This window comes from Falco punctatus, assembly GCF_963210335.1.
Source record: "Falco punctatus genome assembly, chromosome: 2".
In the NCBI taxonomy this organism is placed as follows: domain Eukaryota; kingdom Metazoa; phylum Chordata; class Aves; order Falconiformes; family Falconidae; genus Falco; species Falco punctatus.
The window spans coordinates 10,024,875-10,129,225 of record NC_137581.1 but is presented as its reverse complement, the minus strand read 5'-3'; the positions used below and the strand labels follow the sequence as shown (position 1 = coordinate 10,129,225).

Genomic DNA, 104,351 nt, shown 5'->3' with positions numbered 1-104,351 from the left:
CCTAGGATTTTCAGAGTAACATGAAGAATTCAAGTTCGCTGAGGTTTTGATACCCAGCTGCATTAAGCTCCTTTCTAAAATCCCATGTTCTTTTTGCCTGCCCGTAAAATGAGAATGGTCACATCTGAGAAGAGTTTTATGGAACGCCTGGCAAATAGTCCTTCACTTCAAATTTGTGGAGTTAAACTGCAAAATCTTGGTTGCAGTATGGAAAGGATGCTCATTTCCAAAAAATACTAGACTGAATTAACCATTTTATCTTAATGGCAATCCTGCGAAGTGAAGTGTTTGGCTGCTGAGTTCTGTTGCTGTTCAGATGTTATTTTTACATTCTGTTATATTAGCAGGACACCCTAATGTGAGTGTATGTCTTTAAATGTATTTGACAAAGCACTGTACATTTATTCGTCATGTAATTATGGCACTGTACTCTCAAGGTATTTACTTTACAGGAAACTTCATGACTTTGGAATAAACAACCATTCCAAGACAGCAAAACATGGTTGAGTTACTGTTTGTGACCTGGTTTTAATTAATGACATACTGCTTTAATCATGGAAGCATTGTGTATGTGCATATGTGCGTATGTATTACTGCTGGCAAGGGAGGCTGGGATTTTGCTGCTTTAACAGAGGCTCTAGCACTGTTTGAGGTGCCCTAAACTAGCTGAAACATTTACACAGGGTCAGCAGATACGCTGCAGGAGGCCCAGAATCCTTGGGATGACAGCAGGAAGCCACGTAGGATACCCAAAGTATGAAAATTGTACGGCACCCTTTTTTAGCCACCCAGAGTAATTTTCTGACTGAAAACATTAGGCACATGCTTAGTTCATATGCCATCTCTTAAAATTTCTGATAAATCCAGACCATTGAAAATGCAGGACTGTACCAAATATATTGTGTGTCTGCAACTATGAGACCATCTCAGAAACAGAATATATAATCTCATTCTCATACACAGTCATCCCACCACTGGCACTCAGAACATCAGTCCTCTGCACTCTCTCTGTCTTTGTTTAGAGCACAGTGGGAAAGGAAAACAGGACCTGCCTGCCACTAACCCACTAAAATCAAGAATAAAGTTCCTTCCTATACCAGAAGTGTGCAGAAATCCTTCTCATTTAAGATGAGCACTTGAGAGCCTGACTGAGTGAAACATGATCTGGGTATTTGCTTTAGTCTGCTCAATCTGGTAAAGTATTTCACAGTGTGTTTTGTTGGAATTACCTGTTGAGACCATACTGCTTTTTATAGATCTTAATGGAGAGCTGGTATCTTATTACAATCTTCAAGACGCTGCTGATTCTACAGCAAATCTGAAACAATTGTTTTAAAACTCGTAATCTACTTCCCAGTAATGTCATTAGGGGTCTTTCAGGTGCACTGAGGACTACAGCACCCACTCGATCTTTCTACAAGACATTAAATGTCCTGGTAACCATCCACCTCATCATTTCTGCCTTTGGCAGAGTTGTAGGTTTGGGTTTTTTTTAGGAAAACTACACATGAAATATTGATTAATACAAGTGTGCAGACTTCTCTGAGATTTTTCAGAATTGCTGTCAAAAGTTCTGGGTATTTTATTTATTTTTGAAAAGTAATGACACACAAACTGCATATATTAATCTCAGGATTGTATTTTTTGCTTTCTCATTCCAGACTTGTGTCGATATAATGATGGCAAAAGGTACCATCCTTCCAAGATAATGAGTTAAACTAGAGAGAAAAAAAAAAAAAAAGAGAAAGAAAAAGAAAGAAAAAAGGCAACCCCCCCCCCCCCCCCCCCCCCACCTGTATATTCCTTCTTACTTATTTTTAGTTTTTAGGTTAGAAACATGTAGAGAAAGTTAATGTCTCCACTTCAGAGAAGTTTGAGCAGTGGAAATGTAAAAGGTGTCTATACATAACACAGGGTCAGTGGCATGCTGGGCAGAGCTGTCAGAGAAAAAAATTATATTTTAAAAAAATATTATTATATTTTTCATTAAGAGCAATATCCTTTCCCACTCACCTTCCCCTGGCCAAGTAATGAGGTTTGGCAAAATGTGTTTTGGCTCATGAGCTTTGATTTTCTGACTGATATTTGGAGAGTTTTTTATGGGAAATGATACATTTCACAAATGCATTTGATCAAGAGGGGAATCTCATTATTCTTATAAGAAGAGCAGGGGAAGGGGAGCACAAAAATTCGGGGGGGGGGGGCTTTTTTTTTTTTTTTTTGACAAAACCTGGCTAAAAATTCCGAAGCAAATAAACTCTCCTTACACTGGGCAGCAAGCAAAGCATTGCAGTTCGCTGTTTTTCTAGCAGAAGAGAAAAACTGCTTCCTCCTCCCCACTTCAGTGCTACATGGGCATCGTTGATCATTATGAAATTCTTGATAGCAAGGTGAGCAGAAGGGTGGGCAGTGGCAGGCAAAGACTGCTGCCACTAATAGATGAGCCTTTCTAGAGAGAAAAACAGTAGTTGTGGGCTGAGCAGCCGCTGTCTGACCCATCCAGGCACCAACCTCTCATGAATTTCAGTTATTCAATGAACCAAATGTCCTAAAATAAATGAACACCCTTCTCATATAAACAGTGGGGAGATGTGAAAGCCTATAAAGACCTCCAGGGAGAACTGATTGACCTGACTTGGATTTTTGCATTTCAGTGTACAAAGTCTGTTTCAAAAGCTCCTTTTTCCTTCCATTGATGTTCCAGGGAACATACTCATTTATTTGGAAAACACAGCACATTATGGGCTGCAAATGCAGGTATGGCTAGGTGTGAATTGGTTCCCAGGTCCCGGAATATCTCAGCTGAAGAACCACCTGCAAAAGCAGTGTGTTACAAAATTGAGACTGTCTGAGGAGCACACATAGGTCGTTCATTACCTGTTCCTGATTCTGAATTCTAGGGTAAAAGGGATAGGTACCCATTGCTGGTCCCACCAGTCTCCTAAAAGCTGGGGAGCAGTTGTGCAATCCAGTTAAAGCCTTGTTCACTGCAAGGAACCTGATGCCTTAAACATGCCTAAAGCACATTACAGCCACGTGGATGTTACAAGAGGGCTGAAGAGTGGCACCTTGGAATAATTTCTAATCAATGCAACTTGGATTGTTTCTCCTGAAATCCCATCATCATTTTTTATGAGAAATGACTTAAAATAATATGCACTTCTCATCCATTTCCCTCTTCCAACTCCTCCCAAATTTAATTCTCATGAATTTAATGGCTCCATGATTTATCATTACTCTTTCTGGTGTCTTATTTAGCATATGCCTAAGCATTAGACTGAGCTTAATAACAGTGCACTTTCTAATCTGAAATCGTGCATTGTGGACTGATGACTGATGGCCTGAATAACCAACAACTTGTCCTGTGTCCCTTCCCAAAACTGTTCTTCTGGTTTTCCTGAAAATTAATTTTGTTAAACTAAGTTTTTGATCTCTTCACAGTTTAATTTTCCAAATAAGCCTTCCTGTAACTTTTTACAGTAGTATGTATCTTTGTAGGAGAGTGTCACCTTAATTATGGTGACTGCAGTGATTCCCAAATCTGTCATCTGTACCCAGACTGCTAAACACAATTTCTAAGTGACTGCTTCCCTGCAGATATCTCTGTTTGGTGCTGCGGAATGCTATGGCTCCTAGGATGAGACAAAAGGCTGTAAGTTTTAAGTCTTGGTGTCTAGACTTGTGGGTTTAAGGATATTTGTTCCAAGGAGAAAGTCTTTCTGTCTAGAAGTGATCTGATTTTTCCAAAGTGACAAGTACCTTTTCTGGTAGCAGTAGGGAAGACAGAAATGCTTCATTTTCATTTAGGCTCTCAAACGAGAGTTGTCAAGAGCCTGATTCTCCCTGAATGTTAATAGGACATTGATGCCTTGACAGTCAGCCCTCTGGATTAAATAAATGGGACCACAGACTATAGAATTAAAAGACTAAAGTGAATTTTAAAGCAGCATCTCAGGTCCATGATGGTGTAAAAGAGGACATGCAGCCTGGATTCTCTGCTAGTCTGTGTCTTCCATGGTCACTGTGGCATTAACTGACAAGATCAAAGTTAAAACAAATTGCTGCTGTTCCAACTTGACAAATCATGTGTTACTTTTTCTTGATATAAATGCTTGTAATGTCATCCAGATGAAAGGGGAGCTGGAAAAAAGAGTTCTTATAGGGCTTTTCTACACACATATGCACACATTGTACAACTTGTACTACTATAGTAAGAATGCAGTTACATAGTATCTCTGTTGCCATGAGTATATGCATTTTGCTGTCAGCTAATGGATGTAGTTCTGTCACTCTGGGATGTGTGTTGTGCTTCAGTTAAAAAAAAATAATCACATTTTCTCATAATTACACCAATAGACAGTTTTGTATATAGATAATGTCATGATCTTGGTCACTTGGTATTTTTTCAACTATCTAACCATGTATATATTTCATTCTATATAGCCAGGTCATCTGACAATGAAGTCAGTCCATAGTAAATTTAGCAGAGCACCATTCAAGGCCAGTATTTTCCACCCTGCCAATCTCCCAGTAAATTTATGAGAAGAAGTCCAAACCTTCAAGTTCTTATTTGCAGATCTTCCTGACGTGTTCAGCTCTGTGACAAAATAGCCAGCACATTACTGAAATGTTCTTGTCTTTGCATGAAGGGTTTACAAGCAAAGACTTAAGCTTTTAGCTTTTCTCCCAGAAACGTATTTTCTTCTGTGGTACATATAGACTATTTATTCGCAATAGCTTGCACACAGGAGTGAAGGTGAGTAATGACATTAATGTTGTAGAAAAGCTCATCAGCATCAGTCACTGGTAGGGAAAAACAATCTGATCACAAAGAGTGTTGTATTGGTATGCAAGGCAAGGAAAGCCTGGTGCATGGCTCTGCCCTAAGAGTTAAAAGGCTCTGCAGACTACTTGCCTTTATTCACATTTATGGCACTGTTGTCAGAAGTACTTGGAAAGATGTACAGCAGTCTAAAAAGTAGCACAGTGAAATGGTTGTGTTTAAACAGGTAGGTGGTTTTATACATCCAAAGTTCCTTTAATATCTGTATGGCACAGACAGCAGCAGTTTGGGTGTTACCCCTGGGGGCTGTTTTGTGTTGCCATCACTATACCAGCCTCAGTAATGTGGGACAATTCCACCACTGAGCCCTTGAGCAGCCCTTTTCCTGATGGATAAAGCAGTGCAGTGTGTGGTGATAGGATAGGAAAGTCATGTAAGGCTGAATGAAATTGCATGCAGGGATATGATCTGAAGTGCCAAGCCATAGTTGTGGTCCAGAATTAATGTTTATTTCCGAGTTCTTCTGTCAAAGGGGATTTTGTCTGTATGCAGGGAAAGAACTGGTTTCTCTACATATTTTACTAATCTTGCAGATTTCCAGAACTTCCTGGCACCATGTGAATTCCGCATGCCTAACACTCTCAAGAGAAGGAGGTAACAGGCAGACTTCTAGGGAAATATCCATAAAATGGGACATATGAAAGCCTAATGGATACAAGATGGATATGCAGTAATAAGTTGGTTTTCCATTGTTATAATGGCTACTTCATATCGAATTCAGAGCTTATTACAAAAATTACTGTAAAAAGCCATTTTTAATGACAAGGTCTCATTGCTGAAAATTTTCAGCTCACTCTGGAGACTGATTCAAAATTACTTGCATCCCTACACGTGTGTATACACAGATGTAACTCAATGGAGAGGACAGGTGCTAAAAATACAAATTTGGGGAAAATGCGGGAGGGAGAACAGAATGAAAAAAGACTGACAGCTACTCATTGTCCTGCCTTGTCTAAGTGTGACTTTAACAGTCCAGGGAAGAAAGAGAGCAGGCTAGAAAATGAAAGATTTCACAGAGGTAACAGTCTCCTGCAAAGGCCAGAGACGTACAATACTGCATACGTTATAATAAAGCTGACAGGTATCCTGTAGAAGATTTCTGAACATCAGCCATATGATATTTTTGTTTATTATGTGAAACAACATGGTGCTGATATTGCAGATACGTCCCTGGATGCTGAAGCTGGTGGGATCCTCGTCTAAGAAGCACTTTCAGAGAAGCCTAACTTCAATGCCTACTGGGGTCAAGGTTTATGTAATTGCATGGTCTAGGTACAGAGGATCTAGATTTTATGGCACCAAACACTGTAATGTCTCATTTTCAGCACTGATCCTGTTATAAGGATCTCCCCAAGCCTAAGCCAACTGCCTAATGCCAATTAGGGAAGTTTCTTGTTTCAAGTCACCTTGAGCAGAGGAAAAAGGAAAGGCAGGGTCATATTTAAGCTCTGCCCGCTCTGGTTCAATGAGATTACATGGCAAGCACCGTCTCATGGCATTACATTATTTCCAATTAAAAAATAAAAATAAAAATGCAGGAATTGCAGCTCCCATATCAGGGAAGAATTTTGAAGAAAGGAGGTCCTTCAACACTTAACTTACATATGTCTGAGCACAGGAGTAAGCATAACCCTGAACATGACCCCGAGAAGAAAAATGATGTGTCGTTGCATTTGTAGCTGCACACAGAAAGCACATCTGTGTCAGTGCAGATGAGGTGTGCCAAGAAAACATTTAGTGCCATGGTGCCAAAAGTCCTCTCTCTCTCTCTCTCTCTTCCTGTCCCATCCAAAAACTAGATGGCTTGTCCAGACTAACATGCAGGGTACCCGAAAAGTCAATGGGAAGGATTAGGCATGCCCACAGGACAATTTTTCCTGTCCCAGAATAGTTGCTTTAAGATTGGTGCAGTCAATCCCCACCTGGCAGTGGTGTTCACTCCCCAGTCTGCAGGAACCTAAACAGCTTGCTCAGAAAGGAGGATCAGTTGGGTTTTCATGTGCTCAGAGTCAGATATACTTCTGAAGAGTTTAACTCCAAACTATCATCAGGCTAGTGGTCTTAAGCAGAAACACCACAACAATGGAGGGCACCGGCATGTGTTGCTTGTATCAGTTTTGTCCTGGTTACTAAGATTAATATACACGGTACTGTTTATTCCCTGCCACAGATCTGTTTGAAACAGGGCTACTGTGTTCACTTTCAAAGGAGATGTGGTCTCCAGGTCATATGGTGAGTGGGAATTAAAAGGGAAAAGTGCTTGGGGGTATGCCTGCAAGTATGAAGAGAATAGAAATTCCCATTCATCAGTTAGAAGTAGATTGGCTCCTCTGTGATGAAACTTCTTGGGGAAGAAAGCAAGCTTTTAGATCTTCGATTGAAGAAAAGGGAAAGGAAAAAGCTTGCCTGGGAATTGCTAAATGATCTCAGTAAAGCACAAACACACTTTTACTAATAGGTCATACATTTGGTCACAATCTATGAATTATACATTCCGCACTTTTGCGGAAGAAGGGATGATCAAGAGCTGGCAAAAAGTAGGATTTAGAAGACCTGGTGAGCCAAAGCTTCACTTTCATCCTTCCATGCATGGTGAGTTGCCATGGCCAAAGGAAGGAGGCATGCTTTCTGCTGTGGATGGCATTCAATCAAGGACAAACGGGACATTACAGGAGCTGGAGGGAAAACGTGTCTGGCCTGGAAGAAAAATGTGTCTGTGGGTTATTCAGTCTACTCAGAGGCACCACGAGTTTTGCTCTCTAAACAAGGGTTCTTTCTGCTCAAACCCAGTGAATGTAGCACTGATGATACAGTCAAGACACCTCTCACTAAATCTCACATGGATTGGGCTGCGAGATTGGAGCCTACAGTTGTAAAAAAGCAAATAAAAGAGCAGAAGATTATACATTAAAACCACCAACACATGAGCTGCTCTGGTTTCATAGAGGCACTTCTTTAATCAAGCATGGAAAATACATGGTGTTCTTTGAGTGGTGTGGTAACTTGTGTTGGATCTGAGACATTTTTGTAGGAATGGATCTGATAAGATACTACAACATCAGAATTTACAAGAGGCTTGAGAAGCAAGAGTGCCCATCCTGCTTAGGCAACACACCTCGACAAGTTATTTGTAAACATGAATCAAAACACCACACGCTTGATTAGCACCTGAAGTAACATTACTTAGTTACTGGAGGCCTCTAGAAATTGGACTGGTAAGTGACATTGTTATAATCTTCACTTTCTATGAGCAAGGGCTGTATCTCTGAAGAAGTTCCTCTTCTTTTCTTTCGGCAGGCCAGGATGAGCCCGGTGAGCACAGCAGTAACGATGCCTCCAACCACAGCTGCTCCAACCAACCAAGCCCAGATCTGACGGGCTTGTTCAAGGTAGGGTATTAAAAATTCCTGGAAAGAATCAAGGGCTGGGAAAAAAAAAAAAAAAAAAGAAAAGAAATTAAAAAGAAAGGTCTTTCAACCTGTAGAACTTGTATCACAGATAATACTGAAAGGCTGAGTAAAAAAGGAGACTACCCTGGTAGAAATTGCCTGAAGGTTACAAATAGTTTTAAACACATCTCTTTGGCCCTTATAGTCTGTTTCTCAGTCTTCATAATAAAGGCACGAACAGAGTTATTTGTCCCCAGTGTTTTTTATGGTTTTGTCTAAACTGTAAGACTACAACCCAAGAAGTTTGATACAGTATGGCCAAAGGTCCTGCTAGCTCAGCATCCTGTTGGCAACACTAACTGAAGCAGAGAACTAAGAAGAGTTTAAGAGCAGGTCAAGCCTATTATAATCCTTTCACAAAATACTTAACCAGCTTCCAACATTTTGCAGCTCAGGGATTTCCTGAACAAGATGTGGTGTCGTTCTGTGTAATAGTCATCGGAGGATTTATTTTTTCTCTTTCCATCAGTTTTTCTAGCTGCTCTGAACTTTTATCACAATTTCTTGCAGCAAAGAGATCCCTGCCTTAACTACACATTCAGTGGGAAAAAACTCCACTTCCTTTCACTAATTTTGAATCTGCCCCCTGCTCATCTCATTTCATAGTTCTTGTGTAGGGAGAGGCAGTAGACAGTTGTTCTCTGATCACTCTCTGCACAAGAAATCCTCTTTCTTTGGTGAATCCAGGGCAGCTTCTCACTGGTTTGTTAATCAGCTACCTTCTTGCTTTTTGATATGGATGTGTGTGTCTGTGTCTGTTTTTCTCACTATGGTTTAATGAGTTTTGAAAACCCTGCCATACAGGGCTCTCAGTTCACAATAGAGGTTGGAAAGTGACCGTTCACAATGCATGCAACAACCTGTTGGCTTGAATTTGAGAAAAGGTAATGCCTGTCCCCTTGGGCCAAGGAGGATTTGTAATCCACATCTCCCAAGTACTAACTATAATTACTATTATTAGCTGTAATTACTAGTTCTTCGGGGGGGGGGGGGGGGGGGGGGGGGGGGGGGAAACATCTTTCTGGGCAACTTCTCTGCGCCCCCCCCCCCCCTCCCCCCCGGTGGTTTATTTTTGAATAGTGTTTATGCATCTGGACTGATTCAGATGTACTCAACCATATTTAGTGTGGTATATCCCTACAAAGGCTATAAATGTCTTCCTGCGCTCTTGCATTTTCACTGGTGCACAGAAAAGTAGTCCCATATGTCTTCTTGGATTTTGGGGCTTCTGAGTGTATGCTGTTACATGTACTGTGCTCTGGAAAGATGCTTTTGGTTTGCAGCATCTTTAAGGTTAAGCTATCCTTAGCACTTGATGTCTGAATCACTTTCTGAGATGTAATTCCAATTTAGGCTGTGTTTGGGCTGAATATAGTTTGTGCTTACAAGTCAGCTTCACTTTGAGGAATGTTTGGTTGCTATTTCTCTGGTCCTTGTTTTCCAGTTTATCCAGCTTTGTATTCTGAGATAGTATTTGCAAGAGTTTGCATGTTCAGCCTTCTGCTTCTGATCTCATTAGACATATAAATGCTGTATAACACTAAGAATTAGAAAAAACTAGGTTCTTGATGTTTCAGAGTGAACTCCACAAACCGCTGGGTATGAGGTACATTATCTTTTCAATATTTCATTTCTCATCTGTCAAATGAGGGCAATACCACTCACTGAATCCTTTGTATTATGACTATAAATTGATATCTCTGCAGGACTCAGCTGCTGCAGTGATCAACACCAAAGAAAAGCGTTAGAGGAAACAACTTTAGGATAGCGTATTAAAAGTGTGCAATAAATCATACATTAGGCTACAGATTGCTTGAGTGAGAAAATGAAAATCAAAAGTAAAAAGGATTGGACATCTGGCTCTTAATGAATGTTGTCTGCACTGTGTAATGAATGAGGTGGGGGTCTGGGGAAAAATAGTGTGCAATTAAGGATAATGCATATGTGTAGAGGTGGAGGGTGAATTATGGCTATATGGTTGACCTTAATGCTGGCATTTCTTACCTTTGTGCACATGACTTTGTGACTGCAATGTTTTTTAGCTAAACTTTTAAATGTTTGCATAGCAAATGTCTGAATTAGAAATAATCTGGCTATTTAAACTGGAGTATGCATATGATTTTCTTTTGAAAATTTTATCTTACAAAAAAAGATACATAACAGGAACTTGATACTGTTTTAATGTTATGGAAAAGAGAATTATCACAAAGTTCTCTTCTTCACAGAATTTATCTTGGATATGAGGATTTTCTAAATGATGTCTTAAATTTGTACTTTGTCCTTGAACCATCTCATTCCTCCATCAATATTATTTGGGGGGTCTGAGCTATCTTCTTCCCAGTAAAACATAACATGACTTTGAGATGATGAAATGTCACATTTCACAGCAGGCCTTTTCAGAAGGGATTACTCTATATCATTATACCCCAATTATCAGTCAAACATGCCCTTCTCTTGCTTTCAGCCTCAGTCTGTACAGCTTCTGTAATTAGCTCAAAGCCAAAAGCCACCTCCCGGCATCTACAGTCTGTGTCCTTTTTCCACACAAAAGGCGTTTGGCATCGCTATCCTAAATTTGCCTTGGCAACTCTTGGGTGTCGAAGGATGGAGGACCCCAGGACGTGCTTATAATCTGTTAATCTGTGGCTCTAACACAACAGTAAATCTATGACTGGACTGGCTGCTCAGCCCAAATCATGCAACCTTGGATTTCAGGTATTCTGTTACCATAATTCTTTAACCTCTAATTGTGCAAGGTCCAAGAGTGCAGCAACTATGTTTGCTAATGACTACCTAGGAAGAGTGTCAAGGAAGTGGTGGTGGTGTTGGGTGTGAGACAGCTACTTTGTGGGAGACATTAGCCAATGCCAATTCCATTCCTTTTACGCCACTGTTTAGAGTGAAATGATAATCCTCCCTGAAAGCTGCCATGAACATTGATTAAAACTGCCCCGTTTAGTCAATAGCTTCATGACAAAGCAAGAGGAAGCCAGACCAGGCTGGTGTTTGATACCTTCCCTCCCATTAGTGACTAACCGACTGTATCTTCTCACCTTGCTCTTTCTGATAGGAAAACAGCAGTGATTAACCTCAGCCATGGCCTTAGCATTCAACTCTTGACATACTCTTTCTTCTCAAAGAGTGTTAGGTCTTGGTAATAGCAACAGATAATTTCTTACTCTTAATACATCAGATCATTCTTTTAAAATGTAATTTAAAAATACCAGGCAGTGCATTTTGTGTTGGTTGCTGGATGTCATTGAGAAGGTATGAAACCACAACAGTGTAATTTTAAGGTGAAGCAATGTGTGTCTCCTGTATTTAGGGTAATAACGTGGACTTTTCACAATGATTGAAGAAGAAATATGCCATGGACAATCTATTAATGAGCATCCTGAGATCTTCCTTTTGTGCTAACACCAAACTACATTATTAATATAACAGAACCCAAGGATGGAAAAAACCCACATAATATTAAAAAAAAAAAATTTGAAAGAATAGTTCTGTATTTTAGATATTCCTTCTATGTAAACTATAGGGTGGCAAAGTCTTTCCAGGGTTGATCCCACAATTTAGAAGTAAAACTTCTGGCCAACCAAGAAATAAACAAAACAAAATTTCTATCATTTATCTATTGCCATAGCCCCACTGATATGTTTGCAGACTTGCTATTCCATTTGACATGCTTTTCTACCTCTAACATGGGTAGTTAGTGGACATTAGATTTTCAAGCAAACCTTGAGGCAGCACACACATGTCTTATTAGATCAAGCCTGCAAATATTTTCTTATCCTGGTGAGTAAGTTCTTTCTGTTTGGTTTTTGCAGTTTCTTGTATGTGCATGGTTCACTGATTGTGTCTCTCTGGGTGGTCAAAGGAAATACCAGTGAGACTTCCACAATCAAATCTAGGAAGATGAGCTGGGAGGGATTCAAGTTACGGAGTCCCTCGGTCTGTTTTAAGGCAGGATAATTTGTCTTTTCAGTGAGGGAAGTTCACAGCTCCCACACGTTTCATCAGTGTCCTCATTATTGCAGCTTGGAAAGTCTTTTGTAATCTTGTCTTCTGAAAACAGTAAGAGGAAGTCTGGACAAGTCTGTCAGCCATAGTCCTCTACCTTTGGACTGCAAGAGATGCCATGCAATGGGTGGTAGTGGGTTGTTTATGGTAGAGTTACAGTATCTATTGGTGTAAACTCAAGCTGCTCCCTTTCAGTTCTGTTTTCAGCCCAGGGTGGGTAAATCAGGAAACTACATCCCACCCTTCATCATGTGGTTGTCTCTAGAAACAGTGAGAATCAGACCATTTCTGCATGGCTGACAACAGGTTTTTAATTAATTTTTCAGTGCTGAAGTTGATCAGCCTCTTACTTCTGCATAGTAACATTGCTGTGGAGTCCTGCCCACTCACTGGCAATGACGATATATCCACAGAGTGGGTTATGTGGCAAAAAATTGATTATTTTGGGGTACTGAGGGGAGATAAATCAAATATTCCTGGGTGTATTTATAAAGCAATGCTGTTTACTTTTTGTTTGACAACCTCAGTTAACACTTGCAATTCATAAGCAGTCTTTCACAGTTTACTTGTATAAATTTCTCAGAAAAGAGGTGAGATTTGGCTATAGGATACCTGATATTACCACACTAGGGTGTTAATAACTCATCAAAACATAGTTCCCTACCCCTAAATGGTTCCCAGGAAAAAATAAGAAAAACAAACAAACAAACAAACAAACAGTTTTAAAATCCATATTTCTGTTCCTCCATGAAACATCATTATATAACCATCAAAACACCTGCTCATAATAATATTTTTTCTGAGGAATATATTTTTGCATCCTGTTTTCTTTGGTTTTCTCCTTCTGTTTTAGTCAACCTTAATCTACACCCCCTTACCTCTGCCTGAAGAGTACCAGGGGCCAAAATGCTCTCTTCTCATATTTTATTTAATTCAGAAATGTAAACCACTTCCTAAGTCAGCATTTCTCAATTATTTGAGAATTTAATTAAGAATTAAATTAATTTTAATTTAATTAAATAAAAATCTTAATTTAAAATTAGATTTTTTAATTACACTATATTATTTAATAGACTTCCTAACAAGACAAGTTAGATGCATTTTGACAAGAAGCACTTTAACTTTTACTTTAAAAGAAACCATGATCTATATCTATCTTGATGATCGTGATTTTATATAATCATCAAAACTCCTGTAAGCAATACATTTTAATAGAAACAGGTGATCATCTGCTATCCCCCATCTGTTTGGGAAAATATACTACGTTCTGTTTTGTAGCACTTTGCACTACAAGTTTTTCCTTCAAAAGCAGAGAAAAAGATAAACACTTCAAGTTCTTCCTGTTCCAGACATTCCAGGGTTTTCTTTAATCCATATAACCCCTGATGGAGACAGCAACTTCATATTTCAATGTCTGCAAAGAATCACTAACCGAATCTGGTTTGTTATTAGTCATAGGGTAAATGATCAGAATGAATGTGAGGGATGAATAGCAAGCACAGATAGACATCATCCTAAACTGTCATAGGTATTACGACGTTTTCAGCTGCCATGTAACCTCTCTCCTGGGAAACGTGCAAATGGATCTAATTTAATTGTCACGTTTAATTGCCTTCTATTGTCCCAGCATCCACATTTTATTGTTCATGTCACTATTATGCCATAGGCTCTTACATGTATAACATCACCCTTTCACATTACGGCCAATAGTGTGTGCTCCTGAGCTGGGAGACTCGGCAGAGTCCCTCCATGCTGGTATCATATTTGCCAGCTGCCATATTTTCTACTTGCCTGGAATGTGATTTTGCAACCACATTTCTGAAGAGCCAGAAATAGAAATGAGCTGCAGCCTGACTCTGGATCTGAGCTCCCCTCCTGCAACACATGCATGAGCAACCTGGCTTTCTATGTTGTAATCACCACGCTCTTATCCCTTCCTTTGCCCTGAGTGTACTAATTCCTTAGTTAAGGTGTCCAAAATTTGCAGCCCATGGTTAGAACCCTGAGTTTAGAGCTGCGTAGCCTGCTTTTCAACAAAAACTGTAAATCACCCAGCTACTGAGGTAGTGGTCGCCAAATAGTTCCCAATGAGAGGGGGAGATTTTCTGGGGAAAAGTCAAGGCTGTGTCTGCAAATTTATCTGTTTCCATTTCTGGAAGAAAAAAAGAAATAGAAAAGATTTAGTCCAAGCCCTGAGATGTAAGTGCTTGGGATAGCTCTTGCTGTAGAAAATTGTTTTGACAGCTATTGCTAGGTGGTGCCATTATTCTTCCAAATCTTTTTTATTGATGCTAACAAATGTTCATTTTCAGTAAGCCATATGGGTTGTGGTAGTTTTACAGTTCACGGTTCTCATGTCAAGGAAAGCTGGGTGTCTGCTCCAGTTTCTGCTCACATCAGATCCCCAGTAACTAGACTCTGACATGTGTCTTTGATTCCTGAGGGATGGATTTCCAGGCACACTGTTTGTGACCACTTCTGCTTCAGGGCTGTTGTACATATAAAAATAAATGAAGCTGCAATTAAAATTATATACTGTAGCACACTGATTTACTTTTCAGTGGAGTGCAGGGCTCCAGGTATCAGCTTTTCGTCAAGGGAACAGCAATAATATAATTTAGCATTGAAATGCTGTTTTGTCATCAGATTATTCCCAAGTTTTATTTCTTGTAACCAGTGTTGTCATGGTCTGTGTAGCCCTGCTTGATCTCTACCAGGTCGCTGGTGCTGTAACTCAGAACTGCTGCCCTTTCTGCTTTCCTCCAGCTACTTTCTTTAAAAGCAAACAAGCCAGGTCCTGAGGATGGGATGGAGCCAGGTCTTGTGTGCTCATTCCTCACTGTGGCCTATCCTCCTCCTATGCCTTTCCTCTTCCTCCTCCTTTGGAAGATCTGCAGAAATGCTGCCTCTTCCGACCACCCACATCTTTACTGCCATGGTTTATGTATTTAAAAAAAAAATATCTGTGACTTTTTCCTATTTGTCTAGAAACTTCTGGCTGCCAGTCACAAACTTTCACTTTTTCTTTGAGTACATGGGAGCCTTCAGGGAGTGTCAGCAGGCTTTCTTGCTACAGCCCCTCTACCAAAAAGTTTCTGTTTACTCCTATGTTCCTCAGAAGAGGAATCCAGCATTCCTATCTGGAGAAGAGTCTGAGTATAAACAGGAGAGTACCGAGAAAATCCGTATCTGCATTTTGAGATCCCAACCACTTTCCATTTGGAACCTGTTCTTCTCTCCAGATAAGGAATAACTTAAACTCTCTTCTCAGTGAGATTAACAAATTGAGCAACATCTGATGATTATCTGGGCTTTCTAAACGAGGTTGAATTTCACTCTTTGTGTTGATCTTTCAAAATAATTAAGGAAATACTTTCCTCATCTTTGTGTTAAAAACATGGGCGGAATTTAATATGAATTTCATTTTCTGAAGACTTTGTGCTCCTCTGGGAAAAGGGAAGAGATGAGGAAGCAGCAGAAGTGAATTGTTGAAGGGTAAATAATTCACCATTTGCTTCCTGTTGCAGTACCAGTTCAGGAATCAGTATTTCTAAAAATCAAGGTATTTGGCACTTCTGAGTGGTATGTTTCTAGGAATAGAAACATATGTTTCTAGTTTAGGAATCTAATGTCTTTCATTAAAAGTATGTATAAATATTTCTAGGCTTGAGCAGGAGTGAAATTATGACAACTTAGAATCACATAGTCCTTTAGGTTGGAAAAGACCTCTGAGATCATCAAGTCCAACTGTTAACCCAGGACTGCCAAGTCCGTTACTAAACCATGTTGCTAAGCACCTCATCTATGTGTTTTTTAAATACCTCCAGGGATGGTGATTCTACCACTTCCCTGGGCAGCCTGTTCCAATGCTTCACCATCCTTTCGGTGAAAAAAAATTTCTTAATGTCCAATCTAAACCTCCCCTGGAGCAGCTTGAGGCTCTTTCCTTTTGTCCTGTCACTGGTTATCTAGAAAAAAAGACCTATGCCCACCTGCCTACTTGAACAAAAAGGCAAAAATGATACTAATAAGACTAAAATAATAATTTTGAGAATATATTTAGAGCATTTGTTAGATTATTTTCTGTCTGGGGTTGGCCAAGTCGTTTATGGTGTGTTAGGAGAAATACTCACTTCTTTCTCTGGGTTATGGTACTAAAATGGCCTTAGACAATTATGCTGGAGAGTTGCAGATTCCTTTCATTACTCATAAAATAGTCAAAATCAAGTTTTCTGGATGACTGTAAATCACAAGCTAGATCTTACATGAGATGTGAACAAACAAGCTAAATGCATGATTAGACAGTTTATCAAGTGTGCAGAAACCATACAACCCTGTTAGTAACAAAGTCTGTCAGAAAAACAGGGATGCCCTGTTTTGATAAAGACAAAAATCAAGCTATGAGAATGTTAGCACTGCTAAAACGCCCCTGGTGCTTTTTGCTATACAGTTATTGGACTTTCAACTTTTAAATGCCTTTTAACTGAAGAGGCATGTTCGCAGAATGTTTTCTGCCTCAAACAGGAAAAGCAAACATGCCCAGTAACCTACATGTTCAGTGGCCAGTACTTTGCAAGGATAACTGCATCCCACATCCTGGGTAGCTTTTGGCAGCATTGAACATGAGACATGTCTGGTCATCCCAATGGCCCAGTTTTATAAAGGATTGGGCCAAAGTTATCTGAGCAATCCTCAGTTCCAGGCAACTTTTTATCTTTAGCAGAATTTAACCCTTCCCTTAAACATTAAGGAAACTGGTACTACTCAGGGGAAACTATGAGGTCCACTACTATGAGCATGAGACCTGGTTTAGCTGAGGTTCACCATCAACTACAGCCCCAAGGGCCTCTGCCCTCCCTGTACCTGAGGATGCCCAAGATGCCCAAGTCAAAACTACCTGTGAACTGCAATACAAGTAGAAACCATTACTAAACAGTTCAAAATTCATTTGCACTGTTTAGTGATGGTTTCTACTCGTATTAATGATTAAATGATTATTAAATTATTATATTATTGTATTAAAGATTAAATTATTAAAGTGTGTTCACACAAATAACCATAGGGCAAGCACAAAGTCAACGGATCACTCTTTTAAGTGCTGCACAGACTTTGTGTTGGCCTCTGATACCACAGTGAATTTTACTCTGGGTATTTAAGGGATCAGATTTAATTTGTAAACCAGAAAGAGAGCTTATCTGCCCTCCTTTAAACTGCGTCCAGAAATCTGAAAATCCTGCTGGTTCCCATTTCTGTTCCACTGTAACAGATGAGCTGGACAAATGGCAGACTTGAAATGCAGCACTTTTTCTCACCAGTTCTGATCACGAGCTGAGCATTTGGGTCAGATTCTGCTCTTAATAGACTAGGAAAGGTAGCATTGATGTCAGTGACTGAACTTGGTTGGAACTTTTCTAATGTATCATGTTGACTACATCAGACCAGGAAAGTGAAAACAAGCAATTACAATTTGGGAACAGATTCAGGGAAAAATCTGGAATAAAAGGATTTTTTATTATCTCCTGATTTTATAGGCATATTCCAGGTTGTAGGCAACAAATTTGACAATCACCCAAAATAGAAATGTTACCTGGTTCTTGCAGATAGTCATAGTCATACCCCAGCTCTCTTGAGGGTTTAAAAAATTCTCCATTTCTGTAAAGGGGGATAAAGGGCACCATGTAATTTTCTCGATTGTGCCCAATGGGTGCGTTGGCTGCTGGGTAAACTTCTAGCATGGGCCTGTGTCTTCTTAACCATTGCTCAAAAATGCTGTAAAAGAAATAGTATGCCAATTAATGGTGGAGTTTGACAGAAATTTTCTCCCTGAACATTAAAAAAAAAGTGTTGATGCTATTTTTTGTGAACCTTGGGGATACAGTGGCATGTAATGACTTGTGTTTGTGTGCATGTAATGCTTTCCAAATCATTTGGGGTTAGCTACTTCAGTGCTGAGTTCCTGTGCAAGCCTACAAACAGCAAAGACCTGCAGTGCTGCAGAGAGGCTGAATATGCTTTTAAATTCCATAAATGCAATTCACTGTCTCGCTGTGACCTGACTGCAATTTCTGCTCAATAATTCACATGGCTGTGAGTGATAGAAAGAAAAGGATTAAAGACTTCAATCCTTCCTCGGCACCCTCAGAAGCATTTATAGCTCGTTGTGATTGGTCTTGTTGCCAGCTTCTCAGTCTTGTTCCCCTTCCTCTGTTTTCTTACCAATCATTTTCATGCCTGCATTGAATCATGGCTATACCATGGCTGGTTTGACATCACCATGGGGGTGGACGCCTCTGAGGAAGAAGAGGTAAGCTATATGAGTCCAGAAACTTGACAAAGCAAGTCAGCTGTCAGGAAAGAGTCTTTCTCCAGCCACAGCTTCTTCACTGACCTTGGTGTCTGCATAGTTGTTTAACATATTATCAGTTCTCTCTCCCAGCTGCTGTCGTGCAGCTCTTTTTTTACCCTTTCTTAAATATGTTATCACAGAGGCACTACCAATGTCACTGATGGGCTCAGCTTTGGCCAGCGGTGGGTCTGCCTGGAAGCCTGCTGGAAGAGGCTCCATTCGACACAGGGACAGCTTCTGCTACCTTCTGACCACCCCTGCAGCCCCCTTGCTACCAGAACCTTGCCCCGTAAACCCGATACAAGCTGTTACCCACACCTCTGACCTCAGCTGCCTCTTTCCATATTCTCTGTCAAAGTTTCTCCCTTTAGCTGTCTGTCAGCACAGGGCTGTACGTCTGTTCTGTAACTTGGAGGCAGAAATCTTAAGGGCTGCAGTATGGTAAGAGATTGTATTGACATTTTCAAATCAACTACCGGATGTGTTTGGAAAGCAAAATTTACAATTTTCCAAAACATTCTCAGTTCTCCCCCTTCGTGCCTGAGCTTTTTCTGCTCAACTCTTCACTTTCTTTCAGTCCTCCAATCCTTGCCCTGATGCCCTGATCTTTACGCAGTGACCATGGCTTGTCAGCAAACACCTGGATGTGCCAGGCTGGAAACAGGGGAGGGGGCAAGATGCTGCAGGGGGAGCAGACGCAGGTATCTTATGCATGAAGAAAGAGGACCCTATGGTCTATCAGATAATATTGGTAAGAGGGGATTATCGGCATCAAGCTCGGGCAGGGATCAGTGGATTCATTTATCAGTTAAGAGGGATGGAACTAGTCTAAAGAGACCTGTAGATTGTGCATTAATGGAGGTCTTGGCTCAACAGCTGCTCCTTCCTGACACTGGCCACTGACAGGAGGAAGCAGACTTCTCTTCCTTGTTCTGATTAATAACCAGCTGTTCAGGGACTCAAGTTACCTCAGAAACACAGACCCTAAATGCAAGTGCTTAGCAGTATCCAGATATCTGCAGAGTATCCAAGGATTCTGTTGGTAGATTTTTACCTCTTGTCTTTGGGCAGAAATGCTGAGAAACACTCTGCTTACCCCACCAAATTAAATCCCTCTCACACTCATCAAAATAGAGGAAGGACCAAAGCCTTGGTTCTTTTTTTAAGATCAAAAGATTAAATAGATGAAAACATCACTATGTTCATACACTTTGTCGACCCCTTAACAATGCAGATATTAATCTCGATTAAAATCTTCTTTGTGGCTCTCTTCTTCAGGTAATTTCATCAACCCTGTCTAGAAAAATTCCTGTCAGAATAACATTTAGCTGAAGCTTTCAGATAGGTAAATGTAAACAATGATATCAAGACTCCAGCTGCAGTTATTACAAGAAAGTTTGAACAGAAACTGTAATCAGATTACAACTGTGGGGAATGCATAGCCAAATTCAGTAATCATTAAAAAAGGCATAGAATATAAAGGAAACCGGGGCATTATTTTATCTTGAGGTGGTGATGGGGGTGCTGGACTTCAATGCTTTCCCAGCCTGGCTTTTACCTGTGTCTTGGGCAAGGGACCCTGACTCTCAGTGCCTTGTTTTCCTAGCAGTTGTAGGTGACAGCTGAGATAGCTCTTGTCTGCAGCACAGGACAGATGTTAGAGGTACAGAGATACTTTGGTTATCGGAACATGGTAATATTTCAAGAAGAAGGCAGAAACAGGACTTGGATCAGCTTTTCAAAATCTGGTGATGATCCACACCCAAACATTTGAATGCTCGATCTGAGGTACTTCTTGGGGCCTGAGTTTTAGAAAATGCTGAGCAGCCATGTTCTGAAAATCCGGAGGGCTGATGAGCACAAGGTTCAGAGCTAGAGTTGTCATTTGCCTGAAATAGCTTCATGTAACATGCCCTGAAATGCAGCATCCTCTCTGGGTGACTTAAATGTTGCCATTTCTTAAGCAGTTTCAAGAAGAATCCTTAGGCCAGTAATCTTTCAAGCAGAATGCAAATGCAAAGCATTTCCATGGAAATGAACATATGTACTTTTGGATTCCTTCATTTGCAGTGTGGTTCCCACATTAGATATCAACCTTTTCGTAGAAGCAGCAGGAGTATTGAATTGTCTGCCCTTGCAGCTGATCTTTAGATTTAGACACAATCGTATGCCTCTAATTACTGATATGATGAGTTGTACTGATGCACAAGATAAGTGGCACAATTCACTGAGTTATTTATGAACAGTTGTCTCCTTCAGCCAGCATAAAATCATATAATCTTTACTGAGATCTGTTTCATCTAACATATCTATATGCCACTGCAGAAATCTCAGAAACATCCGTCAAGGTTTAAGAGTCACACTTCCCATTACTCCCTTTAGAATAGCTGGCCCTGTGCACTTATCTTGGCTTTTATGTTTTGGACACTTTGAAAGATTATGATCATATTCTGCTTGCTAATAAAGCAATTGGTTGAAGTTTTGTTTATTCTTTCCGCTTCAAGGTTTGTTCCCAGCTTGTTCAGGAAGATGAAATCACAACACTAATTTTTTCTTGGCAAGATAATGCATGATGCTTTGTATTTTCATGAAGATCTTCATTTTTTTCTTCTTTTGGCTGAAAAACCTGACAGATTTAGTATGTCAGTAGTATTATTTACATTGTCAACTATTTGTATTTCTCCTTTTAAAAGGGGGGCACTGCCATTTCCCTGCCTTACTCATATTTTGTAAGAAGTTATGAAAGAAGGAACCTTACCCTTACCTTTCAAGAAAGATTTCCCAGCTGAGTGGAAAAAAAAACCTCCCAACTGCATCTGGCTGGGGAGAAAATCCACGAAGAAGGTACAACAGCTATACCTTTGCTGTCATGTACAAATAGTTCTTGTTGGGCACCATAAGCCATTTCATATCAGAGAGTTACATTTTATGACTCCCAGGTTGAGGCTGTTAACTCCCTTCATGGAGCTTTAAGGGCAGCTGAAATCCTGAAGTCGCCTATGGCTTTTGCTGTCAGCCAGGTAGTGACATTGGCACAGTGCTCTTATTCTTGGGAACTTCTCTTAACTGAAAAGACTTGGGACAAAAAAGGGCATACCTGGAGAAAATAAGCACACATTATTTTGTTTCAGAGTACTGTGACCACTGAATTACACATTGTGGGATACTTTTTTTTCCCCTCAAACAAGGTGCTTTCTCCATTCCTGGCTACCTTTAAGGTGGCATCAAATGTGCTCTCCTTCATGCAGTGCTATCCTTTCCTCTAGGCAAAGAGAACACATCTTAACAGCTATGATGGATCATCTGACAGTTCTTTCGTGTGCCTTGGTCTACAGACACAGTTGCTTTAGGCATTTGGTTTCTGTGACAGAGAAATCAGTGCCTCCATCATCAGATGTTGATTCACTTACTGTTTACAGATTTTTTTCTTTTCTTCCCTTAAAAAAAGCTGTGTTGTAAGTTATTTCCTCTTAGTACCTTGAAAATACATCCTTGTTTTCTTAGGGCTGTAGACTTAAAGCTACATGCAGAGAGACAAAATGCTGATGCAATTAGTTGGTCCCTTCGTGGGCTGACAAAGTTCCTGGTAGAAAAGCCAGGTTTGAGGCAGAGCAGCAGACATCAGCTCCATAAATTATTGGTTATCTGGGCAAGCCACTGCGTTCATGTTCTCTTCGTATGAACTTCTGTGTCCTCCCCTGGCCCTGAGAGCCTAACAAAGCAGGAATATGAATTAAAAGACATCTGAAGGGTCATTTTGTTCCACATTGCCTTCCTTTCTTGACATAATGAGATTAAAGGCAACAAAAAGAGAGCTAAAGACTCAGATTGAGGTTCTGTGGTATCCATTCTTCATGTTTCTTCTATTCAAAAAAAGTACTGAGGAGAAGTTCAGTGAGAGGGAAATCTGTCTGACTCCTACAGCGGTCCGGCTGGTTACTTTCTTCCTCAACATGTAGGCAAAGAGGGCAAGCAGATAATTAGTTATTTGTATAGGTAGGAGTGATATTTTCCAGAGACAGAGACTTTTTTAGCATTGCGATCCCAGCTAGACTGCCGTCATTTGGGAGATGTTGGCACAGCTGAAGAGAACAGATGGGATATGAACATGGTGAAGAAGACAAGGCGGGATAAAGGATAGAAAAAAGCTAATCAAAAGTCATCGGGAATCTGGGATTTAGCAGTAACAAACCATAAATCTTCCAGGGTGGCAACTCTTACCTAGAAGGGTCACAGGCAATTAGGGTTTAAGAAACAGAAATCTAAAATATGAAAATGAACTAAATGAAATGGAGTTTAGTCTCCTGATAGCCCTAATGCCCTTTGTATTTTTTCAGTGGCAAGCAAAAGTGACTTGGAAGAGGTAGCTTTTATTTAAAGGCCTTGGACAGATCAAAAATTAATTCTATTTAGATTAGAGCAAAGACTGTTTGTATCTGGGAGACTTCTTACTTCACTTGAAGAAATCAGTGCCCAAAGTGCAGTCCCAAGTATGAGGCTAAGGAACCGAAAAGGGTAAGAGAATAACTTGGAATTTGAAAGGTGCCCTGTCTCACATTTAGAACTCAAAGAGGCTCGGTATGTCTATATTGCACTTCCAAGGGAGAAATTATTTTGTAGTGGGTGTATTATTAAAGTAAATAATTAAGGTTTTAGAATGACTGGATTATGATGATCAACAGTCTATGCAAAGACTATTTTTGTGGTAAGAAATATAATTTTTATATTGTAGAATAGGTTGGGTTTAGACAAATTTAGGTGAAAATAAGGCTCAGTGTTGGTATTTAAATATTGACAAAACTGATCTAAGGACATGATAATATCACTATCACTTAAACCCTCTGATTCAATCAGATGCTGCATACTTGATGCAGAAATAGCTTAGGCAGGTTATCTGGTCAAAAGGATTCCCAAAAAGTCATAAAGGGAAAGAATATTCTTCTTACATATTTGAGAAATTTTAGAAAGTGTTAGAGGCCCCATTTTACTTTAGACAAAATAGGCACAGGGTAAAAACGACTTGCCTGAGTTCATACTAGACATGCTGTGGTAGAGTGGGACGTCACCTCTGGGGCCTTTTTGTGCCTATCAGACTATGATACTTCTGGAGTTAGGTTATACCATTGCAAAGCTTGGGGTCTCAATTTTATTTAATTTAATTTTTTTTGCTATATATCTGTATACAGATCTCTCTGACTGTTAATGAGCTTAATACTTGTGTGTACCAGCACTGATAGGTCTGAAGAGTTGATAAGTGGTAAAAAGTAATAGATTTCCATCTGGTATGTTGATGCTTTGATAGTTAAAATTTTCATTCAGGGGAAATATAGTTTGCTTTCACAAAGAGTTTTAGTGTGGTAAGGTGCTTTTACAGAGAAAATTAAAGCCATCTGCAAAAGACATGGATATATCACTTCCATTTAATTGCATATAAATAGATTTGAATATTTTCCTTGTTCTGCTCCATACATACCAGATTATACGGAGTGAAATGAAATGAACCTTAGTGGAAAATTAATTTGAAAATAAAATCCTTGGTTTAAAGAGTGGGGGGAAAAAGAAGATTGATTTGAGGATGATTAAAAAAAGGCCACCAATATATATTTCTGAATTCATATTATTCTATGAATAATATATGCAATGGTATTATAGCTAATGAAAGGATGAGTCAAGAAATAAATGAGTTTATGTTGCCAGTGGGAAATACCAGGCAGAGTGTAAGAGCACCACTGAATATAGGCTGGATAACTTCATACTGCTCCAGATAGTGTTGTGTACTCTGAAAGATGCTGCTCACAGGAAAGAAATCTTGAAACCTAAAAAAAGTATAGTAACAAAATAAAAGTAGGCATTTTCTTTATCGTTTTGGAAAGCATCTTTCCTAAGAGCCATTTCCCAACAGTGTGCCTCCACAGTTGTAAGCAGAGCTACACTTAAGCAATTACAGTGGAAGAGGAGAAACTAGACCTTAATTATCTGTTATTAAAGATCTCCTCATATTGAGCCACCACAGAGACACTGACACATAGTGTACACCTAACTGGCCCTTCAGGAAAATTTCCCTGGAGAAGTTTAATCCAGTGTGTTTTACCTTGCAATTAAGGACAGCTGGAGAGAGGGGATGGGGAAAGAAAAGGATTCAGTACCCCTATATGAATTCCTCTGCCACACAACCAGGAACATGAGTGACACTGCAGGTGTCCCCAGTGGGAGGACTGCAGTCCCCTTATGGTGAAGATTTGAGGTCACTCTGGGTCCATACCACTACAGAGGACACAATCTTGCTTTCCTTCTGCCTCCTACCTTCCTGTCCTCACTTCCCTTGTAAGCATTTGTACAACCATGCCACAACCAAGATTAAGGAACTGCTTTGGTTCAAAAAAAACCCAAAACCAACACATCTCATTTGTTTTCATTTGTTCTGGGATAGCTGAGGTGAAATAAAGTCACGGACCTATTCATTATGCTTCTGCGTGATGGCCAGTACCAGCACAAGGGAGGAACAGAGGTGAGCACCTCTGAGTAGCATTAATTGGTGAGCAGAACTGTTTCTTCTGGTTAACCTATGTGCCTTGTTAAGCTGACTGAAAGCAAGAGTGAAACTGTGCCTTTTGTTTCTCAGTAGCCTCATAAATCCATGCCTCAGCTAAGCCCGCACACCATACTAACGGCTCAGCTACTAAAAGGCAACTTTGTAAGCCACTAATAAATTTATTGCATCCAGATCTGAAGCCATGCACTAGTTTGTGCCAGATTTGACACAGAGACTTTCATTCTACAGTTGTGAGACTGAGGCTAGATTAGACTGACCATGGCAGAAGGAAAACAGAACATTGATGCTTAGAGGTCATTTATACAATTTGTTTCAGTATCATGAGATCTGACATTGCGTAGAAGAGATCTGGCAAGGAACATGTATTTGCATTTGGAAATAAAGGGAAAAGGAAACAAATTGAGGGAAGCTGAAGTGCTAGTCCAAGGACTGTGATTACACAGTAGTCATCACTTTAAAAGTTGGCACTAGGTAGCCGGTATTACAAAGTCACCTCAGGTAATTCCCATCCCAAGCATTTGGGAGAAACATCGGTGCTTTAGCCCTGGAAGAGCTGCTGATGCTGAGGTTGTAAAGTCAAGGCACTGTACTGTTTGCCAATGTATGCGGTTATATTGCAGTGTCCTTTTGCTTTTTCTTCGTGTTTTAAGTTGGCTAAAGACACTACAGAGACTCTCAGGAAAGTTGTAAACAAATCACACTGGTCATAATGCAAGTGTCTGATTAAAAATTAAGACGCTGCCCTCAATTACTGTGAGAAACCCATCCAAGGTCTCTGAGGCTATGTCTCCCCGACTTTGAATCACTGCTGCATACTGCCCTGGGTTCCAGTTCTCACTCTGTGTCTGGCCTCAGGAGCTGGGGAACATCCAGCCTTCCACCATCAATTTGAAGCACGCAGCAAGCATCCTTGGGCACGGTGCCTCTTCCACAAACCCTTGCAGTACCACTGTCAAATTACTTCCCTGCCAGTTCCCCAGACCAGCTGCCAGAGAGACACGTTTGTGCATGTGTGTCTGCCTGTGGGTGAGGCAACTGGGAGATCAGGGGATCCAGGGGCAGTTAATGGGTAGACTGGGTGTCTAAGGCCAGCTACTAGGGAATCTAGACTGTGTATGTATATATCTGTATATATGTATGCCTACTTTCCATAACAGGCTTTCATCCTGGTCATCTGAAGAAGGCAAAAGGATGAAGTTGTTAGTGCTGTTGGAATTTGTGTGAGTGCTGTATTTCTTATGTTGATCTGTGTAGCTGATCAAGCACATACACATATATAACTACTCTGTGTGTATACATCTACAGGGAATACATGCTCAACCTCACTACTGGTTGGACCCAGGAATGCAGAGCTATGGCTGTTTGGGCTTCTAGATTTGTCAACTCCTAACACTTTAAACACAGGCTTGAACAAAACAGACCAAAAAAAAGACATGTTTTTAGCCCAGTGGAGCTGTTCCTCTTTATAGTGTTGTGCTTCTGATTTTTTTCTTGAAGCATATATTCCCATATAGATCAATCATATGTCTCTGAAATATGAAAATTCATTTTCAGGAAAGATCTGGCCTACTGTATTGTTTCCTTTTACTCCAACTCCCTTTGGTTACTTCTGAAGCAAAGTTTGTTTGTTTTAGTGGACCACGGTGGAATAGACCACCTGCAACACTGAGGGGCAACGTGCAGATAACATGAAGCTCTTTACGTATCCAGCCAGATTGATATTGGCTGCAGGCTGCCTCCTAAAGGACCGTTCTCTGGATAAGGCGTAACAACGTGCACAATACTGACACCTTCCCACCCGTTACAAAGTACCACCAGAGATGGGGAGCCATGTGGTGCCTGAGGATCTTGGCACTGCTCTGCTTTCCCATCCCACTACAGACATCTGTACTTCCTTCCATCTCCTTTGTTCTCGTTTATGGCACTGCACAAACTGGGACTGTAAAACCAATTTGAGTATCCATAGCCATTTGGAGAAGATGCAGCTGGATCTCTCATTGCTGCTTAACACGCTCATTTGGGTGCAGAGGGCTACATAGCTTCCAGTCATTGCTCCAATAACGTAGTGCTCCAAGTGTTTCTCTTCTAGAATAACAAAGGCAGCAGCTCCTCAAGCCTCTGTTGGGAGAAAACAGCTGCTCAGGCGTCCTAGTCCTGCAGAGGATTCAGATAAAACAACCCTGAGGAGACATTGCTGCTGGTGGTGTAGACCTAAATGCTGCTCCTCTCTCAGAGAGAGCTGCGGAAGTCCTGTGTTTCTATTCCACATTTGCTGTGCCGATTTCTTATGCCTAACTCTTCCCAGGAAACCCATATAGCTACTTGGGGCTTCACCCCATTGCATATAAGTCTGGGGCATGGCTCCGGTACCACAAAGCCTAACATGCTGGGCACTTTCCCAGTCGATGAACCTCACAGAAATATTCTTATTTTCTGCCTTCTCAGAAAATTAGGTAGAATGAACCAACAAGTGCTGAGACCAGCTTACATTTGATCAGTTGCTGATGGATTACAACATAAAGAGCTTTATTCCTACTGGAGAGGGAGATAATGGATAAGCTGAGCATGACACATTGCTCACGATGCTAAAGGCAGGAGCTGTGTGTTGGAAATAGTGTAGGAATCTGCAGAGGAATGTCAGTATTCTCTAGTGCAGGACTAGGTAATGCCTTATTGTAACCCTGTTATTGACAAAGCAAGCGAACTCCTGCAGAAGCTTATTCTCCACCTCTGCTGGAAAGAAACTAGGAGTTTAGGTGAGGCTTACCTGGACTGAGATTCGGTCAGATACCTGATCTAAACTCTATCACTTTTCTTAGTGAAGCCAGACTCTGTTTTACACCAATGAAAGTCGGCAATGACTCTTCTTAAGTGGAGGAGAGAAATTCTTATTCCTTAAAATAGCTGTCACCATGTGTATTGTTTCACTTCTTGCTGTCAAACTAGGGCAATGTTTGGCTAGAAACATTTGTTTCTCATTCAGATTTAGGTCTCCAATTGTGTCCAACACTGCAAAACCTGAGATGTAGAAAATACATGATGCTGTGTCCTGTGTGCTTTGTAAATAAGGAAATATAAATGCAACTGTGTGTTGCATGGGAAGAAATAAGTTAACATTTTCTGGAATGTATATCCCATGTTAACTTTCTCAGGTTCATCTTTGCCATGGTTTGCAGCTACAGAAAAACATCACTTGAAGTAAGCGATAGTACAAATGCCAGCTGCTCCGAAGTTTAATAACTAATTTCCCCTGAAGACAAAGATAACAAGCAGATTAAAATGGACTGCTGTGGAGGTAGCTGGACTGACTCTATGTAACTCACTCCTGTGCTCTGTAATTCAATTCTTTTGAGACTGAAAGATTGTCGTTATTGAAGTTCACAAGGGCATGTAATATATAAATCACATCTACGGTAGCAAAGTGATAATTTCTTTTGATGAATAGAAGGTAGCTACATGTGGGTGAGAAAAGTACCATGTTTTCCTGTGATTTTTTACAATTTGAACAGTTACATCAGCTATTATTGCAGAAGAGCTGCAGGAAGGAAATTCAACACTGTGCTAGCTGTCTGCATCAGAGCTTGTCTTGATCGCTGTGTCACAGAGAGCTTTCTCCTCCTCCAGCATTAAGAGACTAGGTGAAGACTAAGCATGTGGTTCTTGCAAAGTTTCAGGACAAAGTAACCTTTCCTTTTAAAAAAAATACTAATTGCTTGCATAATATGTAGTGTACAAAGTGATCCATTCTGTAACTGCGTTGGCTGAACTAAAATCTTGCAGTAAGAGTGATATGAAACATGCACTTTAAATGGAACTATTTGAACTGAACCTCCTATATTACTGATTTTTGAGAGCAGAATGGGTCATTACAAACATCTAGCCTAAAGAGTAACATGGTGGGTGAGATGGCCAGCTACTGTATTTCACATGTAATCCAGAAGATGTCTGTTTAACCTTCTTGTTGCTGTTCCCGTCAATCAAGGTGATCAGCAGCACTATAGATTTTATGTATGGTTAATTGATAAAAAAGAACATTTATCTTCAGAGCCTGTTCATTGTCCTTATTTCTGCCGCTGATCCTGTATGGTCTATTTTTGGATTGCCAGAGGACTTATTTAAGAGAGAGGGTTACTTTAGACCCATATGCAACCTCAAGTGTACTATATAGACTCAGTCTCTGTCTGTCCGATGGGCAAAGCAGGGAGGTCTTCTGGAGGAGGGTTGCTCTAAACCTATACTCCTTTGCTTTGTCTTCTGGCCACCACTCTAGCCATGGTATAGGCTGGACAGACCTGTGGTGTGACCCTCCGGAGCTGTTCCTTTCTTTGGGTGCTTTGCAATTGCAGTAGCAGGAATTGCCCAGGCTTACTGAAATAGATGTTGGAGTCCAGCTCCAGTATCTTGGTGTATGATTTGCCTTTCAGCCCCAGACACAGGGATATCGAATGAGAGATACTGGGGATCTGTGTTTCTCGGCAACACCCCACTTACACTCTGTTTTCCGTGGATATATTTATGTGGTATTTTGCAGTAGATGTGAACTCACTCTACCCACATACTGAGCCCACTTCGAGTGAGTCAGCTCCATCAAACAAGCTGAGTAGCTCTGGTTAACATGCTACTAAGACTGAGAGGTTAAGAGGAGAAGGTTAGAAACTCTGGTTCAGGGCCAAATGAGGGTTTGTGGTAACAGAGGGAGTGTGTGTCCTCCTGCACTTTTGTAGACATCCTTAATGGGAAGCAAAATTAAAATGAATCCTTCCCTGCTTTAATTTCTAAAATTTTCTGTGCTTGAGTTTCCCACCCCTTCAGTACTGATCTGCTCTGTACCTCATGCTTGTTGTAGGAGTTTGCATGTGCCCATAAAGCTTGTGACCAAAGTAATTCTTGACCACCCTCATATGAAGCGCTCTGCTGGAAAGCAGTTTTCTTCCTCTATTGCCCCTCCTGGTAAAACAGCTGGTTTCTGTGACATGGTGGCTTCCAGCATAGCAGCTGCTGGTAATGTGGTGATTTTGTTAAGCATCAGAGAAGGGTGAGAGCTGGAGCCTGCTGGTGGGATGTGGGTGTGTATGCTGATCAGGGCTCTCTTCCCAGTAGGAGTCATGTAATACACTCAAGACAGGGAGAAGAGGCAACTGCCACCCAGGATGCATTCCAAAAATGTAATTAATTGCCCCAGCAGCTTGGGAGGTGGGGACGTAACTTTTCCAGGCCCGGTGTTGTTACACACACAAGTAATGGGGTCGTACACCTTAAGCATTACACGTATTGTGGCTGCTGGCATTATGGTAATTTCTGAACTTGAGTTTAAACAAACCCTCTGTGCCAAGTGTTATACAGAGATATAAAGAAGTCTTTTGAGCGGACTCATCTGATCAAGAGACAGAAGTGTGCCTCAGCAGAGATACTTGCATCTGAGCTGGTCACTAGACTGTAACTGACTACATTCTTACTGACTATAAGGGGGGCTCAAAAGGAGATGTGTGCAATGCAGTTCAAGAAAAGCACAGCTTAAACAAAGCTGAAGGTGGGGTTCCTTCGAGGGAGAACCCGGCAGCTCCACCGGCTGTGGCTCTGATGCAGGGCTATGTGGAGTCAGGCAGCCAGGTGTGAGCAGGTCATCAGCTCCAGTGCTGATGTCCTCACTCACCCAGGTGCCATGGGACAGGGGGGCTCTCTGGGAGGGGAGGACCAGGGTAATCTCCTACACAGTGTGCCTCTCTACTCATCGCACTACAGACAAAATGGTTTATCAGGACTTCTTTGGATATTGTGCTGCTGCTACACAATGATCACATTTAAGTGCTTCTCCGGCTGTCCTTGGCTTCCTGCTGCCATCCCTGTCTGCCTCTGAAGTGTTTTTTCCCCTCCTTATCCATATTGCATGTGTTCAACATATGCGTACAGTCCCACTGAAACCATCCAGCTCCCACTGATTCCATCCCACCACTCCAATGTCTGCCACACCATGAACTCAGTTCTTTTTTTTTTTTTTCCTTCCTGCAATAACACTTTATAATCCAGACGTTTAATTCTAAAAGGCAACCTAGAGGTTATGAACATGTATCCTGAGTAAGAAATGACTGTAACACCCACCAGCTTCCATGAGATTTCACCCAGCTGTCAGATATCAAAGGATATATCAACAAAGTGCAAAAGCTTTTAGGAGGTAAGGTAGTATTTGGGAGCATTAGGGGCTGTCCTGCCAAACACCATCTCAGCTCTGTTCTGGAAATGGTGCAAAACATCCCTAGGCCAGGAGGAAATTCCAGGGGCTTCGCTCATAAAAGCTGTACTTGCTTACCCCTGGGCACAGCAGTAGCTCAGTGATGTCCATGGTTTCACTGAGTGGAAGAACTTTAACTGTGTTTCACCTTTGTACCAGGGGCAATTGTGGAGGTGACTTTACCTCACCTGCTGCCTTTACACAGGTGTTTGGGAGGATACAGTGCTGGGCACAGATTGTAAGATCCTGAGCTGACACAATACAGAATTACTGTGGGTTATACTCTTACTGTGGGAGGAGGTATATTGCTAATTGCAACCTCCTGAACTACCTTTGTCTAACAGATTTCACGTGGCTCCAAGCCATGGTGCATTCGGCTCCAGAAAAATATAGCTTTTAGGCTGTGTCATCATTTTTTTGCAAACAGAAAGCAGTAAGAGTCTTGCTGTGCCCATATCAAGGAAGAAAATTAATCATGCACTTAATGTTTTTGCAGTGATTCCTCCATTTTTACACCGCTTTATTATTAGTTGATATATCATTTTATTACAATCTGCATCTCAGCTGTGTTTAAGTCACTTGTTTTGTTGTCTCTAAGTTTCCATACACCAAATGTGGAAAATAATTCCTTGGGCTCATGCTTTCTCTGTGTTTTCTCCCATTGGAGACAGTGCAGGATAAGGAATGACTGTTATTTCATGTATTAAACAAGTCTGGAAACCTAGTATTGCCTTACAAGAATTTATAATGTTTCTTTTTGAATATTTTATCTCCAAATGTTCCAAATTCTTGAAGCAAATAGTTCTTAACTGCTAAAAAAAGTTCTTGTTTCCTGTCAACATTTCAAAACAAGAGAACAACTTGGTTTTTCTCGTGCCATTTTTTGGTTTAAAAAAACTGAGATGACATTTAAAGAGAAAATGAAAATGTTCTGTTTCAAAAACAGAGTAAAAATAAGAAGCTTTTATTTTGACATCTCCTGGGAGTGAAAATCAAATTTCCTCTTGTTAAAGTATTTTCCAACAAAATCATTTTTGACATAATGTTAAGGGTGGGGTTTTTTTGGTTTGTTTTTGGTTTTTTGGGGGTTTTTTTTGAGTGAAAGAAGGGACTGGCATGAAAGTGAGTATATGAAGTCCACAGGTACTGAAAGTGTCCATACAGTTGGCTTAGAGAATGGGACATTGGTGGCATGAAAATTAGGATGTGTAGATTTTGGGTTCTAATATATTCTTTAACAGATTGCTCCATACATGTTTTCCAATTTAACACTTTACTGATAAGCAATGTGATAAAGAACATTTTATTGTTAGATCTTCAGATAAGCCAGAGTCTGGCATTTCCTAAAGCTCCCAGCTCCATCCTGCCACTGAAGCAGAAGAGGTTATTTTAGCATCCTGCAGAGGAGTCCATGGCAGCTGATGTTGCTGAACAGCATGAAGACATTTGCCTTGATTAGGCAGAATCTGTGACATTTTCACTGGGCTCTGAAGCTGATGCGTAGGAGAGTTTCTTCCGCACCTGCTTGGAAGTATGCATGTATGAAAAGTATCTGTAAATGAGAGTGTGTCCATTCCCTATGTGACTTTATGCTTGATTTGGATTACTTTTAGCAGAGTGCATGTACACACACACAAATACACATGCACACATCCCCAGCCCTGGAGGTTTTGTCTCTTTGCTGCAAGAATTTAGTCCTGTGTGATAGCAAGCAAAAGAGTAACTGAAGCAACAAGATCAGCGTAGGGTTGTCTGACTGTCTGATGCCGTTGGCATGTCAGATGATTGCAAGTAAAGCAGTTGCTATCACCTGTGGCTTTAATATCTAAGACTCACAGTCAGAGGCTAAGAATATGACAGGCACTGCACAGACCAGCACAATTAGGCAATCCCTTAATGCCAGAGATTATAATGTACACACAGGACAAGGGACAACAGAGAGATACAAACAGATGGGAAGAGAAGTAGGCAAACATATAGTGGGATGGCAATAGTCCACCCACTAAGTGAAGGTTTCGGTTTACTGTTTTTTGTAAGTGTCATGTTGAAGGGAAGAACAGTGACTGAATCTGTGGATGTGTAGGGTGAACAATGCCCAGCTAGGAGGAGTACGGAGGGACTTGTGTGAATGCCAAACAGATGTACGATAGAGATACATATAATGAACTTATTGGAGGGGTGAGTGAGTTCCTTAAGAATGAATAAGGAATGACTTGGGGATGGGCAGTGAACAGCCTTGAAAACAGAGACCAGCAGTTCATCTGATGTGACAGAGAACAAAGGAATTGGAGGAGGGTATGAACAGAGAGGAATACCTGGGCAGAGCATTGGGTTAATGGAATGACAGTTGCAGCACTATTCTGAGCTGTGTGGTTCTCATGAAGGCTGGAGAAAAAGGTCCTGTAGTGGTGACATCACCACAACTGACAACCTGGCTCTAGCTGTACACGTATTCTAACAAGACCAGACTTTAGAAATGCAAGAGATTGAAATCCTACACCCTATGGTATGTCTTTAGAAAATTGGTTCTAAATTAGAATCACAGAATCAACTAACTGTTTAGGTTGGAAAAGACCTTAGGATCACTGAATCCAGCCATTAACCCAGGACTGCCAAGTCCAGCACTAAACCATGTCCCTAAGCACCACAGCTACATGTGTTTTAAAAACCTCCAGGGATGGTGACTCAACCACTTCCCTCAACAGCCTCTTCCAATTCTTGACAACACTTTCAGGGAAGAAATTTTTCCTAATATCCAATCTAAATCTCCCCTGGTGCAACTTGAAGCCATTTCTTCTTGTCCTATCCCTTGTTACCTGGGAGAAGAGACCGACCCCCACCTGCCCACAGCCTCCTGCCAGGCAGCTGTAGAGAGCGATAAGGTCCCCCCTCAGCCCCCTCCTCTCCAGGCTGAGCACCCCCAGTTCCCTCAGCTGCTCCTCATCCTGTACAGGTATAATGTAGTATGGAGATATTTAATGGCAGCTTATTTTCCTGACTGCTATTTAGTTTTTCTTGCAGTTTGCAAGGGGAATTGTTGGAGTGCGATGTGGAAGTCAAAAAGAGGAGATGTACAGAAGAAATAAGAAGAAAGATGGAAGAAACATTCAAGGGACAGAAGTGCAGGGAGAACAGATGAAGGCACTATGAGGTTATAGGCATGGAGGGTCTGAAAGAGTCAGGACAGAGGAAGGAGTTCCTTTTCAAAGCACAGAAAACACCCTAGTGAGTTCAAGTGGGATTGTGGGCCCTTGCTTTCACTGCTTGTGCAGCTGCTCCTTCCAGCTTGAGTGGGTTGACTCCTCCCTTGTTATTCCCTTGTGCTGACTGTAGAGCATATCTGAATAGCAAAGAGATTTGCAATTAAAAGAAATACTTCAGAGAGCTAAAAAAGCTCTCATATTTGCTGAATGTGTATTTTGTTGCATAATTTTTTTTTTGAGCCACTCAATTAGTAATTAATAATTTTCAAGTGTGGTCACCTGCTTTTACCAAACACCGAGGTCTTCTAGCTAGCAAGTAAGAAGGCAAGGAGCCTGATTTATCATTGCTAAGAAAGTTGTTGCCTCGGTACTTTCATACTTCTGCACTGCTGAAAGGAAATTACCTTAAAAAAAACACAAAAAAACATTTGTAAGCAAATGCTTTGCTTTTCACCTGAAAAATCTCAACTGTACTGCTGCTCTGTCCATCCTTTCCCCATTTTGTGCATCAGCCCCAGGAGGAAAAGCTGGAGGATAACAGATCGGAGGCTGACTGTTGCTTGGTTTGGAAAGCAGTTCCTAACATTTGGCTCACACCTGTCAGCAAACTCCGTATACACTTGTTTATCCTCCTCTGTACCATATGTTTCTATGTAAAATCAGTTCCAATGATCTATTGCCTTACTTCTATCACTCCTATTATGGTCGTAACTGAGCATTTGACAGTCGTTAATGCATTTACCCTGACAGTGTCCGTGTTACGTAGGCATCTAATATCACCCACTTTACAGATGGGTTAGCTGAAGCTCAGATCAACAGCTCCTCAGAAGTCTTGTTGAAATCAACGGGAAGGAAACACATCTCCAGGAGGTGTGCATTTGGGAGAGCAAACTACATGCTCTGTTTCACCCAAGGAACTGGCAGTGGAGTGAGGCGTCCCTCTTTTGGGTCTTCCTTGGATGCTCAAAGCACTGGACCATTCTTGGTTTCATGACACACAGCTGTTCCCTGCCTTTGCAAGAACCAGCAGACCTGTGGTGCTTGTGTCCAGTCTTTTTACAGCCTTTGCCAGTAAACCCCCGTCTCACAACTCTCCGTGTCTTCTGCCAAGGCCTGGAAGAGATGCTGTCCTTGCAGAAAATGTAGTTAAAAAGTTAGTTTAAAGCCCTTTGGCCCAAGATAGTGATAGCAATCAGCTCAAAAGTGTTCTGCTCAAATGAGAAAAGTTGATAAGGACCAAAAATAATTATAATTAAAAAAATTGTTTCTGCTGCTGTGGAGACTATTTCTCCTGTTTCCTCTATTCTTTGTGTTCTTGCTTGCCTCAGAAAAGAACTTCTCAGCCCTTCAGATTTAAAGTCTATGTAGGAGAGGAACGGGGTTTTTTTAAATGTACTGTATGTACCTATCAGTCACTTATTAATTATAAGTAAAAGCATGATTAATCTGTCATGGATAAGGCTGCTAAGTAACCCTGATCATGCTAATGCATTTCTGTCACTTATACAAAAGGCAGCATTATCATCAGTTTTTACATCTGTGTGTACTAAAGCCCATACACACAGCAGCTGCAGAGCACTGGCAATATCCTTTCTGCCAACAGATGGGATGAGGTTGCATCATGGATATCTGTATTGCCCCCACAGTGCCTGTGCAGTGATTTATTTCCACAACAGTAGTAGGATTTAATGATGTTATCTTTCACAAATAGTTTTGCCTTCTAAAATGGATAGTAACTACAGTTATGAGAAGTGTTTCCAGGGGTTCGTCATGACTGTGACTGAAATTCCTCTGTGGGAGGGGTCACCATGAAGACCAAGGTGCTACTTAAGCCCTGCAATGAGTGGGAGCTAGGAGATGAGTAGGTCTTATAGAAGTGTGAATGTCTTAAGAAAAATGTTTCTTTTGATATGGTGGAGCTTTTAATGCTTTCTCTTCTGCGTTCCTTTTCTCTGAATATTCAATTGATCCATTTTTTCATAGCCTAGATATTGGAAAGCTAATTTCCAGGCACCAAACTCAAAATTTGTAACCACACCTGAAACCTTGTGCATCCATCCTGTCAAACAGTGCATGGGTGGATATGCTATATTGCAGCTAAACGATACTGTTTAATGTTTAAAAAGTTATGAAGAAAAGCTTTTCAAAGAAAAGAGTTTCAAAACTGACACCCCCAGAAGGCTAATTATACCCTACGGTATTAGGATCAGAAGACAGGTGGATCACCCTTTGAAGGAACCATTCCATGGATGGCTGGGTGAACTGCTTAGACTTGATGCGCCCTATTTCTGTATGGGTAAAGTATGAAGAATACAACCATTAGGCTCATTAAATGGATAAACTGAGAAGAAAAAGCCTGACTTCAAATTTATCTTTTTACACCTACTAGCTTTTTGGTTAAATAAGGTAAAGTTTTATATAAGAGTTTCAGTGTGAACTGCGTGAAACTGGAAAACTTCACTGCAAGATGATGCCTGCAAGTAGCAATCTGCACCCCTCCTGTGCTGCATGCCTTAGTGACCCAAAATCATTTTGGTTTTCATCCGAATAAGTGCCTTGCTGCTGCAGGCAGAGTCTCAGCCAGCAGGTTTCTGAGCATACAAACTTATGAGAGAGTCCCAAAAGTTTGTACAGGGTAATATTTTGTTTGTTCTAAGCATTGCATTAGCTAAGTCACAGTCAGTACATGGTGGGAAAGTAGGGGAAGATTGGTAAGAATATATAAATTGCTCCAGAATGGGTATTGTTTGTGTGGTTTTACATTCCTTTGCTTAGCTAACTTCCTTTTTATTGCTCTTTAGTCACCACAGTGGTGTAATACAGTCTATAGTAAATTCTTTGTAGCCATTTGCATGTGTTATAGTGACACAGAAGTTTTTAAGGTCACGAGTAAATCTTGGAATTCTGTCCTTAACAGCAATTTCACTCTTCTCTTGCAAAACCATTTCCCCCTACTCTTTCTTATTAATAAACATTATAGCCTTCTGTTTGCTTTCATTCTCTGCAGCTGTACTCTTTTATCAAGAGACAGTCACAATTTTGTTTGTCACACTGAAATACATTTTTTTTCTTCTTTATTTATGAATAGCATGCTTGGATTTTCCTTATGGAATAGAAATTAAAACAGCACTGACATTTAGAATGTAAGGGAATTGCTCCAACTGATTATCGTCGTGTTAAAATGAGTCACACACTTTTAGTCCAAACTTCCTGACATACACATCCATATATATTAATCACTATGACATCACTGAAGAACTATTTTTACTTTGGTAATAAAAGCTGAATGCATTTGTCAACTTGTCAAATTATATTTCATCCAGTGAACATACCGACAGGTTAGGAAAGACAGTTGCTCTCGAATAACAGCAAAGCTCAGTTCTACATGTCTGAAAATACTGTGCATGTAAAGGCATGTGAAGTATTTGCAGTTTTGAAATATAGGTGAAAAGCACACTGTAAAAACACAGAATAAATTAGGTTTACTAAGAAGAATTAAACTCACCTGTCAACAAAAGCATGGTGTAGTACAAAGATAGGATCATTTGCAGAGCCTTGTACTTGGGACATGGAGCCATTCATGTAGATGTGAAGTGCATTATGCAAACCACTTTGAGATATGTTTGATATTGCAGTCTGTGGATCAGCAAAGCCTGTATATTCAAGAAGAAATCATATGCTGATATGACAATGCGTATAATTCTTTTTCCAGTAAGCCTGAAGATCAAAGTACCTACTTTCACTTCATTTGCATTCAGTTTTTTAGACAAGGGCTTAAGAAAACATGTAAAGGAGTGCTAATATATTTCAAAGGCATAGCAAAGATGAAATGACAATAAGCTAAATTAAAACTTCTGCCATGTAGCTAATGCAGCATGTCAGCAAATGTACTGCTTAATTGCTTTATATTTTTAAATTTCTTTGTCCATTGTGTCTGACTGCTAAAAGGCAACATAATCCCTGCAGACATTTTTGTGTGTACATTTATTTATGTTGAAAAAATGTATTCATTTTATTTTCCTTTTTGATCTCTATACTTATAGGTTCCTAAGATAAAACAGGCTCAGTCATTTAATATTGTTTGTCTCTATAGAACACAGAATTGCGGAATCACAGAGTGGGCAGAGTTGGAAGCGACCTCTGGAGATCATTGATGTAGGAAATTTCTGTGAATATTAACTAAAAATTAGCTATCTGTACATCATTCTGAAGCAACTCTTTCACTTAAATCCAGCTAAAATCCAGCTAAAATTCAGCTAAAATCCAGCTGCATTTTAAGTATGTTTAAGGAAAGATAAACTTTATGCAGAGTCCAGGCAGGAGGCTAGATGATTTATATCAGACTCGGGATACTTCTTAAAATTTAATGCATTGCAAACACTCGATCTAATAATTCATAAAAAATATACAGAATACTTATCCTGGCTCTGGAGAACTTCTCATGGAACATCTGCTCATGAGCAATTTATCTTAATGATCAAAAAGTCTGTAACTGGAACAGCTTTAGCAACCCCACCCTCCACCTCCCAGTTAACTGGGGCACATTCAGTCAGTGTCAAAAGTGACATCATGTTTAACCATGCACATGAGAAGTTCTAATACCTAATTTCTTGCTAAGGCAAGTCCATATACATTGTAAAGTTAGCAGGAAGAAACCCACAATGCAATGTCACTTTATTAGCCAGGGTCATATTATTTTCTCTCAGACTTCTCAAAAGGCTTCGCTATAATCAGCTATTCAGAATGACACGCTATGAAACGGGGTAGAGCCAATTAAAAAGAACAGGTGAAAGAATAAGAATTTTTTTGAGTATGGGAAGCTTTGCTGAGGTGGATGTAGTAAAATCACCACTGCAGTAAATGTGAGGCTACAGCTCTAATAGCGCAGTGTGCTGAAATAAGACCTCCCTGTGTCTAGGTAAGGGGAACTCCACCACCTTCACGTGCCTTGCCCTGTGCTCTGCCCTCCTCTCCCACGCATTGGCTGCAACTCGTCAGTCCTTCTGTGAACTGATGTAACTCACTAGTCTGGCAGTAAACTGCCCTGGAGTACGGGATGTCAGGTTTTTTCCAGGCTACTAAGATACACTATCCCGCGTAAGGGTACGATGAGAACCAGTGTTGGTAAAAAAAGAGGAGGAAGAGCAACTGGCTGTTGGAGACTGCGTAGAGAAGCAGGACTGTCCCTGAGGGTGGTGAGCTGTTAAATCATCTGGCCAGTATAGGAAGCTGTAGCATTCTGACATCCTTTTAAACCCTCGTTTAATTAGAGTGCATTAGAAATAGCCATTAGGACATACATCACTGAAGGGAATGGAATTTTTACCAGTGATTTCAATAAGAGAAAAATCGCCTTTTAAAGAGATCATAAACCTGATTCTGCTTCTTCTTGTGGTGTTGCAAATTAGCAACGGTAATCAGTGTATTTGAATTAGCTTCACTGGAGCCAGGCCAAATTAAATCAGGTAGGGATTTAGCCCAGAGTTTATTATAGGAGGAGCTAACGGTGCCACACAAAATTAAGGCTGCCTGACAGTTTTTAGGATGAGATATAGGTGGCTCTCACTGAACATGCAGTTAGGTCACATGCACGTCTTTTAATGGAGTATTTAATTATATTAACTGTGGATTTTGCAATCTAATAAGGGAGACCACTTAAGTCCATGTACAATCAGTGAAGTGCACAGCTTTATGTATTGAAAATTGGTAGTTTTTTCCTCAGTTGCTCATCTGCCACTGGTTCAAGTGCTGTAAGTATGCTTAGCAGAAGGTATGCAGAGCTCAGAGAGCATTAGCATTGCTCAGTGCTACAGGAATGGAGGAACCATTCCAACAATCCTATCTCCTCTGATGATCTTAGTAGACTGCTTAACAACTGTGGCATCCTTAATATCCCTAAGAAAGAAGGACATTGAGGTGCATGTTCAGGGCAGGGCAACTGAGCTGGGGAAGGGTCTGGAGCACAAGTCTGATGGGGAGCAGCTGAGGGAACTGGGGGTGCTCAGCCTGGAGAGGAGGGGGCTGAGGGGGGACCTTATCGCTCTCTACAGCTGCCTGACAGGAGGCTGTAGGCAGGTGGGGGTCGGTCTCTTCTCCCAGGTAACAAGGGATAGGACAAGAAGAAATGGCTTCAAGTTGCACCAGGGGAGATTTAGATTGGATATTAGGAAAAATTTCTTCCCTGAAAGTGTTGTCAAGAATTGGAAGAGGCTGTTGAGGGAAGTGGTTGAGTCACCATCCCTGGAGGTTTTTAAAATACATGTAGCTGTGGTGCTTAGGGACATGGTTTAGTGCTGGACTTGGCAGTCCTGGGTTAATGGCTGGATTCAGTGATCCTAAGGTCCTTTCCAACCTAGGGGATTCTATAATTCTATGTCTGAACTGAACTGGCTGATCTAGTTACTTCCACTCTCCCTGATGATGATTTTTTCTTTAATAAGGATTTCACATTTTAGAGAAGTTCAAGTCAGATGCACATAAAATAGAAAGCAAAATATAGATATAAGAATTTTAAGGCCATACCCTTGCTAGTCTTTGAAGTCAGTGATGTTCTTCTGGTTAATATTCGTGGAGTTTTTCTGCCATTGGCTATCTCACAGAATCTTTTTCAGGGTTAAATCTTACATATTTTCTAAAACTATGTTATTACCATAACCTCTCTAGAGTGAGGTAGCTGCAGAATTTGGCCTAGGGGGCTGTAGTAAATGAAAGTTTGGGATTATCTGATTTATTCCATGTCATCATCTCAGGCTTTTTTTATAAAATATCTCTTGTAGAGCTTCACTGTGGTCTGGGCTGAATAGTCTTTCTTGTTCTTTAGTAATGGCCATCTGCAACTTGACAGCACTTTCTCAATGTGCATCTAAATTTTACCCAGAGGTTGAGGTTTGATCTGGTTAAAGAATGTTGGCTGTAGGCTAAAACTTTTTTTAATTAGAAGGGGTTTTTTTGGCAAACTCCATTTTGAGAAACCATTTTTCATTAGCTATATGGATCCCAAAATACAGAGAGAACTTTTCCAGATTAAAATCTCTTATTTGAGAAAAAAGAGAAAGTGTCCTATCAAAATGAAATTAGATTTTGAAATGTTTGATGGTTTATTCTATTATTTCATGACAGAACAGTGGCAACAATACATAAGTGTGACAGACAGTGGAATGCTGTGACATGGCTTGACTTGATACTGTGTGTCATCAGTTAATTCATGAATAATGAAAATTATATAGTTTTAGAATTTTTTTAATGTTCTTTTGTCACTTTGTGCAAACCTTAGAAGACACTGATCTTCAGTTGAAGTTGCCATGAATAAAATAATTTAAAATGTGGAATTTGCTCATAAATAAAAAGAAATTTAAATTTTTCAGCCATCTCTTATTCTTAGGAGCTGGCATTCAAGATGTTACACCAAAACTGAACTGCATAAAGAAGAAACAACTATTTCCTTTGCAGTCACCTAATCCATTTCTGATCTCACCTGATGCTTATAAATGAGACTGATTTTCTGTTCTCTTCTTGTATCCATGAAGAATCCAGTGAAGTCAGTGGTGTTCCACAGTTAGGGTCATGATTCAACAAATCGTATTTAAAATAATTGCTTCTACTTCAAGGGACAATGTGCAAACTGCTTTTAACCTGTTGTTTTTCAGGCAAAGCTGAAGCTGGCCTGTCCCAGAGTAAGAAGGCAACTCATGTGCTCAGCCTCAGGGGGGTGTTTTATTGAACGTGATCAACCTTTGCTGTTTATGGCTGTTGTGGTTATTCTTCAGTGACGTAATTTCTGACTCTATAACAGCATTTTCTATTAGTCAAAGAGATTCATCCTCTGTTTTTGGCATCTGCTCATAATGATACTGGTATCTATCCCTTTGAAGAGTAAAACGATGTTGTCTTTGTTCCAGTGCACTCAAGCACAGAAGAGCATAAAATTTTGCCCAGAAGGAGTTCTTCTATGTGATCAGTTCTTCTAAGAGATGACAGATGTTTGCCATTATAGAACTAAAACTGAGAAGTAAATCTCACATCAGTGTAAATTAGGAGCCACTCAATGGTTCTGGTCATCTTTTGTAAATCTAGAGTAACTCCAGTAAAGTTAATGGACTTACTTTGGATCTAAAAGAGATTAGAATTTGACCTTAGGTCTATTGGCACAAAGTTACGTAAACAAGTACAGAAGGATTTAAAAGCTTTTTGCTTAGAAAAAAAAGTAAATGTTAGGAACTATAGAGTGTTAGCAAGTTTGTAGGAATGCCGTCACACAGAAGTGGGTACTGGCACAATAAATCCAAGCTGGCAATTTAAGCTTGGCCTCTGTACAAAGAAAAAAAAACAACAAACCACCAAACAAAAAAAAAACCCCTAAGCAGGCCATTTGTAAGAAAGAAGCTAATACAATATGGGATTTTTTGGCAGTAAAACTTGTTTAAAAACTTTCCACCATCTTTTTCAACATTAGCCATGTATTCTTGGCTTTGAATTACAGTTCACTATCTTGTTAGCTAAATAAGTTAGTTGACAGAAAAGTTTGTGGTCCTGTAGTGTAAAGCTGAGTGTTGAAATAATTCAGATTAAAAAATAAAATATCCTAAAAAAACCAAACCCCCAAAAGTGCCTCAGAATAACACTGTGTCTGATGGAATAAGCTCCATTGCCATAGTAATACAGGTAAATGCCTGTTGAGCCACATCTGGCTTGCATTCAGAGAGACCCATCACCAAAAAAACTGCCTTATCGTGGAATGCTGTGGACACAGTTTCATTTCAGTGATCTCTGGCTCTAATTAAATATTCTTATGGAAAGAAAGGTAACATCACTCTGTTGACTTTTGCTCTCTTCCATAGCAGCTCCTGAGCACTGTAAATCTTATTTAGCTAGGTTATACCAGTTAGACAACAATACAGGATCTGGTAATTGCACTGGGAGTTGGACTATGAGCAAACATGATCGCTTTCTTAACAGGATTTCCCCTAAAATAGAGAGATTCTAATGTATGACTGTCCTGTTTTTTTGATTTCATGTCTACAGAGCTTCTGAGGAAGGGACACTCATTGCCTTAGTTTTACCCTACAATTTTTCCTCACTGTGCTACAGCTTCCCAGGCTTCTTCTGCATGGATCCTAGGACTTGCAAATGTCCACTTTCACTGCCATGAGAAAAGGAGCTACTCAATCTCTTTTCTTCCCATTTAGGATCACATAGGAGGGATCCTACAGACACTCTGAAAGGGCTAGGGTGCATGTCAGGGAGGGCACACCTGGATGGATTTATAAAACAGGCATGTTCTGCCCCTGCACTGAGCTAACTTGATGCATCCAGAGGCCATGCGGCACTGTGACCAAGATAATATATGCTGCTTCTGTAGCCACCTAAGCTTTGTGTCTTCAGAATTGTACCTGACTTGCATACATCCTGAAGGACATGTAGGTTTCCCCCAGTCTATTAGAAGAACTATCTAAATCACATGAAAACCATTAGAACCTATTGGTGGCAACCGTGAGATGTCTTGTGTGGCATGTGGAGGGCTCCAAATGACCACAGTGGTGAGCTAGAGCTTCATAACCTCATTTAGGAGGAAGATGAACACTCTTCTTCTTCTGAAGGGCTGTTACACAGAACAAAAGAACTCACTTGGAGGAAAATTTGATCCAGCAGAGCTCTTTTCAGAGTGACATTACCATTATTCAGATTAAAGCATGACCCTTTTCAAGTGTGATTGACAGATGACAGTATGATATTAACAAAGACCAGCTGTGACTGTGCTTGCTAGCCATGAAATTAACGTGACAGACAGCGATGCAGAAAAGGTTTGATAGATTGATCAGACAAAACACTGATTCTGATTTTGAAGTTAAAATAAATTCTTCCAGGCTTTTTGAGACCTCTAAGTGCTTTTTCCATTGTGCATTCTGTTGAACATCTATATTGTTGCCCTTTTTTCAAATAGCTGCTGTTATTTTCAGTTTCAAGAAAATGTATCCATTTGTATCGAAGGGGTGTACTTGATCCGTGGCTCTGTTTATCTGCCGGTTCAGACTTAACATTGACAAAGAGCAGGTTTTGCCCTTTTTCTGCCAGTACTCACAGAATGATTGTTATTTAATGAGCAGCCGTGATATTGAAATTTAGGCTTTGTAAGTGAGCGGTCCATTTTGACTCTCCTTCCCAGTAAACCTGTACATGGCTCTGTGCAACTTCCATAGACTGTGCCTTTGGTTTTGATTACAATACCAGCAGCATGATAGTAGACCCTCATTATTTCATGACTTGTTTACTTAAATTCCCTTTTCTCTACTCCTCCTATTCCACCCTTTGCATATATTCACATGCTTTGTGAAGGAAAATGTGAACAAACCTCTACTCAATTATGTCACCTTTTTCTTTCCCATACTTCATGTGGTTTCTGTTTTCAAGAGAAAGAAAGCACAGCTATGTTCAGAGCTGGAGTCATTTCACGTCTGGATTCTCTGTTGGCTTCAGCATACAAATTCCACATTTTTGACTGTTTTTAGAGCAGAAACTTGTTCACTTCACACATACACACACACCCTACACCCCACACACACACCAAGAAAGTTTTATGGCATTCCACACTGCATTAAGAGTAATATTGAACATATTAAAAGCTTTGCTTTCTCATCTTCGCACCAGCTCCTCTATTGCATTGGTTTGGCCCTTGCATAGTTCCTTGCAAACAAACATCTCTGGGACATCAAAAGTAGATCACATTTGTTTCTGCTGATATATGAAACTCTGGAAATATTTATTGATAAGTATATAATGTGCTATCCTTGTTTATTAGTAATTTGGCAAGATTCAAAAGAGATCAGGTAGGCAGATAATTAAGAATAACTCCTCCTTTTAGCAAAGAACCCTTGCAAATTAGGAACATTCAGAACAGGTTGGGTAGTTAGATAATTAAGATAAATAGCTAAATTATTTTGCAAATGATACTAAGGGTCATATACTAAGGTAGAACTTGATCCCTAATCCTTGAAGTTTGGGGAGAAGTCTGCTATGGAGTTCACAGTGGCAGGATGCAGACGTAACATGGCAACTGGCAGCACCCTCTTTCACCCTTGTTGTCCAGCCTGGCCTCTGGAAGACAGTGGATTCCAGGGAAAACCTGTGACCCACATGGACATGGTTATGATCCTGTGTAAATAGATTATTAGATGTTCTCCTTTTATGCAGTGCTGAATTTCTTTGCTGTGTCTGGTGCTGACTATAGCAAGAGACAATATCTCCTAACAGAGGGATTTAAGGTCTGTTCTAGTCTATAGTTTCTATTTTCTTATCAAATGCCTTTAGCATGGTTCTTTCTGTCTGTTGTTATTCCAGGAGTAAGCATAACTTTTTCTTTCTTTTTGAGTGGTGCTTCATGGAATCAGCTCTAACTGCCCAGAGTTTAAAGACTCTGACCTCAGAGAGAAACAATTTACAGATAGGAATGGCATAAAAGAATAAAACATGTTACCTTCCAAAGTGTTTCGGAAACTGTAATTGGCCATTTTATCCATGGATCCAGATTCATACTGAGTCAGGGACAGGCAAAATTCAACTTCAGCTGAGGATGGGAGCCTTGGCGTCCTTGATTTATCGTTGTTCCCAGGATTTCGTAGTATAGGCCCCTCACTTGTGGCATTGCATAAGGCCTGTTGGCTGTTGTACTCTTCAGACCGAGTACAGATTACCTGTATAAACACTTTCTATTAGCAGAGTTGCAATTGTAAAAAATAAAAGCAAACAAAAGAGGTACCTTGATCAATATTTTTTTTTAAAGGAGCAAAGAGAATGTACAATGTGATGTTTGTTGCAAGAACATCTATTTTTTTTTTAATTTTATATGTATGATTTTAACATAAGCTGGGTTGTTTCATAGAAGACACCCCTCTACTACAGTTCACATTTTGAAAGAATATACTAGTCTGTATGTGAAATTACCCATGTGGACTGAGGCATCAGTTCTCATTTATGCCCTTGAAAACTCACGGAGGCTAAATTCAGTGTTACCTACGAATGCAGCAGGACACAAATGGAGTTAGATCTGCTACTGCAGTCGCTAAATGGAAGCTTTTTGGCTTCAGCAGACTACTGAACAAAACCATAATAATCAGATTTTTCTCCCCACACAGTAAGAAAGGGAATTGTTGACTTGGAATATGAAAAAACGCCACCTTTATTCTGAAAATATCTGTCTGTGCTTTGTTAGAATAAAAGGACACTTAGTTTCACCATGTTTTGATGATGTTTTATGTACAAAATGGGAAAAGGCATTCCTTACTTCCCAGGAATGTTGCAGGGGTGAACATATATCACCAACTGAGATACCATAGTAATGGGTATTGGGAAAGGACCTTAAAGAGAGAGATGGATACAGATATTAAATACTGTCAGAATCCAGCATAATTTATAAAAATGTTCTGGGTTCAGAGGCGAAGTCTAGTTAACATGGCATAACAAGTCATTATTTGTTAGATGATCTGTAGAAGCTGCCAGTCCAGTCTGAGATTCCTGGAAGAACAAGGTAGTCCAATATAGCTTTGAATCATAGCTAATTTTGACTGAGTCAAACTCCTTTACATTTGCTGTGGGTTAAAAGTGCCTACATAGACTGTATGTCACTAAGGCCCTGCTCGATATCTTTTTAAACCACAGTAACTTATGTTTTACCTAAGGATGTGGGTCTTCTGGTGACCATGAGCTTTTATAGTAGCTTTCACTGCATTCACTGCTTGGCCAGAGAAGTGATCGCAATGAGAGGGAGGATTTTTGCATGTTCGGGTACAAAAACCTACAGGGAGTCAGTGCAAGTGCAAACTCATATTTCTACTTTATATTCAAGAACTTGCCTAACATGGAGGATGGAGAAAAATATAACGACACAACGACAAGCAGAAGATCGGACTAGAGGGTTTGGTGGGTATGTGTAGTGGTATGGTTGATGGGTCTATGAAAGTGAAACAGAACAACCATTGTTCAGAACTCCCAGAAGACATTTTGTATCTCTTTCACCTGAATCTGAGGCTCTGAACCAAAACTGCTGTCTATTGGTTTGCTTTTTTTTTCTGAAAAACCCACCGAAACAAAATTCCAAATCACCAGAGATCCCTTCAAAATATAAGACTCTGTGGTTAGCAGAGAATCGACGTAGTTAATGTGAACTTTGTGTGGAGAAAGTCTCATTATTGAGCGAGACATCATAGCGGAAAAAACACATAACACTAAAGCTCCCAGACTTCTTTCACCCTGGAGGTGTGTTTCTAGTTCATGGATTGTATCAATGAACAAAAAGGTGAATGAAAGCCATCATCTGTTCTGTGAATGGGGTGGAAGAACACGAGATTCTCTGTTAGTGAAGGAAGTGAGTGGGAGATTCATTTCACCAGTGCTAGTGGTGTACCCATTGCCAGACTGAAGCAACACTTTAGGATGACCTCTGCAATCAATAGAGAGAGAGGCATCTCCTGAGTGTGATTCAGCCCTCCTAAGCCAGATGTCTGGTAGGTAAGATATACTTACCTCTAGGGGTGCCTAACTCTCTCCATTGACTAAGTCAGTGAAATAAAATGTGTAAAAAATCAATGCAGAAACTGTCTCTGGACTGCAGTTAGCAAGGGAAGCAAAATTAAGAGTGTTCGACTTAATGTTCTGCTTCTGCGTTAGGACAGGATGGATCACACCCTGGAGGCACTGATGTGCCTCTGAAGTGACTGAAGACAGAGCCAAAGGCAAGTTGCTCTGCTGCCTAACGAACTTTTGAATGAGTGGAAGGAGATGAGATGAAATCTTTTCTAAGTCATTCGACCACAAATTCACAGAAAACATATGATGGAGCTGGTGATATAACCTAGATTCTTAAGAATCTGGAATTCTTAAATGATAAGTTTCTTATGAATATGAATCTCATGAATAAATCATTCTCATCTTTTTTTGAGGAAGTAAGAAAGCTTATCAGAGAAATTTATCCTTAGAGGCTGCTCTATTAGCTGAAATCTGCCCTAGTTTGTTGAAACTACTAAGGTGCCTTTGGAGGTTGCAGGTAGTTGTCCAGCAGTTTCCTGTGCACATTCCCCCCAGAAGCTCACCAAGTGGGTCAGGACTGTGCCTCTAAGAAGTCTCTTCTAAGAATCCCCACTGAGAAAGGAGAAGTAATGACAGGGAGAAACCTGTGGTTATAGCTATGGTACTTTTTTTTATGACTGGTTTGTGTTACTGAGGGAGTTTATTCCCATTAGAAGAAAAATAAAGGGATGATTCAGGAGATGGTCTAGTAATATCGCTTATAAAAATGCACAGTCCTATGTCGCTAGAAGTTCATCAGTGAAGAAGGCAAGTGTGTCTTGGCTGGCGGAGCTCAATACATTTCCCAGTTGGCATTTGGCTCAGAAACTACATACACGTGGATTTTCTGCTTAGCTCTGTTCCCTGTGGACTTTAGCTAGGTCCATATCTTCCTCTGACTTCTCTGCCCTGCCATCTCCTATCTTTTAATCATCTCCCTACTGCCCTGGGGATATATCCAGAGCCATTTATTGTGTCTTAAAGAAGAATAACGTTCCCTTCAAAGCTGGCTTTTCAGACAGGGAATCTTCAAGCATGAAGTCTCAAATATATCTAAACAGAGGAACATTTCCCCTTTGTTCTGTTGATCCATTTTGGTGCGATGTAATGCATCTGTTAATGTTATGAGGCTTATAAACAGTTAGAGTGCTAAATTTTTGTTTTCCATGTGTGTCTCTGTGTAGCCCTCACTAACTATCTGACTAATCAAATCCATGCTAAACAGAAGATGGATGTTATAAGGCATTTGGTAACTCATGGTCAAAAAATGCCAACATAGGAGGCAGGAACGAAAATACTTGTCAGTGACTTTCTGCTATTTTTTCTGAACTAAAACTTAAGGTCTGGCCATAAAATTAACCAGGATGTTTTTCCAGAAAGGTGTAACTTAGGTAATATAAATTATGGGTGTATCCTGAAACTATAATTTGCTGTTCTGTCAATATGAAGTGTAAGTGGTAATGGGGCATAGGTCAGTCAAATGGTTCATTCTAGATGCAATCTGCATAAAGCACACACAAAACGGGTCACATCATTGCAACCTTTTCATTCATCGGGGGTACTTTCTACTAGAAACACGCAGTTTTAAAACATGGGTTTTTTTGTTCCTTTTCAGAACAAATTTCTCAGTTCACCCCGGACAAAGCTTCATATTCAACCTGCAGTGAGTGCCTGCTCTTCTGCATGCTTAAATTCACTGGCTCCAGCGAAATTTTAGGAAGATACTCTGAGGAAAAGCTTATGTAAGTAGTTAGCAGAGCAAATGCCAGTAGATGGCAGTCCAGAATGTGCAGCATCACCCCGGGCCATGTAGCACACAGCAAAAGAATCCCTCCATGCACTGCAGCTGAGATATTTAGCACAGCTTTTTGTATAATTTCTTAACAAACAGACTGTAAATGCACAGAAGCGTTGTTGCTGTCTCGCACTTTTTCACAAATGGGAAACCCTTTTGTCTTTTAGTTCGCAACTGCTTGTGCAGAGCAGCCCCTGTGCTTAAATAAAGTGAACTGCATTGCAGGAGTCTTCAGCAGTGTTCAGTCCTTTGTCTGCTATTTTTAAATTCAAAGCTTTGGGAGTTTTGATGACAAATTCTTCGTGGTTTTTTTGTACTTATTAGATTTGAGCTCACAGGGCCATGCAATACAGCTAATATATACCTGAACCCTTGGAAAAAGGTATTTTCTAGGGTAATGAAAAAGCTGCTCACATAGAAAGTGATCTAAAGTTTGTTGGGGAAATATGGCCACTCAAAGGGTTAATCCACCTTTCTGCTTCCTTTAGAGCTTGTCCCTTGCTCTGCTTCTCTTCTGAGACCACTGAGCAGAAGTCTGCCCACATCCAGAAACTATCAGCATGTTTTCATGGTGTTATGCTCCAGGTTAAAATAGCTTAAAAGAACCATTTCAGACTACAGCCAGGGCAACTACATGACTTGCTTGTCTGTGGCCCCTAACCCAGCTCTCCTAAGGTTGTAATGTGGACATTTCATGGCCCTCCTTGACACACCCACATGTCCCTCTTGGTCCTACATGAGGTCTAGACTCCTGAACTGGAGTATTGGCTCCCGTTATGTGGCCAAAAGGGATTTTCCACTGATTTGTTGCCTTTCTCTGTCCTTCTCCATTTATTCTCACATCTTTGCTTGGGAATAGCATTAAAGTGCAACCCTCACACTGGATTTAAAACATTTGGCAATTGTAAAGAGGTTTAACTTTTAGGGTTTGGGCTGCATTAGGACCTGGCATAATCTAATCCTAATTAAGTAGCATCCAGAAACCCTTTACTCACCAAACTGGGAAAATGCAAGGAAATCCCCAAATAACCTGCAACAGAACAAACTGTACTTTGGAAGCTTGCTTTTATAGGCAGAACTTTAAAAGGTGATGTATCTATAGCAGACCAAAAAGTTTTTAAGAGACTGTGGATATTTACATCTGTTTCTTCACGTACTGCTGAATATTAGCAGGGATTGAAAGGTAAAACAGGAAAAGGACTGAATGAAAAGAAGAAAATTTGGAAAGCAAAGCTTCAAATAAATTGTAAGAAACATCTTTGTGCAAGATAAGGTCATTAATTATCTTTCTGACCCTTACAGCGTATGCATTAACTGGATGAGCTGTGAAACTCAGGCTAAAAGGGAATGAGACAAACATGAAGTGACAGCACTGAAACAAACCCAGGGCCTTCAAGGTATTTTCTCAGCCTTTAGTAAAAGCTGGCTGAGTTTCATCTCTTTGCTCAGAGGCAGCCCAGAACTGGGATTGGAGGGTGTGCGTGTGGGTAACATACAACCCATTCAGCACTTCAAAATGGTGGTAGGGTGGAGTAGGAAACTCCGTTATCAATTACTGCTGAAACATTCATTAACGCTTTCAGGTTTGGCAGCCTGTGATTCCCCTGATTTCTGGCTGTCTCCAAGCTGTACAGTTAGTGTTACCGTCTCCATGTCTACTACAAATTCACTAAGACACATTTCTCTATAGAGAGATGGTAATCTTCTTTTTCTGGTTAATTATTAACAAAACTATTTTTTTAAAAAAAAAAAATCCTTAGCCATTAATTTACACACCTTTGAAAATGTTTATCTTTTACACTACACAACTCTGGAGCAGTCATGGGCACATACTAGAAAACAACCAAGCATCTACAGGCCAGACTGCTGTCATTCACTCGTGATCCCGTGGAAAAAGGGGAATTACTCTGAGGTTGCAGTGGCATAAAAAGCCCGAGCATAGCCAAGTGGTTGCTCCTGCTGTGCATAGATCCTGATTCCCTCAGGCTGTGGTAGTGAGGTATGGCATGTGGAGAGTTATCTTTTTGTAACAGGATATGTTTAAGATTTATAATCCATGTCAGCGTATCATTAGTAGACCAATCTTGATAAACTCTTCTTTTATGGTTACTTGCTCCATTTGGGTTGTTGCTTTTTAATTTACCGGCCTGTAGCTGGCACCAAAACCTATTAAGTTGCAATAAAAAGGAAGTCATTGAGTTCAAGAGATATTCGGGTGTCCACAAGCTGATGGATGTAAGACTGGGTGATTTTAGAATCAAGAAATGTTGGTTTCTGGTGTTTCTATTTTTCAAGATTTCCTACAGCTTTTAAAGGTGGACATAAAATAGTGCTTGAAATGATCCCCTCAGATGATTCCCCTAGTAATACAGCTCCCTGATAAACTGTGCTTAGAATTAAATAACTGCATCTGAATAGCTGAATTTCCTATTTCTTATGAAGTCATATCTTCATGTAATGGATCTAAAGTACTGTCATTATTAGTTCAGATTATATCCATTTTCTGTTTGTGTAACTTGTTTCCCTTTTGTAGTAGCTTTGCATTTGTGGAAGTGGTTCTGCAGGGTGATACAGAATGAAATGCTAAGGGAAATTCTCCATGCTTGCAGCAAAGAATTGGCTGCAGGCTTAGAGAAGCGCTTCTGAGAGCAGACAGCTCTCCACATCATGCAATTACTTCTCTCAAGTCACTCTTCCTTTAGGACACACAAAATACAGGAGGCTAAAGTTGGTGGTGTAGTCTGCTTACCACAGCAGCAACACTAAAACAGCATTTGCATTCTCCTGCTTTACTTTCTTCATCATCTGTCAGGCACACCGTGGGGATCCCCAAACTGTTAACTACCAGCAGACAGATCCTGCTTTTATTTGCAGGCAGCTTTTCATGCATTTGCAACTCCACTGACTTCAGTGATTTCTCCAAATTAGTTCGGGTGCCGAGGAAAGCAGAATTTCACCTACTACTGTTTAAGTGAGGCATAATAGTTAATTTTTTAACAAATCCATTATCTTGAATTATTATAGAAATGGACACTAAACCTAAAAACTCTCAAAATGGCATGCACATCTCAATCTCCCATATAGCTTTCCATTAAGTCAACATGGAATTGCAAAAATCTGCAAAGCATTAGTAGGTGTCACGCAGTCCTAATTCTGAATGCAACCCTTGAATCATCACAAACAAGTAACGGAAAACATGAGAAAATCCCTCCCACCTACCCTAAAACATGAGCCAAGCAAACAAATAAAAACACTAAAGATTCCTGATAGTGCTGCTGGTAAAACCAGAGGCAGGAATCAGAAGTGTCATGAGAAAAAAGCGGACAGATAATTCACTCAGCTAAGTGCTAACAGCAGCACGCTGAAGAAAAAGTAAGGCGAAAGCAAGAATTTCAGCATGTATTCATGGGTATCCACGTTGCCATGGCAACTTCTCAATGGAATAAAGTATTTTCTCCTTTCTTTAGGGATTAAAAAAAAGAGAGAGATGCTGTTCTGCAAATAAGCATTTTACCTTTTTTTTAAATAAATCTATAACTGTTTCCTATCATAGCAGGCATTGTTTTATTATGCCTTGGAAGGAGAGTTAAAATTCTAAAAAGGACACCATATTATAGATGTGATATTCAAGAGGTTTCTCTTGCCCTCTTTTTATTTTGAATGCTTATTAAAAGCCTAAATTCCTTCACATTTCTGGATCTTCCTCTTTCTTTTTTTTCTCTTTTTTTTTTTTTTTTTTCCCTCTTGCTGTTTAGCTACAGAGCTCAGATAATCGGCGTATTCTGCAGCAGATCTGTGGCTGTTTTCTGGTTCAAGCTAAGGCTATTTTTGTTCCCTTTTGATTTTCTGGGGTGAGACTCTGATCTCTTACTTTGTCCTACTGGAAGGAACTGTATTGACTGTTATTCCATCACAAACAATTGCTTAAATTTAGATTCAAGTCTAATTAAGAAATACAAGTTTGTGTTGTATCTTCACCCTAGACTCACTGACCGAAAATGCAGATCTATTCAATCTTTCATTCTTTTGCTAGATAAGACAGCAGAGATATACATAGATAGCAGGTGTTAAAGGGGAAAACCACCTTATGAAGCTAAAGTTATTGTAGTCCTATTTTTGAAATTTTGATAAAAGCATAATATTTCAAGAAGTGGATGAAAAATGTAAGTGGTAAGCACCCATCTTCAGAAATTACTTGGAAAACTTCCACAAATTACTTAGGTGCTTTTACATACATACACTAACACTGAGTAAGTTTTAATCATAGCACAATTTCTATTGTTGCACCTATTTAAGTTATACAGAAATATCTTTAAAAGCAACTCGTTTCATAAAAGAATTTATTTTCAGAATACATTTGTGGGAACTGACTGTAAATGAGAAGTTATAAACCTGACTGTTTCTTAAGTCTATTCATTGCTACTTGTAGATTTTTTTGGATACTTATTACCAGGCTGGAAAAATTCTAAAAATCTGGGTGTGATTAATAAGACCTTTGAAAAAAAACCGAGCTAAACATAACTATCTGACCCCCTCCAGGTCTTTTAGAAAATTCTGCTAGAAACTTGCTGATTCCTTTTTGCTACCTGCCTCCTACTACCTTGGTTATTTCATCCAATATACTGTATTGATAGCTCCACTTGACACATGTAACCAGTGCAATTCTAGTTTCGTTTAATCCACTGTAACATTGATACCGTTTTCACATAACCCTTTATTCAGCTCAGTGCAGAACATCAGATCCACTTCATTCTGGTAATATAGTCTAATTAAGTTAGCAGAGTTCATCCAAATTCATACTGTTAGAAATGAGCAGAATCTTAGAAAATGGGATGAAAGGACATGTTTATAACTATTTTATGTTATATTTATGTATGTATCTATTTTATGGCTGTACCTATACTGGTAAATTAAACGTGGCCAGGAAATTTCCTGGGCACTGAGGCCAAATGACATGAAATAATCCATGTCTATGCCAGTAAAATCATCTTAGCCTCCCAAACAGGGTGGCAGCATGCAAACATTCCCCTGGGAATGGTCCCTGAAAAGTACCTTTCTGGGGGGGAACCAGTCTACACATACAAAACGTGTGTCAGAGAATGTCCTAAAATAGGTCTGTTACAGTATCTGGGAATGCCTGAATTTACAGGTACATACGTGGCCTATAGTATTCAGAGGACACACATCAAGACCAAATACAGTACAACCAGCCCTGTAAACCCAGTTAGTTGCTGGGGGTTTTATGTCAGAATATCACAGAGCTGCTGGAGCTTGTCTCTCTTTCACTTTCCATTAAATCACTAAAACTGTCCAGCCTTCATTTGGGCTGTTGCTGCAGAAATAAATAGAACAAAGATAGATTTACACCAATATAATCATAGATTTCAGTGCCAGAAGCGACTGTTGCTATTGTCATGATGGAGTGTGTCTATGGAAGCTAATAGACCTTTGTCACTGTATTTTAGGCAATGTGGCAGTAATGAGAGAGAGACAAAAAAAGTCTAGACACTCTCAGTGTTAGAACAGCATGGTATAGTTTAGTTATATAAGACAACATCACCCATGTAAATATCTAAATTTACTTTGGTTTACAGTCTAATTTGCAGTGCTTTTAAGTGGCAGGAATAGCTGTTGAGTTTACTTCTTAGTTCCTTTGAGCAACAAAGATTACTTCTTATATTTCTTTTGAATCACTGATGTGAATTACACAGCTGTTTCTTCTGTGCTCTAAAGATTTGTTTTATTTGCTTGTTTAAATTGAGAGCAGATTAGCATAATCTGATAGTTTTTAACTCTTGGGTGGAGGATTTCACTGGGAGAGGGGTAGAGCGTCTGAAAACTCTTTGCATCTATTTTCCATCATTCAGTCACCAGTTGTTTTTCCATGGTTGTGTGCTATAGCAATTTGTGCACATAAATCCTGCTTTTCCACACCTGGCTGCCAGCAGACCCAAGCTTATTTAGTCTGCTAAAAGCCATGTTTGCACACAAAGATGTAACTTTCCTCCTTCCATTTTCATTTTAGGTTCCTAAATTTAGGTAGTCTAAATCCTACAGTCAGAGAAAGAAGAGACAAAGAGACAAACAAACTGCTCTAAATTAAGATTAAATCCACATAAAATCTGATGTGCTTTCTTTTTCTAAAGTGCCTGCTTTCTCTCCAGGAATGTCTAAGGGAATGCAGCATGGCTAAACTCCCAGCTTGTGTGCCACACTTAAGTGCCTATTGTCAGGTAGGACAATTCCATTCCCTTTCCCCTTGGCCTGTCCTTACCTGCCACGAGGAGAAAAATGATGCTGGGCTGAGTAAATTAGGGTTGGTGGGATGCCTGCCACCCATGTATTCATCAGTGCAGACCACACACTCCTCTGCATCTCTCCAGTCCCAGTAGGGGATGGTGAAGTTCTCATCACCTGTTATCTTCTGGATCTCGCGTTCCCACATCAGGAGAAAGACTCGATGCCAAGGCAGAAATCCAGGGGCTTCGTGGGCGAAGTCAATGTCCTGCCACACATTGGACCCACCTAAGAGTGTGTCTCGGGAGGCATAATAATGCATCCACACAAAGAGATCATACACATTGATGTTTCTGAACATGGGGTTGGAGCCATTGTTCATCTGAGTGTATGTGCCAGTAGCAATAACATAGTCCCGGCTAGGGGTGTTCTTTGCCAAGTTAAGGTAGGCAAGAAACCTGTCCTTCTCACTGATGGTGAGCTGGAAGATGTTTCTTCTCGTTCTCAGTCGCCTTTCAGTGCAGTTGACTCCTGAGAAACCAAACTTGCACTCCCCACAGTTGAATCCCATGAAGTTGCCTTCGCATTTACACGTTCGGTTGTAAAATACAGAGGGCCAGTCCTCTCTGTCATCCACTCCTGAGAAAGGGAACTGTGGTCCCAGTGGAGCCTGAGAGAGAAGGATGTTCTGGCAGGAGCCTCTTCTGGAAAGCTCCCCACAAGGGGACCCATCTCCATTCCAGGGGGGACAGCACTCCTTCCTCAGCAAGCTCTGCACGTTTGCACAGGCTCTAGGGAACTGCCCGGTGGATGGCTGAAGGTTGACTAGCAGAAAACCCATGGCAAACAGCGACATCCTCACAGAGCAGCAGGAGAGCATTGGCGTTACGCTTCAGTGCATGGAGTGCTCTCTCTGACCCCTGCAAAATCCTGGGTGTGAAAGAAATTTCTCCTTTCCACCAGGAATGCTTCACTGCTGACTTCTCTTCTAGTGGACCCTCCAATGTCCTTCCGCATTCCTACCCTGGATGCATTTACACACAAAATACACTTCAGGGTTAATCTCATTATCACATGTTCTGGGTAAAAGCCAAGTGACATTTTCCCCCACCCCCTACATGTTTCAAAATACAGGCATTTATTATAGACCTTCATCTTCTGCCTAGCACATGATTGCTTTCCTCTGGCAATTGGAAAGGAAGTAAAATTAAAATTTGGACTCAGAAACAATTTCAGGCTCTTCAAATTCCTTGTTTGATTACATGCTTTAGAGTAAATGATTGTTTAAAAAAAGACCCAGAAGAATCTGATGAGTTAAATAAGCACAGTGAACCTAAAAATGAGAAAATAAACAGTTTGGGGGTAAACTATCTCTTTTCTTAAGATAAGACAAATATAAATCGATGTGGTCAGATTAAGTGTGAACATAGGGCACAACCAGAATAAATGGCCTGGCTTGGCGTTTTTGTATTTCAATGTAAGCTACCTTTCCCATGCCAACATACGGCAAAGTAACTTCACAAGGGAAGAAATAAGTTTTCCAGAAAAAATTAAATTTTTGTTCCCCTCAAATCCATAGCACTTTGACAGTTAATGGCACACCAAAACCTGCACCCAATTCCCCACAGAGAATACTGGCCACCTGCCAAGAGATTTGCAGAAAGCACTTTAAGCAGATGCCTCTGGACCTGGAAAACAAACCTTGACTCCTGTTATATTCCCATCAAGCTGTTTGCAAACACCGTATCTGTGTTCTTTGCTCGGTACATTACCGGGCAGCCTCCAGACCACCCACTCCTTTCTTATACATTAGACTGATCAGAGCTAACAGAGCTGCACGGGTGGCATCAGAAATTATACACTCTGTGAAGCTGCCCCTTGGAGCAAAGGGACAGCAATTCTTTTATTGCTGGGCAAATTGCACCTGAATTATGCAGTTTCTTTTAGCTGCCACTGTTATTAGTAAAAGTGGTTTTGTTGATATTATTTTTTTTTACTAAAAGCATTGTGACTGATTTCCTTATGTTTAGGGAGAATCTCGGCAGGGCAGGAGCAATGTATAGGCAAATGAAATAACTTTGCTGGGAAATGGTGCCTTTTGCTGGGATCAGCAGGTCATCACATGGCCATGCTGAGGAGCACGAGGTGCCTTAATCCTGCTGGCTTCTACGCCTCAGGTATTCCAGGAGATTATCCCTGAGTCCTGCTGCCAGGGAGCCTGTGATGGGGGAGCTTGGAGCAAGAAGGGCAAAGGGAAAAGCATTCATTTAAAAAAAAAAATATTTCTTACCACAGGCTGATGTTAACTATTGTTTGGCTGATTCCTCTGGTTTCCATGTCAGGTGTGTAAAACAGATTTCATCATAGAAATGTTACATGTTTGATTTATTTTATTTTCCCTGTGCCTAGTTCTTTGGGAAACCTTTGCAATTTATTTAATTTACTGTTCTTCCTGGGGAGGCTAGTGCAAAACTACTACATGTGAAAAGGGACTTATCTCTGAGGATAACAATATATATTTTCTAATTTTCACTGAAAAGCTACAGGGATTAGGAAAGGCTTGTGGTAGAGCCTAAAAGCAAACCAGAAAAACCCTCAAATATATATTTAGGCAGACAGTCATACACACAAGTACATTCAATACTCTGTTTTTATATTCAAATAAGATTTTATGTTCGGTGTTAAAAAATATTTTAGAGCCTCAACAGTTGTCATGTGACAAGTTTCTGAAGCAGCCGGTTAACAGATGAATCCCCTGTGAAAGAGTATGAATGAGAAATGTGGCCGAGGAGCAGCACGCGCCCTTCCTGACCTGTTATTGAGCCAAGCCCTGTTTTAAGTAACTGTTGGTGATTCAGACAGTAGTTGGGAAATTCAACTTTCCATATATCAACAGCCATAACCATTAAACAAGTAATAAAATACGTGTTCCTATTCCCATGTGCGACACTAGAATCACCAAAACATGAGACAGTCACACCTCCCATGCTGCATCTGGGCAAAATTCCCTTCATTAAAAAAGCCTCAGGGGACTCTCCACCTCTCCTGTGTTTCAACTCAGCACTCTTTATTTCATTGTTCATCTAACAGAGACATCATACCTGCATGAAGTTTGCGTGTAAGTTGACATTAGTCTTTTGGACTGAGAACTCTTTCCCTTGCGTTCTGCCAGTGGGTTGGCATCATGTTGTCGTATGCTCTGGGAAGCCCTTTTCTCTTACCTGGGTCTTTCCATTTGAGTATGGACCAAGACTTATTAATTTAAGGTATGCCAATCCTAGGTGGACCATAAGGTCAGCATGGCTAAGGCACACCACTTTCTCTATCCAAGAACATGGAAGACAGGGGTTTGGTGGCCATAGCCAACTTTCCTTGCTTCCGAAGCATAAATGACCAGGAATCACTTCACAGTTGGGTCTCATAGAGGCAACTTTCAACAACAAACTAGCATGAGGTCTGCCTCATGTCCCTGAATCTTAACTCCACCGCAAAGTTTGCAACTGGATTAAAATATCAGGTTTTGCCTAGTAGGCTAGCACAGTAATGACAGTATCTAAAATCTAATTTGTGTTTTCTTTACAAGGTCCTTAAGTGCTTTATAGAGATGTCAATAATTATTGGAAGGAAAAACCCCAATCACAGATTAGTGAGATGTATTCCTGAAATTCACTTGCTGGCTTGCTTATGGTGTTACGATCAGATTTTCAGCACTATGCTGCAGTGCTAAACCAACTTCATACAGGTACAGCTTGTGGCTTTCTAATGTGGATATGGACAAGGAAAAGAAACACTCCAAATAAAAACCGGTATTGAGTCTGGCTGAGTCCCATAGCAGCCCTCATAGTTCTGTGCTTGTATTGGTAGCTGGAAAAGTGGTGATAACATACCAGTGTTCTGGCTACTGCTGAGCACCAAGGCTCTCTCCAACCTTCCCTCCCCCCCACACACCCACCCACCAGTAGGCTGGGGGTGGGCAAGGTCTTGGGAGGAGACACACAGCCAAGACAGCTGGCCCACACTGATCAAAGGGATATTCCATATTGTATGACATTTGCTCAGATATAAAAGCTAAAAGAAAGGAGGAGGAAGGGGGGCACTCGTTATTTATAACATTTGTCTTCTAGAGCAACCACTGCACATACTGAAGCCCTGCTTCCTGGGAAAAGGCCAAACATTGCCTGCTGATGGGAAGTAAAGAATAACATCTTTTGTCTTCCTTCACTTCTGCACGAGCTATTTAATTTTGCTATTGCTTCATTAAACTTTTGTCTTGACCCACAAGGTTTTCTTCCCATCTTATTTTCTTGCCCCCTGTTCCACTGAGCAGGAGACTGGTAGAGTAGCTTGGTGGGCACCAGATGTCCAGCCAAGGTCAACCCACCAGAAAAATAATGGCATTGAAAGGGGGTTGATATTACCTCATCAAAATAATTCTTGGTCTCCTTAGATTTGACTGGGCTGATCTTCAAAAGACCATTTCTTCCTTTTGGAAGATGCCACAGGAAATTTCAATTCTGGGCTGCTGATACTGAGGCAATCAAAGTTTCAAGTAATATTAGCAGGTCTGTAAAAACTCTGATAGCTGGATAAGATTGCAAAGGAAGTATCTCTCTATACTGCTTATTAACACTTTTTAGGAATTCTGTGGGGATTTTAAGGTCCAGCTGTCTATGTTTAGTGGGGGAAAAATGAAATCTGGGACAGGAAAATGGTGAATAATTTTTAATTGCAATTATTTTAAAAGCCAAGTATAAAACTGAAGAAATACAGGCTGGGTAGAAAAAGTTGGCACAGCTCTGTTCCAGTGGAAAGAAAAACTGGTAACAAAAAAAGAGGGGGGAAAATGGTTATTTGAGATGGATAAGTACAAGGACCTTTTGATAATAAGAGAGCACTGATAAATGGAAGGAAAGAGTGTGTGAATCAGCCAGGAAATTTGCTCTGACAAACCAGTAGGCTCTGATTATGCTCTCTGATCCCTACCTGTTACTTGCTGTTCAGCATCAGCATCCTTATGCATTGCATAAGGCACTTGGTTTCAGATGTTTTCCTGAGCTCCTGCTGAGCTCACATTTCATGCAGCAGCAGAACAAAGCATCATTTTTTTTCCCTTGCCCCATGACCCGTGTGCCAGATGGAGCTATCAGACTCCTCAGTGGTTTGCCAGTGAGCCAAATCTGGCTCCTGGCCCCCAGGAGAAAGAAACCAGGAGTAGATGTAGGACAGTGACACATGTTATAGATACTATGTTGTGGTCAAAACCAGAGTGAAAAATCTTCTCCTGGTTACTGATAAATGGGGAGGGGAAGTTTAAGAAGAGTCCTGCTTATCATTAAGAACCATGAAGCAGCTAGGCATTTAAACATTACTCAAGTTATACTGAAATACATTTAATTTCAATACTGAATATTGAAAATATTCAGTTTCTATTTATTGTCAACCTTTTATCCTTCAGTGGAAAAAAATCAAGTTTCTGATTAGAAAGTAAGAATTTAACTAAGCTGACTCTTGTAAATCGAAACTTGTTACTAAGAAGTGGACTAGAAATTCCCACAAGCCTTTTAGCTTAAGATAAAGACCTACACACCTTGTGGCATGATATTTGAAGATACAGCTTAAACAACCATTTGGATGTATGAGAGGACAACCCCAGGCTCTAAAATGATTCTAAATGCTGTAAGTAACCAACTTTTAACTCAGGACCAGCATACCTAATGTGCAGTCCACGCAGCTGATGGTCTGGCAGATGTAACCATGGACATATTCAGCCATGAGTGTGGTGTTGTCCTGTTAATCTGAAATTCAGTGCCAGGTTCAATTCAGTTGTCTTCTGCATCATTTCAAAGCATTCCTGTCACCCTAGCTAGCCTTAGCTCTTGCAGAAAGAATTCGCAGGTGTCGTTGGTTTCCCAGTTGTGTTATCACAGTTACAAAGAGTGATTTTTGCATTAGCAGATCAACCCCCGTCCTGATCCTAATGTATTCTGGTCCATGCATGAATCCCCAGTCTCAGTGCTGTTGAATCAGTCAGAGAACACAAGGCCAGCGCTATCATTTTATGCAAAGAGGAGAAATACTTCTAGCAAAAACGAAAAGGTGTGAACAGATGATATTTGATAGGTCACAAAGCCTGCTGGCAGAAAGTTAATCTATCCATTTTAGGAACACTGGACCAGCAAATTTTACTGGGTCAGTGCTTTTATCATGTGGCCATGGTATTTTTGATCTGATACTGGGAGCCATAGACACAATGCACCAGAAAACAGGTATGCAAACTGGTCTGAAAACATAGGCTAATTATTACAGGCAACTGTAGGAGTAAGAAAAAAAGTCACTGTTCTGCAGTCCAAAGCAAGGGAAAAGAGGTCCTGATGCCATCAGAGCAATAGAAGTGTAGAAACGGCAGCAAAAGACATTTTTCCCCTGTTACAGACTGAAGATAATATGGAAGTAGTTACATTACTAACCTATTAATCTACAATATACATGATTTGGGTTTTTGCTGCGGGCGACACAAAACTTATCTGATATCTATCAGTCCTGATGACGGGAAAGTGTCTAAGGGGATGCTGAAGTAATATTGTCTATAGTTTTGTTACACTCCACTTACACATCACCTTTGCTTTCAGCTCTTTGCTGAAAGGCAGCTCGGCTTCTGGATTTGGGGACCATGCTGGGCAGAGTGGAAATTTTGGTAAGTGGGTCTGAGAGCTTCCCTATCAGCTTTCAGAGGACAAATATCACACAATTGTTTACTACTGTGTGGCTGATATGTGACTTTGGCCTTGATAGCAGGCTAGGGCCCAGGTTTAACTGGGTGGATAATAGCGTGCTGGTTCAGGAAATCCCTGCCTCATCTAACAGCTTGCTGAGGCTGAAAGCACAGGAAGTTCTTTTGGCAACCTACAAGGAAACCATTAATATTTTTTTTGCTGGGTTAACGTTCTACTTATTTTCCAAGGGGAACTGGCCTGCTGAGGGGTCAGACAAGCACTTTAACTCCTGCAGAAGTAGCGGTGGAAACAACTAGGGAAGAAGCAATGCTCTGCTGGAGGTTTCTTGGATGGACTCACCTGTTTTGCAAAGCTGCATCCTTTGCCCTTGTGGCAAGGACCCCACAGCTGTGTCTCAATCGACTGCAGGGTCTTACTCTTGTGGTTAAAAACCTGTAATCTTCCTCCCCCCTTCCCAGTGTCCCCTGATAAAGTTAACTCTGTTCAGGCTGACTGTGGGAACCCTCCTCCCGGGCTGCCTACCATGCTTGGCTTCTTTTCAGAAACAGCTGTGTCTAAAAAGTGCCTCTAGGCCTTTCTCACAGACTTGTCCTGCTCCATTTGTCCAGCTTGGCAGAGGCACAGAAGAAGAATAAAAAATCCTAGTAGCTGTGTTGTGGGTTTTTTGTGCGTATGCAGGCTTTGGAAAACAGATAATCAAATAGTGTATTAAAAAACTCATGCGAGTGACATTTATCACAGAGCGGGTCTCAGCAGGTCCTGATGGAAAGACAAACATGGCTTTGCATGTCAAAAACTGAGTTTAGAAAAGGAATGAGGGAATCAGTTGGGACAGGTACGTGTACATACACCACCTGGGACCCTCTGAGGCTGAGGTCACCTCATGTAGCCTCTTCTGAGCCAGGAGCAGCTGGGCTTCCATGAAACCTTGCCTTTGCTTGTAGAAAGAGGGGGGACCTGTTCATCAGATAAGCAGTTCACATGCATATTTTCCTTTTAAACACACATTATTTCAGTCATAAATTGGTCCTTTAAACATACTGTTAAAAAAACCTCGGATGGATTTCCTCACTCAGTTTTCCTCACACATTTGTCCTTCCTCAAAGATGATGAGAATTCTGCAGTTGTTCTAAGGTGTATCTGAGATATTTGCTGAGGTAAATATAAACTTTGTGGGTGGGAAAAGATGCTGATTTTTTAATATCTATAGAATATCTTTCAAAATAATATTAATTAAAAAATAATAAAAGATTACCACCAAAAATGTGATTAAATGTGGCTACTTCTAGTGGAAAAAAATATGCACAGAAGAAATTAATCTCATATGCTGCATTCAGACTCTCTTTTGAATGCTACCCTAACCTGCAGTAAGTTTTACCTCCTTTTGGGATTGAAAAAGAGCTTGACTGGCTAGACTTGCATATACCTCAGAGAACCCCTTCAACATCATGACTTTTTATTGCTAATGGGTTCCTAAAGTTGCGGCTTTTACTCTACCTGAAATCCCCTTATCTTGGTAACTCCAACAGAAGGAGCAAATCAGATAAAACCAGCCTGATGAAGACTACAATATACAGACATTTTCCATGGGACACGATAGGAGAAGGAAAGCTGTGGAAAGCAAATGTTCCCTGATCTCCCAGACTGCTACCTGCGTGTCTGATTAATATAGCAAGAATTTCAAGCAGGGGCCTCCTGTGCTGCAATGGGCAAGAAAGAAATGACCTGTGAATCCAACGTGCCCACGGGAGAACAACACACTCCCTTCTGCTTCCCTGGCTCTGCAGAGTGAAGAAGATCATGTGGTTCTTCAGTCCCAGCTCATTGCAGGGGGAAAATGTAGATAATAAACCAGGCAATTATAATAGCTCCACTCACGTTTCTATTAATTTAAACCTCTCTACAGCATATGGAAGATAAGGGGAAAAGACATACATTGTTTAGAATTCAAAAAATGTTATTAACCTTCCATAACTGTCTGACAATACTCAAAGGCCCAGCTTCACAAAAGACTCGGATGTTAGATGTAGTGTCTGATTCCCCCCCACCTTCCACCAGATGATGACTGTAATGAAGAATCAAATTGTATTGAATTTGACTTTCTTTGTAGAACTTCACTAATTAATCCACAACTAAATAAATATATAAATAAGACCTTGACATGCAATTTCACTTCAATGCAAATAGCAGATCCAAAACTCAGTTTCTCACGCTTCAAACTCTCTGAATAAAGAACAAAACGTCTTGGTAAGACGTTAAGCATCTGGGAAAATGGGGGGAAAAAAATCCTTGCAAAGTAATGTGCAATGATTCTGATAATAGCTGACAGTTTTGAGTAACACAGAGAAGGTGAATTGCGAATGATTTTTCTCATTTTTCTCCTTATTTTTGGCCATTAGGATGCAGTATATTTGGTACAAGCAAAAAGAGATTTTTCTTCCTACAAGTCACAGTTAAGCTGCTAGGTCCCTTGTAGCTGAGAATTTTCATGGGTTCAAAAACTGGCCAGACAAATTTAGGAATAAAAATTATCAAGTCCTGTTCAGTATGAACACACCACCTCTGGATCCAGAAGTCTCTGAACCCTAAATCGCTTGAGGAGGGGAAATCACTCCATGGGAATGTCTCCAGAGGCTTGTTCTGTTCCCAGATCCACCGTGCATCTGCCATGGTCTGTTGTGGGGCAAGATACTGGACAACATGATCCTTTAGTTTGAGCATTCCTATGACAAAAGCAGATTATGCATTGCTCAGCTGCAGCCAGTTGGTATGTGCAGCACAGTTGTCGCCAGGCAGTTCCTTGGCTGTACCACAAAGCACTGCAAATATTACATCTATCTCCTTGATATTCGACAGCAAGGTTCTCAGAGCAGTTAGAAAGCAGAATGCACAAGGATTTGGGGTTTATTTTACCAATTAAAAAGCAGGCACTTTTTTTCAACTTAAGAGCTAGATGAAAACCAAATAGATTTTGTGACCAAGACGACAGATTTCTTCAAAGTTATTCACATTTATTTGTGAATATTTATTGGTCCTGGGAGAGTTCATGGGCGTAGAAAGACACTTCAAAGAAAGGAATGGCCAGGTATGTTCCTAGAAGTCCTTTCTTCCCCCCAGGCTGGAGAACATACACATAGAATATACCAAGAAGAAATAGTTTGGAAAGCAAGTGATGCATCAGCTGGGCAGGGTACTAAGACAAATTGAAGAGGTTTATTTAAGAAGATATACATTTACTATTTGACATAAGTGTAAGAGATTCTTGTGAAAAGAATGTTTAAACTAACCTTAAATTATTCCTAGTCATACGAGAAGGCTTGGCCTAAGCAATTTTATTGTTAAAGTGTTTTTGTTAAAATATAGTTTTGTTTAAAAAAAAAAAAAACAAACAAAAAACAAAACAAAACAAAAAAACCAAACCAGTAAAAAACTTTGAAAGTCTTGAGAGGAAAGGCTGATTTCTGAAAATGTGAAGGACTGACCGGGTTCTGAGAGCAGTGATTTGGCAGATCACTTGGGAGGTGGGAGAAGCAAAGGCTTCAGAGTGAGTTCCCGAGGGGACCTTTGTACCATTCATTACATTTTTATAAGAACACATAAAAATACTAAAGGACCTCACACTTATGCCAGGATCTTTTTGTCACCCACTCTGTCATCTTCAGACACAATAGGCATGACGTGCCCATCTCCCTACAAGAGATACTTACCTACATTATAAATGCAAAGGTGCTATTTTGCTGGCTGGTTAGGGAAAACAAACTGGTACCAAGTGGTGTCATATGGAAAAGGGGTATTGTTTCAGTGACAGTGAAATTTTAGTGGTTTGCACTAATTTAAAGCTGGGCATTTAGAGAGATTTGGACTGACACAACAACAACAGTGAATTGCCACACTTTTAAAATAAATTCAGTGCCGTACACAAAAGAAGGTTTTGTTAGAAGAAGCTTTGTGTATGCTAGTAAATTTTAACCTGATCTAGCATGAAATATAGGCAAGTTTATTTTGAACTTGGTCTTCCACTCACAAAAACCACAAAGCCACATTTAATGTTGTGGTAGGTAAAAACGCTTTTAAACATGTGGAAACTGCAGGGCAATATCGTGCATCCTGATAGCATGTGCCTACCAGCATGACCAGAGATAGCTTCTTCACTAAGGAGTGATGAGAACAGCATGAGAGAAGTACTGAAAGTGGGTCAGAGTGTGAAAATTCCTAACAGTGTGCATATGGTTAATCTTAATTGCCCCTGCCTCCAAAAAATGACCAAATAGCAATAAAGAGAGAGCTGGACTTCAACCTCTTTTGCATGACTTCTTTCTTGAGGAATCTTTTTTTTTTTTTTTTTTTTAGTATTATATGATTATTTTACACATTGTGCTTAAAAAGCAAACGCTGTTTCAATGCCATGAGCTGATATCAGATTCTCCCATAGAAAAGATATAAAGCTCAGAAATTCCTGAAAACGTTTTCTTGTAGCTTTTCTATATGGAGTGATGTCTCAAGTTTTTTAGGTCTGATATTTTGGGATGGATCTCCCAGAACTAGAAGTAAGTGTCAGTTCTGCTCTACTTTTGGGAATGTCTTCATTTCATGGGGGCAAATCTCCTGTTTTCTATTTCAGTGCTTGAAAAATGTCAGACTTCATCCTTACTATTTGGGTGAGTGATGTTTTACAGGGGATTTACTTTTATGGGTGACTTTTTTTTTCCCCAAAGTTTGTTATCAGCTCTCTTATTAATAGACTTATTTACATGGACAGGGCAAGGAAAACATAATAAACATCAATCCATGGGCCTGCCACATTTTTAAACTGTCTTTACATGCGTTTGATTTCAGTGTGTTCAATATGCTTTTATGTGGAACGTCTTGGGCTTTGAATACTTTATTTCACCCAGAGAACTGCAAATGGTTAATGTATTGGTATGACATATAATTAGGTATTTTGCCTGCATTCACAGGTAAAGAAAATGAGGTTGAGAGAGAAAAAGCAGCCTGTGGCAAGGCCAACAAAGCCTATTTTTATGTGCTTCAGAATTTGTAGCAAAACTACAATAACAAAATTAAATTTTCATGAACATAAATCAGAAGAGAGCTGATTGCAGTACTACTACCAATTTCTCCATCTCATCATTTAGGGTAGCTTGAGAGTTAAACCAAGTTCGTGTCACATAGGAACTTGTCACATTTCCAGCACATCAGTCTCACTCTTAGGTCAATAAGTTATCTTTGTTCTATGTGCAAGAGAACCATTTGTCTTCACTAATGGACTAAACTATGATGAAGAAAAAGTCTTACAAGAAAAAGGGTATACATAAACCCCATTGTTGTCAATGGAGAGTCCACCCTATGTGTTGTATTGTTGTAATCAAATGTAACTACCTGAATCTGAGCTACTCAGCTAGACTGATGCACAGTTATTGGAGAAAATCTTAGTTACTGAAGCTTAGATACTGGAAGGAAGCTACTGAACAGAAGTTACTGGAGAATCCTTTCCTTCTACTCAGCACTGGTCAGGCTACACCTGGAGTCCTGTGTTCAGCTCTGGGCTCCTCACTACAGGGGAGACATGGACATCCTGCATGGAGTTCAGCAAAGAGCCAAGAAAATGATGAGGGGACTGGAGCATCTCTTCTATGAGGACAGGCTAAGAGAGCTGGGACTATTCAACCTGGAGAAGGCTCGAGGGGGAGCTCATCAATGTCTATAAATACCTGCAGGGACAGTACAAAGAAAATGGAGCCAGACTTTTCAGTGGTGCCCAGTACCAGGACCAGAGGCAATGAGCACAAACTGAAACACAGTAGGTTCCCTCTGAACATTAGGAAACACTTTTTTACTGTCAAGGTGACTGAGCTCTGGAACGGGTTGCCCACGGAGGCTGTGGAGTCTCCATCCTTGGAGACATTCAAAAGCCATCTGGACATGGTCCTGGGCTACTGGCTTTAGGTGGCCCTGCTTGAGCAGAGGGGTTGGACAAGGTGACCTTCAGAAGTCCCTTCCAACCTCAACCATTCTGTGATGCTGTTATTCTGTGAAGCAGAGAATTTAAGGATGTAAATTACCTGAACCTAAAGCAAAGCAAATACCTAAAATAGTTTAAATGAAGTACTTATTCCTTTGCATTTATTATTATGGGAGCTTAGATTACTCAGCTGTACAATATCTACACTGTAGAAATCTAACATTTGGTGAGATGTGGCCTGTGGTGCATGTTTTACCTTAATTATTCAAGCCTTTTATGTTTGAAAGTTGATGAACTATATGTTTATTTATTCTTTTATGCATAATCTAAACATACTGATATTGACTCATGGTTGAAAAATTATGGGATGCTTGCTACTCTGCTTTCTGCTGATTTTGAAACAGTGCATATCACATGCAGAGCCTTATATAGCAGATGTGACAAATGAGCAAATGCAAATGAATGAAACTCTGAGTGAAACTCATCTGCCCTAACTTCGGTTGTCCAGGCCTGAACTATTAACAGTCAGCTTCCCTCAGAAGAAACTCCAGCAGCTCATGAGTGCAGTCATGTCACCCTGAAACAGATGACTGACATAGTTCAGTTTAATCACTTTCCAAAGATGCCAATTTCTCTTCATTGCTACAAAGAAAAGACAAGGTGCCCAGCCCAGGTGCAGACATCTGAAGCAGGGTGAGATGTAAAAAAGGTGATTTTAGCCATGCATGTAACCATGCATTGCCTCACCAGAGTAAGTCTGAATCACCCTTGAGCCCAGCAGGGATGTCATGGGCTGCCCACAAGTACGGCACTATTTTGTAACCAGCTTCACTGAAACATTCTCCTATTTCTTAAAAGCAAAGAAATAAAACCATCCCTGAATTAGTTGCTGATTGAGTTGCCAAATACACATCATAAAAATCTTTTCAGCTGTACTGATAAGTTTACATTAATTCTATACAAACCATCTTTACAAAGAGATAGGCTAGCTAAATGCTATAATTTTTAAATGCAAGCTGTGTCACCTATATACTTCTCAGTACTGGCAAATTGGAGGGGAGATTCCTTCAGTATCAATTTGTAATCTTTATTATATTTCTAGACATCCTTCTGAAATAGAAACAATATTAAGAGATAAGTAGCCTTTCCTTCTAACAGCAAACAGTGTATTTTCTTCAAATGGAAAGAAAAGGTCAACATTACCAGCTGTATAAGCAAATACATGGCATGGACTGTTTCTCCCTTTCTAGAAAAATATTACTGAAGATGCAAAGCTGAATGATTTAAAATAAAATATCCAGTTTTGACTAAAAGAGGCTATACATATGTTGACTTTGGAATGCAATTACTATGGAAACAACAAACAAAGAGGATATCTCAGAGTGTGCCAAGCTGAAATTCATGCCTGGACTGATTTCAAATCTTTTCCTTGCTGAAAATTACAGCTGAAGGTTTTCAGGCTGAATCCTATAGGAAAGTCTCCCAGCATGTTATTTTCATGCCTCAACTTCTCTCCCTTCCTTTTTTGCTAACAAGGCATGAATAATATAATCTTTTTTTCTTAAAGGCTAAAAAATTTGAATGCTCAAAATTTTGTGGTATCTACTTGTTAAAACCTTTGTCACTTTCAAAATTACCAAGTAAAAATAGCATGGTGTAAGTATGCAACTGAGTGTGTCACTCCAAGTTATTATAATCAAGGGAGACAAATGGACAATTTTAATTGCAAACCATTTGACCTATTCAGACATCTAGCTCATAATGATCTGAAATGCGTGTTATAAGCATCCATTTCTTACTATTTACCTTAAAGAGAGTCTGCAGCAGATTTACATTTGTATATAGAAAATATTGCTAAGCATAACCTTATTATCATATACATATACATATACAGGATAATCTGCTTCCCAGATTATTTCCCCATTGACAGTCCACTTTAAAAAGAATTGTGAAAGATGAAGAAAAAATTCTGAGAAACTTGGAAACTAGTTAGCATTTTGATAAAACATGAAAATGTAATCTTTTGGAGAGTTTGTTTCTTCTATTGATCAACTTTATGATGTGTTTCAAGCTTTTTATTAACCAACATGTTCTTCCAGCTACTGGAAATCCGTGTTTAAAAATGTATTTTTGGCAGAAATAAAAATACGTCACAGAATTTTCAAATTTTAATACAGTAAAAATTATATTGTGGAAGATGGTATTAGAGGAAGTATTAAATCTTGCAAGATACAGAATATGACATGCTGGTTGTCATAAAATTTACGTAAATGAAAATAAGTGATTTTCTTTAAACAGTGTGTGAAAAAAAGATGTCATAATTTAAGAAAATTATGTCTTTTGCAAAGAACCAAGGAGTAATCAGGATTTTTGCGAAGGATTTTGCAGCTGATATATACTTCTTGCAAAGGTAGAAGATGAAATAATAGCTGTACTGCCACTTTTTCAAACTAAGAACAATTACATTTTCAGAGTTTGCTTAGTATTACTGCACATATTGTACAGGGGTAGAGGAGGGGGGGTTGAGTACAATTAAAATGGGTGAGGAAGAAACAGTTTTGTCTGAAAATATAGCAATACAGAGAAGACTGAGGATCCTCATTCTTGATCCTACTTTAATAGATATTAAGGTTTAGTATGGCATAATAATTATAGTTTTCTTCTACTTTTCCCAAAGTAGAAAAAACCCACTGTAGATCAAAACAAAAAGAAGAAAAATATCATTTTATCATGAAAACATCCAAGCCATTGATTGAATTTTGGGTTTACCACATGATTTATCTAAAGGTTTTAATCTTTTTCTTTTATTTTAGTTTATTGAAAGTTAGCCTGAAATGTCATTTTTTAAGTGTAAAGTCCATGTATTTTATTAAAAAATACTCAAAGTAAATCTTCATCTGTCTTAATTTCTTCTTAAGCTTTTAGTTGAATTCAGGCTGAATTTGCTTCTGGTTTGGAGTCACCAAACCTATATTTATTAATGAAAACATGGCTTGCTTTCTTTTAAATATCTCTTCAAATATCTAAAGATATACAATCTGGCTTCAGAACAAACACACACAAACAGGAAAACTCGTACACAAAGTATTTCGTAAATTGCTAAATCTCAAACTAAAACAGCTTTATTTTGACTTTTTTGCGATATTTGTTTTTAAAATATAAAGGCTTTGTGTGGCCTCATGAAAATCAAAAGGTGAAACTAATTCAAAATCATATTGTATCTAATAGATACAATTTCTTTTGGGAATTAAGATAGATAAATTTTGATATCTGCAAGCAGGTTTCTCCATGGAGGCGTCACAGGTGAGAGAGGGACTTAGTTCAAGTCTCTGAACATAGATGTTTGAGCTGTTTTAGATGGAGAGGGCTAGAAGATGCACCACAAGACTGACTGGCACCTTCTGGAGAAAGCAGCTAGAAAGCTGGTGAGATAGCCTTAGGCATCTTAAATGGCTCTAGGTGCCATTTATCTGAGCAACTTACTAGGGCTGTAGGGATTGAGATCTAAATCTAAGATTTGTCTCTCCAGGTGCCACCAGCCATGCTGCCTAGGAGAGGGATTCCACCAGTGAAGTGTAGGCACCTAGTGACTTTTGAGTCTTGAGGAGAGCCCGATAGTGTCCCACCTCAGAAGCCAACAGTCTCCCTCACTTCCCATGTTGTTTTGCCAGCCTGGTGTGGTTTCAAATGTTCCATTGCATCCCAAATGCCAGTAGGTGTCTACATTTCCACAAGTGCCTCCTGCCCTACATCTCCACAGCAGAAGTGGAAAAAGTTTAGACATGCAGTTCCAGTCAATACGTCTGTAGTGATACCTAAACAAGGTACCTAAATATGGATCTGAAACAGAATCTTACTGAATAAGCTCATGCTAATTTTTATCTAACAAATACTGAAAAGTAAACTCAGTATTTTAAAGGCATTTGGAAGTATATTGTGATACCAACGTCGGTCAGATGCTGTGTTTACTCCTACGAAGAACTGGAGTTCAGTTGCATGTAAGAGTGGCTTACAGCAGAGCTTGAAAGCCTTTAAGGAAATGATACAGGCTGAATTTATTTACCTGTGTGACTCTGAAGCACCACTGTGAGCAATAAGTATCACCATTTGTGAACTCACATTTCCCTCTGCTTGGCCATCTCGTCAATGCTTTTAGCTTGTGCTCCACAGGAGGACTCCCTTGGGCGAGATGAATCTGCACACAGCTAGTGTTATGTGTAAGGCACAGCACATTTAAACCTGTGCTGTGTCTTCAGAGCCCTACAAAACAGAATTAACACATTGGGAAGCCAGGTTGTTCTTCTTATTTTGACAACGTTCTTATTTTTTTATCCTGGTAATCTGATTTTCAAAGATTTATACATTAATTTTTCATACATTAATCCCTGAAACTAAAGCCCAGGCTATAAATACCAATGGCTAACGTACACGCCAGTGGCAGACAAAATTTACAAGAAACAGAAAAAACTCAGAATAATAATTTCATTATATCACCCCTATAAATCTTCCCAGCTGATCTGACACTTTAATTGCAAAGTGATGCTTCCAGTCTTAAAGTATTGTGGCCTGTGTAATAGATCATTTTACTTAATACATGTTATGAGGCTGGCTACTGTAGAGGAGTCATTTTACAATCCATCTCTTCCAAACGAAAAAAGTCAACAAGAGATTAAATAGTGTAACTGTAAAACTCAGCAAGAAATTGGGGCAGTCCTGAATTTATTACAGCATACACACCTGCAAAATATGTAGTAGCTTCCCCCTTCCCAGTATCCCGTGCAAGCTTCTCTGTGGAGTAGAGGTATGGGCTGAACAGCCTGAGGGTGGGAAGCAGGTGGCCAGCTCTGAAGCTATTGTACCCCAAAAGTGATAGTTTCTGAAAGCTGCATGTAGGGGACTGAAGCTCCAGAATAACCCCACTGAACAACTTGTAAACAGGAGACTAGGAAGAAAATCTGAGTCAGGAATAAAAAATGTGTGACTTTTTTCAGTCTAACACAGTCTTAACATAATTGCAATTAAAACAAACAAAACAAACAAAAAAAAAAACCCCAAAAAACCAAAAAAAAACCCAAACACAAAAAAACAATTAAAAAAAAACAAACCAGGAGGGATAGCACAGTTTGCTGTAAATGGTGACTTTAAAATGTCAAAATTAAAATGAACCATTACCATTAATTTTGGGAGTAGATACAGTCCCAGAATGAGACTTCTGGGGTCTGCTCTTCACTTAGGTACATGCAGAAATTCACACTAATGCTAATAAGGGCTGCAGAGACAGTTTAGCTGTGATATCTATACCTCTTAAAATTTACCTACAGAGCTCTAGTTATTTGTCCTGTAGCCTTTACACGATAAGAGGCCATTGCTGTCCAAGTGGAAATACCATCTTTGATCTTCAGTTTGCAGTGTTTTTCATTACAGACCTAGCACCCAAGCAACAGGATTGCTGTCAACCATGGCATACAGCCTCTCTAAGGAGTTGTTTGAAAAAATAGGGGGTTTGGAGGGAGGTCAAGCTGTTTTCAGCGGACAGGAGCCTTCCAAAGTGGTGGCTTAAACACCAGAAATGTTCTTCTTTCTTATCTTTTGATCCTTGTTTTGGCTCCATCCTGCTACATTCCCTTTGCTGATGTCAGCTTCGTTGTTATCATCAAGCTTTAAAGGCATTTGACTAAGAAATATGAATGTTGCAATTAACATTGATTTGTGTGTATTCTTCTTTGCAAAGATGAAATAATTTCACAGATGTCTCAGGACATGGAATTTTTAGATGATCATTTTAACTTCAACCTACCGAGCAGTGGTTTATAAGCTGTGAAACATTATCAGGCTGGAATAGACTTACCCATTATTTTTCTCAAAAACAGAAGCAGCCATCCCCACATACAATAATTTCTTTTAGCTATTAATTCTATTAGCATATGTCTTGGTTATAGTGTTAACATTGTGTGACACAAAGTGTTATCCAGAATTAATGAGCAGTTCAAATCTAGGCAGTCATGATTTTCATTTCTGGGTGCCTGTTTCTTTCTTTGTTTCTATTTTGTGCAATTTGAAAGGAGAAAGAAAATTATGGCCTGTGGCCACCAGCTTTACTTCTTGCTTTTCTACTTATTTTCCTTATTGAAATGTTCAACTTTGTATCTATGAAGCCATAAGGTTCTGCACATAAAGGAATCCATCCTGAAATCAGCTCCATATGGACAGACCATATGCGCACACTGAGTCCCACTGAAGTAAAACATGGTTGGCATTTCTTATTTCTGCTATAGTAACATGTGTGTGTCCCTAACCACGGACCCTGTTGTGCCAGGCGCTGTACAGACAGAAAGAAAAACTTAATCTTAGTGCTACCAGACAGACCATCACAGTACAGACAGGATGAATGCTGTGAACTGTAATGGCAGCAGACTAGGTTGTTAAATGGTACATATCAGTATTACTCTGTCAGATTTAACGAAACCATCATATTTATATGACTCCATTTAATGTTAAGCCTTCTAGAAGAGGTCACTTTCATTTCCTTTCTGGATATAAATCACAAGCGGTCTTTCCTGCTAGCTAAGAGGTAGCACATAGGTGTGTGAAGATGCGAATGAGCCATCGTTTTGTACTCCGAGGCAAGTGTGAAATACTGGGTAAAGTGAACTTGTAGCGCATTAATAATCTTGCAAGGGCTCATCCTTTTTTGAAATTTGAGTTAATCACCTTTTTATTACTACGCAGTAAACATGTCTATGTGGAAAGGCAGAGTAAAATATCCATTTCCATATAAATTTATGCCTAATAGTGCTTTGCAGACATTCCCCTTTTAGGAAAATCTTGTGTAATGACACTAGAATCAAACCAAAGGTTTATTTTCCAAAAGCTACATTTTCATGGCAAATATTTACACGTAAGAGATGGACAGAGTGATGCTGACCCACAAAGCAAAGGTAAGGATATGCTTGTCTGTCTCAGGAATGTTATAGAACTGGCTCTTCAAGGAGAAAGAAAAGAAGATGGAAAGGCAGTTGTACATACATACTTTGTGATTGGCAAAGCAGCACAAGATTTCACAATCAAGCTCTTTCCAAGTAGGTCACAATTATATTACAAGCTGCTTGCATAGAAACCATGCGGGTAAAAATCTGGAAACTGAAGATTAAAAATAAGATACAAAACCTTAAGAGTTATGATAATGCCCCATTAAACCATTTATCTAGGACTGTGGTGAATTCTCTATTATTTAAAGTCTTTAAATCAAGTTCAGAAGGCTTTCAGGAAGAGATGCTCTTGCTTAATCCAGAGTTATGGTCTTTGCTTACAGAATTTCTGGGTGAGAGTCTCTGACCTGTACTATGCAAGCAGTCAGGTTAGATGATCATAATGGTCCCTTCTGGCCTTAAAATCTATCAATTTATTAGGCAACCCGCTGTAATGCTGTGATGCAGAGGCAATTTACATCAAGATCTGAAGAGCACTTAAATTAATTGTTTCATTAAAATCCATTTGAATGCTTTTACATCTTGATGCATGCTGCTTCTGGGTGCCTCACGGATTTGATTAGGAGATCTTGAGCCCCGCAGAACCTATTACGATTGCCTGGCCTGGCTGGTGCATTCTGCCAGCCGTACCAGAGCGCTCCTGGGGAATTCATGCAGTAAGGAGCCCTGACATCACGTCTACTGCCCGTGGGTGGTTCTCTGGCTACCGCTAGGAGGTGCTTCCCAGTGGCCCCGCTCATTACTCTTGTTGACATCATGAAGAATGAGTTCAGCACTGTGTGGGAGCATATTTCAGATCTTTCGTACACCTACAGCCTTATGCCAAAAATAAGATGCAATCATTTGTTTCCTAGGTGATAACTGCACCGAGCATGCATGGTCCTGGCTGCCTCTGAAATGGTGGCGTATGTTATCAGCCTTCCTTGTAGTGCTTTTGAGGCCACATATCAAACAGCTTTTACTGCAGAACAAACGGCTTGTTGATTATGTACACATGGGGGAAAAAAATACATTAACGTTTACATCTCCATGCTCGTTCTGGGCAAAAATAATGTTATTCTGTTTTTCTGTGGTGAAGAGAAGAGGGAGCAAGAAATTTCAGTTCCTAGGTTTCTAAACAGTAGAGGACCTTTTAGATGTTCCTTCTTGGTAGTCTGTCTGAATCACTATCTGTACGAAGGTGCAGAAATTCTAGTTCCAGCCTTGTTTTCATCATCAAAACAGAGTATCATCCAAATGTGTTTCCTGTCTCTGGTCTATCTGAATGCCAAAAGTCCATCGAGATATTTCCTTTACACTACTGTCCTTTGCAGGAGACAGTGAAGGGTAATGGAAGGATGAACAGACTTTTACTGTTCTGCTAGATATTTTTTTCGGTTCATTTATGTCCAATATTTGAAATCTCTGCAGGTTTTGAGAATATGCAGAGAGTTTATGAATTTTTGAAATGCTGGATTTCATTTACTAATTTGTATTTGATTTTTCTTTACTATTGCTATCTATATAGGGTTTTATTTCAAAATGCAGTATTTTATTAGAAACTCCATTAAAACCTTTTTTTCATAGAAAATCTTGACTTTTTCACAACATGCCCACTGAAGGGCCAATCAGCAATGACTCTTCTGTGTATTCTACTCCAATGAAGGCAAACATTTAAGTAAAATTAATGATATCCTTTTTTTTCTGAGTAATCCTAAGTACCATGGACAAACTGATGGGATTTCACTATACAGGCTTTTTAATAGTCTTAATCTGGGAAGATAAAGTTTGCTGATTTAATTTATGGATATTTTCATCCTGATAACAAGCAAGTTCCTATTTCAAAATTTTCATGCTTTCTTGTCTAGCTGTTCTTTAGGTGTAGATGAAGGTTGGAGCAATCTGTGCTATACCATTGATTGACTGGTAAAACGAGGTGGAATTAACAGCTCTACAAATTGAAGATGTGCTTACTGCTTCTTCCTCTTGATATCTGTAGGGACTGTTCTTTGCATTTGCCACGTAAGAAGTGTGTATGTTTGAGGGGAGTTTCTGTGAGGGTCCATTTGAACATTTTGCATTTTGTACTTTCTTTGTAAACTGATTGCAGCACACTCCCCCACCCCAAGCAAAAACCCAAACCCAGACTGCAGGATTGATGCTCAACTTCTCCATGAAAATCAGAGAACTGACATGAAATTGAGGAAAAGGCAAGCTCTAAAATATGTGGAGCTAACAACTTTCTCATCTTGGTTTTCTACTTCAGTCAAAATCCTGATCATTTGAACCGGTTCAAGAGAAGGTCACACAGCAAGATGATAATCTGCAGAGCTTTCAAATGGTAGCAAACCCATAAAACCTAATTTACATGGACAGTTGTGATATTAAAACCCTGGAGGACTGCAGTTTACTGGACTGCAACAGAGCAAAGTTTGGTGTTTTAGAAGGGATAATTTTTGAAAAGAGAATGTGGTTTGTTAAATTACATTTTGATATTGCATCTTGGTATGAACAGAGTTGAAAAAAATAATGAATCTACATCACAAAAGCCCAAAGTGAGGTCTGCCTATCACATCAATTGACCTGATAGCATGTTTACATACCATGCTGAATTGTGAGGACACAGCGCTGAATATGTAGATGGTTAAGGTGATTTTTGTGATTTTCCTGTTATATTAAAACTCTCTTATCTATTCCAGAAACAATTTTTTAATAATTTGCTTCTGGCTACAGGATTAATTTGTTTTGTGTCAACACATGCAACAAGCTTCCCATCATTGGTAAGATTTTCTTGAATGTGATCGCAAAGAAAATATGGCAAGGTACATTCTCTAAATCTTCTTTAAATTAGAAAATCATTGCCAAATTAATTGTACTCTTTGGAGTTGTTTCACAGTCTTCCTCCACACTTAAATCCTGTTCTTTAGATTAATTTCTTCACTGAAATTATTAAGGGTATTTCTAGAGAATTCACAGGTGTCCTCTTGCTGCTGAAAGAATAATGTCAGTAGTGTCAATCTCAAAGACAGGCTGCAAATTCTTTGTGTACAAAACTGGAAAAAAATATATGTAGGCTGATAATGTCTTGTGCAATTGATTCCCTCAATGTATCAGCAAAGCTTTTACATCCTTGGTTTCCAAGATGTTAAACTCCATGTAAGCAAATTCATGTTGCTTTATTTGTAAACAAAAGAACAGTCTCAAGAAATCAGAGTTAGTACTGGTATTGCTAAAAAGCCTAACAAACTGAAGCCCCTTACTGGGAAAACACTAATGTCACCTCAGAAGGAACTGTCTGCTCAGATATGGTCCTAACAAAATAATTGACCATATTATGAGAGTTATGTTTCTCTCCCTGTATTGTGGTTAATAGACCAGTGGATAAAACAATGTTTTGGGGCCAGTTTATGTATGAACATTGACTTGGTGAGTGAGAGTTGTGGGTTGATTCTTTTTTCTGTACAGCAGAAGGCTGTATTTCTGTTTAAAACAATACCTCTCTGACTTTCTTGCGGTAACATATGCATAAGACATTATTACAGCTTTGGCAGCACATGTAACCACTGGTCTTCTCCTTTGTCACGTCCTCCAGCCACTGGAGAGATTAAGCTGTTTCTCTGTCTTAATTCTGGCCTTTTTTTCATGTCATTTCCATTTATGTTCTTTATTCAGTGGGTACTGGCTCAGGACCAATCAAGAAACTATTCACCTATATAAAAATAAGTATTTTTCTGTCTTAATGCAGGCTTTGGGTATTATATGTTTTTAACCAGACTCATGTTCCTCTCACTCCAGCTTCACATCAGATAAGTAGGGAATGACAGATTTTGACTACTTCCTTTCTCATATATAAGATAGATAGATAGATATTTAATAAAGAAACCACTGCTTTTAAGAAAAGTATGGGAACAAGAAAGACAAACGTTTGGCCTCTCTAGTGATCTAGTAGAAACATGGAGAAGTTACTGCAGTTTTCTAATGACAGTGTAGTGGCTCTGTACTGATACTCTCAGGAAAAAAAAAGACTGATTTTTTTTCTACCAAAACACAGTTTGAGCGAGATGGGTTTTCTTGTTCTCTTGTTCATTCTTTATCCTTTTTTACCTCTACTTCCCTCAGAGAATATCCAAGTGCTCATCCATCAGGCTTTCTTCAGAGATAGAATTCTAACCAAACATTTTTTTTTTCATGTATTTCTTTTTTTCAATCCTATTTAAGTCTGAAATTATGTCTCGGAACTTCTTGGGGCCACAGTGGGATTTTTTCAAATGGCTTCCTAAGGTCAGAATTCGCATCGGAAATCTCAGTGCGGCTGCACTGTGATAGGTGTTCCTGTCAGCTCAATGCTGTGGGAGTAGCTGCATTAGAAATATGTACAATAGGGTGGGTTTGACAAATGAATAGCGCAGTGTTCTTGAGCACACCATGTCTCTGAGCTGCTTTAATGCACAGCCTAACATTTAAGCACAGAAAAAGTGGGGAAGGGAACATTTAAATTTTATATTCAGCTAGTGGCCTGCACTGGGGAAAAAACAGACAGATGTTCCCCTCACTCACCAAAAATAATTTTATACCTGGGTCTTGGCAATTACTTCATCAGACAGCTTTATAAATGTTGGGTTTGCTTTTTAAAGGAAATCATGGCATGTGTTCATCCCACCTAACTATAACAGTTTATAAGGCAGGTATCTGCTCCTCAATTAGTTAGTTTTGCTTCCATAAATTAGTCAATCTTAAGTTGAATTCACTTGAAGACCTCTTAGGGATGACACTAATTGCATCACCAAAGTACCAGTTCCTCTCTATTGACTGGTGCAGCTGGAAAAAGTCTCTAACCCTTGTTCTTGTGAGGAACTTTAACTGACGAGCTTCAACTAAAATAGTCCAGGAGGTTTCTGGAGGATGTGTGGAAAGTAACTCCCTGACACAGCTGGTGAGGGAGCCAGCTAGGGAAGGTGCCCCCTTGGAGCTGTTGTTAGTGAGCAGAGAAGAACTTGTGGGTGATGTGGTGGCTGGAGGCCCTCTTGGGCACAGTGATCATGAAATGTTGCAGGTTTTGTTTCTCAGAGAAGGAGGAATTAACAGAACCACTACCATGGACTTCTGGAGGGAAGACTTTGGCCTGTTTAGGAGCCTGGTTGACAGAGTCCCTTGGGGGGCAGCCCTGAAGGGCCAAGGAGCCCAGGAAGACTGGGCGTGCTTCAAGAAGGAAACCCTAAAGGCACAGAGGCAGGCTGTCCCCATGTGCTGAAAGAGGAGCCAGCGGGGCAGAAGACCGGCCCGGCTGAACAGGGAGCTTTGCCTGGCACTCAGGGAAAAAAGACAGTTTATGGCCTTTGGAAGGAGGGGCAAACCACTCAGGAGGACTATAAGGATGTCATGAAGTTATGCAGGGAGAAAATTAGAAGGGCCAAAGCCTGGCTAGAACTTAATCTGGCTACTGAGGTAAAAGACAATAAAAAAATGTTGCTATAAATGTATTAGCAACAAAAGGAGAATCTCCACTGTTTATTGGATGTGGGGGGAAACACAGTGACAAAGGATGAAGAAAAGGCTGAGGTAATTAATGTCTTCTTTGTCCGAGTTTTTAAGAGTAAGACCAGTTGCTCTCTGGTACCCACCTCCCTGAGACAGAACACAGGGACAGGGAGAAGAATGAAGCCCCCATAATCCCCCTAACACAATCTTGCCACCCCACTTAGACAAGCACAGGTCTCTGGGGCTGAATGGGATCCACTCAAGGTTACTGAAGGAGCTGACAGAGGTGCTTGCCAAGCTACTCTTCATCATTTACCATTGGTCCTGGCTAACCAGGGAGGTTCCAGGTGACTGGAAATGAGCAAATGCGATGCCCATCTACAAGAAGGGCCAGAAGGGGGATCCGGGGAACTACAGGCCTGTCAGCCTGACCTCGGTGATGGGGAAGGTTATGGAGAAAGATTATCCTGAGTGCCATCACATGGCGTGTGCAGGAGAACAGGCAATCACACTCAGCCAGCATGGGGTTATGAAAGGCAGGTCCTGCTTGTCTAACTTGATCTCCTTCTAAGACATAGTGACCCACTTAGTGGATAATGGAAAGGCTGTGGATGTTGTCTACCATCCACAGTTCAGTAAAGCATTTGACACCATTTTTCATAGCATTCTCCTGCAGAAACTAGCTGCTCATGACTTGGATGGGTGTATTCTTCTCTGGGTAAAACACTGGCTGGATGGCCAAGCCCAAAGAGTTGTGGTAAATGGAGATAAATCCAGTTGGTGGCTGGACACAAGTAGTGTTCGCCAGGGCTCAGGACTGGGGCAGTTCTGTTTAATGTCTTTATCAATGATCTGAGTGAGGGGATCGAGTGCACCCTCAGGAATTTTGCAGATGACACCAAGTTGGGGGGGAGTGTCGATCTGCTTGAGGATAAGAAGGCTCTGCAGAGGGACCTGGGCAGGCTGGATTGATGGGCCAAGGTCAGTTGTATGAGGTTCAACAAGGCTCTGTGCTGGGTCCTGCACTTGGGTCACACCAGCCCCAGGCAACGCTATGGGCTCAGGGAAGAGTGTCTGAAAAGCTGTCTGGTAAAGGAGCTGGGGGTGCTGGTTGACAGCTGGCTGAACATGAGCCAGCAGTGTGCCCAGGTGGCCAAGAAGGCAAATGACATCCTGGCTTGTATCAGCGACAGTGTGGCCAGCAGGACTACGGAAGGGATCATCCCCAAGTACTGGGCACTGGTGAGGCCGCACCGAATGCTGGGTTCAGTTCTGGGCCCCTCGCTGCAAAAGGGACACTGAGGTGCTGGAGCGTGTCCAGGGAAGGGCAATGGAACTGGGAAGGGGCTGGAGCACAAGTCTGATGAGGAGTGGCTGAAGTAATGGGGGTTGTTTAGCCTGGAGAGGAGGAGGCTGAGGGGGGACCTTATCGCTCTCTACAGCTGCCTGACAGGAGGCTGTGGGCAGGTGGAGGCAGGTCTCTTCTCCCAGGTAGCAAGGGATAGGACAGAAGGAAACAGTCTGAAGTTGCACCAGGGGAGGTTTGTGTTGGATATTAGGCAAAGCCCCTTCACTAAAAGGGTTGTCAAGCATTGGAAGAGGCTGTTGAGGGAGGTGGTTGAATCATCACCCCTGGAGGTTTTTAAATGACGTGTAGACGCGGTGCTTAGGGACATGGACTTGGCAGTGCTAGGTTAACAGTTGGAGTCGATGGTCTTAAAGCTCTTTTCCAACCTAAACAATTCAATGACTTTGTGATTCTATGATTATATGATTATGCAGAGAGTATAGATGACCAGAGGTGGATATCTCATTACGGTAGTCTGTGTCTGATAAGGAGTGTTCCGTTGTACACCCACTCTCAATACCTAAGCTGTACGTACTTGACTGTTATTGGAAATAATTTTTGTCCATCAGCAATGAGATTATTCAGACAGCACACTACCATGGCACAACTGTTTTGACCTTGAATGAAGAAGCCAGGAGAGATATTGGGGAAGCTCTAAGTATAAATGGAATATGACTGTTCAGCAGTGGTTTTGTCTTCGTAAAACAGCCCTTGACATCAAGGGCCACATAGCATCCAACAATCAAACTGCTTTTCTTTCAGTTGTGTTTTCTTTTAGTAGGCATTGGTAGTCAAAGGAAAAAAAATATTTCTTTTTATATAAGGAAAAGTTGGCTATTGTGAGAAACATGCAGTTTGACAAAGCAAACATGTTGAGTGTTTGTGTACCTAGGTTTAGCTAAGGAAAAATAGAGGAATATGAAAGTGAAGGGAACTGCATTCGGTATTTAACTATAGTTCAAATTTTCTTCATCGACCTCGTCCATTTCAGGAATGAAAAAAGCCCATTTCAGAAACTCAGAAGTTTGCTCAGTGCTTGAAGTTATGCCAATAAGAAATAGAGGTGCACCTGCTTCTTCAATGGGCCATGAAAAAAGCTTAATTTGACAGAAATTGTAAATTTGTGAAAAATCGCCACTCTCATTGCTGGGTCTCAAAAAAGTAGTCATCTTCAAAATACAAAGACCTTTTTGCCAACTTAGTGTTCCTATAGTAACTGCAGTAATTGTTTACCTAGGAAAGAAATATTGGAGGTTTATAATTTAAAGCTATATACCAAACATAGCACCTTTTGGTTACTGCTGGCCTTAGTTGTCTTTTTCTCTCTTTTTGATCTACTACTGGAAGTGGAAGGACTGAAATTATTCTGTGCCTATGACTCCTGCCACTTTTACAGAACCTTCCCAGCTGACATTTTGCACAGAAAGAGCTACAAGCAAGGAGACAGAGCCGGCTCCAAGTCACATTCGGTGGTAGGTGGATTGCCAGCCAGCCACGTGCTGGTGTGTCTCTGTTACTGCTGGAGCAAGGTTGTTCTGTGCTACGTGTTTCCCAGTCTTTTGCCAACCTCCTTTGTTCATGGAGGGAACAGGAATCAGATCTCAGTGTCAACAGGAGGAATCAGCTGGCTAAGAATAGCTAAAATAACAGTGTTCCAGCTGAAATGCACCAGTGGAGTGACTAGTGTGCAGCACTGCAGTGACGTTTTGCCACTTTCATTTGGAGGAAAGTTTTGTTCAGGTGAAACTCATCATGTTTATACTCTGTTTCCATGCAGGGTAGTCCTGAAGGTGGCTCTCCAACCAAAGGGCAGCTGTCCACAATGGCCAATGACCAGCTGGAATGCATGGAGCTGGGGATGGATGAGTAGCCAACCAAGAATTTATGGGTCAGGATTAAAGGGAGGGCAGGGACAGGTGACATTACAGGGGTCTGCTACAGGCCACCTGACCAGGAAGACTGAGTGGATGAGGCCCTCTATAGACAGCTGTTCAACATGGACACTGGGATCGAGTGCACCCTCAGCAAGTTTGCCAATAACACCAAGCTGTGTGGTGCGGTTAACATGATGGAGGGAAGAGATGTCATCCAGAGGGACCTTGACAGGCTTGAGATGCGGGCCCGTGTGAACCTCATGAAGCTCAACAAGGCCAAGTGCAAGGTCCTGCATGTGGGTCAGGGCAATTCCAAGCACAAATACAAGCTGGGCAGAGAATGGATTAAGAGCAGCCCTGAGGAGAAGGACTTGGGAGTGTTGGTGGACAAGAAGCTCAACAAGGCCCGGCAATGTGCATTTGCAGATCAAAATGCCAGCTGTATCCTGGGCTGCATCACCAGCAGCGTGGCCAGCAGGTGAAGGGAGGTGATTCTGCCCCTCTGCTCTGCTCTCATGAGACACCACCTGGAATACTTCGTCCAGCTCTGGGGCCCCCAACATAAGAAGGACAGGGACCTGTTGGAGTGAGTCCATAGGAGGAACGAGAAGATGATCAGAGGCTGGAGCTCCTCTCCTGTGAAGACAGGCTGAGAGTTGGGATCGTTAAGCCTGGAGAAGAGAAGGCTCCAGGGAGACCTTAGAGCAGCTGCCAGTGCCTAAAGGGGCCGACAAGGACGCTGGAGAGGGGCTTTTTACAAGGACAGGTAGTGATAGGACAAGGGGGAATGGCTTTAAACTGAAAGGGAGTAGATTTAGATTAAATATAAGGAAGAATTTTTTTTACTGTGAGGTGGTGAGGCACTGGATAGAAATAGGAGCATCAGTATCAGATATTGAATGATATGAGAGCGCTAAATCACTTTCCACAGCACAGAAAAAAACAGTCTCAGGAAGGCATGGAGTTTCCTGAGAAGCTTAGTGTTATTTAATTTTTATTTTTTTTCAATATACCATCATGCATTTCTACAAATTTCAATAGGGATGTCTGTCTATGCCCCCAGCACCCCAGCACTCCTTTCAATGTGTGCACACTGATTGCATTTAACTAAGTTCTTCACACATCAGTTTTGAGTCACTTGTCAAGTGCGATTGAAGTCTTTGGTAGAAAAAAGTGATGGGAATTGCACAGGAGAAGGTAGCTGGACATAAATGCGTGCATACTTAACTTAAAGATATTTGAAATAACAGAGGAAACAAGAAAAAAATCACATAAATGTAATTTTTTAATTAATTTTACAAAATTGAATATGCTTATAACAATTGAAATAACATCACTGTGACCTTGAATAATAGGAATAATACTGTTATTTATAAGGTAAAATGTAAGTCAAATTTCCACAGCTGGAGTTACTGATCCTGAATACTCCTACTAATATGAATCAGAGGTGCAATGCTGCAAAAGTTCTACTTACCCATTTTGGCAAGTATAGCCACTTTAGACATGAAATTCACTTTCTGGAAAGAACAAAGATGGAATTACAGGGAGGACACATGGAACAATTCCCTAGACTAAATTAAACCATTTTGTGTTTTTTATTCAGATGCCCTGTAAACTGGTTTCATTCTCCTAAAATAATTTTTTGTGGGCAAATCTGAGGGCTTCTGTGTTCTACAATTTTTTATCCACATCTGATGCACCCCATTACTCACATAAATCTCCATACATATGCATGAGTTTGTGTTTCCCTTTTATGTTCTTCTTGCAAGCGCCCTCCTCAGAGCTCTGTATTCTGTCTTCCTTTCTGATATCCTGTTTTCCACTGATGAGCATAAAGGCCAGACCAAAGGACAGCTTATAGACACCTTTAGTCATAGATTCCAAATCTAAATCTATGGCAAGAATCCTTACCCAGGGACTGCATAATGTTGGAGTTTCTAATCTAGGTTCAGTTTGAGATTCCTGAGTTTTCCCAGCTACTAAGAGCTGGGTAGCTTCCTTGCACAGAACTAGAACAGTCTTGGAAGTGTTGGGCATTTCAGGGCCTCCTTTACACCTATGCACAACCAGGAGCCAAAAAATTAGTCATAAATTCCGGAAAAGCACACTGGTACAATATAGATATTTTTATGAGGAATAGGTACATTTTGGAATCTATGAATATAAGTGGGTACAATCTAATGCTTCTTTCTTTGTCATCCTAAACAAAATGTTTAAGACAGATCATATGAATTGCACCCTACAAAAGACAATTTCCCTGTATCCACTCTGAAGTGGACACAAAGTTTACATAAAACTCTACAAAGTAGAAATTTAAGTCAGTCCCTTGCATTCCTCAAGGTTGGAAGGACACCACCAACTAAAGATTCTGAGAGTAGCCCCTTTATTACACCCTGGCAGGCTACTGCTTTCTTTTAAAATGTGTTGTTTAGCACACTTTGCACCTTTTTAGTCTCCTTCATAACAGACATGCCATAAGCTACTTGCCTAGGAAGCAAGAATAATTGTCTTGATTTTAATTGTGGTAAACTGTAAGCATATTAGATTGTTCCCACCTTGCTCTATCTCCTCCATCTTGTCTAGTCGGGAGTAAATACTCTATATGTATATATACATATGTATACAAATACATTATATACTTTTGGGTTGGTTTTTTTTTTTTTTTTTTGAGCTTGTTTTACAGATTACGTTGTAGGAAAGCAGGCACTTGGCTCTCCTGGGCCAGTAGAATATCACCTTCTTGACCACACTCTGTCTTTGACTGTTGCCTGTGTCCTACAGGGTTTATTAATTTTGGAACTGAGGATAATGCAAATTAGTATTCCCTTAGCTTTATTATTTTCAGTCTTAATGTGGTAGAGTGGTTAACGAGGTTTTTGGAGATATATTATACCTGTGGATTGATTCGTACTCTTTTTACCCCTGCAATTTTCTGTACGCATGATCCTCTCAGAGTGCAGATTCAGAACATGTTCAGCCTTGCCCAATGTGTTAGTAGCTATAGGTGCTACTGCCACAGAAGTAATGACTGTTACCAATACCAGGTTTATAAAATGTATTCATTATGTCTCATTCAGGTACTGGTTTATTTATTTTTTACTGATGCTCTTGCAAACAGGTACAGGAAGCTTTCATTTTATTTACTTTAAAAATAGTGTCAAAATAGGAGGGGAAATTTTCCAGTAGAGGAAAAATAATCTACCCTCAGAGAAGAAGGCGGTGACTAATTTTTATGGGTTCTGTAAAATGGTTGTGAATGATGGGAAAGGAGGAGGGGAGAAAGGGGGAGGAAAAGAGCAAAGGAAAAGAGCCTTTTATATATCTGTATTTATTGGGATCCTGTTTAAAAGGTCAGTGAGAGGCATTAGGAATGTAAGTGCCATGGCCACCCCCATCCACTCTGTTTGCTTACTTTAATCTTTGATCCAGCTGCTCCAAACATCTGGCACAGTGAACTCTGACTCTGGGCTGTGATTCACAAGGAGTTCTTGGGGATGTGTGTGTAGGAGCTGCTTTGCCTCCACTGTGGCTGCATCCACACAAATGTGTCCCGCTGGCGTGGGTCACCCACCATCCTGCCAGCCAGCTGGATATCTCTGTTGCCAGTGAGATGTGACTACTTTCTGACTCCCTCATCACACACACAGTGCCGGAGGAAGGCAGAGAACTGCTGTGACAGCCCAGCAAAGCCATGGCACCTCCCCTCTCCCCAGACCTCTCTGACATTGCTTCCTTCCAGGGCCCCTGTGCACAGTAATACTACTTTGTCTCACCTTAATACAGTAATACTTCAGTCTCACCTTAACCTCCTAGAGACACATCCCTTCCCTCCTTCCTCCAACCTGTGCTTTCTCTACAAATATTTGTCCCTTCTTTTTCTCTGTCTTCAGCCTCCCAACCTTCCAGTAATTTCATGGCCCATGGTTAACAGGAAAGACAATATCTGAGGGGAGCAAGAGTGTGAGGAGGAAGAAGAAGGATGCTCTCTACCCATCACCCCACCAGGGCAGTGACAGGAATGGAGAAGCCCTTGGTAACTAGTAGGCTCTCCACTCCCATGTAACCTACCTCCATCCCCTCAAGCACCAGCTCAGAGGCTCCTGGAGCTGAGCAGATGGAACGAACAGTGAGAGCCACACGTGCACATACTCACAGTGCCCTCTGTTTTAAGGACTAGGCTCTGCCAGGCCTTCAGCAACTGGAGGAGCCAGGAGAGCTGGAGAATGATGTGAAGCAGGTGCCAGACGATGGGCTCCCAGCCAGTCCCAGGCTGGGACTGAAGGAGTATGTGAAGGAGAAAGAGGCCAGGCTCCACACCTGGTAAGGACATACAGGATCCCTACCCTTCACCCTCTGGGACAAAAATCAAGCTGGTAATCTGGTGGAAGAGACACAGCCATAAAGAGATCACAGAGGTTTAGGAGCATGGATAAAGCCACAGCAAGACTGTCCTTCTTCCTCTGCTCCTCAACAACTTCATCAAAGTTACCTCAGATGGGCAGAGGTGCAGAGAAGGACATGATGCAGGTTGGATGTAGCAATGTAGTCACCCTGGGGGAGCCACATCAAGCAGCAGCTAGGATTTGGGTCATTCAGTAGCTGTTTAAAAAGAATAAAAATATTTTAAGCAGCAACCCAAAGAGGGGGGAACCAACAGGGAGTGCCAGGCTGTGGAGCAGCAGCAGAGAAAGGCTGTTAATTCTCAGAAATGGATGCATGAGCTAATCCTCCCCTGCAAATACAGCCTGGTAAATGGTTGGACCCAGCAGCCTTTTAAATGCCAAATCAGCTCTTACTTAAATGGCATTTGCTTTATTATTTATTTATTTATTTATTTATTTATTTATTTATTTATTTATTTACTAAGGGTAGCGGTGAACGAAGAGACCATCTCTGTCTGGCAATGTGTTGCGATGGTTCCGTGCCTGTCGTTGCTGCTGTTGCAATAAGGAGTGTGGGGAGGTGTTAAGTTTGTCAGGACTCAGGCTACTTAGGACCCCTCCTACCCGCCCCCCGCCTCCCCAGCCCCCCACCCCCAATCCCCAGAGCCATCGTGCCGGGCCATGTGCCAGGGGTGTCCTGCCCACCCCGGGCGGCGGACCGGTGCGGTACCGCCGGCGGGAGAGGAGCGGGACGGCGGGGTGTGAATGAGGGCAGGAGCCTGGGTGTGTAGGGCTGAGCCGTGAGAGGGAGGAGGAGAAGGGGGGGAGCCGGGGGGGAAGCTTTGGGAGGGTGCAGGAATGCCGGAGGAGAAGGTAAAGCCTCGGCTGGCTTCGGAGGGAAGGGTGAACCCAGAAAAGGTGGATGTGTGGGGAGCAGGTAGCCAGCTGTGAGAGAGGTGCTGTGGGGTTTGTGGGAGGGTGGGGCAGCAGAAGGGCCGGGGGGCACCCAGCTTGTGGGCAGAAGGCAGGCAAAGAAGCAGCCTGCCTGTGGGCTCGCAGGAACGGTCCAGGGATGCTGGTTGAGAAGCCAGGGAGCTGGCAGGGAACTGCAGCGCCTGTGGGTCCAGGGAGCCCGGGGCGGGGGAGCAGAGGGGAGGGAGCTTGGCAGGGGGCGGGGGGGCTGCAGGTGGCACCTGCGGCGGGGAGGAGCGGGGGGGCGGCCGGCGGGGAGAGGAGCGGGGGGGGCACATCCCGCCGGCAGCCAAGGGCAGGGGCATCGCTCCTCTTCCCACCGTGCCCGGTGCTGCCGACCCGCAGCCAAGGGAAGGGGCGAGGGCTGAAGAGGGCGACCCGTCCTTCCAGTGGCAAACAGTCCCCCCTTGCTGCCTGATAGCGCTGTCTCAGTGTGTATTTGTGTGTGTGTAGTGGGGGGTGGTAGCTGCTCTCGCCCCCTCCCCCGCACCCCGTGTCCCCTTGCCAGGGAGCAGCAGGTAGAGCCCAGGGCTGGCAGGCGGCTTGGTTTCCTAGAGGGATCTGTGCCACTTGGTGGCACTAAAAAGTTGTGCTGAAGCCCGGTGCTCTCCCGGTTTGAAGGGCCCCCTCGCCCCCCAGGCGCGGACCAGCAGGTGCTGCAGAGGGTCCCGGGGGGACGGGAAAACTTTGGCGGAGCCAGTTCGCAAAAGGCCGCCGGGACTCAGGGGTAAACTCTTCCCCGCCACTCGGTTTTAAACAGACACTCCCGAAGCAGCTATCACTTTTATTTTTATTTTCTTCTTTTTTTTCTTTTTTTTTTTTTTTCCTCTTTTTCTTCGGATAATGCTGTTCTGAGCTGATCACCACTTTCTTACCTGCTGGAGGGTAGGGACGGGAGGGAAGTGTCAGTTTATGGGGGGACTTTGCAACCTTCAGAGCATCTAGAGAGATTTTCTCGCTGGGCAGAATGCAGGAAATGCAGAGCGGTTGCCGCCGTGAATGTATGAGGAGGGGCGGAGGTGTTTAAGCAGGTGGGTCAGGCTGCAGCAAGTATTTAGGAAGACCAAGGCTGTGGTGGCAGAGAGCAAAAATCCGTCTGTTGTTTCATCGTTTGTTTGTTTATTCCTCCTCCTCACGCCCGCCCCCCACCCCCACCCCCCACCCCCCCCTCCTTAAATCCAGGGACCATTCACGCCTCTTGCAAATGAGACTTGGGCGATGCTGAGAGAACAGCGTGTTGCATGGCGTGTGTGTATGTGCGTGCATTCGCGGGGGTAGGGTACTCGGTCCTCAGCATTTGCCTGTGATCAGAAGAAAACAAGATGTGCCCGTAGCTGGAGGAGTGACAATGCTAGCCGAGTGGGGCTCACCTGCTGGTGATCTTTGCAGAAGCATTTGAGGATTATTCAGCTCCAGAAGGTTTGTGCAAGGAATGCTATCTCTGCCGTGGCTGAAAATAGGAGGTGCCTACCCCTACCCGTCTTGATTATTGCCACCAAAAGGACCCCTTTGCCGCCACTGTAGGAAGAAGCAATTGCTACTGCTGACAAGGTAATGCTGCGGGGTGGGAGAGAGGATTTGTATGCCCTGGGTTGCAGACAGAAACCCTGTGGATAGAGCAGGAACTCTTTCCCCTCCCTCTCTCCCTCCCGCCTGCTTTTTCTCTGTGCCCTGGTTGCCGGAGGACAAGCACGGCTCCTGGGGGGGGGGGGGGGGGCAGCAAGCCAAGCGGTGGGGTGCACCTCCAGGGGCTGTTGGGGCATCAACGGGTCGGGGCGCTGGAGGGCAGCAGGCACTGATCCCTCGCCAGGAGCAGGATATGTGTGGGGCTGGGGGGGACTGGTGCACTGCAATACCTGGGCTCGGTGGTGCGTGTGATATAGCCCTTCTGTTCACCAGTGGGGATTTGTCTTGCCAGGAAGGGATAATGGAAACGGGGATGAATTTGTTTTCCAGAGACGGCCAAGCTTAGCTCAGCCATAGACTTTTCTGTGTGACCTTGGGACAAATCACTTTGGCTCTGCTCGGCGAGTCCCGTCTGTTCCTTATTTAATAATCGGAGCTAATGTCTCTGTGTGCAAAAACGATTCATTAAGGGTTGAGAAGGACAGCGATACCACTAGCCGAGCAGGGAAGCAGAGACCTAAAAAACAGTGTATATACACACATCTACGTCTGTATGCACAGCCACTTAGTTGTAGCAGTGCAGGTGGCTATGCTGGGAGTTAACCTTGCCCAATAGTTTGCCCTAAGACCTAGCTCCATGTATTTAATTATTTATAAAAAATGTGCTCCTGCATGACAAATGTGACCATCGTGGCAATTTTTATCACTGGTTGATTTTTAGGTTGGTTTTTTTTTCTGTATTTAAACCTGCCGGGAGGCGAACGCTGGCGGCGGGCGGTGCTCAGCACCAGGGACAGCACCCGCCCCGCCGCTGCCCGCCCGCCGCTCTCCGCCCGCTGCCCGCCGCCCGCTGCCCGCCCCGCCGCTGCCCGCCGCCCGCCGCTCGCTGCCCATCCGCTGCCCATCCGCTGCCCATCCGCTGCCCGCTTCCCGCCTGCCGCCCGCTTCCCGCTGCTCGCTGCCCGCCGCCCGCTGCCCATCCACTGCCCGCCCGCTTCCCGCTGCTCGCTGCCCGCCGCCCGCTGCCCGCCCGCCGCCCGCTGCCCATCCACTGCCCGCCCGCTTCCCGCTTCCCGCTGCCCGCTGCCCGCTGCCCGCTGCCCGCTGCCCGCCCGCCTCGCCGCTGCTCGTCTTCCGCTGCCCTCCCCGTTGCTGCCCGCCGCCCGCTGCCCTCTGCCCGCCCGCTGCCCGCTGCCCGCCCCGCCACTGCCCGCCCGCTGCCCGCTGCCCGCCGCCCGCCGCCCGCCCGCCCCGCCGTCACCCGCCGCCCGCCGCCCGCCTCCGGCAGGCAGCCTGTCCTGCACTCCGGGGCTCCGCCGTCCCGGCACCCCCACTTCCATTCCATGTCCTCCCTGAGAAGGGCTCCCTGGTGGCGGGGGCGGCCGGGCGTTTCTTTCCTCTAGTCTTGAGGACAAAGTGGGGGATCATCTCGACAGTGGAGTGGCGGAGGATCATCTTGAAAATATACCAGTCTAAACAATCCTGAAAGAGAAAGATGTATAGAGGAGTTAACTGCCAGGCTCTTTTATATTCCATGACTTTTTTCGTTACCGTATTCCTAAACATCTCTATCACATGCCAATATTTTGCAAATTCCCAAATACTTTAACTACATGTTGATATTTATGCTACATGATCAGGGATGCCAGGGTTAATTATTATTCCAAATCATCAGAGAGTATTTCTGGGGTCTCCATATAGATTCTTTGTCATTTTATTTGCCAGCGTGTTTATGGCTTTTTTGATTTAGTGGTAGTACTGGAATGCCACTGTAACACCACTCTCATTGCAACTTGCTAGAAAATGTCTTTTGGAATTGCTGTTGCTTTTTTCTTGATCACCTCCTCCAGATCATACAGTTTTGTTAATAAAATGACTAAGATTACAGCTGAAATCCCACCAGAGCTATTAGTTCCTGCATCATATGGTATAACAGGTTTTGGTAACAGCAGCAGTAAGTAGTATATTTAGTGGAATTGCAGAGATCATTGCAAGTTTTGCTGGGAAGTTAAGCACCTATATATTAAAACCAAAATTGTTTCATGAACAAGAAACTGCATGTGTGTGGGCATAATATGGGGAAGAACTTCTTGGGATCACTAAGGATCTGGCCGATAATTATAGTAGCCTGTGTTTATTATTTATGAAGGCATGAGATCAACACATTAGCCTGTCATTTTCACTAGCGGTTCTGGCCAAATGGTTAAAATTCTTCTGTGCTGCTTAGTTTCCTCCTATTTCTAAGTGGAATTACAGAAAACTGATTCGTAGTCTCTCCTGTCATACCAGGCCGTTTCCTTTATCAAGGGGCTTGATCCAGTGCTCACTGGAATTCACAGAGCTGATACTGCAACGACTAATGTTTGTTTGATCTTTTTAATTTTTTGAAATTATTTTTTTCTTTGTGAACAGAAAATTTAAACAGCAGTAGAAATTGAAAAACAGAATAGTGTGCTCATATTTCCTGATTTTCAGCTGAAGGCCATGTGAGTGCATCAGGTTTTGTGTGACCAAAGTGAATTACCTCTGAGGAGTGGGTGTGTGGGACCTCCTGCCAACTGAGCCCCCCCACCGTACTGGGGAGTAGGCTGCCAGAACAGCTTCAACCGGGTGCTTAGAGTTTGCAGTGCAAATAGCCAACAGAACTGAGCAAAGGCTTAGCATCCTGAAGGTACACTTTTTCCTCACATTGGTTCCCATCAAGATGAACCAAAAGGTCTCTCTCCTTATGTAATTGTTTTTCTAAGGCTATTCGATCTTTTGCTCTCTAAAAATCTTCACTGTGAGGTGAGTGGCAGGACTGACTACTTGCTAAAATTTTGCTTCTCTGATAGTGAACCCTAGGTTAGATTCTTGGGATATGCTGATTTGATCCATATCTGTATCAACATATATTATGTCATATCTGATGGTGTTGAATTAATTGCAGTATGTATGGTAAGTAAGTGTCTGGAAAGCATTTAGTCAGCAGGTAGCCTATACAAACGTAGCGTGTAAGTAAAATTTGTCACTACAAAACAATGAGTTTTGGGACCTTACATTTTTGTGATTGCTCTGATCACAAAAATCCTTTAAAGAGACTAAACTTTAGATAAGTTTTTACGGTTGTTTGACCAATAGCATTCTTCATGTGCTTAACACTAAGCCTATGCCTAAGTGCTTTCATGGATTGGACCGTCACAGATCTCACTCCTTCACAGCGCTGGTCTATGATTCAGTAATCTGCATTTTATTTTTATTACTTAAATCTGCCTGAAGATTTAGACACTATGAATGAACAGGCTGCAAATGTATGAACTTGTAACAAAAAAAAGAAACCTGAATAGAAGTGTTGCTCTTTCTCTCTTTTTAAGCCTTTTTTTTTTTTTTTTTTTTTTTTTTTTTTTTAACCCTGGTACAAAACAGGCTAAATCAAACCCTTCCTTTTGCTGAGTTCGTGTTTTGCCTGTTAGAAGCCATACAGCCAAGAGAATTCAGATTGCAAGAGACAGGCCCTTCACTCCGGGGTCACTAGTGGGCGCTGCTATAATAACCTAAGTCACAGCGGGAAAGGCTTTCCTTCTCCAGGTTTAAACACAGTTACACCTGCGGTAGTAGAAGCCCTTAAGTCAGACAAGCCCTATGGATAAACTCTCAGCCACGGACAGAGTGGAAAATCAGCCCTTCGTGAACTGCTGTTCCTAGTTTGCTTTTTGATCCAGATTTAATTCATGCCATTGGATGTTACATCTCTTCTCGTTTCTTTCGGGCTGTACAGACTCTTCAGTATAGATGGACTTGCATTTGAGGTTAAAATAAATAATTTTGAGGAGTGATGTTTCATGGAATTTTACAGACGCTCATTTTCTACTCGGTTAAACCTCAACATGAAGTAGCTGGAACTCTGCCCTAAAGGAGCAGCTGAGAATATCTCCTGACAGAGACTGGCATATAAAGTTTTTGCTGCCAGGGAGAGCAAGGTTATAGGAACATGTTGAGTGCTTCATCAGATCTGTGTCTTCAGCCATCTGGGTAGCCCTTAAATTTTTGTCTAGGGCAAGACCGAGCAAAGGACAGATAGGCAGAATTCTCCTTCTGCCTTACTACTTCTGCAGTTGCTCCAAGTGTGAAGCTAGTGCACCAGAAGACTGAGACCAAAGTGTCTGTCATCTATTGTTAAAGCATGTGACTTCAGGATTAATTTGCAGTTAGATCCATAGCTGAAATAAGCTAGGAACCTTGATACACTGCTAATTAAGTGCCTGATTCCATTTTGCCTATGTTTCAGTAAATTGGGAAGAACTCCCTTGACACTGAAGAAAATTGAACAGTGTGAAAAGTAAATTTGACCCTAAGTGCTGTGTATGTTGATTTGCTTGTCCATCAATGAAAACAAGTAAATGCAGATAAATTGTTAATTGGGAAACAATTCCCGTTACTTTATGCATGCATTCAAGAGTTCACTGTCTTTGATGCTGCTGATGCTTGTGCTCTCAGTCTGAAAGCTATAGCATGCCAAATTCCCTTTGGGGTTATCCCTAACAATTTAAACAGGAGTTATAGTTAAGCTTATGAAATTTTGCTTGATTTTATTTTAGTACTCATCCTCCTTGTAATAATAAGCTTCCTGCAGTAGGAAAGAATGGTAATCAAAATGTGGAATGACTTGTATGTGATTGTCTTGGGACAGAGGAGCAGTTAAATTGTATATTCGAACAGTTCCCTTGGCCATCTTCTCTTCAGGAAGATGTTCTCCAGGAAATGTAATTACCGTGTATAGTCTATCAGCTCTCTGCTCAGCTATTTTGGCCTAAAATGGGACATGTTACCCGATTACTCTCAGGGCATCTTCACATGGCATAACCAGCTGTATCCAGTGGAAGGATGATGACAGGCAATAAGCATGAATTGAAATACAGAAAATTCTGTTTAAACATAAAAAAGAACACTTTTTATTGTCTCTGTGGTCAAACAGGTTGCCCAGCAAAACTGTGGAGTCTCCATCCTCACAGATATTAAAAACCTGACTGGACAGGAGGCTGAGAAACCTGCTTTAGTTCAACTTGCTTTAAGCAGGGTGGATGGACCAGACAGCTTCCCAAGGTGCCCTTCTGCCTCAGCCATTCTATGATTTTTAGGTTTGTGAGAGTGAGAGTAAGCCCATAGAACCAGATGTCTATTATACAAGTACAAATCCGTTTACTTTTAGCAGGCTCACTTAGCCATGCCAATATAAATTCCAAGTTGTTTCACTGCATCGTGAAAGCCCACAGAAAGCATTTGCTTTGGATGCTTTGGATATGAGTCCTATCTAATACCACAAAACATAAGCAGTTTACTTGGTGTAAATAGTAACAGCTTTGTAAGTCCTAAGCAAATTGACTTTCACTTTAGTACAGTGGAATATGTGAAAAAAGTTGATTAATTATGGAGCAATTGCAGTCTGCATCTGGCCCCTTCTTTTCCCATGGATGCCATGGAGTGGAAGGATTTGATTGCTTTCAGATCTTGCTTTTGGGCTCTAGGAACCCCCTAGCCATGAGATCAGCTAATATTATGGAACTATAAATACAAAGGAGTTCTTCAGCTTTATTTCATTCTTTACCCTGTAGTTTTATACTGATAGATACAACTGTAGACAGAGAAGATCAAACAGCTGTTCTTTGAAGTGAAGAAGATACAAATGGCCTTACTGCCCTCTGGTTCTCATATATCCTGTATGGAAATTGTTTAATCTATAGATGTAAGACCAAGAACACCATTATTAAAGGTGACCAGAAACCTGGTAAATGTGTGTAGTAGAAATAAAATTGTGTATGGGGATTAGACTATTTTTTGCTTGTCATAAACTTGCCCCCAATCCTCTGAACTCTCTCTATTCATACATATGCAGCTGCACAGGCAGGTAGGTTACAAAAAGGCATCTAATTGTATATCCAGTTACGGTCTAAGGCAGAGCTGGCATATGGTACATATACTTGCTCTCTGTACATGTAGCCTTAATTTGAGAAGCTCAGAAAAATAAGCATCCATGGTTTTAAATAACAGATATTATTTCTGTTGAAGTGTTAATAAGTTAGTAAATAATTCATATTTTTAAAAAGTGATAATGCATTCAATGAATTGGAGGTATTAGAATTTAATAGCTGTGATATTGCACAAAGATATCCCCTGTCATTCATCCTTTGGACTGCTTGCAAATTATACGGTACTGTCTTCAGAGTCACGGAACAAACAATCGGAAGACATAAGCAGTAGTGATATTCTGTAATTAGAGGCTAATTAACTTGAATTGAACTGCTGTTATTCCTTAGTGGCAAAAGGCTGCAGTATTGATAAGCCAGCTCTTCACAGAGAGAGAAAAAAAAAACCAACTTCAAGAGTTCTACAGTTGTCGGAATCTTATTTCATTGTTAACACTTTCTATTACTAAAGATTAATATTACATGAAATTATTAATATTAAAATTAATATTAAAAACGTTCTATTCAATGTTTTCTCTTTTTTAAGGATCTGGATTTCATTTGAGAACACTCACTGAAACTATGGCATGATTTTCTTTGTGTAAATAATGTATAATTTATAGGTGTCTACGTAAAATAATAATTAATCAAGGGGTTTAAGCTGAAAGAGTGTAGATTTACATCAGATATTAGGAAGAAATTCTTCCCTGTGAGGGCGGCGAGGTGCTGGCCCAGGCTGCCCAGAGCAGCTGTGGGTGCCCCATCCGTGGCAGGGCTCAAGGCCAGGCTGGACGGGGCTGGGAGCAGCCTGGGCTGGTGGAAGGTCCCTGCCCATGGCAGGGGGGTGGGACTGGGTGATCTTTAAGGTCCCTTCCAAACCAAACCAGTCTGCGATTCTAACATCAAGAAGAAAAGTGTTTTTAGGTTTTCCTGTCTCAGAATCAGGAATATTTTCACTCTGACATTGTACTGAATGACCCAGCTGTGAGGGGTAAATTCAAGATTAAAATACTACTTGATTTTCAACCTGGAAGAAACAGAGGCAAATTTTCTGTGCCATGGGTTTCTTTTACTTTACAACATCTGAGCATTGTTAGAGTAATTGTTAATGGATTAGAAATGATTGGTAGGTCTGAAACATTTGGAGACTTTTTTTTTTATTATTACATCAAAAATTTCTGTCAATAAAACTGAGGTCGGGCTCTGTCCCAGAATTTTGCAGTTGTTCTGTCAGTAATGAAACTGGGCATGTGGTTCATTACATAGCTCAGCTTCTTCCTAGAGTTAAGAGTGTACTTAATTTTCTGTACTATCAATGGATTCACTGGCAGGTGTAGAGAAATAGATGATACTTTAATGTGCTCAGGGATCAAGAACTGGACAAACTATGTTTTAAGCACTATGTTTAAAACCAGAAGCATCCTGCTGCAAATCCACGGTTAGGTACTGAACATTTTCAAGTAGATGTTCAAGTTCCATTAACCACAGCCCAAGATATGAATTCTTTGCTGATTCTTTCTCTCTCTCTCTCTTTTTTTTTTTTTTTTTTTTTTTTTTTTTTTACCATTCAGCAACACTAAAGCCGATTGCAGATTGCATTGCAGACTATCAGCAAACATAGCAGATCAAATAGGCACTAACATATCTGTATAGTCTCTGTATTGACTTCTTTCTACCAGAGAAGTCAGTATAGCTGTCTACAGTACCAGGATTTGTCTAATTAATTGCTTGTTGGTAATTTTTGATTTAAGGATATAGAAAAATGAAAATCATTTGACTGCTTTGTTGTTTTAGAATTGTTGTTCCTCTGCTGAAATATTCACTGCTTAAAACAACTATTAATACCAAAATCAGTTATCTTAATCCTAACTTATTTTAAAAGTAAATTTGTTTCATGTTATCTCTTACAAAGAAAAAACAGATTTTCAGATTTGAAGAATCAGATTCTGCATTCCTTAGAATATTTCAAGAACAGCTCTGTTTGTCAACAGCAGTTTCCTAGTGCTGTAATTGATAACATAGTACAGCCCAAGGCAAATTTGTTTGACCTATGCATTTGTGATATACAAAGTGTCTGAAAGTGAAGTGAGTTATTTTTGAAGACACATGTTAGAAATGGCAACATCTTTCTTCTATGGAATTAAATACTTGCTTGTCTTTTGTGCTTTTGAAAATATTTCCCAAAAGAATTTTTAAACTAGTGTGTTAAGGAGAAATATACTGATATATACCAGCAGAAGCACAAGCCTAAGATGATGAAACACTGAAGTAAAATGAAATTTTCCAGCTTGAAAATGACAGAAGCAAGTTTATACAGGAGACAATGTATTACAGTCATTGACAGCACTAGGAATAGGTGCAATTTTGGAACAGATTATAAAGCTGATTTCATAACGAATTTTAAAGCTCTTTCTCTTATTTATTATTTTTTAAGGTTATGAGGATTATGATAACATGTGCAGCTCTGCATAGCTGTCCACTCAGAGATGATGGTGACTTCTTAGAGAATACACGCAAACTCCTGGTTACCAATCAGCATAGTGCTCCTTCTATCCAAGAGATTCGATAACTGCTTTTCACCAGCTCTCCGATTTTGTTCCATCATGTTGTCTCTACCAGCCTAAACCATTTCTTAAAATGGTCCTTTTTCTGTTCCTTGCAATCCTGTTATTGAAGGAAGATGTCTGTGGGAACTTTGGAATTCTGGTTTCAGCACAGGCCAATGAGAGAAGGGTGGTTGCACACATGCCTGGTGATATTATCATTGGAGCTCTGTTCTCTGTCCACCATCAACCAACTGTTGACAAGGTTCATGAGAGGAAATGTGGAGAGGTAAGAGAGCAGTATGGTATTCAGAGAGTGGAGGCGATGCTACATACCCTTGACAGAATTAATTTGGACCCTACACTGTTGCCAAATATAACGCTAGGATGTGAAATAAGGGACTCCTGCTGGCATTCTGCTGTGGCTCTGGAGCAGAGCATCGAGTTTATAAGGGACTCTCTTATTTCATCAGAAGAAGAGGAAGGGATGGTGCGATGTGTGGATGGATCATCATCATCTTTCCGCTCCAAGAAACCCATTGTTGGTGTCATTGGACCTGGCTCTAGCTCAGTTGCTATCCAAGTCCAGAACTTGTTGCAGCTTTTCAATATACCTCAGATTGCTTACTCTGCCACAAGCATGGACCTAAGTGACAAAACTCTGTTCAAGTATTTTATGAGAGTGGTGCCATCTGATGCCCAGCAAGCACGGGCAATGGTGGACATTGTAAAGCGCTATAACTGGACCTATGTTTCAGCTGTACATACTGAAGGTAAGAGGTTATTTTTTTCCATATAAGAAAGCCCTCAAACTACTTTGATGTGGTCTAATAGATACATGATGACAGTTTGATGTTGTTGATTTTTTGCTAGTCAGTTGTCAACAGTATAGACTCAATAATAACTTCACATTGCCTATGGGGCTGAAGTAGCATCATGTTGATAATGGCTGAAAACAAAGTTTGAAATAGAAAATTGTGTGCTCTAGGGCCACTTCTTGGTAAACGTGCTTACTCTGTAGTCTCCTAAGAGATCTTAATTTAATTTAGTTGGCATTTATTTTTCTTTATCTACCAATCAGTGTATTTATGTAGAAGAATCATTTTGACTATATTAGTACCAATGGCTAATGAGAAAGCATCTGGTCTTCCTAGTGCAGAAGAGAGCTAAATCATCATTTGAAACTGTGGCTGAGTCAGAACGTGTTCCTGCTTAATATCTGAGCCACAGAGGCACAAATACTAGAAAACATGTAATTCTGACTACTATTTGAATGCAAGTTGTCCCAGCTCCTCGAGACCAGAACTGCTTCTATCACTTTTACAGTACTCCATGGAGTATTGCACCCACTTCTTGCTCTGCATCTGGCCATTGGTTTCAGGAGTGAGCAAGAGAAGTCTCCTTGAATCTTATTCACATATGTATGCTCCATCAGATGTCCAGAAAATCAGAACCATGTGGTAAATTGTTTTTCTCTTTTTATTAATTTGAGTTAGAGCTTAAGCTTTTTACCCAGTGTTCAGAAGAGTATGTGATTGAAGGGAAATGCTATGGAAAAGCTTACCTGATTTGGTTATTCCTTGCTTTGACAGAGTTGAATGGGTTCATCTTGCTATAACTGACTGGAATTTTATACTGCCTTAAGATGAGATTTCACCAGTCCCTTTCTAATGACACCACCACTTAATAAGTTTCTGGAATTACATTCTGTGATGAATTTTAGGATCACACCTGGTCGCCTCTGCTCAAACAAACAAATGCCGAATGGCAGGCTCAAAATACGATCTGGGAATGAAAAATGTTATTAAGAGACTGAGTAGTGGTGACGACGTTGCTGAACAGCAGCAGATGCTGCTGGCTTTATTACAACCAATAGAAAGCAGATTGTCCTTCCCACACACTGAGTATGCTTCTCTGGCAGACTTTATACTATTCAAAGCCCTTTTTTGGGAGACGCTGGTCCAATGCTAGTATGTAGAGATCTTTTTCCTCCTACAGATACATAGAGAGCTTGATCTGCAGTATTAAAAATAAATAAGAACTTGCATGCAGATTGTTGCAATCATGTTTCCGTCATGATAATGAAATCCGGTAAATAACTGCAGCCTCTTTTGTATGTGGATGCATGAATATATTAGCAGTTTAGTATAGCAGTGTATAAATCACTCTACAGCACATCATGTAGTGAAGGTATTGTGTGCCAGCTGATGCCTTTGGCATGGCTTGGTGTGCAGCCTTTGCTTCACAAATAAGTATGAATAACATCATAGTCAAAAATAATGCCACTGATGCATTACATTAGCATAGGATTTTATATCCTGACTACTTTTGATGACTTGTCTAATTTTTGCTATGAACAACTTTTACACCTCTGCTTATTGATAGCGGATGCTTATATATTCAGTGTGGGAATTTTCAAGCTTGTATCAAGATCTGATTCCTCACAGAGTGAGAATACTTACTTTTACTGCTTCCCGTGGACACTGTTTGGAGCAGATGGTAACATATGGCACGTTAGTCTGGTGGCAGAGGAACTTTGCACTGTGCATTGGAGAGAAAGGAATAAGGACACAAGGGTTGAAGCTGGAGATAGCTGCTATGGGCAAGACAAGAGTATTAAATGACAGCAGAACTGAGTGTGAAGGAGGAATGATGAATGATATATCTGTCACAACATGTGCCTACTTCTGCTGGTATTAAAGAGGACAATATAGGTGCCACATTCTTAATGCCTGAGGCCGCATATCACTCATAGTGTATTTACAGCAATGTAACTCTGGACATTAGTGAATGAACATTAAACTTGGGGTTTGGGAACCTTATGATCCTATCGTCTATTTGCATAGTTTGGTCGTGATGATGAATATGCTCTCCAGTTAAATAACATCACACAAATATTTTCTTATAACGCAATAGAAAGATTCAGACTGGTCAAGGTACCCTTGAAACTTGCTTTGAAACTTGACAATGTCTGATGTTCTGGGCACTTTCCAGAGGTTATGGCAGATGTTATTCCTTCCAATAATAGGAAGATTTTTAAAAACATACTATAAAAAAACCCTATAGATGAATGCTAAAGAAAAGGAATTGAGTAGAAAAATATCTATATTTTAAAATTATATTTCATTTTAAACATACTGAATATGCCCCACTACTCAGTGCCCTACATTCATAGATATTCAAAATAGAAAAAAATTGTTGAATACCTCTCCTTGCAATTTTTATCAACTTAGGATCTTGCCCAGCCATTGAGAGTGGGCCTTCTTTCAGCACCTGCAGTAATTCTGGCCATCTACATTCATCTACTTTAGCAATCTTCATGCCTTAGCCAGACTCTTCCAAAATATGATCTTTGGTTTCTGGGAAGGATTACCAAGGAAAGGGAGGGTCCTCTCTTTCAAAGCTGGATGGGGAGAAAAGGCAGAAAAACCCTGGTTATTTCATTGCTTTGGTAGTTCCATCAGCAGATGAAGTTAAACGTCTCTTTTTGGTCTAGTATAAGAAAAGCCTGGCATAAGTCACTAGCTTCATAATAAAAAGCTTCTTATTTGAATCTTTCCTTCTGCACTTACTAATTATCTGTGTCTGCAGTGGATTAACATTTTGGGAGGCTGATCTGAAGTTTTGTTGTTAAATCCTTATTCAATACTTCCAAATTTAAAATACGCTAACATTTTTACAGATTCTCATAAGCTTTACCCCTTTGACATTTAGCGTCACAGATCAATCGAGGTGATGACTCCAGGTGTACCACTAAGAGTAAATCTTTTTCCTAAGAATGGGAAGGCAGCAAGCATTGTTGTCAGTAGAGCTCCTGTAATTTTAAGCACGAAATTTCTGCAATCCAATTAATAGGAAACATAAGTAACAAATGAAGAATGTTTTTCATAAAGCAACACTCATCTCTGCTTACTGTAGTGTACTTTACATATGCCAATCAGAAATCTTTGCACATGTTAGACAATCTTAGGTTGTAGCTCCCCTTGCTTGGCTCTGTTAGGAACTATATGTGCCACTGGCGTCATTATCTTCCCCCACTCTCCAACTCTTCCTCATATTTAATGATTTGTGGGGCTCTACTGTAAACAAATAAAGCTTTCAGATAAATCTTTTTCACCCACCATCAGGGAACTTTTTTAAAAAGCCTCATCAGTTCTGAAGTCCAGGTCATGCCATGGTCCTGTGAACAAACATGTTGACGCTGTGTGGCAGGGAGGTAGGAGCGAGCAGGCAAAGAGGGAAACTGTGACAGGAAACTCCTTGTACAGAGGACCTATCACTTAAAGCCTG

At 40.9% G+C, this 104,351-nt stretch overlaps 1 protein-coding gene across 1 annotated transcript; it reads right to left on the bottom strand.

Annotated features, from left to right (window-relative positions):
• Nucleotides 1–1,751: 1,751 nt before the first annotated feature.
• Nucleotides 1,752–63,624, bottom strand: TYR (tyrosinase). Its single transcript, XM_080375148.1, has 5 exons — nt 56,270–63,624; nt 46,114–46,330; nt 38,149–38,296; nt 17,900–18,081; nt 1,752–8,267 (listed from the first exon to the last, which is right to left on the bottom strand). Exons 1-5 carry the CDS (start codon nt 57,110–57,112, stop codon nt 8,044–8,046), a joined length of 1,614 nt encoding a protein of 537 aa, XP_080231274.1. The 5' UTR covers nt 57,113–63,624; the 3' UTR covers nt 1,752–8,043.
• Between the last annotated feature and the right edge of the window lie 40,727 nt (nt 63,625–104,351).

Bases quoted from the DNA above. Each gene is read 5' to 3' on its own strand.
- TYR (XM_080375148.1), bottom strand. From the start codon at position 57,112: ATGCTCTCCTGCTGCTCTGTGAGGATGTCGCTGTTTGCCATGGGTTTT. The intron at 38,297-46,113 runs GTAACATGTTTT...TTGAATATACAG, and splicing joins TTTCCGAAACACTTTGGAAG to GCTTTGCTGATCCACAGACT. The intron at 18,082-38,148 runs GTGAGTTTAATT...TTTCTTTTACAG, and splicing joins CACCATGCTTTTGTTGACAG to CATTTTTGAGCAATGGTTAA.